At 43.2% G+C, this 125,849-nt stretch overlaps 9 protein-coding genes across 16 annotated transcripts in view; 6 read left to right on the top strand and 3 right to left on the bottom strand.

The window, feature by feature from the left end:
* Nucleotides 1-30,025: 30,025 nt before the first annotated feature.
* cplx3b (complexin 3b) lies at nt 30,026-44,870 on the top strand. Its single transcript, XM_088920935.1, has 3 exons — nt 30,026-30,593; nt 40,682-40,769; nt 41,484-44,870. The coding sequence occupies exons 1-3, from the start codon at nt 30,430-30,432 to the stop codon at nt 41,706-41,708; spliced, it is 477 nt and encodes a 158-aa protein (XP_088777061.1). The 5' UTR covers nt 30,026-30,429; the 3' UTR covers nt 41,709-44,870.
* A 2,889-nt stretch (nt 44,871-47,759) lies between these two features.
* LOC148831519 (growth arrest-specific protein 1) lies at nt 47,760-50,233 on the top strand. Its single transcript, XM_088921649.1, has one exon. It carries the CDS (start codon nt 47,789-47,791, stop codon nt 48,560-48,562), a length of 774 nt encoding a protein of 257 aa, XP_088777775.1. The 5' UTR covers nt 47,760-47,788; the 3' UTR covers nt 48,563-50,233.
* Nucleotides 50,234-54,540: 4,307 nt separating this feature from the next.
* ulk3 (unc-51 like kinase 3) lies at nt 54,541-79,111 on the bottom strand. 4 transcript variants are annotated; one of them, XM_088921306.1, is made up of 16 exons: nt 78,544-79,111; nt 77,583-77,723; nt 75,870-75,990; nt 75,614-75,709; nt 75,049-75,192; nt 74,018-74,100; nt 70,826-70,981; nt 69,914-70,019; nt 69,665-69,705; nt 68,752-68,854; nt 68,248-68,312; nt 67,560-67,638; nt 64,062-64,102; nt 62,208-62,255; nt 60,714-60,777; nt 54,541-56,418 (listed from the first exon to the last, which is right to left on the bottom strand). In XM_088921306.1, the coding sequence occupies exons 1-16, from the start codon at nt 78,640-78,642 to the stop codon at nt 56,402-56,404; spliced, it is 1,404 nt and encodes a 467-aa protein (XP_088777432.1). In that variant the 5' UTR covers nt 78,643-79,111; the 3' UTR covers nt 54,541-56,401. The 4 variants fall into 4 exon arrangements, with proteins under 4 accessions (XP_088777432.1, XP_088777434.1, XP_088777431.1 ...); XM_088921308.1 differs by lacking the exon at nt 75,049-75,192 and having other exon boundaries at nt 78,544-79,086; XM_088921305.1 differs by lacking the exons at nt 54,541-56,418; nt 60,714-60,777; nt 62,208-62,255 and having other exon boundaries at nt 63,709-64,102.
* A 436-nt stretch (nt 79,112-79,547) lies between these two features.
* tars3 (threonyl-tRNA synthetase 3) lies at nt 79,548-92,962 on the top strand. The gene is made up of 19 exons (XM_088920417.1): nt 79,548-79,879; nt 81,190-81,273; nt 81,621-81,811; nt 82,197-82,320; nt 82,874-82,995; nt 83,768-83,885; nt 84,226-84,290; nt 85,146-85,224; nt 85,351-85,497; nt 86,354-86,452; nt 86,591-86,757; nt 87,972-88,134; nt 88,511-88,648; nt 89,182-89,259; nt 90,204-90,304; nt 90,728-90,832; nt 91,018-91,090; nt 91,739-91,853; nt 91,941-92,962. The coding sequence occupies exons 1-19, from the start codon at nt 79,595-79,597 to the stop codon at nt 92,087-92,089; spliced, it is 2,403 nt and encodes an 800-aa protein (XP_088776543.1). The 5' UTR covers nt 79,548-79,594; the 3' UTR covers nt 92,090-92,962.
* Nucleotides 92,963-93,222: 260 nt separating this feature from the next.
* On the top strand, nt 93,223-96,379 carry LOC148831516 (UDP-glucuronosyltransferase 2B31-like). The gene is made up of 2 exons (XM_088920418.1): nt 93,223-93,510; nt 94,324-96,379. The coding sequence occupies exons 1-2, from the start codon at nt 93,444-93,446 to the stop codon at nt 95,928-95,930; spliced, it is 1,674 nt and encodes a 557-aa protein (XP_088776544.1). The 5' UTR covers nt 93,223-93,443; the 3' UTR covers nt 95,931-96,379.
* Nucleotides 96,380-97,060: 681 nt separating this feature from the next.
* Nucleotides 97,061-104,789, bottom strand: LOC148831515 (E3 ubiquitin-protein ligase TRIM16-like). Of its 3 annotated transcripts, XM_088921996.1 has the most exons (7): nt 104,763-104,789; nt 103,878-104,589; nt 102,457-102,549; nt 101,676-101,909; nt 100,449-100,608; nt 99,812-99,877; nt 97,061-98,304 (listed from the first exon to the last, which is right to left on the bottom strand). In XM_088921996.1, the coding sequence occupies exons 2-7, from the start codon at nt 104,466-104,468 to the stop codon at nt 97,577-97,579; spliced, it is 1,872 nt and encodes a 623-aa protein (XP_088778122.1). In that variant the 5' UTR covers nt 104,469-104,589; nt 104,763-104,789; the 3' UTR covers nt 97,061-97,576. The 3 variants fall into 3 exon arrangements, with proteins under 3 accessions (XP_088778122.1, XP_088778123.1, XP_088778121.1); XM_088921997.1 differs by lacking the exon at nt 101,676-101,909 and having other exon boundaries at nt 102,457-102,552; XM_088921995.1 differs by lacking the exon at nt 104,763-104,789 and having other exon boundaries at nt 102,457-102,552.
* A 972-nt stretch (nt 104,790-105,761) lies between these two features.
* Nucleotides 105,762-114,730, top strand: tm2d3 (TM2 domain containing 3). 2 transcript variants are annotated; one of them, XM_088921999.1, is made up of 6 exons: nt 105,762-105,879; nt 107,230-107,370; nt 108,214-108,374; nt 109,677-109,851; nt 110,292-110,367; nt 111,086-114,730. In XM_088921999.1, exons 1-6 carry the CDS (start codon nt 105,771-105,773, stop codon nt 111,249-111,251), a joined length of 828 nt encoding a protein of 275 aa, XP_088778125.1. In that variant the 5' UTR covers nt 105,762-105,770; the 3' UTR covers nt 111,252-114,730. The 2 variants fall into 2 exon arrangements, with proteins under 2 accessions (XP_088778125.1, XP_088778124.1); XM_088921998.1 differs by having other exon boundaries at nt 108,211-108,374.
* Nucleotides 114,731-115,175: 445 nt separating this feature from the next.
* On the top strand, nt 115,176-121,746 carry mapda (N6-Methyl-AMP deaminase). 2 transcript variants are annotated; one of them, XM_088920814.1, is made up of 10 exons: nt 115,176-115,375; nt 115,922-116,052; nt 116,186-116,246; nt 116,972-117,059; nt 117,585-117,666; nt 118,715-118,841; nt 119,301-119,381; nt 120,038-120,176; nt 121,039-121,139; nt 121,521-121,746. In XM_088920814.1, exons 1-10 carry the CDS (start codon nt 115,331-115,333, stop codon nt 121,710-121,712), a joined length of 1,047 nt encoding a protein of 348 aa, XP_088776940.1. In that variant the 5' UTR covers nt 115,176-115,330; the 3' UTR covers nt 121,713-121,746. The 2 variants fall into 2 exon arrangements, with proteins under 2 accessions (XP_088776940.1, XP_088776941.1); XM_088920815.1 differs by lacking the exon at nt 115,922-116,052 and having other exon boundaries at nt 115,190-115,375.
* Nucleotides 121,747-124,769: 3,023 nt separating this feature from the next.
* The window catches only part of LOC148831512 (IgGFc-binding protein-like), a 7,068-nt gene continuing 5,988 nt past the window's right edge, over nt 124,770-125,849 (bottom strand). Inside the window, exons 9-11 of the mRNA XM_088922143.1 lie at nt 125,578-125,849; nt 124,951-125,198; nt 124,770-124,788 (exon numbers count right to left, since the gene is read on the bottom strand). The exon at nt 125,578-125,849 is cut by the window's right edge and continues 91 nt beyond it. Of these exons, the coding sequence (XP_088778269.1) occupies nt 124,770-124,788; nt 124,951-125,198; nt 125,578-125,849 (539 nt within the window). The remainder of the gene's footprint in view (nt 124,789-124,950; nt 125,199-125,577) is intronic.

Here is a 125,849-nt window from a genome sequence, read left to right as displayed (position 1 = left end):
ATTTTATGAAGTCAACAGACTTGTTTAAGGCTAATCCAGACACCGTACAGTAAAATGCCACCAAAAGGGGGTAATACCATTGCAGCTAAACAATATCATTAACTGAGGGTGATACATGATAATTATTGTGTTCACAGCCCTTTCTCTTGTTTAGTGAAGTCAGTGTAGTAAACGTTTGACTGGGGTTTTAGCACACAGGAGTCTACAATCCAGTGTGCTGCGTTGATACTGAGGAAGGCTGGGAGCTCCCTCATGCCTGGACAGGGTCCAGCAGAGTCCTGCTTCAGGTGGTCTGTGCACAATGGAGCCGTGATGCCCTGGGAGACAGAGCAGTGTCTCTGCAGTGGTACCATTCCTGTCCCCTCTGCATTACAATGAAAATTGGTTTATATTTTTTGTATTTTATATTATCGGTTTATATTTTTTGTGTTTTATTAGCTTGATGTAAGATTTGTAACTTTTTTTATTTAGAAGCTAGTGCTTCTTTTTAAACTTAAAGGCTTATGTAGAGCTAACACCAGTTTATTGTCATTGCCTGATTGCCATAAGTGTTCTCTGTCTGCCAGCTTCTCCCTCCCATTCTGTGGAACTATTGTAGTCTTGCCTGAGAACACAGAAAGTTGCATGGGATTTCTGCAGCTGTATGTTAAATAACTTAAATCAATTTTCCAGGTTCCATGGCACTGGAAGTAAGTTTTCACTTTCTCTTTGTGGTGGAGATCGTTGTTCTCTGTGTCATGAAAGGTAGTGAGTGGTTATTTCTTGTAGATGGTACAAGGTAGATGAGTTGTTTCTTGAAAGCAGCTGAATTGCGTGCCACTGTAAGTCTGCACTGAGCCCCAGGAGGTCCAGACAAGCTTGGAATGCAAGACAGCATCTGATAAAACCTTTGTGTGGGGATCTGCTCAGAGGTCAAAAGGGCACTCAGACACACTAGCAGATAACATCAGACTTGCTGCCCCCTAGACTTTGCAGAGCCAAGCCACACAAAAGCACAGATAAAACTCACAAAAGCAAGACATTCCTGTCTCGAATGTTCAAGCAGATTGACCGTGTGGAGAGAAAGAGAGTGAAAAGTCTGAATTTTTCTGACCTCTTAGTAAAATGAGACTTGTGAGAAAGGTAATAAGGTACTTTGGACAGGGCATCCTCCCTGCTGTCCACTTTGCAAGAGCAGGTAATTATACTGAGAAGGATAGAGTGTTGAAGAGTTAACCAGAAAGTTAACCGAAAAGATCTTAGAGGATCTTAGCATATTATTCTCTTACCTATCTGACTGTTGGTGCATGAGCAGACTGATTCCTGGTAAGCTACAGAGGTACAGTACTATGGCCAGCGGCCATATCTCTCTGCAACTCACCACTGAATACACACCGAGGCTAAGCAGGTGTGAGCCTGGTCAGTACCTGGATGGGAGACCTCCTGAGAAAAACTAAGGTTGCTGCTGGAAGAGGTGTTAGTGGGGCCAGCAGGGGGCACTCACCCTGCAGTCCATGTGGGTCCTAATGCCCCAGTATAGTGATGGGGACACTATACTGTAAACAGGCGCCGTCCTTTGAATGAGATGTAAAACCGAGGTCCTGACTCTCTGTGATCATTAAAAATCCCAGGGCGTTTCTCGAAAAGAGTAGGGGTGTAACCCCAGCATCCTGGCCAAATTTCCCATTGGCCCTTACCAATCATGGCCTCCTAATAATCCCCTCATGGCTTCATTACTCTGCTCTCCTCCTCACTGTGGTGTGGTGAGTGTTCTGGCGCACTATGGCTGCCGTTGCATCATCCAGGTGGGGCTGCACACTGGTGGTGGTGGAGGGGAGTCCCCATTACCTGTAAAGCGCTTTGAGTGGAGTGTCCAGAAAAGTGCTATATAAGTGTAAGCAATTATTATTATTACTACATTTCCAGGGGACAATGGAGCATCCATAAGGAGTAGGATAGCTTTTTAATTGACAGAGCAAAGCTGGACTACACCCCAGGTGTAGGTGAAACACATTGTACAGATCCACACAGGGCATTCACACACACAGGGACAATTTAGATAAACCAATAATCTAGTCAGCATTCCTTTGGAAGGTGGTAGGGAAACAGGGGACCCAAGGAATACCGGCTCTAATGTGGGCTTACATGCAAACTGCACACAAAAGGCACCCCCGTCTAGAATGGTACCCAGGACATCACTAACTGCAGTGCCACTAAATGTTTAAATTAAGTGTTAAAAGAATATAATCACAGTAACTTGCACCCATCATGTGTAAGTTACCCCATAGTGTATTGTTGATTAAAAATGCAAAACTAAATAGTTTTAGGTATTAATAATAGCAGTCATTGATTCAATGCATAATCTCACTGGGCTTTTTCCTCATTAATCAGCCCCTTCTGGATTAACTCTGCTGGCCCCGAACTATTTTGGATAAGAGTCAGGAGCAGAAGGTGAAATAAGGGTCTTTGTGATGTATCACTCTTTTACCATTTGTTATTTTGTTTGAGTACTGGTGGACCTTTAAATTTCTACATCATTTTTTAAAGTAATGCAGAACAGAGTGATTCGAAAAAAAGAAACTATCCTACTCAAACTGGCTTGTTGATTCAATTCCCAGATATGAAAGGAATGCATCTGTACTGGGCTGCAGGAATTTCCTTCAGGTCAAAAGCACCATAAATCTCACTAGCTGTCTTGCATCATATCTAAAGTATTGCAAAACAGCCCAATTTTAAAGTTCCCAAGTGAAGCAAAAATGTGAAACCAAGCAGGAAATTCTGTATAAATAGGTATAAAAAGACAAGGAGTTAAGGCATTCTGACTCACAGGGTGGTGCATATTCCAAGTTAAGCAGATGGCTGTAATGAAGGTAATTCTGTGCTGGACTCTAGGCTGTTGCTTTCTGGGTGCAAGGAGCCTGGTGGCACAAGCAGCCGATGACGACAACAACAACATCAGAGAAGGGTTCTGCTTCTTCAATGTCAAGCAGGAGATGAATGAACTCGTTGCCCGGCTGACCAAGGTGGAGAATGATTTGAAAAGATTACAAGAGGCACCCAGGATCGCGTTTTCGGCCATCCTGTGCAACGGCGAGGCAATAAATCTCGGAAATTTTAATACCAAGACTACAATTGTTTACCCCAAGGTACTGACAAACTTGGGTGGAGCCTACAACTCAGGAACTGGCATTTTCACCGCCTTTGTGAAGGGCACTTACTACTTCAGCTTCACTGTGTTTTTGGCCAGCGCTGCCAACCTGTATGTTAATCTGATGAAAAACTCACAGCAGGTGGTCTCAATGTGGGACACCCAGTCCACAGACCTCAATGACAGTGGAACCAATTCTGTTGTTCTGGAACTGGAAGTAGGGGACCAGGTGTATGTGAGGCTGAATGAAAACAGGCAGCTGTATGAGGATAATACCTGCTACAACAGTTTCAGCGGATTCCTGCTCTTCCCTGCTTAAACAACTAGAATTTCAGTCATTCCTTTTGTAAGTTAATTTGTTAGAGGATGATGTCAGATTCTTCAAAAATGTCCATTACTAGAGCACAACAGCCATCTGTGGCACTATATTCACCACTTTATGTTCACAAGCGAGCCTTATTTATTATCTATAATCCAATGTACATGGGCTCTAAGGGGGTGGGTAAAGTGTTTTTAAATTCATTTTCATTCCAACACTATGTCTTAGAATATGTACAGTATGAGAAGCAGGAGAGCTCTGTTTGTCTTATTGTACCAAAATTTCCAAAATGTAGCACAAGCTTGTATTATATACACTTTCTTATCATGTCAGTTAATATCTGTAGTGAAACTGTATAAATGTGGCAGGTAATAATACCGAGGCACACCAGTGATGAATTCTAATGAGATGTTATAATAATAATAATGAAGAAACAAGATTGTGCACAACAAGGTGATTATATTGACTTACACAACTCTGTAAAGGGGAAAGGGACTTAAAAACTCATGTCTTGTAAAACCTTCACAGCCGTGCAATATCTATAAAATTAACATTTATTGCAGATATTTGTTGTTCAGCTTATATCAACTAGGCCTTCCAGAAAGTAAGTCTTTCAAGCAGTTTTATAAATCATTTTAATAGCAATGTCTGTTGAAATTTAAAAAATAGAATGATAACAAACAATCTCAGCCAGTGTGAGAATAAATCACTGCACATAAAATGTCATTAGCACTGTTAATCTTATTGATTTAGATGGTATATGGTTAAAATGACAATTTGTAATACATACATTGTAATACATCTGACCAATATAAATCTGTGACAGCTCACAGCTAAAACTGAATGCAAAATCCAAATGCGAAATTGACGCATACAAAAGACAAATACTTAACCAGACAAGAAAACGTACTGTTAACACGTAACAGCTTTCTAAATCTGGCTGCCAGTAGTTAATCAGAGAACTTATCTTGAGGGAAACCAGGGTATCAGCTTCAACAGCATGGCTGGATAGCTTGTTCCAGACTCCCACAATCCTTTTTGTAAAAAAGGATTTAAAACTTAAATCTAATTAATGCTTCAGTCTGGAGAAAAATGGATTGATGTCACAGGACTTTAGGCATAGATAAATATCAATAAATCAATAAAGATCAATAAATTTCATTTTCAATGTAATGTGTGTATGAGCATCTTCACTAAAATAAGGGTGGAGACTTATAAAGAACATGTTCATATCCAAGGTTGTTTGCACTTTGGCCTGACAATGTTCATTTTAACAAGAATTTAATGAATGCTTATTTTAACTGACTCTTCCTAATTTTTAGTTGCCTTTTCTCTGTATATTGTAGATCAAATTGTTCTATTTGATTTGTATGCAGCTTATTCTCTGTTATCAAGCGTTTCATATTATATGCTACAATGTTGTATCTTGTCATTTGATTTAAGAGAATTGTCTCTCTTTAAAATTAATACAGAACATTGCAACACATACCCAGTTTCAAGGCCAGTGTTGCTGTCAATGTAAATTAGTGGGTCTGGACCAGACTTCAACAGCTCTAGATAGGCGTAAAAGTGAATCCCTCACCCCTCTTGGGAGGAGGCGTCTCTGTTGCGTCTCTGTGAATTCCATCACAGACCCTTATCAGCCCAAACTATGCCAAAGCCAGCGCGCATTCACAGCAACTGGAGCAGGTTCATTAAAGGTCTGGCACACAGTAATAACAAGGACATCTTACTTTTTTAAATCAGAAATTGTTCTGAATCAGAACATGAGAACATCAGAAAGGTTGCAGACAGGACAAAGCTATTCAGGCCATCTAGCCCATGGGTAGCTAGTAGCTAATTAGAAGAACTCGGTGACATGCTGGCACACTTGGTGTCAGCAGTGTGATACTGCCCGCATTGGCTATTGTTCTCATGTTTAATTGGTCAGTCCTTGTCTTCCATACCCCTCTGTATGACCTCTGGGAACCTCTTCTGGGAACCTACATCTAACACATTGATTACCCTCTCAGGGAAGACTGCACGATCCTCTTCCTTCTCGGCTACTTTTTACTCAATTCTACAGACAACTAACACTGCTTTCAATATTCTCTCAGTTACACCCTGTTTAATCTGACAAGTTTGACTCTTAAATCATTTAACCAGTAAGCACTGTAGAATTCAGCTCAGACATATGAAATATTCTCTAACTTAAGAGACACTGGAACATTAAACAACTTAATCCTTAATACCCAGTTTTCCATCTTAACATTATTCAGCATATCATAATGTCTTATTCACCAAACACCAGATCAATCTCTCAATTTCCCCCTCACTAGATCTTACGACTGAACCTGTTTGGCCAGGAACACTGCTCTATAATCAAAACTTGTACCCCCGAAACAGCAGAATCTGGTTTGGGGTTCTCTGTCTCATCACACACTCCAAGATGACTGTCTACTGATGTAAATGTAATTGTTGTTTAAACAGTTCAAATAACAAAGAAAAAACGCAATCTGTGAAAATATATAGAAAAAAAATGTAAAAAAATATAACTGCAACCAAAGTCAAGAAACAGGATGAAATCAAGAACCAGGAAGGAAATCTTAGGAGACAAAAAATGCCTAAAGCTGGAGACAACAAACAATGAGAAACCAGAAGGTAATAACATGAAAAGAAAATCAAGAAAAAGAACAAGGACTTCAACAGAGCAGGAGACAGAAGCAAGGCAAGAGCCAGAATACTGAGAAGAGTGAAAACAGATAAGTAGAGGTCCTGGGCTCAAAGAAGAGGTACAATATTGACCACGGAAAGGCCTGAGAGCACAGTGCTTGAGGTGCCCTCTGGCGGCGACACTATGAAACTGTAACAGTGAAATCACACACTATTCATGCTTCAATCTGTGTCATGTAGACTCCTCTCTATATATAATCTATAATAGAGCACTAATCTACTCTGACAAACAATAACCAACTCCTCCCAGCAGCCCTGTTTCAGCTGGTCCACCCTGTTCCTTCACAACTCACCGCAACCCCATTGAGTCTGGAAATCAATCTGCAAAACCACCTGTCCAGCACATGTGATAACTTCAGCGCAGACATTGCTGCATTTTCTCAATTATCCCTAACCTGCTGAGTCTTACATGCCTGTAAGCCAGCTCAGTCTTACTAATACCTTAATAATGTAAACTTCCCTACAGTACAGTTCACTCTCCTCTTGCAACCTGGAGGTTTTTCTCATAGCAGATGTTATAAACCCCTCAGTTGGTTCAGGGGCTAGTTTAGGCATAGCTAATTCCTAATGTCCTGTCTGCTCTTTTCCCTCAGGTGGAATTTCACTTTCTCTGAGGGCTGAATGATCTCAGACCAGGTCTGCCTGTTTTCACAATTCCTAATGTTTTTTTCCATTAACAGTGACTCGTGTCACAACCAGTGAGAGTCCTGTGGGTTGACTTTGTCAGTGTCTTTAAGGATTTTGAATACTTCAATCAGATCCCCTGGTAGTGTTCTCTGTTCGGGACCATAAATGTTTGGTTATCTGAGCCTTTCAGTGAAGGACAAGCCATGAATAGATCTGTTATTGATTCTGGACAAACATTATCTTTGACAAGTCACATGTATGTAGTTATGTATTTATCACATTAACAAATACTGGCTATACTGGGAAGGTTTCCCCCCAGAAAGAGAAAATTAGCAAATAAAACATAACCTGCATTCTTTTTCTGAGGTGGGAAGAAATCAGGGTCACCTGAGGAAAAATGTGAGACAATAAATGTGCAAACTCCACACAAACTGAAGCTCAAACACACTATACACACTAAACCTGGGCCCTGGAGGTGTCAGGCAGCAGTAGCTCCCACTGTGGCTCCCACAGCAGTGAATACAGTGTGAAACATGGCTTCCACCTCTTTCACTCTCATGCTTAGTTTACCCTCAATCGCATTTTCTCACTTGCATCTGACTTTGAAACCTCCTTTCTAAATGTGTGAGCTCCTTGAAGAAAATGTCTATATATAATTAATATCCACATATCTAGGCCTTGGAGTATCTGACTGCAAATTGCATAGACAAGAAAAAACAGCATACAGTATGTATACAGTATATGTATTTTTTAGTATTAAAATGCTCTGTTTGATTGGAATCTCTATGATGGACAATTCAGCCATGATTTAGAGATGCCTTTTTAGTTCTTCTAAAATACACACCTGGTTATTAAAATGATCAAAAAGATCTTTCTCATAGCTTCCCAGTCCCTGCCCTCAGAATTTCAATATTGTATTGAGATGCAGCTGAGCTCTCGTTCACTTAATTAAAACTTTAACTAAGTTAAAAATTTTATGTAGAACAGTTTTCAGACTCCGGGAACTAAAGACTAGCAAGCTCTGAGTGTTTGTTCATCATTCGATGGAACGACAGTTCAGCTAAAACAAAAGGATGACACTTTTGGGGATTCAGGTCCTGGATTGAGAAACCCTGGCCTGTATCCTTGGACATTTGCAGAGAGTGATCCAGGAAGTGAGGAAGGGAAGATCAATGCTTGGCTAGCATTGTGCCAGCAGTCCCAAGCAGCCGGCTGCTGGAGTGTGATGAGGTGAACTGCAGTAGAGATGCTTAGCTGAAGCTCGAGAAAAGTTGTGGAGCTGGAGCAGAGGAGCGGAAAATGTCTGAATGGGATTATTGTTTGTGCTGTGTGTGGCAGATGACTCACTGCACCATCATGCCTATGAAAAAGAGTCTGTTTGCAGGGAAAAGAGGATCAGGGACAGGGACGATAGCCTCTGTCAGTATATCCTCTCTCAGTGAGAGTTGCTGTTTGCCACTGTCAAGCCTGATATTACAACATGTTCACAAGCAGTTCATGATCAATCTTTCAAACAGTAAAGAGTTTGATCTAATGTTTTAATCTAAGTACAGTATGAGTTTTACTGGGTTTAAACATAGAATACCCATTTTACTACTGGGATTATACTGCACTTAAACTTTATTCTTAACTTGCCTTCTTCCTTATATTGGCCATATAAATGTTTTTCTAGTTCAACTAAACATTTTGCATATAGGATTTCAAAATCAGACAATGAAAGTACTGAAAGCAAAAAGATAACATTTATGACTGATTTTCACCTGTGTTCTCTGGGTTCCTGCTAAGCATTGATGGTATGACGAGGGCGTCTTCGCTAATCAAGATCAGTATTTAAGCACACATGGGATTCCAAGAACACATGGCCCAGGCAAGTGCCTCTCTTTGCATTTCCTGTATTACTCCTGGGATAAGATGAATGGAGTATTTTGTCCACGATGAAGCTAGTCGATATACAGTCCAACTCCTCTTGGGCACCTTGGTTCTCTATTTCATGGCAACTACAAACAGTCTACAGTAGCTTTCTGTTGCAGCCAGTCAGGAAGTATAAAAAACTCTTAGTCTCACCAATACTACAGCTACTATTTATCATCATGCTTTACTTCATAATCAAACAAAAACAAGCAAAATAAAACCGAGCAACATATCAGGAAACAGTGAAGCTCTGACGCTCCAGCAGCTGACTGAAAAAGAATGGCTGCACGTTTGCTTTTTGGTTCATTTATTAATTTAGGCGACACTGACAGTGCCTCCTCCTCTTCTGGAGCAGATCGTTGTTATTCAGTCCCTCTTGCTACTTCAAAGCAAACCAGAAGACAGTGAGGCAGTCTGCTATTTCAGTATAGTGGGGCATGTTGAAAGACAACGAGATTTCCATATGTTCCCCATGACAGCAGTGTACTGCTGCTCAAGGCTTACTGAACCCCAGGACAGCCCAAGCCATGCCAGATTCAGGCTCTAGGAATTTCAAAGATGTCCTGGACCTGTTCAGCACAGGTTATAAAGAATATGGATCCACAATAACATTTTATCTGAAACAGACCCAAACATCTCTTAAAGTATAGATTTAAAGATAAGAACTCCAGGGGCTTGAGTAGTACACACCGCTGAAAAACTCCTAACAGGGACATCACACATGATTACTAAAGGGTGCCTGTAGGAGAGAAATGTTTTTTTCTTATTAAAGATTTAATTAAGAGTTTGGGGATCCCTTGGGGCCATGATTCCATTATTCCTCAATCTATAGCAATCTATAGCATTTCAATAAAAAAGAACACCATATTCCATCACATCCCAGCCTTGTCCAAGGGGGACAGAAGGCAGCCCTGAACAACATTACTCACCCTTGTGAACACATATGGCTGGAAGGGATCATTAGAACTTCATTAACACATTTCATATTGTGGCTGCACATTAACTGGGCTTTAGAGCACTGATCTAGGGGTTTTAAGCACTTCATTTTAATTTGGCTGTCAGGTATTTTGTTCATGGGATTTTTGGTTATGTTTGTTAATCGTGAATCAATACTGGGCTCTTGTAAGAAAGGCCGCTGATATCTTGTTAAACATCTGTAATTTATAGATTCAGTGTTTCTAATACTTAAAAGCAATCTCCTTTATACTTTCATATTGACCTTTAGGGATTCCCAAGGACTGGAGTGTCTTCATCCTTCTCTCTTTCAGTGTAATACAATGCCTGTTCTTTGGCATCCTTAATCATCAAGCGCAGTAATTCTGCTACTCATACAAACTGAAACATCTGCATTTTCAATCATCGGGTGGATGAGATTTTGAAATAAAATTTCACAGTGCTTAGAAATGAAAAAAGCCGTCCTGTGTGATGCTGTTTTCAGGAATCTTCAGGATCTGACCCCTGCTGTCCTAATGTACCTTCAGACTTCACTCTTCATTGAAATACACCTTCAGACAGTCATGAGAACATATAAGAGTTTAATAAGAACAGGGGGCATTCAGCCAATCTAGCTTATTTGGTTCTTTGTTGCTTATTATATCAATATTCTCAACCATCCAGTTCCTGAAATAAGCCAGGGTATTGAGTTCACCTTCTCCCTGAACTGAAGGGAAAAAACATTCAAGGTGTCATATGTTTTACTATTGGCAAGATGGCAGATGTCTGTGAACTTGGACTAGAAGACAGAAGAGTAGTTAAGGTTCCTGCTTTTTCATAGATATGGGGACAACACATTTAGGGATAAGAAGAAACCAAAAAGAAAGTCTGAGTGAATGTCAAAATTAGTGAAAACCATTGCAAGTCTTCAATAGCATGTTTTCTTTCTGAATGTATGTAAGCTACCTAATAATAACAGCATCAAAATACAGTGTGAGTCATGTTAATTAGAGCTCAAAGGTAAGAGGTCAAGTTTGGATTTATTTCTTTATTAATCGTGATTGTATTACAAGATACTAACTACTTAATAAATGGTTTACACTACTTTAATTTCTTATTTATCATCTTTAGCCTTTATAGTATTGTAGGGTATTTAGTATCATACAGTATACTGTATAGATTTGTTTCTTACTTTTTTATCAGCTTAATCGTTCATTCTATCCTGGTCTACATTGATTCAGTTTTGAGGCTATTTTGTCTTTAGAAAAAAGACTTTCAGTTTTACATTGAAACAGTTTTCAGCCATGTGAGCAGATATATTTCCATGCAGAAGAATGTAAACATGTGTGCTCAGACATCTGAAAACTGTTCGAAAGCCAAATGGATCTGGATGCAGAATTAATGTTCACAACATATGGAACTCAACAGCAGTCATGCTATAGATCCCAGCTCCTCAGTCAGTTTGAAAATAAATATCCTGTTCTCATTTCTTCTGTCAGAAAACATTTGTTTAAATATTTCTCCACATCCAGAAAGGCGCTCTCTCCAACTGTACTTAGCTGTACTTAGATCCACTGCTGCTTTACAGCCTTTCTTTGTCAGAAACACAAATAACTGCTGCAAACGCCTAACAGACTAAAAGTGGAAGACGTTGAAACCACACTGCTCATTAGCATCCTAAATAATGTTCTGTCTAGTCAATCAGCACGGAAGTGACTGAAGTTTGGAAAACCACAGTTACAGTACATTTGCAAGCCTAAATCCAGCAGCGCCGGGAGCACAGACTTACACATTTAAAAAGGTGTAATTAACTGAGATGTGACTAAATGCTTTAATCTGTATGAAAATGTGAGCAATACCATCCTCAGATACACTTGTTTAAAAAAGCCATGTGACTTTAGTCAACTTAGTCACATTCACACATGGGCTCTATGTCTGTAATATCTCTGCTGACAAGTGTACAGTATATAATGTATTTTGTCATCCAAGAATTCTTCCACACTACGTTTTTTCCTGCTACAAAACATTGTGTACCAACATGTCTTAAATAGAAGGTGGCAGCTGCTCAGTGCATGAGCAAACCACAAACAGCCTGATCACAGGAACTGCCAGGAAGGGCTCTGAAATGGAGAATAAATAACGTGGGAGGTTGTCAGTATGTGACTGTGTATGGGGCTGGATTTCAGCAGGCAAGATTTTATTTACATGCATTAGAATTAGTGTTGTCATGAGGCATGCACACAAAAGAATTGTCACAGTATCTTTACATTTCTGTTGTATTCTACACACCAGTCCTGTGATTTGGGGGGGGGGGGGGGGGGGGTAGGTTTTTTCAGGGCCAGCCAGAGAAATGCACTTCCTAGGCCGGACAAATTGGTTTACCTGCATCATCATTCACCTTGATGATCTTATAAACATGCCAGTGCAAGTTACTGTTGGTCTCTTGAAGAGGAGATGTTTGTTTGTGTTTAACCTGTGTATGGGGTCCCACAGGGATCTGTCCTTGGACCTTTGTTTGCTTTCCTCTGCATGCTTGTCCTACAGTAGTCTAATGGGAGTTAATGGGACACCTCCTGTCCACTTCTACAATAGTGATATTTAGATGTGCTTGAAAAGCACTACTTAATTATCCACTCTGACCTCAACAATCTAGGCCTGCTTAGGCATAGAGGTTTAAATCTCCATCAGCTTTGTACAGCTTAATATGCAGCAACAATGAAATATAAGTCATTCAGTTCCCAAATGGCTGCGGGGTCCTGTTTTTTCATGATACCTCTGGTCTTCATTACTTGAATGAGCTAATTATGTGACATTCAATTACCTGTATTTTTAGATCTTTATCAATTACTACTAGAGGAGATTTGATCTGATTATTAAATAACAGTGAGGCTCAACTGGGGAGCTATTTTATGTTCAGTGTTTGAACAAAGACACATGGTCACAATTGGAAACTTGCAGGGAATTAATTTACGTTGGATGATTTACATTTCTCTAGACAAAGAGTTGTGGGTATATGGAACAGGCTTTCCCAGCCAGATGATTACGATACCATCACTTTATTGGAGGAGATCAATAGATCAGATCATTTTATTGGCCATATACAATTTCTTGCATTAGGAATTTGTCTTTTCACATACCCCCAGCTTGCTCTCCATGAGACACACAGTCAGGGAGAGAAGCTTGGGGTCAGAGCACAGGGTCAGCCATTTATACTGCGCCCCTGGAGCACTTGGAGTTAAGGGCCTTGCTCAGGGGCCTAACAGAGGCAGATTCCTCTGCCGGCCTTAGGATACGAACCGGCAACCTTCCAGCCACAGGCACAGATCCTCAGCCACAGAGCCACTGCTCCGCCGATTGAGAAGAAATTTTAGATTCACACAGCTACTGAACTAGCACTGAACAAGGAAGGTGAGCCAATGACTTGTCATTTGCAGTCTTTCTCATGTTCTTATGTTCTCAATCCATGTGGGTTCGGTCCACACTGTGATCCAAGGTCTAAAGACACACTGAATAATTCCAGATTGGGTAGGTACTTTACAAAAACATATCTGATGTTTCTCAGGAAGAGTAATATTAGTGGATGCTTGTAACTGCAGGAGTGGTGTTTCTTATAGAAGTTCTCTGTGTATCTGTGAGCAGCTTGTGTGTCACCTGGACCTGCTGTCAATGTTGTAAACTCCTCAAAGCACTTTTTACAATTTTCTGACTTTCTGACTATTTTGGACACAAACCTCTCTCTGCATCCCTCTGTAGCATCAAAGCTAGTTTGAAGGTTTAGCTATCCCTTTTTAATCAACTTAATAGAAGTAGCAATGAAATATTTCTACAAAGCCAATGGTAACACCAATTGACAGGCTCTGAGATGTTGCCTAACGCCAAATTAGGACCCACACGTGTTTGATCCATATTTGTTTTCCACAGCTAAATCACAGGGAGAACAGGAGTTGTGTTCTTTGCAAAGTGAAGAGACATTTTCCAAAGTGAAGCTGCTGACCAGTTTACCATGCACAGGCACATTTCTAACCCCGAAACTAAAAGCCAGATTAAAAGCCAGTATTGCAGAAATCAATGTAAATCATTGTCAATCAGCAAAAGGGCTCTTCTCACGTGTCTTATTGCTCGGCGGGGGGCTGTTCTTTATGTAAGACAGCAGCCCCCTCACCCCTCTGCTCCTGCCCTGCGGACTGGAGGAGGCTTAACTTGAGGGCTTGTTTGCAGGAACTCAGCTGTAAGAGAATTTTCCGGTTATCGCATCCCATTTAGCCACAGCCAGCACTAACCTATTGTGTTGTTTCTCCCAGGCCAGTGCTCTGAATCAGGCAGAGAGGAGGGGAGGGCGAGTGGTCCCTGAGCTGGCGAGGTTCAGTCTTGGCATTCCCACTTATGTAACTCATCATCCTCAGCCATTTTGAACAAATAAGGTGCTTTTTAAGAATGCTTTTCACCATATTTGTGTGCTTCCCAACGGGATCAGCAAACCATTTTTCTGCTTAAGAGATGTGCAAAGTGCAATAGAGGATATTGTTTGCCTCAACTGTATTTAAACATAAATGAAAATTTGATGTGATTCCCCATAGACAATTAAACTTTAGGTGGATAAAATCTGAGCTAGAACCCAATGATTGGTAATGTTAGCTGTCCAACATCTAAGTTTTATGAACTTCACTGTTCCTGCTTAGAAAGGTCTGATTAGTTTCAGTGTCTCCATTACAAGATCATAGGGACCCATGCCAGAAAAATCAGACTTTAAAAAGGAGGCAAGGTGATAATCAACAAATGTCTTCACATATAGAGTGGAAGAGTCCCCCATCCTGGATGTTTTAAACTCTGATCAAGCCTACGCCTGTCACATGACTTGGCTAGCAGGTCCCATATTGCCACTGCTGTGTAAGTGTCTGCTGTTTTCCCTTCTTCATACAGAATTAAATATTTATTCATGTGGGAACACAGGGGAACATTGCCCAAACCTGTAAGCTTTTCTTTCTAGGCTGATGACAGTATGTCTGAATTAAAAGCAATCATCTTGACTCCAAGATGTGGGACACTTGAGAGGTTTTTCTGTATCCATGATGGGATAGATGTCTGTGCCTTGCTGATGCCCACGTAGCCCAAGCTCATACAGGAATCTGAGAAGTCTGGTCTGATGACTGATCAGAATCAGAGTAATAGCAGGTTTCAAAGCAAATCATCTTGAATCATGTCTAAAATTCCAAAATTGTTTCCATATGGGATTCCTTCTGACCTAGCGGTCTTCAAATTCATCCACATGCATAGTGGACATCCACCACTGAGGTTCAATCAATCCATATTTTCAAAATGAGTGTTTAGGTTAGGCTTATTTGCAGCATCGTCTTCAGGTTCATTTTTCTGAGGATCTCATATGGGTTTAAGGAAAAGCTAAAAATCTGTGGCTTGTCTTGCATCACAGCACTAACAGTACATTGTGTTCATACTACAAGGTGCAGTAGCACCATTTATAAAAGCAATAAAGTTTGTGAATAATTCATCAGTAGTAGATCTCTTTACATTTGGACACCACAGTGAAGGAGTTTTGGGAGGAGATGTATCCAGAAGCACTAATGTACCTTTGCCATCCGCAGATGAGTCTTTTTCTTAAGAACGGTGTTCCAGTTCCACATTCTTGTTATCTTCAGCAGTCAGCTGGCCTCAACCTTTTTTCTTGTTTTTCATGTTTTTAAGCTCTTTCAAATAGTCCAGACAATGTGAACAGTTAAGATAATGAGTTAAAAGGGCTCATTATAAAGCTTAAAAGGCTTTGTTTCAATAATGTGGAATAATGTGGTAAAATCCTTTTTCAAGGGCCTTGCTCAGGGGCCCAACAGAGTAGGATTCCTCTACCAGATGCAGGATTTGAACCGGCAACCTTCCAGCCACAGGCGCAGATCCTGAGCCACAATGTCTGTGGCCAAATCACTCCCCACAATATTGTGTATATGTATTTCGTTCCTCCAGCATGTGTGATTATATATGAAATGTACAAGGAAGGGAATGTGTACATTTCACTTTGTGAACTATGTCACTGTGTATAATTGGGTCCTAGGCGCTTAGGCATGATCACTTTCCAAAGTCAAATCTGTTGCCAAATGGCTCAGCTGGAAAAGCCTCAGCTATGGCACAGGACAGGCCTGTATGTTGGAAGATGCTAACTGGCATCCAGACACTCCTGGTACAGGAACACAGGACTGGACAGACTGAACATTGTTTGCACTGTTCTGTTGAAGGGCTTTCTGTCCTCGTCCTCACACAGAGACCAGTGGGATTCGCTGACTCAGACTGCCGAAGAGGAACAGATGGCATTGTTATGAAGGCCTGTGTGGAGTTTTCATCTCGCTCAGACTGGACTGGTGGATGTAGAGTATTGTGTATCAGGTGAATAGCAGTCTATTCCACATAGTGGGTAGATAAGCAAAATGTTTCATTATTGATCAAAAATGTCATCACTAGACCTATGCTAAGCAGACAGATGAAACGGAAGGAAACTTTCTATGTGGCTGTTAGGCTGTTGCTTAGGAGCTATGAAACTGCTGTTGTGGAAAGCTGTCCTATTGACCGGGGGGACTGCCTTGTCTCATCCTTGTCTGTGTGTAGAAGTGGACATAGAGGGGTGTTTCTCCATGAATTGTATTTCCTTGTCCCTAACTCCCTGTCTTTCACAGCTCCCAGAATGTAATGTAACGGCGTGGGAGTGGGCGGAGCACTGGTAAAAGTTGACGCCCCGACTGAGGGATGGAAGCACCAGTGTGTGGTTAGCAGGGGCCAAAAATAACACAAAAAAGGGGGGAAAACAGGAACAAAAAGGAAAAAGAAAAATGTGCCTCTGTGACCACGACATCCAAACTGGACTTTCCCTATTTAATGGGGTCCAGCCTGGGAAAAAGAACCTCTTAGCACAGCGGTGACCTGTGCAGGGAGCACAAGGCCAAAACAAAATAAAAACTCAACATCAGAAAAAAGTCAGCCTCCCCCGGTAGAGATGCATGATGGGACAGGCAAAAAGAAAAAGGAAATAAAAAGAAGAAAAACGAGGGCCTTACGTTCGGGTACAATCCCCTCTGGGGCTGCCGGTAGAAGCTCCTCCCCTTCCGGGGATCGCCCTGCTCGTCCCTTCGGGGGTGTTCAGTGTGTTTTTAAAGAGCCTTCACAGCTGTGGCTCATCCTCAGGCAACGTGTCGCCCTTAATCCAGGGCTCCGCCTCCACACTGAACATGCCCCCACGTAATGCCACAGTAAACTTTTCTCTCTGTCACAAGCTGGTAAGTCCTGTGTAGAGATCCCTACTTATCTGATGACTTAGCACTCTTGAGCATCATTGTAACAATACCAGGCAGCTCTTTTAGAGCGCTCTGTAGTTGTTTTGATTTGCAGTATTTCCAACAGTGTGCTGGCTGGCATCTCCGACACGATGTTGTGTGTGCTCCTCTCCTCCACTGTCATGCTGTCATCGCAATGTGGCCCAGCAATCCCTTCACTCTGACCATGGGAGGGCATCACTCTCAGGTTCTGCTGGTAAAACACGAAGCACAGCTGACTGCAGTCCCTGGACCTCCCACCTCCTTTCTGGTTTTCTGATAAGAAGCACCACTGGGAGTTAGTGTCTATTTAAGAGCAAACATAAGTCACTATGAATAATGGGATATAGCAATATTAATTAATCTTAGCAATGGATGTTGTAGGATATTAATTACTACAATGAATATGCTACAGACTAGTATATTGTAAATACAGCTGAAATATATTTAAATGTGATTGAGATGTTTGTAAAGCACTTTTTATTACATTTGAAGCTCACATTGTCGCTTGAAGAATGTGAATATTTGTATGCAATATTGCAATCTAAAGTAATATATTAATTTTCAAATGTATTATCTCTGTGCCATGTTTCTAAATTTCTCTCATCTGGTAAAGAAATGCCTTGATGTTGGCAGATGCTCTTGAACCTCTTCACAGATTGTGAGAGTTAGTCACTATCGGGTAGATGTTTGAGTAGAGAGCTGTGTCAGCATGCGTGGGCTGCAAACGAACAGATAAAGGTTCATTCCATGTTGAAAGTGAAGAAACAATCACTATGTTTTGGCTATGGAACCTTCTTCAGGTGTGACTAAGAAGAATATATTTGGAATAAGTACTAATTGATAATGCTTGATTATCTGGTTATAATCATCTGTGAAGCAATGTTTACATGACCCATTAAATTCCGAATCATTCTAGCCCTATCCCAGTTTTCTCCGCCTTTGGTTTTACCAACAGGTCATTGATAAAGGGATGGGCAAGACAGTCATATGTGTCCCATAACTGCTCTGTACTAACAAATTAGATAGAGCTCTGAGTGATTTATTTCAGCAATAATACCCCATGGTGAAATCCCACATTGCAATTGGTTGGACACATTCAGTGAATTATCCTTTAATCCCACTCTGCCTATTCCCTGATTATTCTTCAGAGGAATTAGATTAATCCTCCGTCTGAAGTAACAAAGAGAGAAGCAGGAGTAGGTGCAGCTAGATCCCATCAGGCAGTGTGGGATTAGGACAGCAGGGCCTGACGTCAGGTGTACTTGTAGAGGCCTTGTGGTCTATGGCAGTGACTGTCAGGCGTGGTCCTTGAGGGAGCTTTGCAGGCCTCTTCCAGTCGTTACTGGCCATTAAGTGATCAATTTGTTTTTTACTTAATTGGAAGCTCAGGAAGATTGAAAGTCAGAAAGCAGTTGTCCATACAGAGTTAGAACTGTGTACATGGTACTGTTCTGAGTATTTTAACTGAATTCTAATGTGGTTAATAACATACCAACTAAAGAATCTTTGCTCTTCTCTACAATATGCCTGTAAATCTCGGCAATATTGATGTGATTTGTGCTCTGTCTGGAGTGAAGTGGGCACGACAGGTCCCTCTGCTCTCCCAGCTCGTCCAGGGGGATGTTCTTTGTCAGATAACAGCGAGGATTTGTGTTTCGTTGTTCCATCATGTGCGCTGTGGCTGCGGAGGGGAAAGGGCTGGCAGGTCCCCTTGGGGATGTCAGCTCCTTCGCTCCCCCTTTGCCTGACTGCAGCCCTCAGAAAGGTCAGCACAGCCCGCAAGACGCGCGGTGGCCGCGATCGGGGTCATGTGACCTATGAGCAATTGTCACATGGCAGAGCCTTCAGGTGCTCCAGGCTGGAGTCATTCTCTGCGGAGCTGATGCCAGCTGTGCCCTGGTTGGGACCCTGGTGACGGAGTGTGTGCCAGCTCAGGCGCGTGTCTCCCCCTGTTTGCTCAGTGCAGCACTTACAGTACATAAATCAGATCTTTCTGCATCACATGGTCGATAGAGCACACCCAGGAACATATCACTCTCACAAACAGTATAACAAAAGAAATCTGTGTCAGTCATAATGAATCACTGACGTTTAATGACACCAAAATGCAATTTGAACTGGTTTTCTTCAATGTTCTCACACTGATGTACACCTTAGGCTGTGACTGACAATGCTGGACAACATTTGCTTTGGAAAATAGAATAAATATTATGTCAAATAGTAATCTTGGTTGCTGGAACTAGGATCACACACACAGTACGCTCTAATCTAACCAAATATGGAAGGTTCCAAAGTTTGAGATTACTGGGACACCATTCCACATGTGCATATGAACCAAAAGGAAACATTTCATATGCACATGATGGAATGGTGTCCCAGTAATCTCAAAGGCATCACAAATTGGCTTCAGAGTTCAGATTGGAGTTCAGAGTGGCGGTGTTGCTCGAAGGAGATATCTGTTTCTTGCTCACTGTTGCAATGATGGTGACTGTGTCCTCAGCAAAGAAACAGAGACAGGAGCACAAACAGTTGTGCTTCCTGTGAGGGTCACTTACCTCATCGTTCACTTTTACAGAACAGAACATCGAGGACACCCTGGTCTTGCTTCTTCTTTACAGTCCTCGAGAATCTTGGGGCACGTGCTTCACATTTTCAATGAGACATACAGTGTGGTATGTAGAGACAAAACTTTTCTCTGCTATTTCTGGGAATCGAGTTAAGAATGTGTTCCAGTTAAACACCATATTTACATGCTAACAGTTAAAATGGAAAAGCCCTGTGTAAAGGTCCAAAATTCTGCCAGGAGAATGAACTCAGACGAACTCGCAGAATCTAATCTCCACTTGAATAAACATCATGATTTATTTAATGCAATTAAAATGTTATTAAACCAATGACGTTTTCAATGACATTCCAGCACCTGGAAGAACTGTGTGCAGCACTCTAGCTTCCAAGAGGAGAAAATAAAAAGCTAAACGTGATTATGGTTCCTTTCCTGCTAATCTAAGGAGTGAAATAAGGGTTTAGTGTTTAACCTCCTCCTTGTCTGCGGCTTGTAGGAGCAGGGCTGTTTTCAGTGGATTGGTCTAAAAATATATATTGATTTTGTTCATGAAATAAATTCTTTCCACCTGATCATCTACCTGATGATTTTGTTCAAATTGATAATTAATTAAAATAACAACATAATGATCTTCTAACAGTTTCTGATTCTGGTTCTTTTTCTATCCTCAGTCTTCTTGATCTCAGTGCTACTTTTGATACTACTAAGCCCGATATCTTATTTTCTCATCTTGAGACTGTGTTTAGAGTTTCTGATACTGCTCTGAAATGGTTCAAGTCTTTTCTCACTGATTGCTGTCACTTTGTCTCTCTTGGTGGCTTTAGCTCTGAAATTGGACACATTAAGTCCAGTGTTTCTCAGGGCTCAATACTGGGCCCCTTACTTTTCAGCACTTACATGTTCCCACTTGGTTAGCTATTAGGATCACATTTCTACACTGATGACACACAAATCCATGTCCATACTAAACCCGACACTGATGTAGCTGTCTCTGCTCTCTCCAATTGCATCTCTGTCACAAAAACATGGATGACAAAATGTCCTTCATCTGAACTGCATCAAGACTGAAGTCATGCTTCTTGTCTTGCCCTATCAGCTATGTAAAACCAATGCAGTAACCCTGTATGTGGATGGTACTTTACTTGAGTTTCAATCTAAAATGAAAAACTTGGGGGTGATATTTGATTCAGGCTTGATATGTGTGCAGCATATTGTCAAAACATCTTCGCCCTGTATTATCATTTACTGTGGCTGAAAAGCTGATCAACACTTTTGTCTTCTCCCGAATTGACTACTGTAATGCTCTACTCGCTGGGGTTTCTAAATCCACATTGAACAAACTCCAGTATGTCCAAAATCCTGACCAGGTCTAGTGAAAGTGTTCACATTACTCCTATCCTGGAGTCCTTGCACTGGCTTCCTGTCAAATTCCGTGTAGACTTCAAAATCCTCATGCTCATCTATATTATTATCTATATTATTACATAAACACCAAAAGAGGAAATGGAGAAGCTTCAGTTAAAAAAAAAAATGAAATAAAATGATTTAAACCTTTCGTAGTATGCAAACCTGCTGCCCGCTTCCCTTTGTTAGAATGGAAAGCATCTACAGTAGCTGTGGGTTTATAAATGGTATAGTTTAAAACCTTTGATCCTTTGCAAAGGCTAAACACTGCGCTTTGTGGAACTGTACGGCCCTCTTATGTCTTCCGGGCAGACACACACTCTGTGAGCCCTAGCCCTAACCCTTTCGAGGGACTAGTAGCATGGAATCTCACGTTCTGTAAAAAACAAACCCAATACTCAAAGGAGAGACCTGGCAGGCCCAGGGAAGACATGCGAGGACTGTGGATCACAGTAAAGATGCTGCAGCTCAAACTGGAAGATTTTCCTTTTACTTTAAACAATGGTTCACCTTTCAATGCAGTGAAGACTACTTGCAATCTAAGTGGAGAAAATGGTTCTTCTACTTAAACTACAGAATTCCCACTTTTACCTCAATCCTTTTTTTATTCCACTTTTTAGTATGTCTTCATAAAAACATCATCCTGCTTGGATTTAAAAATGTAAAATGCATTACTGAGTCACATTTTAGAATACTGTGCACAACTGTAATATTATAAAAAAGACATTTCTGCTTTTGAAACACTCTCAAGAAGAAGGACCAGGTTTGATTGAATGCCCTAAACTCACAGTTTAAAATAACTCAGTGTCTTCAGTCTTGAACAGAGTATTTGAAATCCACAAATCTACTTATCATGTAAGCCCCACTAGTTTAGGATCAACAGGGAATCTCAATAAAGTTCACTAGATCATCGTGTGCCGCTGGAATCTAAATTGAGGTTGAGAAAAATTGATTGAGAACAGGAGGCTCTTCATCACCCCAGTGTTATGGAAGTCTGGGAGAGCGACTCTGCCACACTGCTGATGCTGATGCTTTGGGTCTTTCAGAAAACAACCGAATGACATCTGCATTTCTATTAGCCACTATCTACCTGATGAGCCAGAAGGCTCATCGAAACCTTTATAATATTCTTATGGCTGTTAAATAACATGTTTCATCTTCATTAATTCATTAATTTGAAGGATCCTCCTTCACAGGGTCCAGCTGTTCTTAGCCCGCCTGCTTAGTGAGGCTTCCTCTACTGTCACCTGTGCACAGTAGTGCGCTAATTGATACAGTATATCTGAGTTTCAGTAAAAATACTGTACTCTATATTCACACAAAATATAGCACCATATGGAGTGTCAGGTTAGCAAGCTCTGAAGATATGGGTCAGGCATATAACAAAACTTATTTTCTTTTCATTAAAAACATGAATGGAATTTGCATGATGGCCATTTTAAAGTATAGTTAGCAATATGGTTTTAGTCAAAGTAAGATGTGGCTGAGCATTATCACCCTCTTTCCTGTGAATCTGTAGCACCATGTGGGGAGTCCAGATGCTTCTCCTTTGCGGAAACACATCTCCACTGCCCTGGCTTGGGCCCTTCGTGTGTTTGCCTGGAGTTTGAGACACTCCAATGTGTATCATTCTGTTTTCATTATACAGTATTTTGTTACATCCACCATGCTTTCAAAACTACACAATTTTAAATAGGTCACCACAGTTATTTGTACATGCACATGTGCTAAAAACACCCAGACTCCATACACTAGCTTCTTGCTAGACTTGCTTCTGTGAGTGCGTTTGACTTTCAGACTGTGATTCACACGCTAAAAATAACCTACTTGGTTTGCAGAAGTTGCAGCTACTGACAAGTCAATTAAAGTATATCAGTAAATTTAAGCAAAATAGTTTTTTAAGCAAATTGATTTTTGACATTTCAAAATTCCAAAGGGTTGATTCTCTGATTCTTGGTTTATAAACTCAATATATTTTCTTTGTTGTATTAAAAACAGTTCATTCTAAATGTGTTGAGAAGGGCTTTCTTCTTTACATTTTTTATCCCAATAAAACCTGAAGGTGCAGCTGTTTGCACAAAGCTGGGTTGTCCTCTGAAAGAGCTTCCTTTCCCTTTCTTTCCTCTTCTCTCTCTTCTCCATCTTGGCCGCAAGGCTCATCGGCTCAAGGTGTTCCCCGAGTGATAGACATTGCACTTCTGTTGAAGTGAATTAATTGCCATCTCCTTCTAAACCTACAACATCCGTGATGTCCATGCCTGTTTTCCTGAGGTACGTCTTACGTCTTTGTAGCCTTTCCTTTGACCACTGGCGTGGTTTTGGCCTTGAGTGGGTTGGGAGTTGAGGACTTGTCTGTTTGGCATCTACAAAGGGCATCCATTCCAACACAGTGTCCCATCCACCGCAGTGTCAAGTCCAACACAATGTCCAGGGCAGTGTCCAGTCCAGTGCAGTGTCCTGCACAGTCTCCAGTTTGGTGTCCTGTCCAGCACAGGGTCCAGTGCAGTGTCCAGTGTTAGTCCAGTCCAGCAGTATGTCCTCCAATGTAAGTCCCAACAGCACTGTGCTACTGTCCACAGTCACTTGAACAGGCATGTCTTTACTTTCTTCTTGCCCACCTGCAAGACTGGGCTTCTTGACAGAGGCTGGTAGACAACTCATCTGTCTCTGGCCTGCTTCCCCTTTCCCAGTGATATTCCCTCTAGAAGCAGGACGGGGGACTTTTTAACCTCTCCTGCCAAGTCTGGCCCAGAGGCACAGAACGGCTGTGTTGGAAGAATTACATTATAAATCAGCTATATTTGAGCCTCACAACGGAGAGCGCAGAAGGGGAGCCCATTAGCCAATGAAAAGCTAAGGGATTACCTAACCTTGCGTGTATTACATAGCTTATGCCTTAAGTGTAGGCATAAACCAAAGCTGTTCAGGCTGGATGTTTAGCACTCTATTGTTTAGCTGACCTATCACTATCATCTGTCACCGAACAGACATATAAAAATCCATGTGTAAGGAAGACCAGTAAGACTCAGAGGTAAATTGCAATTTTCTTAGAGATTTCAGTTCTGATAGTGTGAGGTGGGTGAGGTGTTATTTTTTTTTAATGAAAGGAACAGAAGGCACATTGTGATTTCCTATATAATAATTTATACATGATTTTAAGAAATCTCATTTTAGTTTCGTCTGCTTGTTCATTGACCCTGTAGAGCCACTGTGTAGCTGCACAGCACACCTGTGGGGGTGCATTGCCGTAGGTGTGTTCTGATCCAGACCAGTACCCATCACCCATCACATCTGCTGGACTTCTGGGCTTTTTACCCCTCAGCTGCGACTGTGCTGCTTTTCCCTCAGCAGTTCTGCGTGCTGGTGGACACCTTCTCCCTTTGCTCGTTGTTGCAGGAGCAGGTGCCTCTGCTTACACACTCATCATTCCAGCTGTGTCTTGGGACAGCTGTGTTGTGTGGCATCAATCAGTGGAGTGCTCAAGGATCTTCAAAGCTGATCTGGTTGACATAACCCAAACCAGTCAGATAGAATAACTGCTAACCTTTCACAGATTAGTTTAACTCAGCTGTCTGGTTAGCTGTCTAGTTTAACTGGTTAGTTTCAGTGTGTGGTACATTGTAAGCTATTGTTGATATTATTAGAATCATGATTCCATTAATTGTAAGCCAACAGACTGCTTTCTTCAATAATAGATAAATATATGAAGCCCACTGACAAACATAAGAGGAACATTTTAAAACATTTTAAAAAACATTGTAAATGAAATACAGCAGATGTCTAAAAGCTTTCTTTCCTGTGTGATTTCACTGATGCACAGCCTGTAATATTTTGACACTGAACAAATGTCCTAATTATATATTCTTGGATCTTTATTTACTAGTAGAGTGCTAGATGGGAGAGGTGACTGCTACCTCGTTGAACATATTACTGTGATAAAGCTTCTGAATAGATCCCAATTCGATTCTCCTGGCTCTGGTGGGAAGAGTTCCTCTGTCACATTGACTCATAGTGCACTCTGGTGAATTCACTCAGTAGATACGTACAGTTTAATAATCATCAAGAGAGTTCTTTAAATTAATAATACACAGAAATTAATAATATGTAAAACAAGATTAATGATAGGCAATATTACTGTTGAAAGAAGCTATTTTACATTTATACTGTATTTTCAGAAAGTCATCCTCATCAAAGTTTAAATCTTACAATATTTTATCCCTAGAACACCCCTCAAAATAATGTTAAATCAATTTGAACTGCATTCCTTTCTTCATATGCTATAAGCTGTCTAAGGTATAAGAAGTGAAATCCCATCTTATGATTGAAAGTATGTTATATTTGACTAAGCTTTAAAAACACTGATGTCATCATCCAATTACTGGATGACTGATCTTGTCATTACATCACCTGTTTAAAAATACATGAAACATTGTCATTATAAGTTTTTGTTGTGAGTAACACACATAGTACAGTTTAAATTGTGTGGGTAATTATTCAGTTACACTTCCTTTGGTTTGAGGCACTGACACAAGACAAAAGGAACAATTCCATTATAAAGTACTGTACAGTATTTTTTATATTTTTCCTTCCACAAACAGCTCAGGTCAGGTCAAACATATGAGGTCAGAGGTTTGACTGACAGGCAGAGAGGGAAGCACAGCCTCACCTCAGTATGACAGGGGAGAAAGTCGGCCTGTTAACCTTCACCAGTTCGTTTCACAATAACAATCTGCAGAGAACAGTGCAAACAGTTGTATTTAAAGGACACGCAAAGACATATCATGCAGCAGGTCAAAAAAGCAGAAATAACAACATTCATGTTTTGTGTAAAAAATAAACCTCACAACATAAAATTCTGAAAATAATACTTATTCATTCTGAAAATAATGACATATTATTTGTTGTCCAGTGTAAATGGCTTGACTGATGAAGTCATTGTCCCTTTCCAAATGTACTGTATACAAGATCATGGGGATCTGTGATTGTTATCAGCCAATGGGGACTGAGAAGAGAGCTTTAGCTATATCATACACAGTCATATCAGTATGGAATACAATTGATTCCCTCTTAAAATCTTTGTAAATAAAAAATATATTTCTGTGTGTAAATCAGAGATCTAAAGGAAAGGCACCACAAGCAGTGATTAGAGAGAACCCTACCAGCTGATATTCACAGAAAACTGCTTTTTATACAAAGTCTTTTAAAAACTTTTTTCACTTGTGAAATAGTTTTCTATCCAAACGAATGCTTTGAAGTTTCAGTTGGCTTTGTACAATACCATTCCAGCTGCTGGAACATCAGGATTTTGTCCAAATGCATTGAGAAGTGTTGCCTGGATGAAAACTGGGACAACCCGACTGTCACTTTGTCATGCTGTTTAAGTGCTAATGCTAATCTAGCTTTTCAAGACTGTAAAGAAGCAGCTATGCTTTGAAATTTTCATGTGGCAATGTATGAATAAATACGTGTCTTAAAGGTGTTATTTCCTCCTTGCAATACAACACTAAATACAAGCTTTAGGTGTTTTTTTCATATCCAAAACTAATTTCTTAAACATCCAATTTTACAGTTAAATACAATAATAGATCAGTTATACTTAAATAAATCAATATTTGCTTAACATTTTAAACCCAAATTTAAAAGCACAAAACATGCTTACTTAATTCATTTTAATGCAGAATACAAACTTATTATTATTGTTATATTAAAAATATACACTGGATTACACTCAAAGCATTTAATTTAGCAGACTTTGCTATGTAGTATTTTTAAAATTTTTCAATTTTTGTTGTTGTGTTTTATACTGTAGAAATTACTGCCTCAGGGCCAATACAGGGCTCAAAAAAATCAGCAGTTATGAGACACTATTTTTGCACAACACAGATGTGCTGTCTGATCATGATTAGTGTGCTAAAGCAATTTGGGTCAGATTTTAAATCCTCTCCAGGATTTTGTAAGACCTCAAAACTAGTCTCTAAAGATTTCTTTAGCACAGGCCAGCAGGTCTCACTTTAGGTTCTGGAGTGCTTCAGCTCTGCAGATCTCGTAAGAGGTTAGCATCTCCAGCATGGTGCAGAGGTCCTGCCAACTGCGTAAAGCACTTTACATGAAACTCACACTTTCCATTGTAATTGTGCTTTGAATTGAAGTGTGTTGCACAAAGCAAGTGAAAAATGTTAATATCCCTTTTAGATGCAAACTTTCCTCAGTTTCATTTCAGACTTGAAATTAGCCACAAGCTCCTACTCATTTGTAAATTTGAGACCTTTTCTCAGGTCTTTGACTACCCCGCCCTACTGGGGGAACACTGTGTATCCTGATTTCTGTCCCAGCCGAGTGGTTAAAAACTGACACAAATTGATATCTTTGATTGATCTACTTGCTTTTTCAATTTTTGTTTTGCTGTTTCTGAACACTGTCTTTGTTTTCAAAAGTATTCTGCTTCAAGGCACTGTTCCAAAATCTTCAGTATAAAGAACATTATTCAGTCTTTTCTCAACTCACTTATTTCTGTGTGAATGACTCTTAAGGCATGATCAATTTATGATACACAGACACAGGTACAATAGGAATGACAATTTATCAGATACTCCCACAAAGACCTTTCTTACTTGTGCAGAGCTCCATATGGGACATATTGTCTACTATCACACCTGAATAAGTGCATTTCTGAAACTCAGAAATCTGTGTAGGATTGATACTGATTCCACATTTCATTTAGCTTTTTAATAGCTGAAATCATATTTTAAAATATTCCTAAAACGAACATTTAAAATCAATTACCTTGTGAAAATGAGCTTAACTGGAATACAGACTAGAAAGTAGAGGGGTTGCCCAAGATCAGGCTTAGAACACATTGATTGAGATGGCTTGCAAGAGTCCATTCCAGAGTCCATCTGATCAGCTAAACATTCTCATTCACTGTGTTCAATGACCTTTAATTATCTTCATGACTGAACTACATCACTGTAACAGCAGGTACTTAGATGTTGCTCAGATTCATACTGATTGTTGTTGTGGTTCATGTGTTATTACTAAGTGTATTTGTTTATAGGATTGTCAATGGCTAAAGTTCAGTCTAAATTCTGCTGTCTAAGTCCTGATCAGGAAATATATTTGAATCTTGACTATTAGATGCAGTCAGTTCCATGTAAAGACCAGCTTTGTTATACTAATTGCAATGGGCTGTTTTAGGTGATTTAAAAAACAAATATTTGGACTGTATAGTTGTCCTGAGTTAAGTTTACTCGAAGCATATTAGTTCCACTAGCTTAAATAAAATACAAAGGATACATTTCTTCTGGCAAAAGACACTTAAAAAGAGCTACAAATATGCACATCCATAATCATGAACCAGATTGGTCACCAAAACACTATTGCTCATTATTATGAGTGAGTATTCAATGACATAGAAGACAATTCATTGACAAACCAGAACAATTTCACAAACAAATTTTGATGCACCTAATGCTTTAACTTTTGTTTTTGTCAGTACTTATTTCTGCAAGTAATGCCTTCTTTTTACAAAGTGAAAGCCTTCTCATCGGGTCAGGAAATTCAGTGATGTCAACCTTTCTATAATTCAACTTTAATTCCAGCAGCTGGACATTCCACCCATCCTTTGTCCTTGCAGACACAGATACACAGCAGGATACACCTGGACAAGATATCTGCTGCACACACACACCACTTCACCTAGACAGCATGTCCCTGCACTGCGGGAAGAAATTAGAGGAGCCAGCAGAGCCCCAGATGAGAATCATACCCAGGACTGTAGGGCAGTGAGGCTATTCCAACACACTGCCGGTTTTCAGGTAATACCAAAATGCTACCAATTTACTTATTATGCTTCCTGTCCCTGATTCTCTTTTTATACTGTTTTGATACTTGTCCACAGCTGCAAGTCCAATATATGGGGATTCGCTTTTTATAGTATCAGCATTCATTACGCTTAATATTTCAAAAGTTTGTAATGAAGGTTGGGAGGGATGACAACAACCAAGCTCAATCAGACTGAGCCGTCAGTAATTAGCTGTCACTCCCGATGTGAGTTTCTCTCCTAGACACTATAAATGCTGTAAGTGATCCCCCCTTTCTCCCTCACACATGTCTCCTGCATCACTCCTCTAACCCATCTTCCCCTCTGCAGCTGCCCCTTGGTCACCCCTCACTCTGCGGGGGGGGGGGGGGTCCCAGTCTCCTCATCCTCTGGCCAGGAGGCCAGCCCTCAGCTAAGCAGGTTAAGCCAAAATTTCACCAAAACCCTCCATAATCCTTTCAGGCACTTTATTCTTTCTGTGTCCTTATTCTTAGTGAAACAGTTCATCTTTAGAGCTATGGGCCTAAAATAATAACTACTATGATGTTATTGTGGCTGTTGTTTCACTTGTTGTCTGTGTAGGACAGCTTTCGTCTGGAACAGTGTTATGCCGTCGCATAACGTAATAGAATCCTGCTATTTCTAAACGGCAGGTAATTATTACGCGCAGAAGAGAAAGAAACACAGCTCTTCACTAGAGAACAGCACATTTGCATCGCAGATGCTACATCGTTTTAGTGCATGGTAACGGAGCAGTGTGCTGAAAGATGAAAACCAAATCATAGTCGTACAGAAAATGTGTGTTGAAGTTTGTGCAGTCTCCCATCAAATGCGATTACACGGCGGCCAGTTTCCAGGTTAGCTCTTTCAGGGCAGTAGACAACTGCGCATCGCTCTGCCACGCTCATATTTATTTATGACTGCAGAAAGGTAGACAGGGGAAGCGAATGTTTTCAGGATCCTTTAGATCCTAAATTAACAACTCGGAAATGGCGTGCCATAAAGCAAGGGTCATTAAAAGCACCGGTATAATGTTTTTTTTGTCTTTTTTTCAATTTCATTACTCATTCTGCTTTGAAATAATGTAATTCTTCAGTTTCAACCTCGGATAAGTGAAAAGCGCGCACAAGACGGTTTTGAATAGGGGACAGTTGGCACGTATTATTGTCACAGTGCAGCTCGGTTTTGGATGTAAGAGCCACTGATCTGAATCAATGTTGATATATCTGGAGGCAAATCACGGATACCATGTGCGCTCTGCACACAGCGTCATATCGGCAAATGCTTAATCCTGCATTATACAGGATTGCTGCTTCAAGTGCTGGCTGCGCACGACAGAGAAAGCGGACAACCTGTTGACTTGATCTGCGCAGACCTCGCCCTCCCTCCATCCGATTCGACCGACTCTGACGGGCTGCCGGCGGAGCTCATTGGGAGCGGAGCTGTCTGCAAGCTGTGGTGCTGAAACACTGGTGCTGTTGATAGCGCTGCGCGGGAATAAGAGCTGTCCTGGGATTTCTAGTGCTCTGACTGAGCACAGTTCCGAATTAATTTCGGAGTCCCGGTGAGGTCGGCGCGGCTGGTGTCTCTAGCCCTACCCTACGCTCCACTGCTGTGTCCCGGGAAGGCGCTCGTCCGCAGCTGGGAGGACCGGATACTTGTAGACGTGTAGTTTGAGTGGGACGTTTGAAAGCCGGCGAGATGGCATTTATGGTGAAATCCGTGGTCGGCGGTCAGCTGAAGAATCTGACGGGAGGCCTGGGAGGAGGCGAAGAGAAACAGGAAGGCGAGAAGTCTGAGGCGGCCGCCCAAGGAATGACAAGGGAAGAGTTTGAAGAATACCAAAGGCAGCTGGTGGAGGAAAAGTAAGTTCGGAAAACACGCTTGTATTTATGTGGTGCTTTGGTGGGAGAACACCTTCTGTTACTATGGGTCCATGCGACGCCTTCGTTGTAAGTTAGTTGAAGGGATAAATAAAACCAGTAAGGAAGTTCTGTTTAATTAGATCATTAAAGTGGTATTTTTAAACGAATGCCTGTCCCTCTGACAATTATTTGACTCCGAGTGATTCCAATTTACAGTCCCCTGTGTTTCATTACGATTCGGTAAGGCGCGCTAACAGCTGCTTCACACAGACTGTCGTCTCCCTCTAGCTTTCGCGCTGTTTTTAAGCGACCTAATTTTAGACAAATTCCAAGAATGCAAAAAAAAACATTTCTATGTACGACAAATGTAAGAAAATAGATTATTGAAATGTACTCCGTGCAATCAGTACACGTAGCATACTGTAATGATGCATTGAACCAATTTTGTGGAAAGGTAAAGGTTATTTATATTGTCTAATACAGAAAAGTCAACAGTTCATACATAAAATCATACACTCACTCGTTTTTAATTCTTAGCTGTTCATTTTAAAGTTGAATTCTAATAACACGCAATAGAGACTTTGATTGTAAAACATTTTCTAACTGCTGACAAACACGTCGCTTTTTAATATTGATGGGGAATGTTGAAAACCAGAATGCTGTACTTGCATTGCTACTAATTTTGCTGCTCTGAATGTACAGTAGACATATAAAAATGTTTATTATCCCGTATGGCAATCTCCCCTTCAGTCAGATGTATCAAATTATCCATAGCTGAATTAAAAAAAAATTGACAGTGACTCTCCAGTACTTGAAATTCCACAACAAAAGCAACTCGTTTTAGATGAAAATATAAAAAACTAGTTCAACGTTTACAATTCTCGATTCCTCTTTATAATTTAATCGCTCAGGATACAACAACAGCAACACCAATGACAACAACAGTAATAGCAGATGTGGTTGTTTGTTTCTGTTTACCACTTCAGTTTGGGAAAAAAACCCGGAAATTAAATGAACGAATTGTTTAAACTCAATTACATAAAGTACTATTTATAACCGCACCCGATTCTAATGTATTACATTCCGCGGTGGACAGCGGGAAATACAGGAGTCGAGCGGAGACCACTCAGCGGCTCACGGTCTGTTTTTGCTGGAGTCCGGAGATTTGTTCATAGCATTTTAATTACAATCCTGATCCCTTAATCCGCTTTGGTTGTGGAGATGTGGGATTGCTTTTTCATTGTAGAACATTGCACACATTCGTGAATGCCCTACATTTACGATGAGCCAAAAAGGGAACCTGGTCCGCTTGTATTCGTTTTGATACCCAATTATCGGACAAAGCAGCCGTCTGCTGAGTTCAAAACCACTGAGGGGTTCATACGAACTAACCCCGGTCCCTCAAGCGAACACTGCTGAAACACGACTGTTCGTCTCGTCGGGACAAAGACCGTCCACCCACTCTTGGTGATTCGGTAGCTCCATTGAAATCGAAGCTTTTAAGTTACATACACAGAAGCAGTCAGGAAGAAAGTGTTTTTCTTTCAGTTTGAGCGTATGTTTATTAAGCCCTGCCAGGAAAACTGGCTACGAAACATCTTTAGCTACTTTGTATTCCATTTGTTTGCGCAATGTATAAACACTTTTTACACACCTCACGCACAGACTTGAAAATACATCCAACACTTTATATGAACAAAGTAATTTACACAACTGGGCGTGAAGTAAAATTACCTCTTAAACAGAACAGCTCTAATTTTTTTGTACACGCGGCATCTTAATCGAATTTGTGCAAACTGGTTTAGATTGCCTTCAATGTTTACTACTTAACTGTGTACATTCGCTAAGTAAGTCAGAAGCTGGGCTTTCTCTCCGCAGCTCCCCCCTCCTGATGTATAAAAACAGGAACATTAATTAAAGCGGGAACATTATGCTTTAAACAAGTCTTGGTTTCGCAAAGCACAGAACTACTGTACATCTACTGTTCCGCGGCGCGCAGGCTGTCCAGATCCGATACAAAGGCTGCAAAACCTGCAACGTGCAGAGAGCGGAAGATCCACAATAAAAATTCTGTGATAAAATAAACTTGTTACCTTGTATTCAGTTTTGCCTTTTAAATGGTACGACTGTAATGTTATCCTCCTGTGACTGGTGTTGTGTGACGATGACACGTTGAACTAAATATGTGAAATATAAAAGCAATATAATCACAAGAGGAAGAAACAAACAGAATTAACGGAACGGAAAGCAAACGTAACGTTTCAATTTAGAATATCAATTCTATGGGAATTTCGAGTGAGAATATCGAAAGATTGGGTGTACTTAATGAATCTCTGAGCTCCTGTCTTGGGAACACGATGGTCACAACTAGCGGCGGAACGGCACACCTGGAAAGTCACAGCAATGCTCTCGACAGTCTCTCGGGAGACTTCATGCCTTCACCCGAACTCACCCTGTCAAGGCTTCAGTACACAGCAGTACTCTGGTTTCGTACAGATGGATTGGTTGTGACTTGGATCATCTAAGAGATTAGTTACTGCATCGCACGAGCTGATCTTGGACCCAGAACTCATGTTTCGCATCCATCTAAAGCCCTAAATTTGGAAATTCGCATGTATGACAGAAAAGCACAAGCTGCTTTTCTGAAAACAGTATATATCTGAACATGTGTCGTTTGTCCTCAGTAATTGTCCTTTTATTCCACACAGGCTGTCAAACTTAGCTCTTGATTATCGTTTGCTTAAATACATCTGCTGTGACAGAAGTCTAATTGATGTACAAGAACAGAATTAAAGCATTAACCATCAGAGAAGATAAACTAAAACTAATAAGAAAAACAATAAACCCGAACTCAATGTAGATCCAATATGGGCTATGAGCGTACATAAGACAAGTAGATTCTGTTTACAAACTATGAAGTAACAGTAACTCTCTGTCCAGACTGATTCTCTGCTGTGTATTTGGACGATGTCCCAGCGGTTACTAGGATATTCACAAGCAAAGCTTGGGGGCAAAATCTGACCATTTATCAGACAAAGCCTGCTTATGGCTGTTTAGAGAGCTGCGGGGTCAGTATTGTGGAATCTGACTCTCTCATGTTTTTATGTGCTTAAGTGCAATGGGCGGTGATGCCCTGTACTGGTTTGTAGAAAAATAAATAACACGAAAAAATGTCTGCCCTCTGCTGGCTGGATTAGAGGTGACAGTGTGATTTTAACACTGCTGGTCTTGAGTTATTTGCACTGCAAGATAAACGTAACATTTTGGGGAAAAAAAGAGGACTTCAGTATCTACAATTTATACCAGAAATCGTTTTGCTTTAGTTAAAAGGAATAGGAAAAGTTAAAGGACAAGTTAAAAGGAATTTGAGATCTTGCCATTAAGGACACAAGCACAATCAGTGCCAGATGGCCAAATGCGAGAGTCACTTGTTTATCATATTTTAAAGTTCTGTCCTTTAATTTCAGCCCCATTCTGGGATCCTAGATCTAACATGCTGGACTCCTCTCAGGGAAGACTGCCTCTTCCTTACTCAGCTCCACTGACAGCCAGCACTGTGCTTTCTTATATTCTTCTGCAATCTGTCTTTAAAGCAGCAGGCACTAGCAAGCTCAACTCCATGTCACACATTTGAAGTATTCGCTAAAATAATCATTAACTTAACAGAAAAGCATTAAATTCAGCTTAACGCTGAACACTTAGTTTTTAACCTTCACTTTAATAAATACTACAGGACATCTCTTCCATCTTCACCACTGCCCTCCTCTTTTCCACCCATCACTCATGCTACTGGCTGATCCTGTTTGGCCAGAGGCACTGCTCTATAATCAACACCTGCACCCCTGACGCAGCAATAGCCCCTTCCTCATCACACGCTCCAAGACTGCATGCCTGTCTGCTGATATTATGACACAGGGAGAAGAATTCAGCCTGTGCCATCGGGACTCTTACCTGCCTATCAATCTGACACACCTCAGTACAGACATTAGCGGTGTTTTTTTTAGTATGCCCAACTTGCTGAGTCTCACAGGCCTATAAGCCAACACAGTCCATTATTCATGAGGACTCGCGAGAATACAGCTCTCATTCACCCTGACCTTACAGCCCAGTCTAAACACAATCAGAAGCCCTTTTCCCCCTCATTGGTCTTAAAAACAAATCAATTAGCTGAGAACTGTGACCACTTCTGCACAGAGCCTATCAGACCAGCTCATTTTCCTCCAAGTGCTAATTACTCATCCAGAAGTAGCTATGCCTCATGCTTCAGGTTCTCTCAATTAGCTGGTGGCCATCCTGACACTCACTGCATTGGCTACGTGACAGCTGGGGTCTTTGTACCTTTAGAGGAAGTTGCTGCATGAATCTATTCTCAAAGACACATTCTCAAAGAAGTGTGATATTAATAGTAAAACCTGTACTTGCTTAAAACACATTGTATGAAAAACTAAAGAAGCATCTAATTTGACACAAACATTGATTTTTTTTCTAGACTGTTTAAAATAAAAGGCAGTGCAATGACATCTTACAAATGTGTGACCAGGTTTCAGGATAAGCTTCATAGTGCCATAGTCCACATTAGTAACACTCCACTTGCCTCTGACTGGTCACTATCGATATTTTCAAATGTGTGCTGTGGCTGTGTGACGCTGCCAGCCTTCCTGGACTCTTTGAACGTTGGACTCAACTCTTTGGCTGGGCTCTAGAAGGGAGATCTGCCCCCTTCAGCCGCAGGGGCTAACGGACCACAGACTGTTTCAGCCTCTGTCTGCTTCTGTCACTCTCACTCTCGTCCAGTGTGAGAATCACGATGTCCAGGGGTACTGCATATAGACATGTCATGTGATCTTAACATCGACTAGAACAGCTCTCTTTATCATGTGACCCCCTGGCCCAGGAGTTTCAAAAGACTTTCCACCTTGTCTATAAGGTTTTCTGGGTTGGATTCTTTAATCATTTTATTTATTGTAGTTTGTTGAATACAATACATTTTGTTAAAAAAAACAAAGGTCTTTTACAGCTGATGGAAAAAGCGCATGTAATTCAAAATACGGTTACCTTTAAAACATTCTGAAGCCTGAAGACAATTGTTATAGACATCCAGTTAATGGAATAATTAAATCAGTCAAGTTAATGGCCAGTGTCACCATGTTAATAATATTCACCATCACGGTGTTAAGAATATCAGCTGTCACAGTGTTAAAGGAAGAGTTTAGGAATGAGGGGAAATATGTCTGTTTTAATTAGGCATTAGTTCTGAGCTAGTTTTGGCCGTTTATTACAGGGATGTGTTCCTAGGCACAGTGTTTCTGTACGTTTAATTGCTCAAAATACAGATTTACAGAAATATTTATTATTTTCTGGTGGAAAAGGCCTGGTACAGAACCAGGTGTCTGGCAGGTAACTAAGAGTTCACTGGAAAACAAACTGGTTGATTATGGCATCCTTCCTGAACTGAGTTTTAATATGAGCTGCTGTTTTACAAAGTTCTGTGTAGGAGCACTACATTTCCTGATTGAATCTTCAAAATCTTGGACTGAATGTGGCAGAAACAATGGTGATAGATCACAGAGTTTTCCAGTTATGCAACTGTTTGAATTCCAAAACAAGGGAATACACTGTGTTAGAAGCACATGTATCTCACAATGTACAACCTGTCTCTAACAAAGATCTTCAGTGTTCAAGACTCATATCATGGAATACAAGGTTATTCATACATATTATTGAATTATTTCATATCGATATTCAGTACATTTCTATTCCAATCAGCCTGAAATTTCCATACAAGCCTGTTTTTAAGCATCACGGTCAGATTTGTCACGAGGGCTAAAATAAATTCTCAGAAGACAGCTAGGCCATCCTAGGAGGGGCACAGTTCCCAAACCCAGTCATGTTAACTTTCGGGTAATTAGATAAAAAAGTTTTGTTTAAAGCAAAGAAGAAATACAACAGATTTTTAAGACCATTGCTCTTCACTGCAATTTTAAATGAATTTCCCTCACCAGCTGTAGGGAGTGCGCACAGCAGGGTGGTGCAGGGAAGTCCTGTGGGGCTGCACAGCAGGGATGCCTTCAGCTCCAGCCTGGTGTGAGGGTTGCCCTGCCAGGCTCAGGCTGTGGTTCATCGGCCTGATGTGCACTTCCCACCATCCTCATACTGTGGAGATTAGGGAACGATGGAAGAGCAGCTGACGTTCTGTGGAAAGTGATATTACCACCACCCTCTCATTCTCCTTGTAGCAGTGCTGAAGTGAAAAAGTGCCCCAGAGACCTGAACTTGAACAGCAGCTGAGCTCCTTACCCAATGCCACCTTCCAGATGGCGGTCTCTTCCTCTATGGGATTTATCACCACATATTACCAGTCTAGGCTCTTTCCAAGAACATTCAGAATAGTCTGACTCACAGTAAGACCACCAAAAACATGAAGCAAAAATGATTAATTCTGTTCCTAATTACACAAAAGAAAACCATTCTGATGCTTCTTTTTGTGATCCCTGAACCTTGTGACACAGTGGGCATGCCTGAGTTTAGGAATGACCAGCCTGGTCCTGCAGGACCTCTAGCTGAGCCATTCGACATCACTCTCTCAAGAGCTGTCATACCTGGGAATTGTGATCTGCTCAGGAATGACCAACTGTGGCCCTTGAGAACTACAAGGTGTTGGCATTCTCATTTCAAATTTTCAAACTACTTCATTAAGCAATTCAATTACTTAAGTTGTCAAATATTCTCAGTGGTTGTACTGTACGTAGATGATTTAAGGGTGTCCTGCAAAACCTCTCCACGACCAGGGCTGGCCACCTCTTTCCTTATCATCTCTAGAAAATGTAGTAAGTACCAGAAGACGAACAGGGAAATTAAAATAAATCTTAATGATTTCTGGGTATGTTGTGTCATTGTAATGGAAAAAAATAGCATGTTTACTCTTATCTAGATTTATGGTAGCTCTTTATCAGATGTGCTGTTCAGTTGTTGTCTGTGGCCATTAAAGAGACTGAAGAGCAAGAAAGGGTAACAAATTGGTCTCAACATCTCATCCAGCTTTTTCCTGAAAGATCCCAGAGGCCATCGTTAAGTGTGCAGCTTGATAGATTGTTCCAGACACCCTAACTGTCTGTGTAAGAAGTGTCCATTATTTGGAAATGCACATGCAGCTGCTCTCAATGCCCTCTCTTCCCTCTGGCCCTCTTCATAACGCTGAAATTGAGGTTTATGAGCGCATTCCAGTTCAATCTAGAATTTGAACCTTGTCTGTTTACAAAATGAAACTATATACCTTTTATACAGAAATGATCTATTTACAAACTTGGCAGTTTGGGAGAAGAAAGAGGTGCCACTCATTTTGGCAATCAGTTTGACAATATTTACTCTGAGGGAACTCTGAACAGCACGGCACTGTCTCAAACTGAAAGCTAAGAACAATCCCAATTCGTCCTTCGGATGAGACGTAAAATCAAGGTCCTGACTCTCTGTGATTAAAAATCCCAGGGCGTTTCTCAAGTAGGGGTGTAACCCCGGCGTCCTGGCCAAAATTCCCATTGACCTTTATCAATCATGGCCTCCTAATAATCCCCCTCTATGAATTGGCTACATTACTCTGTTCTCCTCCCCACTGAGAGCTGATGTGTGGTGAGCATTCTGGTGCACTATGGCTGCTGTCGCATCATCCAGGTGGGGCTGCACACTGGTGATGGTGGAGGGGAGTCCCCATTACCTGTGAGTGCCAGTAGTGATGTTCTTGAATGACCAATGCTGAATGCACTGCAGAGTCCAGGAACGAGGGCCAGGAGGTCGCAGATATCCACACTGGAACAGAATCTCCAGAGTCTGAAAGGGGGGGGGGGGGTTATCATTGAATGTTGCATAAAAGGCTTATTAGTAATAGTGTTTAAACATTTTTAAAAAAAATCTAATATGTACAAGACTGAACAAATTTCTTACTACTCACTTTGAAAATGTATTGTCTTGTTCAGTAGCACTGCATTGCTACTGTGAATCTGGACATCCTGCCATTCGGGCTTCAGCTGTCTGTGTGCTTTTCTTGTGACCTCCTCTTAATTGGAACCACTGGATCCTCAAATTACTTTTTATAATATAATTATCACAGTTATTATTTAGAATAACAATGTTATTATTCATCCATACATTTATTCATCCATACATCCCAACATTCATTATTATTATTATGGTTGTTGTTGTTGTTATTATAAAAATTCAGAGAGGGGGTTGTCTGAAATTGAGATGGGTCCAGATTGAAACAAGAGCCCCGCACTTATTTAAAGATGCTAAAAAGCTCCTGTTGGCTTTCAGGTTTTTCATGCTTCAGGCTAGTCAGCCTCAGGCTGTTGCCAGCGCAGATACGCACAGGGTTTTCTCAGTTCTTGCTAACAAACAGTGTGGCAGAAGGCAGCTGTCAGCCAGGCTCACAGCTCAGACTGCTCCCAGGGAGCAGAGACGCTGCTGTGTGAGGAGCTGCTGCTGCTCTTGCGCTCAGGTCTGTGTGACAGCAGCTCACTGTCTGCAGATCACTCAGGGGTAATGGTATTTATAGTGCTGTTTACCTTCGGGTGGCCTAGATGAATTGCAGAAAGTTTTATGTTTGAGTGAACTTTCAGATGCAACGACGGCATTAGAAGCCCCACAGCTGCCATTTAGTTTTTAAAATCAATTTTCTACTTCCATGTGACTCATATGGAGCTCACTGTGTCTTATTGAGAACGTACTGTACATTCTCGCATGTGCATGAAACATAGTATGCAACATAAAATATGTATTACATTCTGATTAAATAATTAGATTTTAATAAAATTCTAATTTAATCAAATTTAATTCTCATTAAAATTCCAGGTCGCAGTAAAAATTTCAGTCACACTGAAAACAAATGTCTGCAGCCAAAAAGTCTTCGATTGGTTTGGACAGTCTGCACCAGTGATGTGATCAGTCCACTGGAAGAGGTGGATGTATTTCCAGCTGTTGTGGAGAGTATCTGAAAGACTTTGCCCCCAAGGAGCTTGTGGTCAACTGTATGGGGACCTGCCTTTTTTCAGAAATGATGGGCAGGATCTCGTTGCATCATGACGTTTTTACACATTGAAATGAGAATGACCAGAAGTGTAAGCCTTCAAAACAATAAATCTGCCCTTGAATGTGAGATGTTGAGTGCTACTGTACACAGGACATTCTTCCGACAAACCTGTGAAATTGACATGACATTTTTCCACACATCCCTCCCCCTCTTCTTTGTTGGGTCCACTTGGGGAACCTCTATGCAAGAGTTTTGCATTTTTGTTTTGCGAAGACTACTGTACATGTCAGACACAGAGTGACTGCCCGATTAATAAACAAGCTGGAAAAACATTTTAAGATCTGTCAGTAATCCCACTGGTTTTCTCTTTAACTGGGGGATTTAAAATCACAAATCTATGTGCTAAAATATATTTCAGGCAAAAGCAGAAATACAGTATGTAGCATTTCTGTTACCCATTTCATGACCTCTCCCCTTGATAAGGTCACTTAAATTTTCCTAAACCCCCATTTCTAATAATGGATAGTTCAATATATAATATTTCTTATGCTGTCACTGTTCTCATGTTTGACATGATTTGCCAAAAAAGTCAGCAGGAAAAAGAAATAGAAGTCAAAGAAATATTCAACAGGGGATACCTTTAAAATTAAAACTATTCAGTGATTGCTAGATTGATGGTCTTCCTTGTGTTGTTATTATTATTTTACAACTATACTGATGCAAATTTTGAATGCTAACAAATTCATAACTACTATGACTTTCAAGTTATAAGCTAGTAAATATAAGCCAATAATACTGTACATGTTTCAGGATGCTGCTGTCAACAGCAGTGTTAGTTCTGACTGGTGATTCATGAGGATATCCAAACTGACTCTGCAGTTTCAACACATATCTTGCAGGAGTTTGTACAAGAATATTGTAGGAATTTCTTTCGTGTGAGATGATGTATCTCCCCTGAGACTGCAATGCACTACTGTTCACATTCACTTCTGAGCACAGCATTGCAGCACCTGGAAGCACACTCATGGATACTGCGTACTGGAGTTTGTCCTGTTCTTTCTTCCAGAATGGAGCGGGATGCTAATTTTGCACAGAAGAAGGCAGAGCGTGCCACTGTGAGGACCCATTTTAGGGAAAAGTACAGGCTTCCAAAGGTAAGACTTACGGTGCCTGAGACGGCCTGGAAATTATGTATAATACTGCACAGGTGTAAAGGTTCTATACACAGAGAGAGCCCTTCTGTCTGAGAATCTCAAACAGAAGGGACTGGGGGCGGTTGTTTTATAGGCCCTACAATTCAATTCTGGCTCACACAGCGCTTCTTATAAAATGAAGGAAGGAAGGAACTCCCACACCATTAGCAGATAATGAGTAGTGCCTGCCTTGAACACAGCACTAAGGAACTATGAGGTACTCTGGGCCAGGAAATAATGAGGCACAGTTTTGGGATGAAGACATTGGTAGAATAGGTCGTCTAGATACTTATTAAGGGTCCATGCCCTCAGCCTCTTCTCACTCTCATTTCTTCTCTTGGCCAAAGCTGAAATTAAAAGTACACACAGTCCATATACGCATACCCTCGGTCAAGAAGAAAAAGCAGCAAGATGAATTAGGTACTAACTACAAATGGCCTAGATGGGTGAAATGGCCCTTTCTTGTTTGGAGCCTTTCTTATTCTCAGGTGTTCTAACAGTACCTCTTAGCAGAGGGCATGTGTGTTACAGGATTGTCCTTTCTGCTCAGTTAGCACATTGGTGAGGACTGTGGATCTATTCCTGCTGGGGCCCAGCTTGCCCTTTCTAGTGCTCTGTCTGAGAGAGATCCGGTATATCCAGCCTCGCTATGTGCCACATCTCTCCTGTCCTCAGAGTGAACTGGATGAAACTCAGATCCAGTTGGCTGGGGAGGAGGTGGAGCTGCCGAAGGAGCTGGCCAAGATGATCGAGCAGGACAACGAGGAAGAGGAGGAGAAGGACTCGGTCATCGGTCATCTGGCCAACATCCAGAACATGGATCTGGACCAGCTGAAAGACAAGGCCCAGGCTACACTGGAGGACCTCAAACAGACAGCAGAGAAGTGTAGTGTCATGTGACCAGCCACTCAGATCAAATGCTTGCTCACACACTTCAGATCACAATGACATGCAGCTTGCGGGAAAATCAACATACACAGACAAACGACTAAAGTCAAATACACTCAAACACACTTCATATCAAGAAAAGAAAGTAATGCACAGACTGACAGTTTAAACAAACGCATGTCACAGACAAGCACACACACCACTGATCTAACAGGCAAGAATGCAGACAGACCCAGACTCACGCAGACAGGTTCACAGGAAAAGCCAACAGGATGATAGACAAGGGTGACAATACAGGAACAAACAAGGTGCAAGAGGAAAACGTTTAGGAAGATGAGCATGTCAAGTGTCAGACACAGAAGAGAAAGCACACAGTCGCACCTGCACAGACAGACACAGAGCAAGGCAGGCCATTTCAAAGGAATTTAATTGCTTCCTAACTATTATTTCCTAATGTTTAATAAAAATTTTTTAAAAAATCTGGTAAAAACACTGTGCAGGCTCTCAACTGGTTCAGCTGACAAAGGCACTTGTTCAAGTACACATTGAGGTTTATGATAAATATGTTCCAGGTGCGAACCAGGATTGTGCCACCAGCAGACTCTGACCGTGGTCCCACAAATGATGACACGCAATAGGCTGAGTGCCCCCAAGAGTAGGGTGGCATTAGTTTTCCAGAACTGTTTTGGCTCTCAGTGACATAGCATGTCCTTTTTTTCAAGCACTCAAGCACTCAAGAACAGAAGGCCATCAATGTCTCACTAGAATGGATGCACTTGTCAAATGGAGATCTGTTTGCATACAGGACAGTCATTTAAGTTCTTCATTATTATGCAAAGAGAAAAGTGATACAAATTCAATACCTGAGCTCCTCTAGACTCTGTAACTCTGTCTTAAGTTACACTGCCTACTATCATCTTTAAGACAGATTAAACCCAGGCTTTGATTGATATGCAACATTTTCAACCTCAAATGCAGCAGTAATTTTTGTCAATGGCTTCATAACACCCTATCACCAGGCAGATTTCCTGTTGAATTTATTTTAGGAATCCTACCAGTCCAGTTAAAGTTGAATGAAGTGAAAACTACCTTTTTCTAAATTGACCTTATCAAGTACATTGTTTCTTCTTTGTTGTAATTTTAAAATTGTATGTAATTAATTTAAGTCCTCATTTCTAAATGTTAATTTACTGTTTAAAACCAAATTACCTCCACAAAACAGTTAAGAACTGGCTGCTAGGATATGTGATTGGGGATTAATTTTAGTGCTGCACAACTGCTGTTCTGAGCGGAGGCAGACGCGACACCAATAGCCTTCCCCTTGTTTCCCTTCCTTCAGCCCCCTGAAGCCGGTTTGCCATGAGAAGCAATTTGATAGTTTGGAAAATACCAGCCTGACAGGACCAGTAAAAAAGAAGGGACATTTACAGATAAAACAAGAAAAGCAATAGAAAACTTTCTTTTAATGGTTTCAGAAGAAGTTTATTAACATGGAAAAACACACCACAAAACAGAAATTTACTGTACAGTGTACATGCTGCTGTCCACCCCTATGCCTAGCTGTACTGTAATCTTTTACTCTGTATGCGTCTTTAGCTTGTATTTCTTGTGCTCACTCTTACCCACCATCCACAGCGTGGTGCACCCATGGGGCTGATCAATAACTGATTCTTCACTGGCCCCTCAGTACTCTCATGCTGTACCTGTTACCTATAAAAGCTACCCCTCACCAATAATGCTGTATTGTGATGGTAGTTGAGTATTGTTTAACTGACATGAAGTGTAATGTGCTGTCGTTGAGAGTATTGTTCTTAGAGGGAGAGCTTTTTCAATCACTTTCTTGAATATTGGTATTTGTTAACATTAGACTGCTTACTTAGTCTGCCCCTTACTTGAAAGACAAGGCAGTATTCTCCCAAGACTCCTGTGGATTCTTAGAGTATAAAAACCTTAAAACATATAAAACATAGACAAACAAGGTTCTTACATAGTAAAGCATGTTTATCCATGCTATCCATGACTTTTGATTAAATTAAATTGTGTTCATGTCAAAGACTTTTATGTACACAGAGGAAAATGTATATTTTCGGTATCTAAATTCTAACTGTGGAAATTTCCCAGAATTATAAGAATAACTGTAGTAATTATTCACTGTTACCCCTCTTTCTGTAGTCTGTAACAGAAGCTAGTTTGATCCCATGTGAGCATGTTGGATATACTGGGCTGAGCTGGTTGCTGTGATATCCGGTTTGTCCAGTATAGCCGCAGTATCGACTCCCGAGAAGGCTGGGTCTCTCCTGTGAAATCTGTCTGCCTCCCCAGACGTTCCCCAGTGGATCCACTGGTGCCAGCGCATCACTCGGTCAAGCCCACTGGGGGGAGCCACGGGGACACACCGGAGTGCTACCCAAATTCAGTCGAACCCGTTAGCATCCTGGAGAGGGGTCGCAGGGGCCAGGTGAGGACTGTCCAGATTTCTGTGGTCTTCCTTACACAGATGGATTCCTGGATCCACACAAGTACTGCAGCAGTTCACTTCATCCAGCGGAGGACACGCCCAAGTGCAGAAAGATGCAGAGTCTCATATTCCGAGAGGATAATGGCTCTGAACGCTGTTCCAAGACATGTCAAACTTGAGTTTTAGATGTCAGTTAGACTCATGAAAGAATGTCTGCATACATTAAAGATTCATTGTATAGTAACTGATTTTGTGTTTTAGGGCAATGAAATAAGAAAATAGTTTTGAATAAGTGCTGTATCTTCATGAAATTTGGAATGAAAGCTTGTCTGTGACCCAACGGGGCCTTTTTTGTAACCAATCTGTTCTTTCTCCGGTCTGCCCTCCAGAGGTCAGTCCATCATTTTTTCATTTACAGACTTTTTTTTTTTCCATGTTTGTCACACAATTATTAATTTACATGCAGGAAGAAAGCTAAGAGAAATCCCCAGATGTAGGTGTTCATCTCCAGAAATGCTGCTATTGGAATTGATGTACAGCTCTCCCTAGAATTATAACACTAACAGTCACTTGTAATTCATTCAGCTGTGATGTCTGTACATGACTTTGTATTGTTCTTTAAACTGTAAACTGTAAATGTTTCATTTTAGAGTTACTTGGACGTTGAAGAAATTAGGATGGAGTGTATAAAAATAAAATGATTTTTAATACATGCAGTTTGTGTGCATTACTCACCTTCATTCGTTTTGACCATTTGCTTTTGAAACCTAGAATACAAAACTGTTTGAGATTTTGATGTAGAAAATCTCTTGATGGACTGTTGCCCCTGTGGAGCTGCCCTGTTCCAGTGTTATAGCAGTGAGCAGCCTGAGCTCATCTTCCTCTGGCTCTGTCCAGATCTGCACTGGGAGCACCAGGACCATCTCCACGAGGCTGCTGGCATCTGTCCACAGCTGGAGTCTAACAATAGCGATCCTGTATGCTCACCAGGGGGAGACAAATATCATCCATTTTTTCCAGATGTATTGTTTGGAAAACTAACTGCTGTTGGCTTGACGTATAATTCCCAGTTGACCAAACAATAGAATCACAACTTCATGTGATTTATTGATTTTACATTTTTCCCTGCTTTATAAAACTGTTATTTAGATGTGTGATATTTAGAACAGAGTCCACTGTTCTCTTTACCATGTGCAGACGTCTCTGTCTGACCTGTGTGCTGGAGGACAGACTGTATAATCTTCCACTCCAATAGGGTTCCTAGATTAAACCCACATATTTCAGGAGCACACTTAGTGAAAGTGTCCACGTTTGTGGTTGTACAAACTGGAAAACAAAAAGTCATAATAAATAATGAAAATACAAACTTTTCAAAAACTGTTGTTTTATTACACAAAATTGTATTTTTATGCTGCCTCATATGATCAAGCAAATGTGTGTAGTACAGAGTCCAAAACACTTGTTATTTTTTGTTTTGCACTTTCTCATTATTCTGTTATTTTATTTGTACATCTTCCATTAATAACATCTTACTTATTTAGTTGACATTAAGTAGTCTAAAATGATATTATAATGGCAGAAAACAAAATTAAAACATGATCAAAAATTAGAAGTAACATTATGTTGAGAAGAAAAACCCAATCGTAATCTTACATCATAGTAGTCGTAGTAGGTACAGAAATGCATGCTCTTTAATTAATATCTAATAGCAATTTAAGTACGTATTAATTTCTTTCAGTTTAAAGTCATGTTGCCTCACAGGATGTTGGGAATTATGGAGCCACGTGACCGTCTGATAGTGAAATCAGGTTATCATGGTATTTCAGATTCCCTGTGGATTAGGCAAGATTACACTGATATAGTGGGAGGTTTATTAAAAAGGCTGGTAACATAAATTCTCAAAATGATCCTTTTAGTGGTGCTGTTGCAGTTAAAATAGTTTGATTTCACATTATCTGTTAGAATATGTAAGGGAATTTTATATAAATGTGACTTAAAAAGCAGAACATTTCTGAACCCTTATTACTGGTTAGAATGAATCTGAATGGTACAGTAGCTGCTGGTTTCGACGGGGCTGATCCGGAGGTTAAAACCGAGACTTCGGCCTGCTTCTCGGCTCGCGGCTCCAGTCCCGGAACATCCGAATCGCGGACTCTCGCGCGGCCATCTGGCGCTTTACAAGCGCGGGCACAGCTTCCCAGAGGGAAGTTTGAAACTTTGTTTTGTAAAATAGCCAAAGGGTCCGGGGTGTCGCTGTGGCTTTTCCATTGCTTTAAAAAAATTCAAGTTAGTTTCCATTTCAATGGCAGGGAGGCCTGCCTCTATTGGCAGTTTTCGAGTGCGGGTTGAAAAGAGAGTGCTGTAAAATATATTGATGTTGAAACCCCTCTCTATTGACAGGCTGCTAGGCGTGAACAATCTTCGAGCTAAAAAGACACTAGGCCAGTGCATGGCCAATCTAGCACAAAGAGGGTGAAACAGGCCAGAAAATACTATTCTCTTCCATTCAGTCCTATCAATCAGAGCTTAAAACCCCACCAGAACACAGAGGGAGGAGGGAGAATCTGCACAGGACAGAAAAAAACGCCAAGCATGTCTTTTTCATTTATTTTGCAATAACCTCACTGCATGCAGTTGTGCCTCTTGAGTTTATTCTTCGGTTTATCACTAAACATAAGCAGATTTGTTTCCCTGCGCTGTAATTTGGAGAAGCGAGTTGCAGATGTGTACTCTAGCAGTGGTATGCGTTTTGCCGGCTGCGGTGGCAGTGTGCTTCGCTAGCCTCAACTTAAGCAGCATTTTCTTTTACTGAATGAAGGAGGGGAGAAAGTTGAGGGAGACCACACAGGTTGTGGGTTTCATAAAATTTATAAACATTTGATCCTGTATGTGACGTCCAGATTGCCAGAAATGGAGTTGCTATGGGAATGAATCCCAGGGCTGACTCGCGGTCGGCAGCCAATCCTAGAGCGACTGTAAAGAAAAAAGTTTTCCTTTTCTGTGTTTTGGGGAGGAGGGGAGTTTATGGGGGGAGGCTAAACGAAGCGTGAAGCATAACAGTGAGTGGGACAAAGCCGCAGGTACCGTGAAGAGAAAGGGCAGCAGCACGAGAAGAGCAGGGGCGCTAGCAGGACGTGCTTTGGTGAGAAACTGCACGATTTGCATCCCATAAAACCGAGACAAATTGATGTTTTCTGCTGATGACAGGAGCCGATTACGTGGACAAAGCCAAAAAGGAGGTGAAGTTGGGACTGCTTTTTCTTTAAAATGCAGAGATAAAGAGGCGTTTTGTTTTTATCGCTCTCTTTTGGGGAGGTTCTTATAACTGCGGAGCTGCCGAATCCCTCCAGAATATTTTTATGAGAGTAATTCGCTGACTGGGTCTCTGTCCCCTTCACTCGCTGCTGGCCCTGCCGTGGTTCTGATCTTCCAGGGGGTGGGTGAAGGAATTCTCTCTGGGTTCGCCGTAACGCGCTTTTTGCTCGATTTGTTTAAAAAGAGAGCGCGCAATGCAGCCAGTCGCAGTGCTAATGGATGGGCATGTGTTGAGGATTTCTGAAATGAGGTTTAAATCGGCGCTGGAGGACTGAGCGGTAAATCGGAGTTACAGTACTGCAGGGCTTGTGCTCTCAGCATGAAAACCTGGTGCAGCGCCTTGGCGCTTTTCGGCTGGATACTTGTAGCGCTAGATGCCCAGTTCGTCTGCTGGCAAGCTCTCCTCAGATGCCAGCAGGAGAAGGACTGTGAACTGGCGTATAACCAGTACCTGGCCGCCTGTGAAGCTAACATTAAAGGGAATAGGCGACAGTGTCCGAGTCACTGCATCAATGCCCTGATCAGGCTCAATCAGACACGTAATGGACCGGACCTGGAAACCTGTGAGTGCGGTCAGGACGCACAGTGCCGGAGGGCGAAGAGAGCCATCGAGCCCTGTCTGCCGCGGAGGTACCCCGGCGATGCCGCCGGGATTGGGTGCACCGAAGCCCGCCAGCGCTGCGAGGACGAGCCGGGCTGTCAGTCCACCCTGACAGCCTACCTCTCCAACTGCGGGCAGCTGTTCAACGGCCGGAAGTGCACCGTGAAGTGCAAGAGCACTATCCAGCAAATGCTGTATATACCCAGCGGAGTTCTTCTGAACCGCTGCGTCTGCGACGGCGTGGAGAGACCCTTCTGCGAGGTGGTGAAGGAAAACATGGGGAAGTTGTGCTCCGTCGGCGACCACGGGGTCTCCACGTCCTACGGCGACACGGACGATTTGTACGAGGACGAGGACTATGAGCTGAAGGTGGACAGGGAGGAAACGGATTCGGAGTCTGCAGGCTCTTTCTCCAGGTGCTCCCGATCATCCCCCCTGCTTCCACTGCAGCTGTCACTGCTGCTGGCGTTGCGCTCGGCTGGAATGTGTTAAGAACACGCAGAACGGGTCTTTCCAAATGTAACCTGTTCTCTGCGCACAGAGAGCGGGCTGCTGTACGCGCCTGGTGTGGGGACACAGTCATGCACGCTGGGATTACAGAAATTCCGAACAGAGGGAGAGGGGAGTGACGTGACCGCTTTATTTTTCCGACACTGTTAAGGAATTATTGGAAAACAGGGAGTGTGTCCAGACTTGGGGATTAAGCAGGATTCACGGCATTTAGGATTGCCAGCACTGGGTCGGATAGAGCCGTCATGCTCCTGGAGTTTTTGGAATAAACTGCTTTTAAGCAGCTGAAGGTTGGCAGCAATGTCTTGATGAGCTATCTCTGTACCCGGGATCGTTAACCTTGCACACGCTGAGGGTTGCTTTGGCCTCTGATTTGCAGGATAAAGAGGGTATAGCCCTATGTTCAATCATTATGTTACGATACAACTTCTAAAAGAAGTGAACGAAAACGTTAGGAGGGCTCCGAGCTGGAGAGGAGGATACCAATTAACGGACGTGTTGCTCTGACAGCCAAATGGAACGACGGCCTGTTTATTTTTCCTGTAGTGGCCTTTACTGTCGGAGCTTTATTAAGACTTTAGACAAACATTGGAGAGTTGACATTTCTGTTTGCTCTCCTTCTCTCGACACTCCAGTGCAGGGTATTGTGGTGATCACACTTCAAATATTTGTGGTGAACCGCAAGAGAACAGACAAGAGGGTTTGGGATCAAGTAGTTAAATTAACTGAAGTGCTTTCCAAAAGACCTCCTCCCCCCGCGTCCGCTCAGGCCTTTTTATTGAAAAACACGCATCATTGACAGCCCCTCTCCTCCGCCCCCTTTCGTTTAGCTTCAGGAAGGGGGTTAACTGGAAGGCTGGCGGCCCGGGAGGAATGAGGGTGGGAAATTTTAGGCGCTATTGTTGTTGAAAGTTGGGATTCTGGAATATTTAGCCGAGGGCACAGCGCTGAGGACGCGAGCTTTCCCTGTGCCCTCCCCCATCTTTTTCCGAACGTGTCCTTTCAAAAACCTTCAAACTCATCACCACTTTCAACCCCACGAAGAATTTAAACCTCCGCGCCGCAGACGTGACATTATGACACGGGCAGTGTGGCTTTGCAGGCTGGAAGACAGTGCTGTAAATAAGCCCACTGGACGAGTCGGGTAAACGGCGCTGGTGCTCTCAGAGGTACAGCAATAATCGCAATGGTTAAAAGCTTGCATTTTACCTTCCTATTTAAATCGACATATCAGTGCAAAAGAAGGCCAGTTTGCAGAAACGGTTGCAGTTACAATATCTAGAAAGCTATTTTCCTTAGGGGGCGTGACAGTTCTCAACAAAAATAATTGTAATTAAGTTCATGGTATATTTATACCTTAAATAATAGTGTTTTCAAATTAAAAAAAAACATTGTACTTTTTGTACAGTCGTATTTGGCCATATGTCGTTCCATATAGCATACCAAGCATTTAGACCCATAAATGCATTTAAGATAAAGGTATTTTTATGTTTTATTTTTTTAATGAAGGATTTTCCTAATGAAGTTGTGATTGGTTTAACGTAATTTGTGAATGTGTACATTTGTACGTATCTTCGTCTACAAAATATTTTCTGTACAGACAAAAAGAGTTATTTATGTGTTATTGAGAGTAAATCAATAAAATTATGCTGTTAATGAACTGTGTTACAGGTTCTTTTTAATCCAGGTTAAATAACTGGCTACATATTATGGCACACAAGTTAGTATAAACTAGGTATGTCGTCTACTTTTATAGCAGACTCTTGAGAGTCGAAAGTAACAGATTTTGGCGCTGCAGGTCGAGTTGAATTTGGAAACGGACTGCAGAAGATTAGCAATTAGTCACACTACCTCAATTGCGCTAATGAAGTAATTGTACACACATGCGCTTACCCCTTTAATTGTGAAACGGCATAACTGTTTTCGGTAAATAGGATGGTATTATAGAATCAGAATAGGAAAATCGGATTGAGTTGCTAGAAAAGCGTAGCAGAATGTGCCATCTTGTTTTTGTTGGAGCAGTGCTCCCAGTATTCTAGAAAAATGAAATAATTCCCAAGTTTTCTTTTCAGTCCATACAGTCAGTGCTCTTTACTCCTGCTGTTCTCATACTTGTACTGTGGGCAATAAACTTCAGGCCCAGAACTGAATGATGAGTTTCTTTTTTAATTGAAAATTATGTTTTTTTTTTAGACTTTTGGAAGTCCAGGTTTCGATGGAGTATCTGTGTCTTCCTTCAATTCCTTGTGGTAACGTTATACTCCTGAGAGAAGGACCTATGTTGTCCTGTCCTGTTAAGGCTATTGAAGGCTATCAGAGTCATTAATAACAGAGTACAGCACCACACCAGAGAGAGCTGGACTGCAGACTTCAACCTCTACTTTCTCCCCAGCTTCTCGGACATCTTCAAAACAAGAAGCCCCCCAGAATTCAGGAAAGGGACTCAATTTCAGATTTTCTGCTATAATGTTGAGATAAGTGTGCTAGCTCATTTCCAGCATTAAAGCTGCCGTCAGCAGCTACTGCTATGGTGGAGAAATCCATCCCATTGATATTCATCAGAATAATTTAATATTTCATAGATAAAATATTGTAGCACTTTTGGGTTCACATGGGTATGTGCCCTCACCGCTACTACCTCAGGTCGACCCCCCACTGCTGGGGCTTGAACCCAGGCCTCCAGTGTCACTCCCCAGGGACCCAGCCAGCTGAGCTACAGGGAGATCTCTCCTCAGCCCAGTGGCTGAGGTCCCTGCTGTTCACAGGGAAGGGCGGTGACGCTGGCAAGCCGGCTCACACAACCTGTAATGTTGGCTGTATGTGTTACAATATACTTAGAGCCTGATTTCTCTATATTTGTTATTCTTAAGACATTTGAAGAAGCAGACATTGCTGTGTTCAGAAACCTATGTAATAGGCAAATATCATAAATTGATTTATCCCTTAAACAACACTATTCCTAGTAAGTGGAGGCCATATTAAGCTGTCATCACTTTCTTTTGATTTATCTGTAGTATTTTATAAAACAGGAGGGTGACATTTCTTCACAGAATATTTTTCTCTGCCCTAACCTCTATGGACAAGGTGTTCTCACCACTTTGAAACATTGTATAAATCAATAGATTTTTCAGTCCACGTCCTTCTGGGAAATTAAACAGGACGGTTAGCAATGTCAGCTTTCCTGAAGACAGTGGTAAATCTCCAGGAAGATTTCTTACAAACCAATGCTGACACGTCTGGTCATTCTCTCAGGCAGTCATTCACCAATCAGTGAGTGGGACAGGGGTTTCCACACAGCAGCACATCAAGGGCTGAGCACAGCATCATGATGTGAGCTGGAATTCACAAGGTTATAGACCCCGGGACAGGCCAGCACTGCAGGAGCGGATGTTACCTCCCTGTAGGCACTGGTGTGAAACACAGTGTACTTGTCACAGGGAAGAAGGAAGACCCTCATCCCCCCAGCTGTTTTGGGGATACAACAGTGAGCCAAGCTGACCAAAATTGTTGATTCCAAACTGAGAACAAGAAGCATAATGGTTAATTCCATCTGAAGAAAAAAATAACTACAGCAGAGGTCTATGTCCTGACCACGGAGCTGGGTGGTCAAGGCTTGTTTCATCTTGAGCTCTAACACATGGACTGCCTGTGCTTTATAGGCCCTGAAGTACTCCTTGTAAAGACTCTTCCCAGTCCTGGAGACCTTATCGGTCTTGTGAGAACTGGCCTGAAAGCATCCTGGGACCTGCAAACCAAAGCACGGTGGTGTTTTATAATGGCCATGCCCTTTACTGCATGACAATGATCTGATGCAGTACGCCAAACGGAGTACAAACTCACCTTTTTAAAAATGTGATTTAAAACAGAGCGCGTTGCCCTGCAGCTCAGCTCTGGCCTGTAAATGCCCGTTCTGATGCTGCTGTAAAAGGGAACTTGTGCCTGTGTGGCAGCCTGGCACACGGAGTGCGAAGGTGAGAGGGGTGCGGTGTTTGTGTGTGGGAGCCCCTCTGACACACTGCTGGCTGTCCCCAGCGCTGGGCAGGCAGGCTGAACTGGACACCCAGAGAGCTCCGGACGGGTTCTGGGAAAGCAGTCAAAACACACAGAGGCGCGGGAGCCAGGGGGTGTGGGGCTACAGTGGCGGCAGTGTCTTGGAGATTAAGGAAAAAAGAAAAAAACAGACCCCCGTCCTCATGCAAGCGCCTGTGAATGTGCGGGAGCACAGTGGGGTACACAGAGGGGTGGCTTTGTTTCCCATCCGCACAATGTCCTATTCATGGATCTCCAGGCTGGCTGGGGGCGGAGGGGGGTGGTGGGTTCCCTCAAGGATTAACCCCCCTCCCAGCTGCCTTATTAAGATGGCTGTTCTCAACCGGCCTCCATTCCTCTCCACGTAATTAACAATATCAACACTGTTGAGGGCCGGGAGAGAAAAGCTGGGCAGAAGAAAAGATTACAAGAGCTCTTGATGTGCTCATGATGAAATTGGGCCCAATTAAAAGTGCAGCAGTGCCGCTGGCTTTCATGTTACAGTGCTCTCGGTTGTGGATTTAGCTCAGACAGCATGGCTAGCCTCTCTGGGATCTACTGTATATTTAAGTGCTTGTGGAACTCGCCAGTCGACAGGATCAGACGTGGCCTCTGCTGGCGTGACAGGATGATTGCAGGGATACTCTTCTGTGCCACGTGCTGAACAACCAAGACCTCTAGAAAACATATACTGTACCAAAGAAATTCAGCCAAATACATTTCTTCTGCCTTTTGTTGTAAATGATGAAAACAGTTCTTAAACATTTAGAGAAGATTTTCTTAATATTTTAACTGTAGAAAACCAACAACTGCTGCTGTTTTTCTTAATTCCCAGAAATGTTTAAGATACCATTGAAGGGGCTTTAGTTGACAGTTTTGAATGCTTGCCTTCCTGGAGGAAGACATGGAGCCTGTTAAGTGACCTGGCATTATCAGTTAAGGAATCTAGTTTGTTTTGGGAGTTAAACTTATGTTGTATTTGTCGTAGGGCTTTGGGTAGAGATTTAGATCAAGAACAGGCGGCCTACTTTAGAACTTCAGACCACAAACAGCTGGCAGCCTTCTAGCTCTGAGGAGGGCTGATTCTCCAGGGTGGGTTTCCACGTCTAATAGATGTTGTGCAAATGGTGTTCAAGCTGGTGATCTGTGGCTTGTGCAGGAGAGAATGCTGGATGAATGTCAATAACCAGACATCAGCTGTAAAACCAACCGCCTCGATAACATGAATACACCCGAGATGGATCCACTAGAACCGTAGGCATAATGAAAGCATAATGCCATTGCCAAGGAGCTACTCACTCCTGACGTCAGAGCACGGATACAGGGCCTGGTGTCAGGTTCTCCGAGGAAGTAAAATATTGCTGCCTGTGCAGTCCACCCCGCCCAACAGGTCTGCTCCGCTCCAGCTTCTGGTGGCTCAGCCCAGAAGTGGGAGCTGAAGGCAGCTGATCCTAGGGTCCAGACACCAGTCAGAGGAACTGTAATCAGTGCCAGAGCCACCAAAATCAGAGAAAAAAGAACTGCTGGCCAGTCATTAGACTATTCTCATGAACAAGTGAGACAGCCAGCTGGGACTGCGAGTCACAAACTGAGGTGGCCCCTAGTAAAAGCAGGTAAAGACCCAATTGTTTTTGTCCATCCTGGGTCAAATGACATTGGACATAAACAGCACACCTTCTACAAGAACCAAATTCAAAACCTTGGAAACAATTCTGGGAGACCAGCTGGTTTCCCCTGATGTCCAGTTATCTGTGCAGAGGGATGGAGCCTAAATGAAATGAGCACTGGTTGCTAAAGGACAAGGATCCCTTCCCTCAGCTGTTTAAAACACACAAAATGACTGTTTTGTTGGTACAGTATGAAAGAAATTTAAAATTCTTTGGAAAATGAAATAAAATGAACCTGTCAAAGAAAAAGAGGAATCCAACAGATTAAACAAGAAAAAAAAGACATTTATTTTCCATTAAACTGGCAATCAAATAAATATATAAACTGGCAATCAAATATATATTGAATCATAGCAACATGTTTTTAAACAAAAGCAACAATAACAGCAGTAATGATGATATAGATGTCTGGAATAAAGAGGTGGCTTACTGGCACTACTCTGATAAAATAGTGGACATCTTGGTTGTGAAAAAGTTATCAGACTCTTTCCAGTTTCTGGGGATACATTTCAAGTATTGGTAAATAAAAGTCCCAAGTATCTTAATTCAGCATTTGCCACAGACTGGCCGTCAGGAACATTTGTATTACACACAGAACACAGCAAGGCACTGCTGGACTGTACAGTCCAGAGATTGAGAGTGCTGGCCATAATCACTCAGTCTTGTGACTGAATGGCTGTGATGAACAGCAGGTACAGTATCTTTCTGAATCTATTGTGCCAGTGATGTTGGGACTGTATGCTGCTGTTGGCATGATGAGTAGAATAAAGCTTCAGTATCGGTCCTTTTTGCTCATTCTGTGCCCAGTCCCCAGGAGTTTGTAAAAAAATGCATCATTCCATTGGATGAACCAGCCATGCTGCATGACGAAACACCCTAAAACCACTTTTTCTCACAACGGTAGGTGTGTTGCTCCTGGTTGCCAGAGAGGTGCTATGGATCAGACTTTCAGGGCTCCACCTCTGCACTCTGCTGCAAGAGCCGAGACTGAGGGACTGAAGGACTGAGCCCCCTGTTCACAGAGCCCGTTTGTGCACTAGAATTCTTCACAGGTGCAACAGCAGCCCACTCTGCACTCCTACTCTACTTGCACTCAGCCAAGGGGAAAACTGACACCGACCGAGAGCAAAACAGGTGTTTGTGAAAACAAAAGACTAAAACATAGAGAAACAAACAAGGAAATCTTTAAAAATCTGAAATTTAACACATCATTCACTTTCATTGAAAAAGCAAATACACAAATTATCAATAAGTGCAAAAAAACTAAACAAATTGTGTACTCGCAGGCTGATAAATCAACTCACTCAAGGGCACGCCTCCACAGCGAGTGTGAACACCAGCAAGCTCTGGTTCTGGGAGTGGAAGGCTGCAGGAACACCAAGCCTGTCCTGGGAGACCCTGCTCCCCAGACACATCCGAGTCCTACATCACACGGAGCTGCTAGAGCTACCGCAGAGCGAGCCGCAGCCTGCGGAAGGACTGTCGCTAAGCACAACCCAGGAAATGAATGGTGCAGAGTAGATCTCATGGTGCAATTTAAAAACAAATCATTATTAAGAACTTATTTCAAAATATTTTCTGAGGTGATTCTCTCTCCATTCCTTAATTTTAAAGTGTGCTCATTGATCAACTAATGCTTAATAACAATAATTTTGCATGTATGTGCAAGCTAACCATGCAGTTTCTTTACAGTTACAAACCAAGCTGTTGTTAACTACCTGAGCTCCAGTGAACTATAACACGACTGTTGATGCAGCTGTTGATAGTGAACTTGAAATGTAAAAAGTTGTTCTGCTATGTGAAGGAAGACCCTACTGGTCTGGATTTGAATAGCCCATTTTCTCCCAGGGCCTGAAGAGGACAGAGAGGCTTGAAGCCATTTCCCGACAGCACAGAGCACTGAATTCAGCAAAGCACGCAGTGAGCACAAGTTTCCAGAGCTGGGAAGCAGCCTGTCCCTGAGTGATCAGGCTGGTGCCACAGGGTCTGTGCCCATCCTGGCTGCGGAGCCGGCGGCGCTCAGGGGGGCCAGAGTGGGGGGGACGACGCTCTGTCCAGGTTTCAGCAACTGGGCCGGCCCGGACTCCAGCCCGCCCTCACACACAGCTCATGTCACTGGCCAGGGTCACTGCAAACAGCAGGCTAGGAGAGAAAACCGCAATTTCAACACAAAAACACACCCTCGTCAATCGAACAGTTAAAATAAGACATGAAGCATGAAGCATGATTGTATCACAGCTCTGGCCCTGTGTAACCTAGACAGGCAATATTCAGAATGATTTACTCTTCTTCGCAGTGCATCCTCCCTGAATACAAATCCAAAACTTTCTTGTACTGATTTTTAAATTAACTCTAATTATTAAGCTTTCTGAAACAATCTTCAATATAAATCCCTAGTGTAAAATAAAAATAAAATACAAAGTAAATACAATCTGAATAAAATGTAAATGGTGAGCAGATACGTTTGTTGATTGTTTGAGAGCTGTTGATCCCCTGGGATAAGTGAACCTGAGCTCAGGCTTCATGAAGACTAAGTGTTGGGCGTTTGAGCACTGTGTCCAGCCCTGACCAGCTGGCTGCAGCTGTGCAGGAGCAGCTGTCTGTCCGCAGGCTGGACAGGGCGGCGTGTCACACTGGCACCCACTCTGCTTTCCTTCAGACAAAACACGACATTTCACACGGAAAATTCTCTGCTCACACTTTTGCTCAAATTTTCTGCAATTGATTTAAGATCTAAGTTTGAAATATTTGATTAAGACCTTTAGACCTCAGTTCTGCATTTGCATATTTTGTGTTGGGGGTTGGGACGATTTATGTAAAATCAATATATACATAATTAAAACAGCTATATGAAATGAAGATTATATATATATACACATTATGTGCGTATATAATCTTAGTCTTACATTAGACTTTTTATGTATATATACACTTCCAATACCAAATCAGGCTGATAAATTTCGTAGGACACCAACTGGTATCACAGAGGAAGTTTCCAGCATTCCCAGACTGGAGCAGGGAACACTCTTGGATGTGCACGACGGAGCAGGGGAAATTTGAACCGAGTGCTCTGGACTGAGAGAGAACCGGGCTAGAGAGAAATGAAAGTAGGTTTTCAACTGAAGAAGAAACTCCACTCTCACGCAGCCCGTGAGAGGAGAGCTCCTCAGCCAGGAGAGACGTCCAGCCTGCCGGCCCAGCTGAGCCGTGCGAGAAATCCCTGGTGCGTGTTGTTTCTAGGAAGCAGGGATCATTAGAAGACTGTCAGCTGGGCTCTGTATAAACATTGTTCAGCTGCTGTTTTGGCTGGGTCTAGTGTTGTGTTTGTGGGCCGGAGAGGGTCCTGAAACGTGCTCCCTGCATCACAGACCAGGGCTACGCTCTGCTGCAGAGGTCAGCCCTGAGGCACATGGGGGGGCACAAGCCAAGCAAAACCATGTGCTGTTGGAGAAGTATGCCCACATTGAGCTCTATCAGCAGCTGAAGAGTGCTGGAATTATTGCTTTGGGTTTACAGGTACCGTTTTCTGCAGACTGTCCACAGTGCTGTAAAACAATCCCCACCAGCTCTGCAGGGGGTGTGAAGATTAGCTTTCAAAATGAGAACAGAAAACCAAAAGCAAAAACCCAACAGCTCAGGCCACATTAGGGTGAAACTGCCAGAGCTGCTGCTGGAGTTCTAGCTAATTCCACAGTTTTTACTCCATCGTGGTACTGTTACAGGTTCCATCGCTCTTTTAATTCCCATATTATGGTTCAAGTGTAATCCAGAATCACCACACCTGCAAGTACGACCATGTGCCAACTGGTGCAGTTCTGCTCATGTGGGCCACAGCATTTTTGGTTCAGCCTGAACACTATCCTCTACTGCTTCTATCAATCAAATTATCAATTTTTAAGGCTCTTAAGTGGTCCAAACATAAAACTGAAGAAAACGCAGGCTGAGCACATACCGACAGAGTGGATATAATGGCCAGAAAGCTGTTTGCACAGAGGAAAAACTGAAACTGCATTTCATATACAAAGTAATGAATGCAGAACAAATGCCATCACTTGATAAAAAAGCTGTCAAATGCAGCCTTTCCTAACTCTGACAAATAAAACTCAGCATAAGTAACACTGATACTACATTAATCTGAACGTAGCAATCACACATACTACAGATAAAACTGAAAACCTAGTTTTCAGATGTTGGCTGTGCCCTTCACAGCGACGATGAAAAGTAGAGAGCGAAGGTGAGGCTGGGCCTCCGACGTCCCTGGGGAGCGAGACGGGAAGAAGGGGGAGGGGCCGCCAGCCCACAGCCCTGCCAAGCGCCCCTCTGCCCCAGCCTGTCTGACCTCCCGCGACTGAGGGCGAGAGCAGGACCGGGAGCCCGTACCGCAGGTCCATCGTCATGACCAGCCCTGGGAAACTGGCTCAGCGTCTACACTGAAACCAGCCCTGCTGCCCTCCAGCCCACACCCTGATACAGGGCTCCACAGGCAGTACACCGCCATTTCTCAACAAAAAATGGAAAAGGAGTGAAAGTCTGGAAATTTAGCAAACAATACATTGAACATGATATTTTGATTTTTTTTCGCAACTCTGTTTAATCGTTAAAGAAAACAACCAGCAGCACTGCACTGCTTGAAATCCCAGGAGCGGATCCAGAGCTGTTCTTTTTTTGTATATTAGGAGTTCTTTACCCTTTGTTCACATGCTTAGAATTTAAATCCAGCCCTCTAAAAATGCCATTTTCTACTTTACAGCACAGCAGATGCAGGTACCTGCCTTTATTCTGTACATTCTTCACAGGGCAAGGGCTAGACACGGCTTCACAGAGCACACTATTTCATGTGACAGGGCTCCCTCCCCTCCACACTCTAAATACTGTCTCCGAGGCTCCGGCCTCATGTTCCCCGAGTTCAAGATAACATAATGGACCTCCCCATTGTCCCGCCTCTCAGCTTGGCTGAGCAGAGACAGCAGGGGCTGCTTTTGGGTTCAGTGTTCAAAGGCACCCCTCACCCCCACCCGCCCCCGTCCCTCCAGCCCACAGAGGCCGGCCCCCCCGACCCCAGCCCAGGTGCCAGGAAGAGCTGGCCTGCAACTAGAATGAGCTCAGGAACTGGAGAATGAGAGGGAGGGATGTTTTCACTCAGTTCTGAAATAGCAGGGGGTGCCTGCAGGGTAAGAGCCAGATTCACTTTCACAAGGTGAAATTTATTGGATGGCTACACAGCTGGGGCAGGCTCTGATCCTCTGACCAAAGCGGGGCTAGAAGACCTCATTTTTAAAGCTCATGGACTCTAAGCCGAATTAATGATCATACCTTTGGTGCAAATTACACAGGGCTCTTCTGAACCCGAGTCTGAATCCGGTTGTATGTTTTAATGTAATGGCATTAAACTAGCTGTCAATCTCTTGTAATACAGGCATCACAGAATTGGTAGAATTTCTCACTTAGATCATTTATACCAGCCAGTGACGCTCATGAATGGTATTATAAACACTAGGTGACAACAGATCTCACTGGTTTTCTATAGTAATGACCACAGCCAGAGAGTAGCAGCTCTACTCCTGCAGTGGCAGGTTTTACATCCTCTCAATCAGCACCTGATTGACACCAGGAAAGCAGCTGATCTAGAGTCTTGTCATAACTTAATTAAGTCCTAAAGCTCTGAAGCTGAATGAAAATATGAAACTCCAGGATTAGAGCTACCCAATGAAGAGAAGGTACCATATACCTGACAAAACACTACTATCTGATCTCAAAGGAAATTGTAACTTAGATGTTCTTAGTCCAAGAGAAAGGTCAATACTTGTAGTCTCAGGAGCACAAATTACATTTTTTGTACATTAAATATATTTTATTTTTTGTTTTTGTTCATTTGGGGTTAAATATCTGTAGGTGTAGGTAAATTCAGATAAAGGAAAAGTTATTTCCGTCTCCCTCAAGATACCAGCTATGAGAGCGCCAGTCGATTATTAAAAATGTTCTCTCAGCGGAAACAACTCTGCAGTGTAAATAGCGCAAGAGGTGATGTTCACGTAAAGAATTAGTTGATTTCAAGATCTAGAAAATTGTAATAAAACCTAAATAACCTACAGTACTCTCATTAATAAAACATCCTTAAAAAAGGACAGTCAGTCTGGAAGAGTAACTGCAGAAAGCCACATCCCAGGACTGTTCTGACCAGATTTTACACACCTCCTCCATCATCAGCTCGCACTGGCAACAGGAGGTGCTTCTTCGAGCCAGTTTGCACCCGGAGCATGTTGATGACTTGTACTGTACATGCATGAAGCTCAGGGACTGTGCTCAGAGAGCAGACTAATATACTGGGATTGGCTGCAATAAAACCAGCACGATGGGCCTCCAGTTTGGGACCACTTTGTTCTGCATCATATTCCACACTGATTCATCCCCAATCTGGCAGAGGTCCAAATACTCACAGCTCTTCACGGACTCAGAGAGAGGATCCCTGTCCATCGAAGCTTCTGTCTGTGTCTCCCTCATCTGAGAAACACATAAGGACACTGTCACCACATTGTCCAGGCTTAACCCCACCCCAACCCACCCCAGCCCCAGCCCCTCTCCTTTCAGCCCCAGGCCTCTCCTCTCAGCTCCAGCCCCAGGCCTCTCCTCTCAGCTCCAGCCCCAGGCCCTCTCCTCTCAGCTCCAGCCCCAGGCCCTCTCCTCTCAGCTCCAGCCCCAGGCCCTCTCCTCTCAGCTCCAGCCCCAGGCCCTCTCCTCTCAGCTCCAGCCCCAGGCCCTCTCCTCTCAGCTCCAGCCCCAGGCCCTCTCCTCTCAGCTCCAGCCCCAGGCCCTCTCCTCTCAGCTCCAGCCCCAGGCCCTCTCCTCTCAGCTCCAGCCCCAGGCCCTCTCCTCTCAGCTCCAGCCCCAGGCCCTCTCCTCTCAGCCCCAACCCCAGGCCCTCTCCTCTCAGCCCCAACCCCAGCCCCAGGCCCAGCCCCAGGCCCAGCCCCAGGCCCAGCCCCAGGCCCTCTCCTCTCAGCTCCAGCCCCAGGCCCAGCCCCAGGCCCAGCCCCAGGCCCAGCCCCAGGCCCTCTCCTCTCAGCTCCAGCCCCAGGCCCAGCCCCAGGCCCTCTCCTCTCTGCCCCAGCCCCAGGCCCTCTCCTCTCTGCCCCAGCCCCAGGCCCAGCCCCAGGCCCAGCCCCAGGCCCTCTCCTCTCAGCTCCAGCCCCAGGCCCAGCCCCAGGCCCTCTCCTCTCAGCTCCAGCCCCAGGCCCAGCCCCAGGCCCTCTCCTCTCAGCTCCAGCCCCAGGCCCAGCCCCAGGCCCTCTCCTCTCTGCCCCAGCCCCAGGCCCAGCCCCAGGCCCTCTCCTCTCAGCTCCAGCCCCAGGCCCAGCCCCAGGCCCTCTCCTCTCAGCTCCAGCCCCAGCCCCAGGCCTCTCTTCTCAGCTCCAGCCCTCTCATCAGCCCAGGGCCCCACAGTTGTCTGGCAGCAGCTCAGGGCAAAAAGCCTTGTCTGGGCTGAGGTTCAGAGAGGAGAGCAGACCCGAGTCTGTTACAGGAGGATCTCTGTGATGCCTCATGCTTTCATCTAGTGGCAAACACCAACTCATCTAGTGGCCTCAAACATACAGACTCGGAACAAACAGATCAGCAACAACTGGGTGACTTCTGGCTTTGAGGCAATAGTGACGGTTTTAGATTATTTGTTAAGTTACTTTGAGCAAGAATAAAAAAGGCTCTGTTTTTACATTGGCATCACTTGTCTTAAAGGAGCACTATGCTGCAATGTTCAGAAAACCTTAAAATATGATTTGGTCCAGCTTAAAAAAAAAAAATTCTAGAAGAAAAGATTCCTCGCCTTTCCATGCAGCTTTAGCAGGTTTTTCTACCCTGCGTCAGTGATGACAAGGCACACGCTGAGCACCTTCAGACAAGCTCTCACTGCGGCAGAGGTGGGATATTTACTGTACCTTCAACTGCTCTTTGAGGTATTCTGCTCTGCTCATCAGGCTTTTAATCTAGAAAGGCAAACACATCCATTCATCAATGAATCATGATTTTATTCATTACTGATACTTAAACACTTTCAGTTCATTATCAGTACTGTCAAACCCATAGAGGAAAACCGCAATGCAACACTTTCGCTAGGCAGCCAGTCTTTCAAAATGAAATCCACAGCTCCCGCACATTTCACCACGAACCCTTAATATCAAGAATTTTGCATTTCTGTGTAAAGCTCAATTCATTCCAACAAGGTGGGAGATCCCTGAGAAAGTGTCCTTTCTGCCTATTTCCTTAAATAACTCAAGATCTTTTTCTCCTATTGCTTCCATCTATGCAGAACACAGTGGCCTGTGCTCCTCTCCATCATGTGCCTGGAGTCTTTCAGACAGAGGATACGCAGAGCTGTCAGGTCAGCTCACATCTGTGTCAGATGTCCCTCATTGCAGATAAAGACATAACACATACTCACATAACGCACACTGCACTGCCAGAAGAAAGAAATGGAGTCTCTTACTGATGACCTTAAGGGATCCTTAAAGCTCTAAAACAAGGTTAAATAATTTTGTTTTTACCTGTTGCTATTTAATTTTAGTGCTAGAACTCAAAAAAAAATGCCAGTACATGCATTACCTCAAATCGTTAACACCTGCTATTTTAAAATGAACCATTTATGAAGACTGATTATTCATCTATTCTGATAAATAGAACAGATTAAAAATGAAGTTATCGATTTGCTCGCAATCTTTGTTTGCAGCTGATTCTAAAACATATTGTATCTTAAAAAATAAAAGGGGGGTTACTAAAAATAACTACAATTAAGCCAGCTTTCAATGCAAGTTTTTGACTGTACATGCAGAGCATGCTTCAATAACCAACAAGTACATCAGAGATGATTCTGACCTCCCTCAGCTCAGAGTCTTTTTAAGATTCTCGACTCTGATCTACAAGGCTGCATGTAAATTAAATTTAGTTGCATGGAACAACACTGAGGTTATTGAAGCTGTTTTTGTCAACACATGTTTTTGATTTTCCACACTTCTGAGCTAAGCATTAGATTATTATAGCGGCATCTGAATTTATTTAAACACCAATAAAACTTCAAATGAGGGCACCACAGTCTCAGCGTCTTTAATCTTCCCTTTTTGTTATTGAAGTCTGTCTATGGAAAGTCTACACAATAACTTTTCTTTCACATGCCAAATTACATGAGATAATCAAATTTATGCCTCATGAAAATAACATCATTATTTTAAGATTATTTAGTTTTTTTTCAAATCAGGAAAAAAAAGTCATTCTAAGGATCGAACTCCAGAGGTCCATGTGTGTCTTTCTTCTAATCAGGTATTAAACACTATTACTTCACTAAGGCCCGTTGTGTCTGAACAGCTTGAGTAAATAGGTGAAACCGTTATGAACAGGGCACGGCCCAGACAGAACTGCCGTCTGCTCAGATTAAAGACCTGTGACATGCAGAGAGGATCGGCTCTGGCCAGAAGGACTCCGAAGAAGCCCTGGACACCACTGCCTTCTTGTTCTTCACACTAGCTCAACCCCAGCTCGAACCGCGGGCCAGCCTCTACATCCTAACTATCCAGCAGGTATGGTGTGAATTGTACGGGTCTGTTAATATTGGCTGAAGCGACGTCTTCCTTTTTCAGTTCCACCGTTCTCCAGCACGAGGGGCGGGCCTCTATTAGCCACGCCCCGAGTCGTGGGGGCTGCTTCCTGCGGGTGTCCCCGTGGGGCGCAGAAGTACGACGTCTGCTGCTGCTCGACACGCGCTTCTCCTGCCAACAGCCCGGCCGCAGAGACGCCCTCACCTCCCCATGCAGCAGCTCCCTCCTCCGGCCCTGAGGCTCCGCTGCAGAGCACAGAGAGAAGGAGACCAGTCACACCACAGGCGCCCATGATCCATGTGCTTTCTGTATTAAATACACACTCATTAGCCGCACCGCTAGCAGCCCACAAACAGCATGCTGGGCCTTGAGCAGCGTATGGGATGCACGCCAGTAGGGTCTGGAAATACCTGCAGTACAATTCCATGCCTTTCTTTCAGTAGGATTGCCTTCTGTCAGGGATTGAACAGCACATTTCACCAGTTTCTGGCCAGGGAGGGCGATGGAAGGCGAAGCCTGTCTCGGGCTCCCAATCCAACTACACACTGCCCGCCAGCGAGAGAGGTGATGTATCTGGAGATTCCTAGTATTTTGTCCCTTGAGTACAGCTCTCGTGCTACAGTGCAGTCCCAGCAGAGCCAACAGCCATAAAGCACCTGCATGAATGCTGCACATTTGTAAGTTCTTACAACCTCAAAGCCATGTGGACTACCCTGCGCAGACAGGCTGCACAACCTGCGCAGACAGCAGAGGAAAGCCAGGCAGGCAGACAAGGCCTGGTCATCTTGGAGAGGATTTGTCCTTCATACCATTCAACCACAGGCTTGAGATCAAAGAGGGACTGATGCTGATCTTATAGCTAATTCATGAGGTAGAATCAGTGCCTCAGGAGGACAGCGTAGACTCCTTCGGGACAGATCCCGAAGCACCTTGGGGCAACCTTGTTGTGAAGGGCGCTATATAAAAATAAATTGAATTGAATTGAATTGAGATCCACACTCCTGACCACAGCTGCTGGTCACCACACCTGCAGCAGGACAACAACTTGAGAAGCACACCGTGACATGTCCAGCGATCATCGTTCCACTTCTGCATCCCGATAGGTTTGAAAAACACACCTCTTGAGGATGGGTGAAAATCAGTACTACTGCCAGGAACATTCATTCTTCCTGCATCTGAAAAGGTGTAGGCGTTTTGCTTTATACACCAAAATGTTTTATCACAACACACCAATGTTTCTGTAAAACATTGACAGACAAAAGTCAAGTGTGCCAGACAGTGAAAAACAGACACAGGAGAGTGGCACAGGACAGAACCACACAAATCAAGCCACAGAGGGTCACTGAGAAGAAACCGCCTTAGTCTGGCTAACATTCAATGTTAGAGATCTGCCTCGATCCTGCTGGAAAGGGGGGCTTTATTTAAGCACTTCTCTATTAGAATAAAGAAGTTTTTATTTGTTTCCAACGTATAATAATACTGACAAATGAACTGCGCTAGCTCAATTTGAAACAGATGGCACTACTCATATACCACACACATGCACTGGCATTCTGCACACTGAGCTAAGAAAACCCACATCTGGCTTGTCCTGTGAGGGGTGTCTGTCACCAGATGAGGTAATCGAGCGGCTGAGTTAATAAACGCTAACCCACAGCCAAAGAAAAACAGAGATCTGCTCAGACAGGGTTAGCAGAAAAGCTGAAGTCAGGCCTTTAATGAGTGCATTACTAGAAAACAAAATGAGAAAACCCTGGATATTTACAACTTCTCAAGATCAACACAAACCTGATTTTTCAGTTTTTTACCATCTTTTTTACTTTTTTGGTATTCTGCTGCAAAATGAAAAATGTCTTCATTTTTTAATAATGTAATAATCTATGGTCTTTTTCTGATCAATACAAGACCAAATGGAATATCTTGTTAAGGAAGACTCATTTTTACAGATTTTTGGTAGTACTTTGCTGTAGACTGATAATTTTAAATTTAGGAATTAATAACATTTATTAATTGATAACATGCCACAACATTTGTATTCATTATTTGCATTTCTGCTGTTACTTCTGATTTAATTCTAGGTTATAAGAACATAAAACAGATATAAAAGAAACCGCAGTGCTCAAGAGACACAGCAGTGTGGCACAATTAACTTACACTGCACCACTCACAGCAGCAAGGAAAGATATCTCAACATCCTAGTGCTTCTGTTGTGGTCATAAGCTGTGCACCTGAAATTAATATGCTCTCAATGAAAATCTTGTAAAACTATATGAAAGGGCAGGAATGTGTGGCTTTATTAAAGACTTTATAATATCACAGGTGGAAATGTAAATTAACACATGATCACATAGAAAGAAAAAATGCAGGACTTTTCACAAGCTAAGATGTCTAATTAAAATAAAAATACACCAGAAAGACTAAATTCAGATAGCAAAACTGCAAGCAGCTTAAATATACAGCTCTATATATAGCCTTAGCCTAAGCCTCAGGGCAATTTCTGCAGTCCTGAAAGGGTTCAGAAAGCGAGCCAACAGCAAAGTGTGCAGTTCTTATAGCCTCATGCACCAAGACGGACATTGAAACTCTTCCATTTGTTTCGCTATTTTATTATTAAAACTGCATTGATGTGTTCAAATTGTCTTATGCTCTCCTTATTAAAGCTGACAGGTTCCAGTTCAAGAGTACAAGAAAGGCCTTAGCATTTTGAAAAGAGAATCCTTGAATGTACAAACAATTAAGGAGAGCAGGTAGAGACAGGAGAACGCTGAAGAAAACAGCAGAGGAGTGCAGGGAGCTGTCCAAAGTGTGCTGACAGAGTTTAATTTATTAAAAACTTTAAAGGGTTTTTAATTATTTTACCCAACTGTCCCTCATAATTCACAACAGTTCCAAGCTACAGGACACGTAGCTCATATGTAAGGAGAGAAGGAGCTACTGTGAGCCCATCTCTGGTGTATGAGATGATGATTTTCATCTAATATTTAAAATCTTACACTTCAATGCGTGTCGAACAAAATATGGATCATAACAAAAAAATTGGCAAGCAGCATAATATACACTGTATCAAAGACACTCTGCGAGATTTGTCACATCGCATTGTAATAACACAATTAGTGGCTCCAGTTTTCAGCATTCAGTTCCCAACTGAATTCCTCTCTTTAAACCACAACCGATATGTTTTACATGACCCATAAAGGTAATTTACACCTCCTGGGTTAAGGATCCTTCTTATCAATCATTACAATTTAATTTGTTCTGAATGCGATTTGCAAACAGCACATGCAGCTGTTTGAAATATTTCTGTCAGGTGATTACATTCAGCCGATTTTCAAAATAATAGCATTAACATGAAAACAGCAAGAAATCAGAGGATAAATTAGGTATGTGATGGAGGAGAGACCTCGAACTAGTGTGCAGACCACACACTGCCTTTCAGAAGGAAACGCAGATACAGTCATTTTCATCCAAAGCAAAATACATCTGCAGACATTTATTCAGCTGGGTATGTTATTGGAGACTTTCGGGTGAAGTACCTTTCTCAAGTGTACAACAGCAGTGTCTCAACTGGGATTCGAACTCACAACCTTCCAGTTACAAGACCAGAACTCTGACCCCTGAACCACAGTGCTGCCCCTCCTAACTGCTGTTAAACGTTTGTTATAGCTAATTCTTTCCCATCAGCGCCTGGGTGTCCACCCTCACCTGCCAGCACCAGCAGCAGCTCGCCTAGACTCTGCTGGTACAGGTCCAGTGTCTCCTGGCTCTCCTGGCCTCCCTCCTCCTGCAGGACAGACAGTTACTGCACAGATTCTCTCACACCCACATCGGGTTTTCCTAAACACAGCAACTCGCGAAGGGTCATCGCTCTGAGCCGCTGCCAAGAACAGAAATCAGTTTAAACCAGTGGGTGAAAATTTTTTCATTGTGCAACACAGAATCTGTGATGCCAACATGATTTAAATTTAGTTTTTTAAAATATTTTTGCTTTAAAAAAAATAATTCTGCATTTATTTATGCGACATGGGGGGAGAATGTCCTCTTCATCTGTAGACAGTGAGCTCCGTGCTTCTGTCCAACAGCTCAGCACTGATGAAAAGATGGCTGTGTCCAGGAAAGCCCTGGCCTGTTAACTCCAGGCCTCACCCAACTGAGCAAACATCCAGTCTCAAACCCGGGATGTGTGGACCACAGCCTCTAGCTACATATGCAGTGAGCACCTTTCCCAGCAGAGCCACTCTGGGCGCCAGAGGGATCAGGTCTTTAAGAGGAGCTCCTTCTTTCCCTGCTGAATTGTGAGGTCAATAGGGGGCACTATACAGCGGAAATCCTGATCACCATTCCAAACACCAGGAATTCCGGAGAGGACGGACAGATGGCAGTCCTGCATTACCTGGGCTATAGCCGCAGACGCCACTTCCAGTGCGGAGAGGAGCCGGGGAAGACCGCGAGACATTTCTGGGGAAGGACATGGGTCAGGTTAGGTCTCAAAGCAGTGCTAGAGACATTGCCATTCTGTACTGCACCCTAAAACACCAGACAAACTGCCCTCCTGTCTCTCTTCGCAAACCTGTTTGTCAAACTAGAATTTTGATGGGTTTCTGCACTGCAGCATTTACTGCTAAAACAACCCGAAAGATTTTAAACTGTACCGCAAAAATGCCTCATTATCAAGAGGTGACAAATTATATCTGTAAACAAGGATGGATCTCTTAGACAGTTAAAAAAATATGCATCAAAGGAGCAGTTTTTGAAAACCAAAATCTGAGCTAACTTCCCCTTAATATAGTACAGTATTATCCTGAGGGCAAACTCAGCCTCTCATCAAAATTACACTGTCCCTTGTGTGCATTAAAACATTATTTCTTAACTCAGTAAGCTTTAATACATCTCTTACCTTTCAAAATGTCCCTGGCTGATTTGGCTTCTTCAAAGATGATTTTGTTGTCTGATGCCACCAGTGCTTTGAGCTCCTCAGCTCTGGAAACATACTGGTTCACCTGAAGGAAAGCTCAGCATCAGTCACTGACCAGCCTCTGTCCTGCTACAGACACGGACACTGACACACTATGGGAAACCTCAGCATCACCTGCCCTAGTGCACGGCACTACAGTACCACTTACCAGAAAGACCCACTTACAGTACTACAGAGCAGCTGGCAGCGGAAACTAAGCCACTTTGATTGGTCTCTGTCAGACCCCCCATCAAGCAGCTCAGGGTAAGACTCACAGGTGATCCCCAGCCACTCTCCCTAACACGACGAAGCCCACTCTAGAACACTCTGTTCTAGAGTCCCTAGAACATGACTCGTAGAAGAGCCTAACCCTAACCCTTTGATGGTGAGCCATCCAACAAAATAAATCTTTTAAACACATTTTCCGCATAGAGATTTAATTCTGCAGGACAAAAACCCAGTTAAGACTTTGTCAAATATTTGCTTAAATTTTCATGTTACTGTCAGTACATTAACAACATATCTGTCAAACTTGCAAAAACCAATCGAGATTTTGGTATTCGTTTTTTTTTTTTGAGTTGAGTCAATGTCCACCACCCCTTACCCCCACATCTCCCTGGGACCCCAGAACCCCATCATTCCCACAGCTGCCCCATGGCCATCCTTGGGAAGGGGCGATCTGACCCCGACTCTCCTGTGACAGCACCACTCTCTCACAGGCAGATGCCAGCGTCTCAAGGGAACAGTGGGAGCGTGCCGCCAGCGCTGTGCTTCTGCTTGTCCCTCAGAGAAGCAGTATATGAATGTCGCAGTGAGAGGAACTCATGACACTTCGCCCCCGATCCCTGCGACTCACCTTCTGTCTCAGCGCCTCTTTGCGCTGGATGTCAGTCTCATCTACAAAACACAATAAGAACAAGTTGTCTGGGGCCAAAGAGGAAACTCAAACACTGCAGAAAGATTAAAGCATTTACAGGCATTTCTCAGGTACTATAGTACTATAGTAGGAAATAGTAGTAATCTCTATTTGGGACATTTTCTTGCCCAGAGGCTGAAGGGCCCGCAGGCAGTGGAATGGGTTCAGAGGGCAGTAGCGGCTCCTTACAGTGGATGGCCGGGACGAAGTGCTCCAGTGCGCTACAGTAGAGGGAGAGCGCTGCTGACCAATCCCCCCGCTGGTCTTTCTGGACAGCCTTGACCACCAGCTCTGTCTGGGTGAGACACACACAGAGAGACAGTGGACACTCGCCCCACAAAGCAGGCATGCACCCCGAGACACAAGGCGACACCCTGCCCTGCTGCTCCACATTGCAGTGAAACACAAACGCATAGAAAGGGAACTTTAACATCGCAAGAGTTATCAGGTCACTCTAATGACACAATCCAGTGAAAATTAGAACTGGAATCCAAGTATCAAGGTTGATTGAAACCAAAAAATAAAACCCGTGTACAAATGTATGCAAGAAAAAAATTATCTCCATTCCATTTCCTGCAAAATCACCTTTTTCCTTCCTAAATTAGTAGCTAATCAACTTTTCACAATTACGTGTGAATCATCTCCACTTCATTCTAAGCCTCCTAATCCTAGAGAAAATTCAGATGATGGGTTTGCACAGGTCCAGACCACAGTCCACTGCTGCACAAGCCCAACAGACACCTGTCCAGCTTCTCCCAGAACCTGGCCCTCTGCTCCCTCCTGCAGCGTCGGTGTGGGTGGTACTGTACAGTCACACCTCCTAGAGGCACGAGCAGGTTCTACCATTTACATCTGCCTTTAGCACAACGATACACTACAAAACAAATCTCAAGCTGCTCATTGGCCACCGAAAAATAACACTTCCGATAAACATTACCATGGGAAAGCAAAAATGGGCTGAGACCTGTGAGCCTCTCCAGGACACTGAAGCACCGACTACACACTTCATTCTTTTGCTTTCTATCTCCTCTTTAAAAATGGAATTAAATGGTTTTTCATTGGTGGAAACTCTCCAAGCCCGGAATCGCCATGGGGACTCACGGCTCTCCCCAGGCTCTCCGCGCTGGGCATGTGCTCCAGGTCGACGAAGGGGTGAGCGAAGAACGCGGAGAAGGAGATGCGGCTGTCGGGGTCTCTGTCCAGCAGGCGGAGCAGCAGGTCTCGGCAGTCCCGGGACACGCGCACCCCCGGCGGCAGCTGCAACACAGGAGACAGTGGCCTGGCCAGGGGGACCCCAGTTTCCACAGCAGCGCTCGCACCAACACCTCCCCTTTAATCAGCAGCTCACCCACCGTTATCCACACATCCCGTCAAAATCAATACTTCAGCCCTGCAGAGAACCAGGCAGCGCCGGGCTCCTCGCTTCTTTACTGATGTCTTAACAGTCTTTCTTTAAACTCTCCAGCCGTTCCCACTTACTTTTGCTTTACATTTTCTTGTTTTTGCTTTCAGAACCAGAATTTTATTAATTTTCCTCATTGATTTTCCCATTCTTAAGATGTGAAATTTCTAGCAATGTGAATTTGTTTTTTCTATCAATTATACTTGTAATTTCCTATGAACACATACTGGTGTTGTGTAGTCAAGCTTTCCAAAGCCCCCTGGAGTTCAGCATGATCTAAAACAGGCGTCCTGCTAGACCAGCTGTTTTAGAAAACATACACTTTACAAGAACACTTCACTCTCCCCTTACTGAGCTTCATGCAGTAACAAAAAAATCCCTTTGGAAGCATCACAAAGCCTTAATGTGAGCTCTAATCACAGCTCAGTGCCCATTATCCGCAGTTTATAGGGACCTTGACTCCAGGAGATCTATGTGGATAAAATGTGCTGGTGAGGCGGGAAGCAGTTTAGAGGCCGTTGAACTGGGACCATTTCTATCTTTGTCTCAGTGAACGATACGTTGCCCTGCACAGACAGCCCGGACACTCATTTACAATCACATCGCTGTTAGCGTGACTCTGTTACTAGCATACTGTTGAATTCTGAACAAAAGGGGTTTTGCATCACAAGACAAAAGTATGAAAGAATAACCTTCCAGAAAAAAACAGCACAAGTTAATTTAAATCTCACATGAAACATGATTCCTCATAACTAAAACAACTACATCTGAGTGACAACATTCAGCAGGACCAAGACAGTAAAGTGAAGAAAACCTACTGGTAATTACAGAGCAAAAGCACAAACTGGGGGCCTCCCTCTCAGTCTCCAGCTCTCACTGTGACAACCGTGTTTCCCGGAGCTGTGCCTGTGCCGTGTGAACTCTGGTGTCTCAGCCAGCAGCCTGGCCACTCCTCTGACCAGGGGCTGGACACTGCACCTGCTGATGCGCAGGCACAGAGAAACGCGGGCGCCCCCCAAAATATCTCCAGACCACCCCCCTCCATTCTCCCCTCATCCTCCCACCTGGGCTGTCTGGCTCTCTTCCTGTCTGTCTTTACAAGGGGAAGCAAATTCCCAGACAGTCTGAGCAGGCGCCTGTCCCAGGGAGAGCTGCACCTCCAGCTGAAAGAGCCAGGCACTGCGCCACACTCCTGCACCCTCTCAGCCGAGCCGGGAGCTCAGCAGAGCCAAGCCGAAGAGAAAACTGCTCTTGTAACTCGAGCCTTAGCTAGGAGCTTACTGCTCCTCGGATTGGGAACTGTGTTCTGAGGGAAAGGAGAAATAATAGCCAAGGCCAGATCCAGTGCTGAGGACCACAGATCTGGGGGGGATATAATCACGTTTTGATCTAAAAGGCTCCCTGGTCATTTTTCTCCTCTCAGACCAAAGATACTGTGGGAAGTTTCTTTTGGGTGCCAAGTTCATGTCTAGGAATTCTTGGAGTTCTTGGAGGTTTTTAAACCCACATTTTAACCACAATGCCCACAAAAACCAGGACAGTTATGATTTTAGTTTCAATCAGACACAGACTTGGCTAAATAACAATAAAAGAAAAGCTGTTAAGTTTTTTTTCAGGCCCTTCGAGCAGGCAAACAATAGATCTGATTTTTTTTTTTCCAATAAGAGTCTGTGAAAAGAAAGAGATTTTTTCATGAGCAGACGGGACAACAGTCACATTATCAAGTATTCAAGATGACTTAATAAACTTAATAGACTGTGGTAAAATTATAATATGAAATGTGAGTAGCATTACATCAGTACAGAATAACTGCACATGATGTGTTCATGTATTCACTTCAAGAAACTTTACATTCTTTTCTGTATTATTTTCTTTATCATAGTTTATCTATGGCAAAACATATGGCATGGGATTGCAACACTATAAGATTTGCTCTCTATGCTATGCTCTCTAACACTATAATTCTTTGCTTGGTTTAGCAGGAACAAAGACTCAGCAGAGATGCTCTGACAAACTGGACTAAACTTGCGCAGGCTGCCCTCTAGTGGTGAAGAACTCTCCTCCTCTCATTCAAATCTTCCTTATGGCTCTTTCCACTCTTTTCCCAAAAACACAAATCCAATACACACAAGGTCTTTAAATATTTGATCACACTTTATCTCTAACTCCAAAATCTTTGGCAACACTGAATGGTGTGTAAACATCCATTTCCAGAGCTGCAGTCCAGCTGTCACAACGGACTGGTTCAGACAGAGCGGACTCTGAAACGGTCCCGCTGCGCTACTCGAGGTCGGCCGGGAGGTTGTGGCATTGGCTTTGTCATTCAAGAAGACACAGCCGTTTGTGAAAACAAGGGCGCTAACCCTGGTGTTCTGACTACATTTCACCTTAGACTTGTGGAATCTGTCATTCCTGAACTTCCTTACTTTGAATGATGAATCAGTTTCTCACTTCTCTGCCTGATCTGTGCAGTGGGGCTGCACCTCACTGGTGGGTGACTGGGGTCCCCTCTAGGTAAAGTGCTTTGAGAAAACTATTCCTCCGCAAGAGGAATTCTGATTATTATTAACTCTGAGATTTGTCCTTGAGGTTGCTAGAGAAATGCCCTGTCCAGCTGCTATCAGGGAGTGAAAAAGCATTTCTCTGGCCGCAAGGAATCGCATCAGGCAGGCAGCAGCCTCAAGGACACCTCCACCACGCGTGCTGGCGTCAGGACACTGAGGGTGCGGCATGGCTTTCAACAGATGTGGGACTGTGAAGGATGAAACTGGGTCCACTGGTGATATATCAGATGTTTGACATTGCCTCTGCTTCCTGCTGCGGGCACTGTGCTTGCCGGAGGGACACAGAGGGACACTTCCGCTCCTGCTCCTGTGGCAGGTGTGTCTCACCTCGATGGGCCGGTCACTGCGGATCTTCTCCTCCAGCTCAGTGTAGGACCGCGAGGCGAAAGGGGGCCGTCCGAACAGGGCCTCTGAACACACACAGGAGGCAACGACACAGACCGGGTCTTAGGCAGCGCAGCAGAACGCACGGTGCCATGGGACATCGCCGCATGCCAGGTGAGCCCTGAGGCAGGAGGCAGAAGCAGTCGATGTCCCAGAACACCGCAGGGCTGCAGAGCCACGCTGGCATGTGATAAGATACAGAGAGTATCGAGGTGTAGCGGGCCAATTGAAAAACAAAAAAGAAAAAGATTTAAATAAGTTATAAATTTTATTGATAAGTGCACTTTTCATAGATAAATCTCAAAGTTCAGTACAATTTAATGTATGCAACCTAATTAAAAGTTGCTACTTCATGGGCAATAAATACTGAAATTCTGATTGCTAGCAGATCAGAGGCTTGTACAAGAGCCTTAGATGAATGACCTTTTAGCAGCTGAGTCAGCAGAAAGGATGAAACTCTCTCCTTTCATCAGTAACCTTCCTTATGCACTAGAAGGGTCTGAAACTGACTGATTTCAGGAATCCAGAATAAGACCTCCTCCGAGAGGCCGAAGGCACCCAGCCACATTCGCCTGCGACAAGGCAGCGCTGTGGGATACCGGCAGGGGGATGGCCCACAGAAATAAACAGATTAATTCAGATGTATTCATAAACTTCAGGCCATGTAGTGATGTGGCATCTAGAACATGACCTCAAAAGCCTTCCATAAAGAAAGTAAATACCCCCAGTCCAGATGCCCTTTAGTACAGCCTGCGTTACATTTCCTGTAAGCGTCACAGAAACTAGACTGCAGACGTCACAGCGCTCCTCTTGGCACAGCGAGAGGTACTGGGAAGTTCTGTCCGGCCTCCCCAGCCAAGCAAAGGTGCAAACGAAGTCGCTCCCTGCGGAGCCCAGAGCGCCCCGGGGAACAGGGGACCCGCAGCGTGTGCAGCGCGACGCGGCGCGACCGGAGCCCCCCAGAGCCGCCTCACCGTACAGAATGACCCCCACAGACCAGAGGTCGACTCGGGCGTCGTACTGCTGCCTGCACACCATCTCCGGAGCCATGTAGAGGGGGGACCCGCGCAGCACGTGCTTCTCGTCCCAGGGAGACATGTACTGGGCGAAGCCGAAGTCTGCACACGGACACAGGGGCGGTGAGCGGGGCGCTCCACACGAGGCCTTGAAGGGCCCATACAGTGTAAACTACTGCCTACTGATCAGGACACCCACTGGAATATGCAAACATGAGCGCTCTGAAGGGAGTAAACGGGCTTTTCCAGATCAGAAAATGCAGCTTTTCTCTCTTGTGCATATCTATTCAATCTGAGTTTATTTCAGAGGGAACACTTAAAAATAGATGCAAATTCATCATGACTTTCTAATGAACAGCACTTTTATAACACCTGCTATCCTGTGCTGCTGTCCTGACGTCAGTAGTACTTCACCAAACTCAGCTCTGTCCACATAATTTCCTCCGATGCCACACACAGGTGTCCTGAATTCGGACCCACAGCCTGCAGGGGCTGTGCGCAGGAAGCTGTGGTCAGACTGTACCTGCCAGCTTGAGGACGCTGCCACTCAGCAGGATGTTCTGAGGCTTGAGGTCCAGGTGGCTGATATTCCGCTCATGGAGAAACTGCAGGGCGCAGGCTGCAGACACGCAACACAGCACAGTCAGGGCTCTGGTCTACCACACTCCCATCAGCTGAGCCACACACTTCCTGGGCGACAGCGTAAGGACAGCCTACGAACCCAGGACAGGGCCAGCAGGGGAGTTGGTCAAGCAGGAGCAGGAAGCGGCAGGACTCACCGAGCTGCTGCAGGAAGCGGCGGGCCACTCTCTCCGGCAGCATGTGGCGACTGCGAATGAAGCGAGACAGGTCGCCCCCGGAGCACCACTCCATGATCAGGTAGATATTCTCACTGTCCCACTGCAGCCAAGACAAGCATCATCAGTCCACCGCCCCCCCACCAGGAGAGCGCCCTGCGGACAGCTGCGGCTAACAACATAAAGAGCACACATCCACCTGTCTTTCTTCGGCTTTCAAATGGTTCTGTTAAATTTGAAATTATACTTTTATTTGCAACTACTGGTTTACTTCAGAATAAGTCCAGAAGTCAAAAACCTCCTTGAATTTGGTGTCATAAACGTTTAAGAAAGCAACATCCATTTTCTGTCCGTGGCCACAGTGTGGACCCCAGTGGAACCCCAGTCCAGTCTGCTGAAACTCCTGTCTGACATGTGTGCCTTGTCCCAGGAAAACATGTACAATGTACAGTACTCATCAAAGCTAAAGGCTTCCTCTCGAGATAAAGTAATTACTTACTTTCATACTTGTGTTTATAGGTCACCTGACTGGCAATGGAGTGACAATAATAAATCTGGACAATATTGGATCACCAAGATGACATTGTATATATCCAGCAACCTAACTGACTGCATCTCTTGCAGAATAAGCCCAGCTATTTACATTGGTGAGACAGGAAGAAGACTGGGAAACTGTTTCAGGGAACACGTCAGGACTGTGAGGATCAAAGATCGCTCCAAACCTATAGTTCCACATTTCTGCTCTAACGCCCCTTAACTGTTCGAAGTATCTTCTCCTATGCTTCATTAACTGCTGGTTTACCTTATACCTGAAGAAGGCTCCACAGCTGAGACGTCTCTTTTCTTTCCCATTCCGCATGGAATAAACCTTACCTGTTCCTTTACAGTCTACGCATGCTGATGCAGCTACCTGCTTGAACTTCAATAATAAATCTGGACCTCAAGCTGAAAAGGTTTGTGTAAAGGCAAGCTGGCCTTATTGCACTAGAACAAACATCACTACATGACGTTTAACAGGTGGAAAAGTGCCTTTTACTACTCCCCCCACTCAGTGAGCATGAATTAGTTTTAGAAAGCTCAGAGACTTTGGCCTCTTTAGAAAAACTGTCATGATACTGTAAGGCTTCCAGACCAACAGGCTTCCTCTACTCTAACAGTACATCTTTGCTTTCAGGCCTTGCAGACAGTCTCACAGCTTGGCAGCAGGAGCCAGACTGCTCCCCTCAGTGCAGCCCTCAGACTCTCACAAGCACCGTACTGAGTCCTGCCCTAGTCAGTGATGTCACACAGCTTGTGGGGAACAGCACCCTGGAGACACAGCGTTTCCTTTCTGCATCATCCGCAACATGTTTTTAAAAAGCGCACAACAACTCAGGTCATTACATCTCTGGAGACAACAGAGCAGTACAGGAACAAGTAATAGGTTTATTCCATGCTGAAAAGAGAAGAAAGAAAACAAAACGTTTAGGCTGTTGCGCCTTGTTCGTGTGTAACCTTACTCCACAGCCGAAACGTTGTGTTTTCTTTCTTCTCTTTTCAGCATTGAATACACCTATTACTTGTTCCTTTGCAGCCTACGCATGCTGACACAGCTACCCAGCTGAACTACTTCAACAGAGCAGTACGCTTTGCCCCTCAGGAAAGTGTCTGCAAGACCTTCAGAAAAGGGCTGTGTGTGGCTCCGAGATGGGGTACCTGGAAGTCCTTGAGCTGCACAATGTGGGGGTGCCGCACAGTCTTGAGGATCTCGATTTCCGTCAGCAGGTTCTCCATGGATGCCTTGTTCAGACTCTTCTTCCCCACCACCTTCACAGCCACCACCTCCCTGCTGTCCTTCTGCGAGACAGTCGCTGTGAGTGCAGCTTGTCCTCAAGTCCAGATCCCACCATTCACCTGCATCATGACTCTGCCCCACCCTTGAGCTTACTCTTCACCTGCTCCTGCACCCTGGAGCACATCAGGAAGTGTACCCAGTCTCCACGTGCAGTAGGAGAGTTTTCCAGAGACAGGACTCTCAACAGCATTCCTGCCCTGTGGTGGTGGGGCAGTGTCAGGAGCAGGGAAGGGTTTGGGAGATACAGAACTGAATCCTGGGTCCAACAGTGTATGTGACACAAGTGTATCTGTCTCCGTTAGTCAGAGATCATACATTTAAGTTCTACAAGGCTGGACTCACTGGAGTCACTTGGCTCTTGGAAAGAAATATCACAGTAAAAACAAACTGCAATCCTACAAATTGTATTTTTACACTGTGAATGTTCAACTTACATATATGTATTTGTAAAACACAACTTCAAAAATCACCAGCCAAGTTCAGTGTGCTTATGCGAAACCACTCGTTCATGAAAAACACAGACTCACGTTATCTGCAGTGCTACAGGCCACTGTATAGCTGTGTATGTGCCGCCTATATTTGCAAACACAACACCGATGCTGGTGGTTGAAGCGAAGGAATGGTGATTTTTCACACTGCCGAGTCTATATCAAAGCTTTTCAACAGAAACTCTGGTTTCTGACGGCCATATTTTGCAATAATCAAAATGAATGTTACTACTGCTACCAGAATCCAAAGTGTCTTATCAAAGTGGGGAAACTGTGAGCGCAATGTCGGTATTCCTCGGAAGCTCTGTGCACGGCAGAGCCGCGGAGAACTCACCTTCCTGTACGCCTTGTACACAGCGGCGTAGGTCCCGCTGCCCAGCCTCTCGGTCAGGATGAACTCGGACAGTTTCGGGGGAGCGAAGCCCGCAGCCATGCCGGCAGTGAGGCGGCGGAGCTCGGCTCAGGAGGCGGGCAGGCTTGGGGCCGCGGAGCCGCTCATCCTCCCCACTCCGGAGCCGGGCTGACTCGACATGCACCTACTTCCTTGTTCAAAGCGCTCTGGGAATTAAATGCACCAATAGCGCGTCGTCACAGATCCGAAAGAAAATCAGAGTTAAATGGCAATTTAATGCGATTGAAAATGCCAGATCTTTTACGGGCAGAGCTGTGATATATACAGTGCATCTAAACTTAACATTTTCCAGTAAGTAACGTTTCCAGCGGCTATGTAAGGTGACCCGATGGTTTTAAATAACGGTATAGAACAAGAGTTTCCGAACCGTTTTGAGCCTCGTAAACCTTAATACGTGTACTAGTCTAAATCTGTATACTAGGGGATTAAAACAGTGTGCTCAGGGCGATCACTTATGTATTCTCTGCAGACGTACTTCCACACCTGCCCAATGTGCATTTCTAACTCTGTTTCCATACTGTACACTGTACAACGTCACCGCGATTTTAGTTACGGACGAATGCGGTGCTTCCCCCTGGCGGTGAGATCCTGCATCGGCTCAGTACCTGCATCGCCGCTTACTGAAGAATAGAAGGGAGGCATGCTCAAATTACTGCAGAATACTGTAGTTTTAGTGGTGGTTGCAGTAATGATAGAATTAATAGAAGCAGCAATAACAGTAGTATAGTAATACTTAAGTTAGATGGATAATGTTTTAAAATGTTTTTAAAAATACTAAGCGAGGGAAATTTCACTCTGCCCATATGCTGAGTTTAGATTTCCTTACGGTGCAACCAAGCAGCGCCTAATCCCAATGTTCTGCTCACGGGAGCCAGCAGGGGGCGCTACAGGCCTGTTTCCGCGCAGTGGCGCTGCTGCCAGCTGTGTTAAAGCCGTGGAAGAGGGAAGAGGCCGGGACAGCCGGGATTTAAAGATGGCGGAGTCTCTAGTAGCACGCTTGGCCGCGCAGGAGGAGCAGGTCCGCTTGCTGACCCAGGAGGTGTCCTGGCTGCGCGGTGGGCTCGGCGGAGACCCCGCGGCCGTGCCCGGCCTCTGCAGCAGCCCGGAGCTGGAGACCCTGCGGAACGAGAACGAAAAGCTGCGGTACCGGATCCTGCATCTCCGGAGGAGCCTGCAGTCCGAGTCCGACCCGGAGACGGGCGCTCGGGAGGGCGAGGAGGGGAAAGAGACGAGAGCTGGGAAGAGCAGCAGCAGAGAGGTACCGGGGAATTTAACTCCGAATCTACTGTGCCTGAAAGATGTGTTACTGTCTGATTGCACAGCCCTGAGTAGCTCTTCCCTTTAAGACTGCATCGTGCAGTCATGGGTCTAGTTACAGGCGCTCTGAAGACTCATCTTTGCTGAGGCAGGCACGACATGATCATATTAGTGTATGGAGACACCGTGACACGGTCGGGCGGGAAATGGTATGATGGCTGTCGTGTCAGAAATTAAATAATTCTCAGTAGTGGTGGAGCAGAACAGTTTCAAGCCCATGTGAGGAAGCTGCGCCTGGCCTTCAGTCCATTGCTGGTGACGTTGCCTGGCTTGCTGTACTACAGTTCAGCTGCTGTATGCTCTCAGTGCCATATGTCACCTTCATTCAGAGCAAGTGGCTTCCATCAGATCTGCCCTGTTTCTGCATGATCCTTTGTGAGCTCTGTGCTTTTTATTTCACCACCATCTCCAAAGCCAAAGGCATTCTGTAAGTGAACGTGCACCACGGCAAGCTTATCTGCATTGTGACCCCTGTACTGGGTTTAGAACGTACCCCAGTCCTCGTACTGCAGATGAAGCAGCCTGTGCCCTTACCAGTGATGACACACGGCTGGCGAGACACTGCTGGGTGTGGGGGTGTTTTGGGGACCTACTACTGGGGGTTGAGCGCTCCAGGGTCTAGGATCATGAGGGAGCTGGAGTGTGTGGGGCTCTGGGCTTGCAATGCCTGAGAGCTCCTCTTGACGGTGTGGGTGTCAGGCCCCCAGGAGTGTAGTCAGCACCCCTCCTGGTCTGGTAAGTCTCGGGTTCACGCAGGTGGACACCAGTCAGGAAGTGTCGATTGCTGATTCTAAGGTTTGGTCACACCAAAACAGACTGCATTGAAGAATTCAGCTCACACCTGAAGAAGGCTCCACGGCCGAAACGTTGTGTTCTCTCTCTTCTTTTTTTCAGCATGGAATAAACCTATTACTTGTTCCTTTGCATTGAAGAATGCTGAACTAAAATTAATCTAGCGTTATGTTAAATGAATTGTAATATTGCACCACAGTGACTTTAAATGGGTATTTCTGAGTCTATCCTAGATGTATGATTAACACATTACTAGTGCAATAGGTTTATCTCTAAATCTAGACTTTAAAAATTAACTTGGGTTAATTTTAAACAAAGATTAAATATAGAACATGATTTGAAATTTTCTGAAGTGTAATAATCTAATTCTTCATTTAAACTGGTTTAGAAGTTAATTTGTGCAATCAGATGTAAGTTCTTAAAGAAGCAGATGTCTGACTCTCGGTTTCTGCCTGTCAGCTGGGCACCTCTGACTCCCGCAGTACTCAGGGGAAGAGGAAAGAGAAGCAGGAGAACTCCAGGGGAGAGCAGCCATCCGGAGAGGTAACTCTGCCCGCCACACCCTGTCAGCCTGGCTCCTGACCGAGACACAAATCTAGTGCTTCAGCTTAAACTGCAGGGGGCTCCCAAAGTCAACAGCACATTTCTCCCATAGTGAGAAACTGACATGAGAAAATAAAAGAAGTGACGAGTGCAAGAGCAACCAGCAATCAGTGATGTATTGGCAAAGTCTTGTGACTTTTATTCCCCTCTGCCCGTTTTAAAACAGCCCAGTCTGACTGTTCCCTGCTGTCTGGGTCTTGTGTTCATGTGGGCTGTACTGCCCTGCCTTCCGAACGTTGTCTTGGTAAATCCGGTGAAGGAGTTCTCCTGTCTCCCTGCTGTGCCAGCTGCCCCTCTGGCCGAGCTACGTCCAGGAGCGACTGCAGCTGTACGAGCAGCTGAAGCAGGAGAGCGATGCCCTGCTGGCCCGCAGAGCCGCCGCTGAGAGCCGGCCCGTCTGGGTGCAGCTGCCGGATGGGCGGCGCGTGGAGGCACGCAGCTGGGAGAGCAGCCCCTACGACGTGGCCTGTGGCATCAGGTGAGGGGCAGGGCTGCGGCCGCACGCAGGCAGTCCTTAGCCACGAAATATCGCTCGTACCCGTGTCGCCTTCTGTGTGCAAATCCATTGTAACTTGTACAAGTACACTTTGTCTAATGAGAAGAGTCTTTGTAAAAACTGTTGTTCAGGGCGCTCATGGAGCAGCGTGTGGGGTGCCTCTGTCTCGGGGTGGGGGGGGTGTGGGTTGATGGTGTGGGGTGCCTCTCTCTTGGGGTTTGATGGAGTGTAGTGGGGTGCCTCTGTCCTGGGGTTGATAGAGTGTAGTGGGGTGTGGGGTGCCTCTGTCTTGGTGGTGGGGGTTTGATGGAGTGTAGTGGGGTGTGGTGCACCTCTGTCTCGGGGGCTGATGGTGTTTCCCTCGCAGTCAGGGCCTCGCAGACAGTGCAGTGATTGCACGGGTGAACGGAGAGTTGTGGGACCTGGACAGACCCTTGGAGACGGACTGTTCCCTGGAGCTGCTGCGCTTTGACCACGAGGACGCCCAGGCTGTGAGTCCCCTGCTCTCTCTTTGTACGTCCTCAAATTCCCAGTGGTCGTTTAGCAACTGGATCACTGTGAAGAAGCCAGATATTCTGACAGTTAAAATATTCACTGCAGGTTTTGTTGCCAGTTCTGAAGGTGTTCCTTGGAGTGATATGAAAATGTGCTAAAGATCATCAGTCCTGATCATGTGTTGAACTTTTGTGTTGATCGTGATGAACGTGTTGTGTGGAGCTTCTCTTCTCTGGGTGTTGTGAAATGATCAATTCACTTCGGGGTTTAGGTTTTCTTGAGTATGTTTTATCGATTCTGTAAGTAAACATCTTTCAAAATGTGCAGGTTAGCATAAGTTTTTGACACTTATTATCCACAGAGTTCAATATAGAAATGATAAACTATTCCCTCAGTGAGGCTCTGTGAACTTTGAAGGTCTGTTCTGGAAAACTAAGCAATAGGTTGTGCATGTTGTGACTTTAAAGTATGTAAAAACCAGAGAAAAATAAGTGTAACATAAAGCTGAACTCCTAAAGTGCAGCTTTATTCCAACTGCTTGTGTTTCAGGTGTACTGGCACTCCAGCGCTCACATCATGGGAGAGGCGATGGAGCGTTTCTACGGGGGCTGTCTGTGCTACGGGCCCCCCATCGAGAACGGCTTCTATTACGACATGTTCCTGGACGGACGGTGAGGCTCTGCAGTTCTTGTCTGGTCAGATACCGGGAGGTCAGCTCTGGAGCTGGTCAATGCTTGTAATGCAAGTCATCGTGTGAAAATCCAGCTGCTGCTGGTTGGGGTTTTGTGGACTGGCAGGTGGAGCTCCTGAATGCTGACGGAGGTGCTATGCTTTAGGATTTATTCTGGTGAGACATTAATGCTTGATCCTGTCCTTAGTGCTGTGAACATGTGCCATGAGAAGCCCATTTCACAAGAGCAGGGGTCATGTTCTCAAGTCAGGTTGCATTTCTCTTTGGTCAGAAGTGCCCCACCTTTACTGGGTAACGTGTTATTTCCCTTGTCTTTACCTCAGTCAACAAAATCGAGAATTACATAATTACAGAATTGGGTTACAGAATCAAGAGGCTCCTGGTAACTTTGTCAGTTGAAAACGGAACAAGTTCAGCAGCTCCTGAGTTCATGGGGAAAGGACCTGAGCTATATCCCTGAATGCAGTTAGAGCTTTGCCACCTCCAGACTTTCTCACAGCTTTGTAAGAAAGTACACTTCAATACCTCGTGCACAGGGGTGCTTCTGTGTCAGGCAGGAATGCTGTTGCATACTCCCTGTCCTCGCAGTGGATTGCTACACTTAAACTATTATACTACACTGGGGGTTTGGAAAGGACTCGGCAGGAATTGAGCTCTGGAGTGGAATGTATGGTTTTTGATCTGGTGGGTTTCAGAGCTTCGTGTTTCCAGCTGCTCTGGTGCTCCCTGACTGTGCCCCTGTGTTTGTCTAGAGGTGTGTCGAGCCATGACTTCACCGAGCTGGAGGGCATCTGCAAGGCGGTGATGAAGGAGAAGCAGCCTTTTGAGCGGCTGGAGATCAGCAAGGAGACGCTGCTGCAGATGTTTAAGGCAAGAGCAGATGTTGTAAACTCTTACTGATGTTCTGGTACTGACACGCCTGACGTGAGCTGTGAGGCCACCGGTGCTGCAGAGCTTCTTCCTTTGCCTGGGAAGGGCTGATACCCTCCTGGCTGTTTTGCCGGATATTACTGCTGGCACACGAGTCACATGTACACGTTTGTTTACAAACTAGTTAAAACCATCTTAATTGTATTTTAAAGTTCATATTCTGATTTAGCATGTCTTTAATACCAGAAATGAATTATTCCACTTTTTGAAAAAATGTTTTTAACAAAAGTTACCAAACATATGTTTTGTAATGCTGGAATGACTATTTTTTTTATTGCAGTACAACAAGTTCAAGTGCCGAATTTTGAACGAGAAAGTCAACACGCCTACTACTACTGTATACCGGTAAGAGATGCCCTTTCACCTGCGTGGTCCTGTCTGCTGATCTGTGTGCACTGTGTGAGTGAGGACTACTGCTTGGGTGGACACAAAGTGACCAGTTCGACAGCCACACATTGGTTGGGGACAGACTGCACCAATCTGAGAGTCATTTCTGAGTTTAATTTAATCTTTTGTGCCATGTGGATTAAAGGAGAAAGCATTTTCTTAAATTACAGTAGAAAGGGCCTATTCCTATTTACAACCTATGTTTCTCCTTGAGTTACTAATACTTAATCAATCATTGAATCTCACCTTACTGCTTGTTTGTTAGTCCCAGTGTATCCACCTCAAGAGAAAAGGACTTGATCTGAACGCAGGGACCCTTTTTGCTTAAGTAGGGATCATTCTGATAGGTCAGGCCTCAGTTTTATTCAGATGAAGTGGGAAGTCCTGTCCAGTGATGCTTTTCAGTGTTGCTCATTTGTCTAGCAGGAGGTTGGTGTGTCTGCAGGATTTCTATGTCTTTTTAAAGAAGAAGAACCTAAATTGGTCCAGATGAGACAAGGCAAGCCTTATCTATATAAATTTGGTGTCTGCTAATGTTGGCTACCACTGGCTTTGGACACTCATCACAGAATTTTGCCGCAAGTTGTCCACTGTCGAGTGACGGCTTGTGTTTTGAAGGTTATAGTGTAATATGAGGAGGAGGTGTATATGAGATTTGAAAAGTAAAATTGACTACTTGCATAGTTTGTTGGATAAGGATTGTGATCATCTGAAAATGCTTAGAAGGGAAATGTCTGATGCACTGATCTGAAGGGTGAGTCAGCAGTTTGGCAGTGTGCTAACCTTGCTGTTGTCTGCTGCTGCTTCCTGGAGGTGTGGGCCTCTGATCGATCTCTGTCGAGGACCACACGTGAGACACACTGGCAAGATCAAGGCCCTGAAGATCTATAAGGTACCGTTTCTTTTCTTACAATGTTGTATTGTTGTTTTTTTCTACTACTTACTGTCTGAGCTAAATAGGATTTCGTTCTACCATATACCTGTGTATGAGTATAATTTCAAGTTTATTGTCCTTTAGAACTCGTCCACGTACTGGGAGGGCCGAGCTGACATGGAGACGCTCCAGCGCATCTATGGCATCTCCTTCCCCGACTCCAAGATGATGAAGGAGTGGGAGCGCTTCCAGGAGGAGGCCAAGAGCCGGGATCACCGCAAAATTGGCAAGGTAAAGGAATAAAGGAAGAGAACGCCGTTCATTTCCCCCCAAGTACAGGCAGGGCTTCCTTTCATGGAGGCTGTGGGAGTCTGGTACAAGCTGCCCCGCCATGTTGCTGGAGTGGACACTGTCTGGATGGAACCTCGTGTCAGTTGGCTACTAACTGCCAAATGGACTAGAAGTACTGAAAGACTTCCTCTCGTTTGTAACTGTGCTCTTGGCGAGGAAACGCAGTGATCGAGACGCAGCTGTGCGAGTGTGAGCAGAGCTCCCAGAGTAGAGGGTGTCACAACGGAAGGATTCACCTAGTTAGCAGAAGAGGTTCAGTCTCATAGGATGAGAGAGCATAAGAATATATAAATTAGAGGAAGACATGGTCACTTGTAGGTAACCAATTCTGAAGTGTAATCCAGTTTTTATGCTTTTATAAATAGTGTTTAATTGTTGTATACCCAAAGCCTGAAAAGTGAAGAAATGTTTACATAAATAATGTTAAACATTACACACAGAAAAACGAAAGCGCCAGACTACAACATAAGGTCCAGCCCTGAAGGTAGATGAGTTAAAACAGAAAGAGACTTCCATTTCCTTTGGGAGGCTGGGATACACAATAGAGTTTAGTTGTTTATTTAGATGAGGATTTTTTTTCAAGGGAAGTGATATAAAAAATTGAATTATAACACATTTCTTCATAATACTGTGTTTGAACCCTAAGTATTCTGCATTGTACTGCATGGCAACAATGTCTAGTCCAATTACTCCACTAGCCACTAGGACTTGTACCCATTAGTTACCATCGAATAATGGTTTTGGTGTTCAGCGCTCATGATCTGCATCTCTTTTCCCCTGTTCCTCCTGTCTGCAGGACCAGGAACTCTTCTTCTTCCATGATTTGAGTCCAGGCAGCTGCTTTTTCCTACCCAAGGGTGCCTTCATCTACAACACACTGACAGACTTCATCAGGGTGAGAGCTCGAACTGTGTTGCACCTTAACTCCTGGTCGTTAAGTCTGCAGGCAGAGAAGAGTGACCATTTGCCGCATGGGGTGTGTGGGCTGGGCTGCTCCGCGTGGTCAACGTGAGCTGACTCTCTCTCCCGACAGGAAGAGTACAGCAGGCGGGAGTTCCAGGAAGTGGCCTCTCCCAACATCTACAACAGCAAGCTGTGGGAGACATCAGGCCACTGGCAGCACTACAGCGACAACATGTTCTCCTTCCCTGTGGAGCAGGACATCTTCGCACTGAAGCCCATGAACTGCCCGGGGCACTGGTGGGTAATGGAGGGGTGTGGATAAGCTCACTGTACCTGGGAGCTCAGCTGGTCTGGGCCAGTGTCCCTCCTAAAGGGAAAGGACAGTCATGCATGTGAACGCCCTCACATGTCAGTTTCCCAGCACCGATCCTCAGACACTCCTGTGTGTTACGGTTTTCATTCAAGCTTTCTACAATTCAAGTCTTCATTCAACCACTGAAACGTTCAGTTGAGCATTTTTAATTCAAGTAAAATGTTTTATGTTGAAAATGGCAGAATTATTCATCTACTCTAGCTGTTTGCGCCTGTGGCTAGAAGGTTGCTGGTTTAAATCCCACAGCTGGCAGAGGAATCCTACCCCGTTGGGCCCCTGAGCAAGGCCCTTCACCCCAGCTGCTCCAGGGGCGCTGTACAATGGCTGACCCTGCGCTCTGACCCCAAGCTTCTCTCTCCCCCCCATCTGTGTGTCTGTGTGTCTCATGGAGAGCAAGCTGGGGGATGTGAAAATACGGATTCCTAATGCAAGGAATTGTATATGGCTAATAAAGTGATCTTACCTTATCTTATCTTAATAAGTCTTCAGTTATGTTTTCAGTTCAATCAAGCAGTTGTAATAAAATTGTATTTGGTTGGAATTAAAACCACAAGATGCAGGTACAGGATTGGGGAGCCATTTATATAGCTGCTTAGAACAGGAAAATGTAATGTTTTTCTTGTCCTGGAATTACTGTAATTAGTCACTTGTTTTGAACAGGCTCATTAGATCAAATGTCCTCTGTCTGAGAGAGGTACAGTAGTATATCTCATCTTCGCCCAAAATGGGAAAACAAGTCTGTAGCCTAACTGAAACCGTTTAGACTCTGACCTCAAGCTGTGCACAGAATTGCCAAGGGAAAATTCCTTCAGAGCTCACAGGTTTGATAATAAACATTCACATGCCTTTCGGCAGAATGAGAGAGATTGAATGTTTGAACGAAGGAAAGTTATGTGAATATGAATGATCGTGCGGAAATGTTGCAGTGCAGTCTAATTTCACAGATGGTGTAAGTGCTTAATACTGGGTATAACAAAAACGTGGCAGAAAAGAGTAAAGTCCGAGCCGGCAGACCCCCTATCCTGCAGATGGGGTCGGTGGTTTGGTTTTGTCTGCCCCTCTGGCCGGTGTCTGGGGTCTGCGTGGCGCTGCCAGCTGGCGCGTGCTCGCCCGCCTGACCCTGCTCTTCTCTGCACAGCCTGATGTTCAGCCACAGGCCGCGGTCCTGGAGGGAGCTGCCCCTGCGGCTGGCGGACTTTGGGGTCCTGCACAGGAACGAGCTGTCGGGGGCGCTGACCGGGCTCACCAGAGTGCGCCGCTTCCAGCAGGACGATGCCCACATCTTCTGCGCCATGGAGCAGGTACTGAGGGCGGGCCTGGGTCTGGGCTGCTAGCAGCCTGGCTTGGGCACAGCCAGCCTGATCCTGGGTCGTGACACTGGTTGATGGTGACCACGCTGTGGCTGAGCACTGCCAGGGGCCTCTCAGCTGCTGGGGCAGCCAGGCTGCTGCAGGCTTGCAGTAGCACCAGTGAGACATGCGACTGCGCTTCACTCGGTTCTGCCCGTCCTGTAGGCACTGTCCTCTGAACAGGCGCGGGAGTTAGCCGACAGCTAAAATGCACGTTTTGGGTGGACGAAACACTTTAGTTGGTAAAGTGAGATTGGCAGGAGATGTCCAGCAATCCACCTGTTTAATTCAAGGAGAGAGCTGAATGAGCCGCTTCCTGCCTCTGCAGATCGAGAAGGAGATTAAGGGCTGTCTGGAGTTCCTCCGCTGTGTCTATGCCGTCTTTGGGTTTTCCTTCCAACTGCACCTCTCCACCCGGCCAGAGAAGTTCCTGGGAGACATCCAGATCTGGGACCAGGCTGAGAAAGTATGAGCGCTAATAAGAGATGTTGAATTGTTCTAAACAAGGATTCGTTTGACAAACGCGCCCAATAGTCGGAGGTCTTGGATGTGTTTTTACACCCCATTCATTACAGAGCTTGACTTTGGGATCCAAACATTTATATTTGTTATTTAAGATTTATGTTTCTTGATCTAGAGCTAGATCCTTTTCTTAGTCGGCCTAATCAGTTATATAATAATATTAATACTACCACTAATAATCGTCCTTACACTTACCTAGCGCTTTACAGGTACTGGGGAATCCCATGATGCTTTACTTCACTGGCTATCCTCTAGCCTGCCTGATGTGAGAGGGGAGTGGTCAGGTCTTTTGCTGTCTTAATTAAAATAATTGTTAATTGACTAAATACATTCCTAATTAGTTTAAATTGTCAATTTGGACTCCACTGAAATAATGAACTGTAATTTACAAATGGAATGAATCGAGAAACCTATTTTCTCACAGTGTAAAGTGTAGAATTTGAGCTCTTGTCTGTGTTTCTCTCTCCACTGTGACAGCAACTGGAAAACAGCCTGAATGAGTTTGGGGAGCCGTGGAAGTTGAACCCTGGAGACGGGGCTTTCTATGGGCCCAAGGTGACCTTTTCACATCAGTTGGGTTTATCCACCTGCATTGTTTCAGTGGCCTGCCCGTGAGAGCTGATAGGATTTAATGTGAAAAACAAATCCAACTGTCAGCTCTGACTTTCACAGCGATACAACCATACCGATACGGCACCTTTCTTTACGGATTCCATGTGAACTTCCTGAGGAGCGGGAGACAGACTGTAACTGGATGAGGTGTAGAGGATATGGGTCAGATTTTCTCATCGGGTCTGGATTTTCCCCTGATCCTGGACCTTGGTTTAACATCCCAGAAAACCAGCGTGTGGCTTTGTAAATCCTGTGACATGCCTGGTACTCCAAGGCACTGAATGTGCACTGGAAAGCAAGAATACAAAACAAAGCAAATGGCTCGGAAGGTGTTCCAAACGAGACGTGTTGGTACTAAGTCCTAATGTAAATGAATTGGGTTTCAGCTGTGTTTCAGAAACAGTCACCCTCTCCGAGTCCCAAAGCCAAGGAGTCTCGGCCTGACTGAGCTGTGTGGCGGACAGGCCCTGCTCCTCTTAGCACTGCCCTCCCTGTCGCTGTCGAGAACCGGGCCACCCATCCAGGAGATCAGACTTCAGCTGATCTCGCTATTTAAGAATTGTATTATTTAAGATTTCCATCTTAAATAATACAATTTAAATTTTGTTAATTTTTTACCATACCATGCATGGTTGTAACTATGAGTTCTGAAGTACTGGATTAAACGAGGCTTAAGAATCACACATAATATTTACAAGTGTAAAATAATCTCCATGGAAAAAGCTGACGTTAATGTTCATCTGCTTCCAGATGTCAGTCATGCTTATGTGATTTGTATTGATGCTTTAGCACAAGCTGCTAGGGGGAGGAATGTTTGTTTTTACTTTTATTTACTTGCCAGTATTTGGGGTTGGAACAACATCTGTATTTTGCCTCGTGTCTCCTAGATTGACATCAAGATCAAGGATGCCATCGGGAGGTATCACCAGTGTGCCACCATCCAACTGGACTTCCAGCTGCCGATCCGCTTCAACCTGACCTTCGTGGAGTGAGTTTCTCTAGCCAGGCTGGCAGGCTCCAGCGCTCTGATGGATCCGGTCCCAGTGGGCATCGAGTGGGCCACAATCCTCACCCCACCACGTAGTACACTGTACACAGTTGATTCCAGTCTTGCAAAAGTACCGATTACCGTCCGAGTGTGGAGGGGGGGAAAAACATCCAACTATATCTACCTCGTTATTTATGAATGGTTGATTTATTAAATGTTTCATCATAGCAAAAAAAATATTTTAGTATCTGTCTGTTGCTGTACAAATGATTTTCACTACAACAGAGGCGCTTCCCTTATGTCTTTGCTTATTTAGTGAGTTGTGAGAGAAAGAAACGGCAAAAGTACAGGGAACCATTTATTTGTTAAATATTAATTGTATAAAAAAAGCAAAACTGCCTGACAGGTGTCTCTTTCCTTTAGTAAGGAGGGCAACGACAAAGTAAGACCAGTTATCATCCACCGGGCGATCCTGGGCTCTGTGGAGAGGATGATTGCCATTCTCACGGAGAACTACGCTGGCAAGTGGTGAGTACGGCCCGCCTTCTGGCCAGTCGGAGCTGGATTTCCGCAGCTACAGACACGGAGAGCTTGGATTAACGTGCCTTAAGTGTTGCCATCTGTGTGCCCAAGATGCAGGAATGCAGTCAGGGGTGTGTGTGTGTACGCGGTACGCTGTGAACACGCGGTGTGTGTCTCTGGTCTCTGCGCAGGCCGCTCTGGCTGTCCCCCAGGCAGGTGATGGTGGTGCCGGTGAACCCCGCCTGCGAGCCGTACGCCCAGCAGGTATGTCTCTCTCCCTCCTCCTCCTTCAGTCCTCCGCTGCTGCTGCTGCATCACCCCAGTGCGTCCCTGGCACTCCCTGAGCTGCCGCTGACCTCGGCTGAAATAATAAGACTGCTGGACTAAATTTACATGGAACTCCTTTTGAGCTTTTGGGAATTTCACTGGGATCTGGAAATCGTCACCGGGATTTGTATCTCTTCCTTAAAAACTGTGGGTTTCTGAAAAATTTAGGGCTGTACCTGCTGGTTTTGATGCAGTTTTCAGTGTTTACACCCCAGCAGGGTTCTCTAGCTCAATCCGATGTTGTGGTCGGCTGGGGCGAGGTGCAGGTGTCCCTCCGATAGCAGGCGGCCCCTGTGGTGGGGTTGGAGCTCTGGGCTTCATTCTCCAGCAGCTGCAGGAGTCGCCTGACAGAAGTCTAGCCTGCAGGCGTTGCTGACGTCCTGAAAATGAGGGTCATGAAAGTGTAATCGGCGATAACCATTCTAGGCAAATTGCCTAAAGTTAGGGAAATTGTTAATAATGTATTCTTATTTTTTCCCCAAATCCTGAGATTTGTTTTTTAAAACTTTTTAAGGTGCTGCCTAAGGCACTGACTAATCCAGCAGTGTGGAACTGTGTGTTATCGAGTAGTAATTCTCCCCTCAGGTGTGCCAGCAGTTTGTGGAGGCAGGATTCATGGCAGATGTCGACCTGGACTCCAGCTGTCTGCTGAACAAGAAAATCCGCAACGCGCAGCTAGCCCAGTACAACTTCATACTGGGTAAGAGCCTCAGTGGAGTCTGCGTATTCAGGTAGTGTATTCGGGAGCGTCCTGCTGGTGTGCTGATCTCTGTCTCCTGGCTGGCAGTGGTGGGCGAGAAGGAGAAGGCGACGGGCGCTGTCAACGTGCGAACCCGCGACAACAAGGTACATGGAGAGCTGCCCCTCGCAGAGGCCCTGGCCAGACTGCGCCGGCTGCGAGACTCGCGCTCCAGGAGGGCTGAGGAGGAGTTCTGAGGCTGCAGCCCGTTTCCCAGCACAAAACACCTCCCCAAGTCCCGCCTCTGCCACTGTGACTGCTGACTAAAAATAAACCTACAGGCATGAATTCCCCTTCCACTGTTTGGAGAAACTCGGTATCTTGTGACATTCAACAAGCAATAGAATGTTTTTACAGAAAGCAGCCAAGACAGGACACCTCCTGATGAAGGGATTTCTGTAAAACGGAAGGAATGGGGGGGAAGGTCGGAGAAGACCAACCACTTCCAAAAAGTCTCCACACATTTCTGAAACAAAAGATTAGGATTAAGCAATGCAGACAGATATTTTCTAGTTTTGAAAGGTACTGATATGGACTTTGAAAATGTAATTAACACTGATGATGGTGAGGTCTCAGCATTCTGCAAGAAAAGGATGATCAAAGCCCGATACAATAAACTTCAACAAGTGGTACTGTGATTTCAAACATTCAGAAGTTGGTCATTATTATCTTTCACCTGTTATTTATGATATTTTTAGTAATCTGTTTTGTCCCGCAATCTAGCCTAAACAAAATCACAACACGTTCAATCAAAGGCCTGTATCATCAAAACACCAAAACTTTCAATCAATATAACTATTCTATTGGTGGAGCGGTGGGACTGTGGCTAGGGATCTGTGGCTGTGGCTGGAAGGTTGCCGGTTCAAATCCCGCAGCCGGCAGAGGAATCCTACTCCGTTGGGCCCCTGAGCAAGGCCCTTAACCCCAACTGCTACAGGGGCTGACCCTGCGCTCTGACCCCCAGCTTCTCTCCCTGTCTGTATGTCTCATGGAGAGCAAGCTGAGGTCTGCGAAAAGACAAATTCCTACTGCAAGAAATTGTATATGGCTAATAAAGTGATCTTATCTTATTAAACGTGTTTTAAAATTCTGTGGTGGGGGGGGGGGGGGGACGTTTCGTTAAAATATAAAACTGCGTTCAAATACTCGTGCACTAACAACAAAATTGAAATAGACGCACCCCGTAAAACAGTAATTGTGTCGCATGATAAAAGATCGAAAGACCGGTCACGAAGACTCGAAACACACGGCAGCTACAGTGTTAACCAGGAACGACACGATCCCACTCTCCCATCCTGCTCCGTTGTGGACTGCACGGACCTTGCACAGCGCTGTCTCTCCGCCCCTCTCTCTGGGAAGGAGCCGCTCGGCTACAGGGGCACCGTTTCGTAGCCGCTGTCCGCTGCTCCATCTCCGCTTAGCGTCGGACCTCGGTCTTTCCTGCCTCCCGTCCGCCCCAGAGCGGACTCCCGCAGTCCCGGGCCCCGCAGGTCCGCGGTGTGCCGTGGTCTACGTGCTTCCGGAGCACACCTGAGCACAGAGCCCAGGGCGATGCTGGCACGGGTGTGGGCGAACGAGGAAGTTTGGAGAGCAAGAGAGCACATCCCGTTCAGAAACGGTAGGCGATGAAACTACGAAACAGTAAATGTTGAAGTCGAACTGTGTAATTCTCTGTCGTTCCAAAATGGAGAGAGAGACGCAAATTAGAACGCTATACACACATCGGGTTATACAGTATAATACCTACAGGAATTCAGGAAAAAGGTTGGGGAAATTAGCCATTCACAGTTACCAGCACCGTTTAAGTCTCGCAGTGCTTCTTACTGTCAGACCTGTATCGGTCAAGAAAAACGGCAAAGCTTAAAACAAACAAAAAATCTTAATTTATTAGATTGTAATGGACACATCTATTAACATGCTTACTATTAAAACAAATACACAGCGTCACGTATAGGGAGTATTAGAACGATAAGAATGTTCTCTACATACAGAAGAAATCTAGCTTTATGGGTGAAAATTAAACTATTTAAAAGTTCAAAGTTTCTTGGAAGTGTGTCCATAATAACACCTTCATTGAAAACTGTTGAAGTTGGTCTTAAAGTCTGTTTTGGCCTGTGTTTTCAGCAGTGGTGATGCACCACGAGACAGCACAAGCACAGATAAATTGGTTCTTACACCTCTCATCAAACAGCTGGAATAATAGCAGAAATGGTTTCAAAACCATTATAAGATATTTAAAAGTCTGAGCCATTATGAAGGCAGTAAGAATGAAATGATTTGTTCAAAAGTCATAACAAAACCTTTTTACTCAATCCTGTTAGTCAGGTATGCTTTCAGAGCTACGTTCTTTAGGATTGCTTAAGACAGGGCTTGGCAGACAATGTAAGTGTGCTTTTTCAGTAACCCCTCTTCCTGTGAATGTGTCCTGCAGGCAGTATGAAGGGGGGTTCTCTGTGGAGCAGACATTCAGCCCTTACCATCATGGCGGCCCTGGTCTGCTCTCTGCCGTCTCTCCAGGGTGGCAGGATTCTGGTGTTCCCTCTGGACGGCAGCCACTGGGTCAACATGAACATCCTCATCAAGGAGCTGCACTCCCGGGGGCACAGCATCACTGTGCTGCGTGCAGAAAGCACTTGGTACATCACGGAGACGTCTCCTCACTACAGCTCAATCACGGTCCCTCGCACAAGAGGCATCGATGAGAGCTTCTTCAGCTCGTTCTTAAAAAGGTTATTAGAGATGCAGAGAGTAGACCGCTCTTTCTGGACTTTGTTAACATTGCATAAAGAAGTAGCTCACGAATTTTCTGATCTTCATGGAAGGGTGTGCAGAATGGTGAGCCTCATGTTTGAAAACCAGCAGTTAATGCAGAGTCTCCGGGACACTCAGTACGACCTGGTTCTTGCTGACCCAGCTGTAGGCGGTGGAGCACTGTTGGCTCACTATCTACAGCTGCCTCTGGTTTTAAATGTCCGCTGGACTCTGAGTGGGGAAGGTCATTTTGATATTGCTCCATCACCCCTGTCCTACACTCCACTCCCGGGCTTACAGTTCACGGACCAAATGAATCTCCTTCAAAGGGTCCAGAACATGCTTTTTTATGGTTTTGGTCTCTTTCAGGGAAGACTTATGGTGTATCCACATTACAAGGCTCTGTGTGATCGCTACTTTGGCCCTGATGTTGACATCTACACTCTCACCCGGTCAGCAGATCTCTGGCTTCTGAGGGTTGACTTTGTGTTCGAATTCCCACGACCCACCATGCCCAACATTGTCTACATGGGTGGCTTCCAGTGCCAGCCTGCAAGGGCCCTTCCTCAAGACATGGAGGACTTCATGCAGAGCTCTGGAGAGCACGGTGTCATTATCATGTCCTTAGGGAGCATTATTGATAACCTTCCAAGCGACTTAATGGCTGAAATTGCCTTGGCTTTTGCCCGGCTCCCTCAAAAAGTCATCTGGAGGCATAAAGGGGAAAAGCCTGCATACCTGGGCAACAACACCATGCTGGTCACTTGGATGCCACAAAATGACCTCCTGGGACATCCCAAGACTAGAGTCTTTGTAGCACACGGAGGAACCAATGGGGTATATGAGGCAATTTATCATGGCATTCCAGTAGTGGGACTGCCATTGGTTTTTGATCAACATGACAACCTTTTCCGTCTACAAGTGAAAGGAGCGGCCAAGATCCTGGATATCAGCACATTAGACAGCAAGACTTTCCTCCAGGCCTTGCAGGAGGTCCTCTATGAGCCATCCTATCGGATAAACATGCAAAGACTCTCCCGCCTGCACAGGGACCAGCCTATGAAACCTCTGGACAGCGCCCTCTTCTGGATTGAGTTTGTCATGAGACACAAAGGTGCTGCTCACCTGCGCACAGAGTCCTACAGGATGCCCTGGTACATCTACCACTCTGTGGATGTTCTAGTGGTCTTGCTGGCAGCAGGCTTCATCTCCTTCCTGACTGCCTTTGCTGCTGTCAAGTTTCTCTGCCGCAGGCTTTGTTTCAGAAGAAAAACCAAATGTGAATAAAATTTCTCATTCATCAAAACAAGTATACCAGCAGGACTGATGACATAAATGTGGCATCTCTGCATGTGACTGAAATTCCCACAAAACCTACCTTGAAGTTGCAATTTATTTTCATGACTGTCTGGTGTTCCAGATTGGTCATCTCAAGTCTTTAAGACTGGGTTATACCAGTACAACAGCATGGATTTCCAAGAAAGCTACATAGAACTAGTCTGCCAGAATAAAGTCTTGTAAACTATTTGCCAGAGGAACAGGAAAACTGATGGATATCATAATATTTTTACACTATTTAAAAGTCATATTGCAGCCAGTCCTTGTTTCTGTATTAAATGAGAATTTAGCTAAGAAAGTGATATTGTAGTGTATTTTGATACAGCATATATTCACTTATTATTAAAAAATCGAACAAAAATACATATATGGTTAAATAAAAAAAATCCAAACTACCACCTCTTGCTGTCAGAATTGACATTTCTTGCGCTGTCTTGCTGTTATCTTGCTGTTAAAAAAAGAAATATCTCGCGCTGTCAGTTATCATCAACGATGCCTGCCTTGGCGTGTTAAATCAGACATGGGATTTCATAGCTCAGCCAAGACACTGTAGGTGACAGTGAGGCTTCCTAGCAGGGAGGGCAATCTTGTCACAGCCTGCATTTTTCCATCGTGGGAATAACCTCTGAACAGTGCTCTGCTATTCCCTGACTTTTCCATTTGCAAGGCACTGTAGATATGTGTGTGTACTGTGGAGCCATATTGTATGAGGCTGGAAAAATAATGGCAGATGCTTGGCTGCACATTTGAGTTTTATTTACTGATAATAAGGCAAATATGCTTAACATCATTAACATTATTAGATTCTTGCCATCTGCTATCCTAACCTTACCATTTTCCCTTGAGTTAATGAGCTCCACACTACTGCCCCAAGCTAGACTGTCAAAATTGGAACTGCAGTTACAAACTGCACTTGTAGCCTTATCTAAAGCCCAGGGATTGCTCTCCTACTTTAAATGGTTGAATAACATTTTGAATTTGATTTCTTAAATTGTTTTAACAATTCCACAGTGAAACGTTTTTAATTTACAATCAACAATTTTACTTTTATATCATCTTCAGACAAAGTAACAGCAATATTTATTTTATGCATTTATTTTCTCTTAGCATTAGCTTTACAACATCCACAATCCGACCTGGATTGTGTCTGCGGGTTATCTTGGTCTCTTTAAAACAGCAGCTCCTGAGGAAGCTGTTAAATTGGTCCAATGAAAGCAGTTTGAGATGGTCAAGATGGAACAGAAGCCTGCAGAGACCTAGTCCTCCAGGACCACGACTGATCATACTCTTTTAATTCTTAAAATAATTAAAACTTAAACATTTTGTATTTAATTTTTAAATTAAATGTAGTAAAAGTGACAAATTACATTTATGCATGCATACAGAATCTGCATCAATCGTTTTATGATATAAATTAAGTTCTTATTATAAAAGTGTAATTAATAACGTCTTTAACTTGGTAGTTAACACTTTTATGCAAATTACTTTATTTCTTTTAATCGCATAATTTATCACTCAATTTTTAAAACTTATTTTGCAACTCCTAAAATGTTACAAAATGTATTTTGATTTTTGTTATGCAGTACTCAAGAGAACTATAACAATGGGCATATTTTGACTGAAGATCTGATCTTAGGCAGGTGAAATGCAGGATACAGAGGCTCTGTAAATGTGTGTTTGAATTTGTGCAGAAGGATGGGTGTGTCAGCTAGTCTGTAGAATGACAGAATGCCTGCAGGAGAGTTAAGGTACACTCCTATTTTAGAGCAATAGGGGGCCTTTATGACCTCTCTTTTGCCATTGTGTAAGGCAACATAACAAGAGCCATCCCACTGCAAACACCAAGACTTTTCATTTAACCCAAGAACGCAAGACATGTCTGTTCCTTTCCTGCTGATCCCTTTATAAACCACACCAAGACTAATATTCTCTCCTTTCCATTCACACTCCCAGTAGTAGCGAGCTGCAGACAAACCCTGCACACAAACAACCTGATTGACTGAATCAAATGTCTTGGGATTACTGGTAGAATTATTGGAAGCCTGTATTCCTGTTCCCCGTGTAATGAAGTCAGAATGTGAAGATGACGAAGAGGAAAGTTGCCCGAAGACAGGTGGGCTAGAAGTTTGATGTAAAAGTGAACCAAAGTTAAATGCTGTTGGTTTTTCCAAAACAGCTGCTCTAGGTTTTGCAAAATTAAATCCTCCAGTGCCAAATAGCTGCTTTGATTCACCATTGTCTTCATATGCCACCTTTGTGTCCAGTTCGGATATAGTGAGTCTGCTGGATGCTGTCTTGATGTCCAGTGTAAGACCGTAGAAATCTAGTGAAAAAAACACAGATACTTTTTATTCCTGCTCATTAGTTTTAACTGCATCCAAACCTCACTAAATTGTGTATGATGTAAGCGTGGGGTGGGAGAAATAAGTCCTGTGTAAAAGTGAATGTTTCTGCAGAACTGCCCTCACCTTTGGGTTGATACAATTAAGGGTTCAGTTTAGAACAACATGACCTCTTGTGTTCGTCACAGGTCAACTGGTCAGGTAACATAGCAAAGGTCAAGCCAGGGTTATAGAAATGATATAGCGGATAATAACTGCATGGAATCAGTTAGAAGTAATTGGAAAATGTTAATATGAAAGGTCTTTCAGCAAAGCAAAGTACCTGGAATATTGAGAGAGACATAATGGAAAGGGGGAGTTTGAGATCATCATTTATACAAAGTTAACCTTGAATGAAGAATGACTGACACTGTATTATTTCCAGAACGCATTAAAAGAGTCAATTATTATTTTTAAATCTGCCAGGCCAGGTTTGCTTCTTCATTAGAGTATAGGTCCATTATAGTGGTACTGTATAAGAGGGCTGCAGACCTCAGTCCCTGCAACATCATTACTTAGGAGAATTATTCTAGCCTTTGAGAATCACATTATCTTATGTACTGAAAAAGCACAGTTTTGTCATTTTAGTAGCATAATGTAGTCCAAAACTCAGCTGTAAGTGAAATCACTTTTACTGTAATTCTGCAAAATGAATTAATGGTAATAATTTAGTATGGAATACCTTGAATAATGTTAGCCAAACTATTACTACTCTTAATAAGAATAACTGCACTAGTCACTGTTACTTGCATATTAATATAGAAATTTACACACCACAATCAATATGGCCTTTTTTCTTTGTGACTCAGTTCTCTTTCCTAGAGAAACATACTGTAGGTGGTGTTGCTATTTTCATGGGGTTTCTCCATAGCTGTGTTGCCTAAGGATCCTTTTTACTCATGTATAAAGTTGTGTAAGCCTGAAAATACCATAACTGTTCATTATATGTTGGTTACTCATTCCTCAGTTTTGAGAAGCCTCTTGTCCTATTGTTGGCTTGTACATCAATATACACAGTAAGAGTACAATGAAGTTGAATAACACGTCTGCTATGGCTGACACATCTGGAATACTAATCTAACCTTTTTCAACCATTTGTGTCCAAGTGTAATACAGTATGTTGGCTTGTTGTTCTGCAGTAACTGATTCTATGATCCACAGTGTTTATGAAGGTGAACTATATAGCCTTTACAGTCTGGAACAATTTCTCCTCATTCTGGAACTCATGTTCTTCAGACGAGGTGATGAGAGCCTTCCCATGTGGCACAGTGAATGGAAAAAATTGAATATCTGCTTATTAATGGTAAGATGGTCTTTCTCTGTAAAGGAGGGCATTAGTATTCTAAGGTAAATCCCTTCACGCTCTGCAGCTGGAGAGCACCAGCAAGGTGTGTGTGTCCTAACACAGCGTGAGCAGAGGAGGAGGGTTTACAGCACAGAGCCTCTTACATTTACAGAAGTCAGCGCGTTTCTTCGGTGTGGGATCTGGCAGGCTGGGCATTGGGATTGTGTTGACTGCAAAGGAAAGAGCACAAACAATTTATTCATCACCAGTTTCCACGTTTTTCAGAATTTAAGGCAATTTTGATGGAGTCTAAAAGTTACCAGGTTTTTCACCTTTTGATATATTGTGTTGTATATGAACCCTGAATAATTGCCAGATTTTTCAACAAAATTCCTCATGTAGGAGCACCAGTGAAGTCTGTGCACATCAGACGTGTAATTGTACTGCTCTGATGATACATTACTAGATACTGTTTAGGATCTTGCTCTGGGGTGATAATTATCATTTTCTATATTACATGAAGACTGATTCCTGACTGATTTGTCATATATAAATCGTTTGATGTTGTCTTGTGAAGTTTTTTTTATTACAGTAACTCTTATTTAATTCATCTTGCTTTACAAAATGACACAGACAATGGCTTACATAGTAAGGGTTTAGTAAAGGGAAACCGGCCTCAGTAAAACACATTTGGAGACACAAGCAGCATGTGAAGGAGCTACAGAGCTCTGTACCCTTTTAATTTTATTCTAAATCAAATGAATTTTCTCTGGTTTGTAGAGGAAAGTATTTTGCACCAACCGGCGGTGATGATGTTCTGCAGCTCTTCAGTGAAGATGCCCTCAGCCAGCTCCTGCAGTTTCAGCAAAACCCCTCTCACAGGATTGAAGGAGATGCCGGAGAGGACAGAGACACTCAGAGGCTCCCAGGCCTCAAGCGTGTCACACAGGGACTGGAAACTCTATAGCATGGGACAGTGGGTCTCAGTGCAGAAATAAGACGCATCACAATGGGGTGGAAAATCTACCTGTCAAGCTGATACATTTGACACAATCCTTTGGAAAAGGCTCAGCATCAGACAAGTCAGCATTTTGGATTCTGGTAATTGTTACTCAAGGATCACAGCAGTGAAGAAAAGCAGGATATATATGGTTTACAGCATGTCAGGTTCATTTTGATATGAGAAACTATCAATATTTTATATATCATCTCTTTATCCCTTTATCTCTATGTAATGATGTCAAAATTGCATACAAAACATATGTCGAGCACATCCTGAAGGTAGCAAGGTGTGCTTGCTATCAAATCTACAGTAAATGAAATGTAATGGTTTGAGATGATACTTCTAAACAGAAAATCTTTAACAAAACATTTTTTAAAGTAGGTGTGTTACTCTTTGAACAAGAAACATAAGTAATGTATAAAATTTAAAGCATGTGACATCATTACAGGGGACTTGATGATTTTCTTATTGAAGATTGATTCCCAAATTGCAGCCTGTAGGCATTTAAGTTTAGACTAAAAACTTTATAACAAATATAAAACAGTACAGATAAGGGTGAATGCTCTGACTGGGGTGATACAGAGAGTACAGATAAGGGTGAATGACCGGGGTGATGTAGTAAGTAGAATAGCACAGGGATCTGTACTAGGACCACTGCTGTTCCTAATTTATATCAGTGAGCTAATGCCCCAGTCTCTTACCAAATTACTAAAGTTCACAGAAGATAACAAAACTTATATAATCTGTATATCCGCTGCTTTGCTTGACTGTGGAGTCTCTTGAGTTTACTATGCCATTGTGTCTGACTGACATGTCCAAGACATATTTATCAAGTGATTGGATAAAACTGGATTTTTAAATATCCAGCTATGATCCGTAGCATGTCAGACAAGAAAGAATTTGGCCATTGAAACAATATTTCATTCCAAAAGCTGGTTAATTAGTGTGACCAATGATTAGTACGTGTATCTAAAAGAACAACTTGGAGAAGCTCTTCCTCTGAACATCTTTGTTCTCTGTGTTACCTGGACAAAACCGATGTTGTCATCAGTCTTTGAAAGGTTTTCCAGCTCTGTGTTCATTTTCTTCAGATCTGTGACGTCTAGGTCCAGTGTGATTAAGATTTTTTCCGTCATGCTGGCGAAAGCTGTACATTTTTCTCTGATGAGTTCCTTAACCTTGGCCTGTTTGCTGTTAACAGAGCTGATCAGCTGAACAAAGATTTGCTCAATTTCCCTCAGTTCTGTTTCTTCTGATATCTACAGTTAACAGAGTGTGGAAACATTGCTATCTTACAATACAATTCTGCAAGAGCTTACATAATAAAAAAAATAACTTAAAAAAAACTAGATCTGCCATTTAGGTCTCACGAAATGTAAATTGTTTCCAGCTAATAGGTCAAATCTTTAACAGGCTGCAATATGAAATGTAATGGCACGTTTCAAAGAGGCTTTGGGCTGCTAACAGTCAACAGAAAGTGATTACTGTATTTAAGTCTAACAGAAATACTAATAGAAATTCACAGCTCATTTTTTTCCTCTGGGGATGTTTTCATGGCATGCTAAATAGCTTTGCTTTCTTACTGCTTATTGGTTATTATGTATAAATTGTATAGCATTCAAGTTCTACTTCACAGGCTTACACGTAGACTTCAAGTGAAGCTGACAAACAACACTGCAAATCTGTGTTAATATAGTGTGAAAAATATTAAAATCACTGTCCTTAAGAAGATAAGGAAAAGCACATTGATCTGATCTGCTAGTCGGCTGGAGATACAAGAGAACAAGGTCATTTGTTTCTATTCACCTTGAGGGACTCAGCAGCCTGCTTTAGCTCTTTCGCATTTCTCGCCTTTTCCTGGAGTTTGTGCTGTATGTCTGCCTGTTTCTCCACCAGCTGCTTCTGTAAAACAAAGCTGTATGTTTTCCTGCAGGACACTGGAGTGAACTCAAATTGGGTACAATTCTGTATTTGAAGCTTCAGGTCAGTCCATCATCTGAGAACCCCTGATTTTGTTGTAATCAAACAACAAACCCTATACCTGACAGGCTAAATGTTTAGAAGAAACATAAATATGCACTAAAGGTTTGTGTGCCAAGTGTTGCTCATTCTTAGTTTACTGACACAGTGGAGTCCTGAGAGAACATCTGTTGAAGGCAGTCATAGTTACATATTTCCTCGAAAGGGCTGTGTGTGATGACAATATCATCTGGGGCAACAGTTGAATATTTTGAATATTTATTTAATCAGCAATGTAATGTAGTAATATTCTCCCAGAAGATATTCTTGGTATCAGCGTAGATACACAGTATAAAAACTAAAAGGCAAGCAGGCGATTTAAAGGCAGAACTTCTTACTTTAAAACCCTGAAGAACTGAAGTACAGAGCTGAACATAAAAAATGGATGTGTCTGCATCGAGCCTAAGTAAATCCCATAGCAAATCTCTTATCCTGACAGTGTGGGCTCTTGTGAAGTGCTGTTGTTCATATCCCAGAACAAAATCAACATGTCGACTGAGGAAAATTGATTTTCTGAAGAGATCTGTAGAGTTTTTTACTCAAAGCTTCATCTGGCAAATTTCTACCGGTTTCTGAAGACAATCATTTAAAGAAACAGCCACTGTGACCACAGGGTGAATCCTGCCAGGGATATCCCCAGACTGAAGCAGACATGCGTACAAATTGAGCACGATGGAGCTCAGGTGTACAGAGCAGGGATGCATTCTGCCTGGCTTCAGCAGAGTTTGTTCTGACCAAATACAATCACACATGTTAACTAACTTCACTAGTTAGATGGCTTTCATGAGGACAGTAATCCTCAGATTTATTCCTATCCTCAGACAATAAACTCAAATACTGGAAGTCCTTCCACATTACTTCAGTTTTATAGCTGTTTGTTTCAAGGATGTGGATATCAAAGTAGATCCCACTCTGCTAGTCATTCATTGTGTCACCTTTACTATGTCTGCCAGGTGTTGACGTAATATCTGTAGCGATAATCTGGATTAATCTTTGTGAGGACATAGGCAAGAAAATATACCAAATATCTGTACCACCTATTGCATTTCATGATATGGTGCCAAATACAGTAAGTGAGAAATGTCAGAATACTACAACTGTAGTAAAAAGTGAAACTGAAGTTATTCCAAATTAAGTTTAGTCTTGCAAATATAGGCACATTTTACTATGGTTACTCTATCGGTGACTTTGGAAGAATCAGCACTTACCTGTTTCTTTTGCCTCTCGGTCTCTAAAGTCACTGTGCAATGTGTCGCGTGTTGGTCTCTGGCACACAGCACACAAATACACGTCTTGTCGTCTCTGCAGAACAGCTCTAGGAGCCTCTCATGATGGGAGCACAGCTGGTCCTGGAAATCTTCTATGGGCGAGATGAGTTTGTGCTTCTTCAAGGCTGTCTTCTCATGGTGGGCCTGGATGTGAGTCTCACAGAATGAGGCCAAGCACATCAGGCAGGACTTCACTGCTTTCTGGGTGCTGTCTGTACAGAAATCACAAGGCACCTCCCTGGGACTGGCTCCATGAGGAGTCTTGCCTTCAGCGATGTCTGATTTCTGGAACCTCTTGGCCACTTCGGCCAGTATGGTGTTTGTGCGGAGCGCAGGCTGGGGGGAGAAGGCCTGTCGACACTGAGGGCAGCTGACCGGGCCAGGCTGCTCGGTCTCCTCCCAGAAGCTCTGGACGCAGTCTCGGCAGAAGCTGTGTCCGCAGGGGAGGGTAACTGGCTCCTTCAGAATATCCAGGCAGATGGAGCAGTTTAGGATCTTCCCAGGAACGAGCTCACAGCTGCCCTCATCCATGTCCAGAGATGAAGAGCTTTTCGGGAAATGAAAGTGAAACCCTAGTCTGAAGTGAGTCAGCCAGTGAGAAAAGTGATCCGGATTGAAGCGACTTGAAGAGCAAATGAGATGAGCTGGAACTCTTAAAGAGAAAGGTGATGAGAAAGGAGATGTTCAGTTAACTCTAAATGTTGTGTTAATTAATAATTAATAATCAATAATTAGTTGATTAATTAATGTATTAAATAATGACCATCGTATGGCCTGCAAATTATTATCAAACAGAATATCAGTTCCTAGACAAACAAAACTCACTTGCTTTGATAGATGATTAATCAAGCACTGCCCTGTTGTGAGCATGAAAATCAGCCACTGCTGCTTCTACATAGATTTTAAGTCAAAAAAGAAAAACTACTGAAATAGATGTTTCTTTACCGCAGTCCTGTCCACCAGCAGTATGTGCTTCTTTTGGTTTTCCATGGAGAACCTCAGCAGTAAGGACAGATACTGTAGAAACATTGCCAGGAGTGGCTGACTTGTTTGGGAATGTATTGTTCACTTTAGCCCAGATTAAATGTAGACTTTGACCTAAAGAGTGACAAGCTGCACGTTTCCAAACTCAGATCTTGATTCAGTCTCATGGTTCACTTTGCCAGAGGAGTCTCTCATTCTCATTCAATTGAAATTTGTGAGCTACACCCAGTAGTGAGGTGTTTCACAATTGGACAGGTCAAAGTTTTGCTGGAAACTGTGCCGTTGTTTTGATTAAACTTCATTTCAACATATGCAGCAAAAATGATTGAATTCAATAATAATAATAATAATAATAATAATAATATACTGTACACTATTTATTATTATTAGTACACTATAGTCAGGAAACTTCTCTCACTGTCCCAGTGTGTCTGTCCCTTCAATCCTCCCTCACTGTCCCCGGTGTGTCTGTCCCTTTAACGCTCCCTCACTGTCCCCATGTCCCCAGTGTGTCTGTCCCTTCAATCCTCCCTCACTGTCCCCAGTGTGTCTGTCCCTTCAATGCTCTTTCACTGTCGCACTGTGTCTGTCCCTTCAATCCTTCCTCACTGTCCCCAGTGTGTCTGTCCCTTTAACGCTCCCTCACTGTCCCCATGTCCCCAGTGTGTCTGTCCTTTCAATCCTCCCTCACTGTCCCCGGTGTGTCTGTCCCTTCAATCCTCCCTCACTGTCCCAGTGTATCTGTCCCTTTAATCCTCCCTCACTGTCCCGGTGTATCTGTCCCTTTAAATCTCCTTCACGATGCGGTAGGGTAAGAAAGGAAGCAGGAAGTAGTTTTTTAGCTCCATTATGGCTACAGATTATCAGTTGCAAGGAGTAGGAAAAGAACGTTACAACATGAATGTGCGGGGAATAATTCTGCTTTTGTTATTAGACTCCTGTCTGCAGCCTGTTTGCGGTGTGTATAAAGTGTAAATTATTTATTTTTTTAACAAACAGAGTTTCTGTAACTGTGCTACCGATGTGGTTGGTGTATCAGTGTCACTGAGCTCCGAATTATAACAACAGTTTTGCGGTGCTCAGTGCTGGATGACCCGGTTATGGGCACAGATATATGCGGGATGCAATTACGCTTCAGACCTCCTCCGTAGGACTGCAAGTTACTGCTCGTATTCTCTAGTTCATCTGATTGATTAACGATTTCCCCGAGCGATTGTTAACATGCCTATTTACATTTATTTTGTATGTTGTAGTATTAGAGTGTGCTAGTTTGCAATAAATGATGACCAATAACTAATAGAACAGTGGCTTTGTTTCATTAATTTTTCTCGCTGTGTGTATAGTTGTAAGCCAGGAGAGGACGAGGCATATAAATTCCGTCTGTATCCATAGTGACAGCTGTGCGTTTTGTTTTAAAATTAGCTGTTTTTTTAGGTGTTATTGCTATCTTGGTTAAACTCAATGAATAAATCGATAATGATAGGTTAATAATTTAATTTTGAAGGGTTTGGGGTGGCGTGAATTGTGGAGCCTTTGGTTGTCCTAGTATTCAGTGTAACACTCCGTGTGTGTAGGCTGTCAGGGCTGCTGCTCATGAAGGAGTGAACACGGCTGAAAAACTGAACTTCAAGATGGCTGAGTTCTTAAAAATGGAAAAATACAGCCAAGCGTTAAGATATTCAGACGTTTTTGGGAATACTCTTAGAATTAAACTAAGGATTTCATGGCCTATGAAGTTTTTGAAAAATGATTTAATGACTTGGCAATGCTGCTTGTCTATGCTGTATTATAAGACTCCAGGGTATCATGTACAACAATACGATGGGCAACTTCTTTCAGGCTCGTACAACCAAGTGCCTCCTGTTTGTGATCTTTAATGCACTGTTATATAATTTTAACATAACTTACATTGATGTGAAAAGCTACTTTCTCAATCTGTGCCACTTAGTTTGTATTTGCTATGCAGGTATAACTACCTGCAAGTAATGCTCTTTACTTGTGAATATTACATTTCATTTGCAAGATACTTCCCAGTTCTGGAGGGTATCTAAGATTTTTTGTAAATTTTTGCTGCTTCTAAAGTGTTTGCCATCCCACCTTTATGTTTGTCTATGAGGTGTCTGCTGCCCTGTCTATCTGTGTGTCCCAGGAGTGTGCGTGTCGAGGGCCTGTCTATCTGTGTGTCCCAGGAGTGTGCCTGCTGAGGGCCTGTCTGTCTGTGTGTCCCAGGAGTGTGCCTGCTGAGGGCCTGTCTGTCTGTGTGTCCCAGGAGTGTGCCTGCTGAGGGCCTGTCTGTCTGTGTTTACAGGTTACTTGAGTTCACCTCACGCTGGTCATGACCCCTCGTATGGAAGGGACGCTCAGCAGACTCAAGTCCTCTCCACCTCAGCCCCTCCTGCTCCTGCTCGTGCCAGCAGTGGCGAGACCCCATCTGCTGGCAGTGTACAGGGTAAGGGTGTGAAGAAAAGATCAACTAGTATAGTAACACCACAGCGATATATCCTTGTTTTTTCCAAATAGTAAAACCCATGGACACAAAACAGCGAGACGTTTTTAGTTACTGCTAGTGCAAGGTGAGTCATGAATCACTGGTTCCCAAAGTGCATGTCGAGGGTGCAGGCTGAGCCCTGTTCTCTAGAGGTTCATGTCCAGTCTGGCCGGTGGTGACCAGCTCTTTCCACCGAGGTAGAGCTGGGGTTCGCTGGCCAGGGCTTTCTGGGGCTCTCGGCAGGGGAGCGTGTGGAGAATGACTCTGCAGGTGGGCATGTATGGAGGAGTAGATGTCATGCTCTCCTGCACTCGACGATCCTACATTTATCTGCTGAAACAAAATCATTGTCTGAAATCTTTTCTTCAGCTCATAGTATGGATAATCAGAGTAAGTGTCAGACATGTTCAGCAGAGATCCAGTTATAAAAAAAGCTCAACATTCAGTGGTTCTGTGAAACTGTGAAGGGCAGTTAACCTTAAGAAATCAAAGAATCTTAACACCAGCTTTCTTGTTGGTTTAACTAACAAAAAAAATGGCTCAAAATAGGGGCGTTACATAATTATAATAAACACCAAAAATAAGAAATACTATTTAAAAGTATTAATAGTTTGTATCAAACTTTTAATGCAGTATTTATGTGTGTGCAAGTAAAGATGTTATTATGCAAATTATACAAAATCCTGGTGTCCATAGAGTTTCCATCTAAGTCCATTTCTGCAGTGTTCAGGGTTTAATATTGTGGCAGACTTGTAGGTGTCATGAATCTGGATGTGAAATAGATTCCCATGTGTCTCTCAGCAGTAAGAGGGACAGATGCACCTGCTGACATCTCCAGCTGTCCGAGTGGAGGGCTGTGTACTAAGCTGCCTGCTGAATGCATCACATGTAAGACCCACACTAACTGCACCTACGGCAGAGAGGCAACCTTCCAGTGCACGGTCAAGCCTGGCGTCCACTGCACGGTGAGTCTCCTTCAGGAGAGGAGCGTCTGTCTGTAAAGACTTAGGAAGAGTGGAAAGGACTTTCTGGCTGAACATACTTAGACAAAGCTGTTGTGCTGACTCAAACAAAATTGCATCAAACTTTTGACTACCTCAGCTGGTACTTCCAAAGTGACAGTGCTCAAATACCTTTTCAGATACAGAAAGAGAGAGTTTTCTTCATGTAGGGAGCTGTGTCAGCATGCGTGAGCTACAAAGAAACAGGTAAAGGTTTATTCCATGCTGAAAGGAAAAGAAAACGCAACGTTTCCACACACCTGAAAAAGGCTCCGCAGCCGAAACATTGTGTTTCTATTCTTCTCTTTTCAGCACAGAATAAACCTTTACTTGTTCTTTTGCAGCCTACGCATGCTGACATAGTGACCTACATGAACTGCTAGAGTTATGTATGCTGTTAAAATGGCTTAGGGTTGACATCTGACTCCATAGTTAAGAGTTGACAATATTACTGTAGCTTCCATTAGCAATTATTCAGAATTCTTTGTCTCCAAATTATACATTTAATTAATTAATACATTTTTTCTCTGGTCTATAGTTTCCCAATCAATATGGACAGATTGCTAGAGTATTTAAATGCTATTGTTCCTTGGACAACTGAGGATCTAGTAAGTGTCTGTGCATCAAACGTTTTGCTAGTCCTTTTACAGTCAGATGTCTTGATGCTAGACAGTGAAGTTTAAGGTGGGTAATATGATGTACAAGATTTGATGTGCAGGAAGCAAGAATGTGAACTTAAATACCAAATGGGGAGGTATTGAATTGCATGAACAACCATTCACATGTTAAGATTAGACAAATGCTTGTAGAAATCGTGACCCACCTCCAGGGTCAGGGAAGTTGGTGCTGACTCCTTTAAGAAGGGAATAGATAGTATTCGTAGAGCAAAAAACTGCTATTCTTCTCTCGTTAATTTTACATAGATTGAACTCTTTATGTACTGTATACACCGTAGAAATGTTGGGACTTGGCAGTGAATTTAGAAATTAAGTGTAGTACTGCTAATGCATCAAATGAGGAAGGCAGAAATGTGATTTGCATTATGAGCTTCACTTTCTGCATAATCACTACTGATGTAAGTAAATGCCTTCATTTTGATGTCTGACAATATTACTCCTTCATTTACCATTGTTTAAGTCTCAGAATGCAGTATGATCTCCAGAATGTCTGTCCTTGTGAACCTGAGGCTTGTAGAGCAACCTGGAGTAGTGTGGCCAGCGGCCGTGCTGCTGATCTCTGGGTCCGCTGAGCTCCTCTGTCTCGCAGGGGGAGTCCCGACAGCAGCTGACCACCTTCTCCTTGAACATGACGTGTCGGTTCTGCTGGCAGCTGCCCGCCTCCCTGTACAAGTGCACCAACTCCACCAGCTGCATGACCGTTGCGTGTCCCCGGAGACGGTACAACGCCACCTGCGCCGTGCTGGATCACGTGCACTGCTTGGGTACGGCGTTTGAGTCCTTCCGAGTTAGCGTGCTGTTTCAAATATCCTTTTAAAGAGTCTTCTCAGAGTTCAAATACTTTGAGAAGATTCCTTTAAAGGCCCTATATAAACTAAAGGTTATTACATCAGTTCGCTTTTGTGAAGCATCAACTACAGTGCATCATCAAGGTTTTCTGGCATTCTTTTTATGGCGTTATAAAGATATTTTTAATGTATAAACTCTTTACAGCTACTTTATGAATACTTTAGTGCTGGTTATTGGAATGATATTGTACTTGTCAGAATAGTGTTCCACAAATGCTCATTATTAAGGTTCTAGAAGCAGACTCTGAAGTGTTTCTTTAATAATTCGGGTTGATTTTGTAGGCTCTAGATAGCAGGAAAGTGTGCTCAGTTTCATCCCTCTTTGAAATAAACTATTGTCTGTGTTTTCTCTGCAGGAGCACGTACTTTTCCTAAAAGATTGTACTGCAACTGGACAGGAGGCTACAGGTGGTCTACAGCCCTGGCTCTCAGGTAATTAATTTGCTGTTTTTTTATGGTTTACCCAATTTATTATAATACATCCCATATTTTTTTAATATTTTAAATGTTTTCTGTGATATTCCACTTGTTTTGTGATTTAGAAAAATTATTGATAATGCATGAAGGAGGGATATATTGTCAGTGGTGTTTTGTTTGCCAGCCTGTATTTTAGATAGATAGATAATACTTTATTAATCCCGTAGGGAAATTGATGTTTTTTTTTTAGATATTTTTTAGATATTTTTTTTTTTTTAGATTTTATTGCTTATGGTAAATTTGTAATTTCAGGCTGATGCAATATCATGACTTGTTTTAAGGTCGTGTGAAATTTCAGATTATTTGAATATGCTGGCACAGAAAAAAACTCCTAAAACTGCTTTTCAAAAATGAATTTTATCCCATTGTCATTGGAATAATAGCAATGATTTGATCATCAAAGAGCCTCGCCAGCAACCAGCACCAGGTAGCTCTACCCCTGCATTCGATAGTGATGGTGCTAAAGAAGTCTTTGATCTGGGTCTCTGGAAATTGTTCTTACAATGTGAAAATGTACTTTAAATTGATGGAGTAAAAAGTCCTTTCCCATGTTTTAACTTTATGTTGTCTTGTGTTCTAGTTTTATCATGGCATTTTGCTTCTATTGTATCTTATTTGGTGGTTTTAGCCTGGCAGCTCTGAGGTAATCTTAGCTCTGCCTGTCTCTCTCCAGCGTAACCCTGGGAGGCTTCGGCGCGGATCGTTTCTACCTGGGCCAGTGGCGCGAGGGCCTGGGGAAGCTCTTCAGTTTCGGAGGTCTGGGCATCTGGACCTTGATCGATGTGCTTCTCATTGGCCTGGGCTACATAGGCCCGGCTGATGGCTCCTTGTACATCTGAACTGACGGCCCACAGGAGCAGCGCCTGACTTTTGAAATCATGTCCCAGTCCGCTAGTCCTTTCTGTCATATAGGCCTTGTGTAGGAGCTGGACCCCGCCGGACCATTTTCAGGGACCCCCCCCACCCCACCTCAAAGGCTTTTTGTGGTTTTCTGCAATAGCGACAGACACATCCTTTCTGTCTCACTTTAGGTGTGAGTGAAAGGAGCTGATGAAAGCAGTTGGAGATGAGAGACAAGTGGCCTGCAGATCGTGCCATCGTGAGCTGTTGTGTAAGGTGAAAATGTTCTTATGGGTAAAAGCGAGAGATTAAATTGGTTTCACTTTGGAGTATAGACTGTGAGACGTTTGATACGGGAAGCTCTGTATGATATAATGTGTCCATGTTGGTGGACCGTCTCTCCCCTTCATCTGCTCTGGACATCTCGGCTGTGACATAGCTGTAAGGCCAGAAGTACTGTTAAAACACTGCTCAAGCTGTGCTTGGATGCTTTTGTGCTTTGAATTGGGAAATGGTTGGAAAATGTCCTGCAAGACCCCCTTTCTTTGGGAAGTAAATATCTTGTTCTGTCATGGAAAGGAGTGTAAAAGGGATTTAATTTCAGTTTTGCAATGTGAAAACTTTTCTGGAAGCGAGATGGAATTACCCCTTGAATGTGGATTGATGTTTTCTATCCTTGGATTTTTGTAAAGCAAGATAACACATGGTATTTGCTTCTTTTGTCACTACATCATTCTGGATTTATTCCCGTGATAGTCCTTTTGGTACAATGCTTGCTTAGCTTTTGCCAACGGTGTGCAGGCCGTGAACTGTGGCTTCCTGCTGAAACACCCTCAGTAAGAGAAAATAATGACTATGCGCTGTGGAATGTCTCGGTCCAGATAATTAGGGCCTTTTTAGGCAAAAATTGATAAACCACATAAATTGACGACATGGACGAATTGATGAGATGACCATGGCAGCCATTGTCTGGTTTGTATTTTTTTAAAGATGTGTAAATATATGAGGACAGTACTGGACAATGTCTTCTGAAGCAAAACGTGTCTGGGTTTATGATGTAAAATGTTATTTAAAACTAATTTGTATTATAATGAGTATATATAAATGTAAAACCTATGTGACAACAAAATATGCATTTGAAAGAATAATATCACAGAATAATCTGGTGGCAAATTACTAGTGACTGCATAGTGCTTTTGAGAGTATTAAAAATAACATAGCCCAAGGTAAGAAACTGTGTTACTGCATAAAATCTGCACAGCTTGTGATCTTTTGCTCTTGTATATAAAATTAATAATAGACAAGTATTTTTGTTTATGCTGTAAATGGCCAACATATAAGAGCTTGTTGCTGCAGCACTTCCAGGAAAGGAGAGAAAAAGAGAGAACACCGTTTTCCAGGATGTGCTTTCCCTTGTGGGCTCTGCTCTGTTTGCGCTGGAGCATCAGACATTTGGCGATAGTTAAACTATCATTTACTTTTTCCTGTCATATTAAGTATCTAAAAATAATTGCAAAAACAAAGAAGACTTGTTCCACTGGTGTCACTGTTTTGTTTTGTTTTGTTTTTCTTTAGGCAAAATAGTCTATAAATTAAAAAATAATTTTGCTAACCATAATTCATAAAAGTAAATGAATGGACATATAACTGAGTCTTCACTCAATTTACTTTCTTTGATTATGATAAGAAGCAAGCAGCTTAGTTTTTCATCTCATCCTCTGGTACTCTGGAGTTCAGAGTAGGTATTAGCAGGTATTATGCATGATTGCTTTCCCATTCACTCCTTTCAACTCTGTCCTTGTTACTGGTTCAGTAACCTTTTTTTAGTGAATATGTTTTATGCTCTTTTTTTCCCTTTTCACCAGCTAAATCTTTTAATAATTCTACCTGAAATGTAGTGTTTAAAATGTACTGTTAGGATTGTGAAGTTATATTGGTAAAGGACATGAACTGTATTTCTTTGCAATTGTAAAGGTTTTCCCTTCCAGTGCTTAGAAAATGAGTTCATGTGCAAATACACAAGTGCAGGTACATTTTTGAAGTTACATGGGAGAAGGCTTCTCGTGAGGACATCCCTATGTATAAGTGTATTTATTTGATATGTATAATTTAACTATTAATGTGTGTTGTGAATGTTGCTGTTGAAAAATATTGCATTCCAGGGCACATTTTTGATGTCTCAATAAGCAAAGCACGTGTTTTGAGAACAGCAGTCGATGCTGCTGCAGAGATATTGGGGAAACCAGTGATCAGGCGTTCTTGCTGTGCTGTGCCATCTGAGGTCAGTGCCAGACGGGACGTTCTGAAAGAACTCTTACCTAGTCTGTGCACACCTCTGCAGGAGGGCTGTGCTTCTCTGGCCTCTCTCTGCAGCAGCACTGATAACTGGAATTCTTCAAGTGGGTGCATATTTATCGACCTTTCCAGACTGGATCATAGATCACTTTATTTTATAAAAGCAAAAATGAGATATTTAAAATGAAACATTAACAGGTATGTTTCTTTTTTTCCTTAAAAGCCTTTAAGTTTTATATGGGCAGAAACTCTGCATTACAATTCAAGTTTCAAATTTAGGTTGTTAGTAGGATGATATACTGTAGTCTAAAAAGGGAGTAAAAATACATAATTAAATTACTTTCTAAGAAAATAAAGGAGAGGGTTTTAACTATAATGTGTCTATGATTTATATTCAGGATTTATGTTGGAAATTTAAGCTCATAACTCAGTGTCCAATCCTTTACAGTAGTACACATTGCTGTATAATTGAAATTGTTGGATAATATAATGAAAGAAATTGAAACTTTCATGCTATTTCCTGCATCCCATGCATCATTTGCATGTCTTATTGCTGGTATATTGTTCAAAATCTGACAGCCAAAGAGTTTCTAGCCTTCTATCACAGCAGGCATGTCATCCTGCCCCTGTACAGCTCTTCAGATACTGCACATCTACTCTTAGCTATTTAATGTGTAAAGGCAAGAGAAGTGGCCATTGGGCTCCTGTGTTCAGATGGTTCTGTTGTCCTATAGCCAGTGCTGGTTCTACTGGGAACAAATCCTCAGAGGATGAAACCCTTGACCTGCCATTCCATGTGAAGCTGGAGAGAACATGCAAACTCCACACACATGGACATCCCAAGCTGGAACCCAAGACATTTTCAATCAGTTCAACAACGTCTGGGACAATTTTAATTTGGGACAAGCTGCCAGTTACCTTACTATTTATTATTAAATTAACTTTTAGTGTATTGTTTTGCAGGTTTTAAGACATCTTACAAACAGAGAATTTGTCACTAAGTTCATAAAGGGTGTTTTGGTTATCTTCCTGCAAAACCTCTGTCTCACCTCTGCAAATGAAATATTGGAAAAATAAAAATCTTATGTTCTGCATAAATTTGTATAACTATGCAGTTTTCATGAGACATCAAAATTGTATTATTATTAATAATAATAACAACAATAATAACATTTACAGATAATATCAAGTTCAAGTTTATTTGTCATTCCAGCCATATACAAGTAAACAGAGGAGTGAGTTATCATTCTCCAGGTCTACGCTGCGAATACAGACAAGGCACTGACTAACCAATACTATCGACAATGTAAACATAGACATTTCTGACATAAAGTGCAATGTGCATAGTGCAATTTACTTTACAGGATTGTGCAAAGAATTGTGCAAAGAATACACCAGACAGTAGGCAGAAAATATTAGTTATATATATAATAACATATTCAGTAGAGAAAATACTTATAAATTATATTTTAATGCATTCAATTGGTTATTAAAGTTTTCAATATTACTAAAACAGCAGCCGAACTGTAACGAAGAGGAATAACACACTTTTGAATAGCACGCAAGGCAATTTGTCAAAATAGGAACTATTATTTGAGTTGATAGTAAAACGGGGACTGATGTGGGTGATGCACGAAGTGTGCAACGACAGAAAGCGATCTGAAAACAGTGCAGAGAGGATGTACTGTAGCTTGTGATTAAAACGTTTTTTTCTGAAAACATTTTGATATATGCTGTATAAACTGTATTTTAATATACAGAACGGACCAGAGCAAAACAAGGAATGGAGGATGATACTGAGGCGTTTTATCGAGACCTTCCGAAAGTGGTAACAGTTGTTCTCAAAAGCGCTGTACAATGTCTTAAGTATAACCTTGTGATATTTTATCGGAATTAGAAATCTCAGAACCGACGGGTGACTTGAAATAATTGGTTTTATTTGCTTAAACTTTCGTGTCGGATAAACGTAGTGAAACAGGTAAAGGTTTATTCCATGCTGAAAGGAAAAGAAAAGTGACGCAGCCTGTGGCTGTGGACCCTTCTTCAGGTGTCCGTGTCAGTGTAATGAAATCAGAGGGGTCACAGCACGCAGTGAGCTCGGCTGGTCCCGAGGTGGTATCTACTTGCTTTTCAATGTCGGAAGGTCGAGAACAGACACGAATATTACTTTCACGTGTTAAAACATGTTTGAGGAAAGTCTGCATGGGAGTATACAGCGTTGTCCTGTTCAATGTAACATTCCTGCATGTCTGTCGATGGGAGTACTGGCTCTCGGTGTTGATGATATCAGGCCCTAGTCGGGAGCCTGGGGGGGGTCTGCTGGTATGTAGTGCCGAGAGGCGGGTAAGGGGCTCTCCTGCCTTTGATCTTGCAGGAGCTGCACGCACACCTCAACGGCTCTGTCAGCGTGCCCACCATGGAGCATCTCATCGCCCGGAAACCCCACCTCAACGTCCAGCACAGCATGACGGCCATTCACAAGGGCCAGCACCGGACTCTGGATGAGTGGGTACCAGTGAGCACTGTAGTCTCGGGATCAGCGATCAGCGTGTCCAGTGTGAACTCCCACAGCACTTCAGCGCGAGGCTGCCCTTGTGCCTGTGCTAACTGTCAAAGCATCGCTTTGTTTCTGTTTCAGGTGTTTTCACATGTTCAGAATAATCCACCAATTAATTGACAGCGAAGAAGATCTTTTTATGGTACAGTGATTTTGCTTATTTTGGGTGATTCAGTATGATTTATTTTCTTGAGCTTGGTAGCCTCTCTACTGGAAATGTTAGCAGTTGCGATAGTTTAGGTCTAGTATTTCAAAATATTACTCATGTCAAAGTGAGATCACTGTATCTGTGATATAGAATTGATTCGATTCTATTAATATTTTAAACTCTTCTGTATTTTGCTGTTGATACCTACTCTTTATTAATGATGCTGATTAGCATGTAATGAAAAAAAAAAGAATTTTGGAACTGTGAGTGTCTGAATTGCACCGAATGTCCAAAATGTTAGAACCACCTCATCATGTAACATATCAGGCATCTGTGAGCTTGAACATGTTCAGAAATATTTGCTGCCTTGTCCCGCCCAGTTTCTCCAGCAGGACGTCTACAGTTGCAGTGGTGAGAGGGTAGTGGAGTGTGGGATTAAACTGGCAGCAGAAATGCCACCTTGGAGCCCAGTTTACTCAGATTTCAGAAGCTTTGCAAGGCCTAGCCTGCTTAGTACTGGGGTGGAAGAACTCAAATGCCAACCAAATTTGTTACTGCGAGTGCTATGGGACAATATGAGCTGTTTGGCGGTAAACTGTCATATTTTTGTTTTGCACCTAATTTCCTTTTCAGTTTCATGTCCACTGTTCAAGCAGTATTTAAAGTTGGAAAGACAGTGAGTGAGCAAGTGATAATGTTTTCTCTTCCTCTTGTACCAGGTTACCAAAGATGTGGTAAAGGAATATGCACTGGATGGAGTGAAATACTTGGAGCTGAGAAGCACACCCCGCGAAGAGAAGCATACAGGTACATATTGGGGAAAGAGGAGATTCTACCCTTCTGACCCATGAGCCGGGGAATAATAACTGCTATAAAAAGAGCTGTGTAACAGTCAGGCCATTCCTGCAAATATGGGATATTATCTGCAGTAGATCCCACACACATATTAATAAGCTGTTCCGGGCTAGCTTTATACGTACTGTAGAGCACTGGCTGAAATGTAAAGTATTTTTTTAGGGAAAAAGACCTTGGAGTCTTATTGCTATTCAGTCTGACTGAATCCATAAATTTAGGTTCAGGTTAGATGTCAATCTCTCCTGAAGACAAAAATTAAATTTAAGCACTGATTTAGGGAAACTTAAAATTCTTAATAATTCCTAAGATAAAAATTAATATATTTAATATCTATTGTGGTTTGCGTAGTCAACTCTAGAGATTTCTGCAAATAACTGTTGGTGTAAGATACTGTGGCGAGTATATGTAAGGTATGTAATTGATATGGAATTTGTGAAGAAAAATGGTTTCTGATTTTTTGTTTTTTTCCTTAACCAGGACTGACAAAGAAAAAGTATGTGGAAACAGTGATGGCAGCCATTGCGCAGTGTAAGCAAGAAGAGCTGGACATTGATGTCAGGTAAAGGGGATGAATCGCCTGCAGTCGGGGTGGTGTCACGAGCCAGCTGTGACCGGGATCCCCCAGACTGCTGTGGCACTGATGGGAGGTGAGCCAGCAAGTGCCCCTCCCAAGGATTGCTCTCCTCCAATCTCCGCTACAGGGCTGGTTGCCAGGGACTATTTGCTAGAAGGTGTAGAAGCTGGAGAGCGCTGTGCTTCCTCACTCTCCCCTGTGTGCGGCTGTGGGGTTCTGTCTGTGCTTTCTCTCTCCCCTGTGTGCGACTGTGGGGTTCTGTCTGCGCTTTCTCATCCTCTCCTGAAATTTGTAATGAGTAGTAATGAGTCTTTAGTTTTATAAAGGGCATTTTGTAATTTTAGAAAAATTACAGAGATGAGAATATATCAAAATTAAATGGAATGGAATTATAGTGAAACATTTCAACCACATCACAAAACACTACACAGCAGTTATTTCACTTATGTTAATTTGGTCCATCTTGGCAGCAATATGTTATAGAACAGCAGAAGTTCTATAGATGATGATATAGACCCCAGGCCTAAAAACAGTCTCAAATCTGAAGAAGGTTAGTGCAGCACAGAAACTGAAAGGCAGTTCAGAATTACTGATGTCAGATTTTCTTTTTTTAAGATTGTCTTTTGAGAGTATCTTTCCAGCTGTCAATGTGCAACATATCAAAGCCATGAATGATATGAATGATAGCCTTAATATAAATGCTTCTGAGATAAAAGCAAATATTTTTCTCTTCAGGTAGTATATGCCATTTAAAAACAGGTTTCCCCAGGTTGTTTAAATATTCCGTTTAAAGACATGAAGCTGTTCGTACTTGTGACTTGGCGAGAGCCGTGTGCTGCTGATGAGGATGAGTGAGGACAGTGACAACCTTGCTTGATCGGTCGTTCTCTTCCTTCAGCCCAGTTTTAACCTGTCATTATAATTTCCATGTCAAACCTTGGGATCATGGTTGAACGGTCATGTAGCCATCTGCTTAGACTTGTAAAAGGAGCTTTTAGTATTTTAAAATTTGACTGAATTGCCTATTTTATAGATTTTTAGTGGCCATTGACAGGAGGAACGGCCCTGAAGTTGCCATGGAAACTGTCAAAATGGCCGAAGACTTCATGCTGTCCAGTGATGGGCTGGTAGTTGGGTTGGACCTCAGTGGAGACCCAACAGTGAGTGTTTGTGGGGTATCCGCTTTCTGTCTCATATGTAGCCTCTCTTAAACATCATGATAAGAATCTTTACTTATGCCTTATTTTTTTGTGTACTTTTTTGTGTTGTTTGGCAAAATAGTGAAATTATTTACAGTACATCTCAGAAAATTGTCCTTCAGGAAGTAATATACTGTAATATATAGTAATATATAGTTTTCCAGAAATGTTATCCAGCAGTACTGTAACAGTGCCACGGAAGAAAAATACATCCTACCCTTTAGAGATGATAAAAATACATTACTTGAGAACAAATGAGCCCTCAAGTCATCGGTGCTAGCCCATTATTATACAGTTGTTGTAGGAGATTTGTATTTCACAGTAATAGTGCCCTCAAACCAAATTAAGAATGGTAGAATCTGCTACTTCAACAATAAAATGTAACCTGCAGAAATGGATGAATGTGGGTTTATTTTAAAGGTGGGCTATTGCAGAGACCTCCTGCCTGCTCTGCAGAAAGCCCGGAGTGCTGGGCTGAAGCTGGCTCTGCACCTGTCTGAGGTGAGACTCACTGCTCCACTACCAGTGCAGTAACGGTCCTTCTCAAACACCCCAAGAACATGCTTGATCATTTGATATACTTCCCGCTTTTCACCATTCATGTGGGTGTATTTCAATGTGAATATTAATACTTCAATTTAAAGGACTGTGACTACACGAGATTCTGCAGAACTGACTTTTATCAAGATCCTTATGTAGCATCTAGTAGAACAAATAAAACAAGATTTACAGACCGCAAATTAAATCTCTGTTATATATGCCTGTCAGTTAAATATTAATGGTCTTATAAACAGTCATAAATACTGTGTATATCAAAAGTCTACACACCCTTATTGAAATTTCAGTTTTTGTTGATGTAAAGGTAAAATCAAGACAAATTGTGTCAGACCTTTTATCACCTTTATTTAGATATTGTAACCATCAGTATTTAAGTGAAAAACAATGCCTTGAAAGTCATCAAGGGTGTGCCATCAATAACGGTGTGCAGACTTTTGATATCCACTGTATATGACATAACCTTCACCCCCACATTAAAATACATTTGACAAATATTTACTTGTCAAGTTTTTTTTTAAGAGCACATTTGCGTGAATTTGTCGGTGTAGTCGCTGTGTGTCAGGCCATTGAGGCTCAGAGCTTCCTCTGCCCTCTTCCAGGTGCCCACCCAGAGGGAGGAGACAGAGCTGCTCCTGACCCTGCCCCCTGACAGGATTGGCCACGGCACCTTCCTGCACCCGGAGGTGGGCGGGTCCCAAGCGCTGGTGGACGCGGTGAGACAGGGCAACATCCCCCTGGGTGAGATGGTGAAGCTCCACTCTTAATCATTCAGCACAGTTAGAAATGGGTTGGAGCCCCCCCCATAGGGATTCCAGCTCTCAGTAGGCCAGTCAGGTTTTAAATGGATTTGTCCTTCTGGTACCTCACTAAACGACACCTATATTACGGTTAAGCATACAATTTAATAGTGGTAATTTGGCATTTGTGGCCAGTTCTGGTCGGAAGTGGCTGAATCCCTGTGACAGCTATGAACAGAGGTATTCTGAGAGCCAGACTACAGCAGTTAGCAGCCCCCCAACCTCACCAGTACCTGCCGTGACTCCTGGCATTTGTTGGTACGCAGGTATAGATGTTTATCTAGAAAAACTGGTTTTAAAACTCTGGTTTTAAACAGTGGACAAATTGACAGAATTTACAAGGTTCAAAGTACAGTTCATTACATTCTCAGACACAGCTGTTGACTAGTTTTGTATTGTCTTTAGGTAATTTAAAAGTACAAATGAGGTATCTTAGTTCAGCTATTTTCTTGGTCTGTAGCAATTTAAGTACAATAAATTGATAGTTTCTACAAAAGTTGCTGGACTCCAGTCTGTTGGTGGTGGATGTTAGTGTTGGTTAAAAAACAACAACATAACTTTACTTTCCTGTTACTCACTTTTTTAAAAGTACAAATAAATTAATCCTAGTTTTATTTTATGTGTGTGATTAAAATGGAAGCAGAAATGATCTGTGAACTTTTTAAGCTTCATCAGTCACTACACAAGACAGAGACTCAGTCAGAGGTGTTTCTGTTGAAGGCAAACTCACCAGCACTATAAGGGCTATAGTCACAGACCTCTTGCTCAGCCGAGCTGGAATGCTAATCCTCTCTGTTCTTCAGAACTGTGCCTGACCTCCAATGTCAAGGGCCAGACTGTCCCTTCTTATGAGAAGCATCACTTTCAGTACTGGTACCGCCTGGGCCACCCCTGCGTCTTGTGTGTAAGTCCTTCAGTCCTGCCCTCTCACCCAGCTCAGCCCAAATGTACTTTCAGTGGTGCTTTTTTATTCATTTAAAAAGACATTTTACAGTTTCATCAAATCACTGCTGCGTCTTATACATCTATTAAAAATAGTTCAGTATAATTTTCAGAGTCTGTAAGTATCAAGACAAAAAGGTGTCTATTTCGCAGGTTAGGGGATTTTGTTTTTACGTAACCATAAGAACTGAATTTTTGAGTAAATCTGTCTTATTTGAGTTCCTTGAGCACGAGGGTCTTTTATAAATATCTTCACATCTTCCACTGCTGAACGCCTGGGGAGGGTGTTCAGTTTTTAAATTATGGAAGATATTGACTGAACTAATCCCTCACCCCTCCTCAGGCGGATGACAAGGGCGTCTTCAGTACTGACCTGTCCCAGGAGTACCAGCTGGCCGCCTCCACCTTCGGCCTGAGCCAGGAGGCTGTGTGGACGCTGTCAGAACAGGCCGTCGGGTGCATCTTCGCCCCGGAGTCCGTCAAGCAGGAACTGAAGCAGAAGTGGGCTGATCTTCGCCCATGTATCCTCAGATGACTGTATTTTTAATACAGAGATTTTTTAAACAGCATTAAATGTTTCTGCACTGTGCTTATTCACATCACAAGTATTAAGGATATTTTTTAATAGTTAAGGGTAGAAAAAGAAACTGAAGAGTAACATTTTGCTTTCTGTTGTAAATGGGGTGAGTAAAGCAGAAGATCCATTGTTTGTTATACTAGTGATCCTACAAACAGTCTAAAGCTACATGTTATAAGGATCAAATCTCAAACACAGCTAGAATTGCACATAATATACAAGTTCTTTCAATCTTGTGCACCACAAAATATGACAGCAGATTTATACAGGGGGAAGGCAGAGAGGTGTCATGGCCCAGCCGGTTTGGTGCACATTGACTTAACAACCTCATCTTGCTTGAGCAGAGAGCAGAAGCACTGGCGTACTGGTCCTTCTCATACATATGGGTGTAGGAGTTTTGTGAATTTATTGGAACAATTTATTAATTGTAGCAGTAACCACGAGGTTATTCTTTTATGGTTATTAGAAAATCAATCAATCAGCGACACACAAACATGGATTCAATACACAAGATACATTTATTAATACATAAATTGTGCATATAAAACATAACAGTCTGCCTGGATACAGATGGCAATTCTTACTGTGAGGGTTATCAAAATGCAAGGTACATAATCACGAAGAGATGCAAAGAACAAAGAGATACAAAACAAAGAATAAACCAAAGGCTACCTGGCTGCTACATCCAATCGCTGCGGTATTCGATTGTTGTCCTGTGGCCGGTTCTGGCTCGATGCCAACCAATCCTGTTGCAACTCCGAGGGAGTCGGAAGAAGAGAGGAGGGAGAAATCTCGCTGCGGCGCGCAGTGCAGTCATCTCTCCCAGGGACCTAGTAGTAGTCTGGCTGGCTAGTAGAGAATCTCTCTGGACAGAGGGTGACCATGGGTCCAAGCAAGTCACTCTTTAGGGGAAAGGAACTTGGTTTGCCTCCTTTTATTCAGCGCTACTGCTGAATAAAAACTTATTCAGATTGTCGACAAGAGTCAAAATATATACTTCGGTGATCTAGCGAAGCGTCCACGTTGGCTTTTACTAGCGATTTGAATTCATACATGCGAGCATCCTCTGGCTCGCTCTAGGAACGAAGTTGCATGTCCCACACTTAAACAACAGTGCTGGCAGTCACGTGATTAAGTCTGAGGGAGTGCAAGAGTGCATGGAGGAGCAAAGTTCTGAGATCTGCACTCTTTTTATCTAGAACAAAGACAGGTGGTGACCTGTGATTAGGTTACCACACCCTGCAGGGTTCCAATTGGTTGGTCAAGGTAAAAGATGAGTATCAATGACCTCAGAAATCTAGGACTGCAATCCAGATGTTCTCCAGAATCTCATAGACAGATAGTCACCACGAATGGCCATTGATCACGATAGCCAAGCATGGCTGGGCGCATCCCCATTTGGGAGCTGCTGCTCCTTACCAGAGAGAGAGCAATTTAAATCAAACTACAAGAACAGCTTCTCCGTGGCTGCATCAGAGAGATGAGGCCTCATTTAGGAAAGCACGGCAACATTTAACCGTCTTATTGGCATTGCCCTTACATTGGTAAACTTGTCATCAGTTAGTAATCAATTTATTCTGTCACTGTACCTCAGTGCCTACAATATCAAAGAAATCTATTTGCTAAATTAAAATCCCAAGATAATTTCACACTGGGGAAAAAATGTACCATTTTCTGCTCTCCAAACTGGTAAGAACACAATCCTCATAGTGTGGATTGAACCAAGGAGAAATAAAGATGCTCGTGAGTCACCCTTTTATAAATGCAATTGTAACCCTGAAATTGCTGCAGTGGTAACCAACCCTGCTCCCACAGAAAACAAGATCACCATTTCTAACACTCAACTGCAACTACTGAGCGGTTGAGGAAAAAAGATTAAAAGGAATTCAGCCACTTCAGGGTTTCACATTTGGGAATCTCTGAATTTAACATTCTTTCCACAATTTTCCCAAATCTTTAGAAATTGATGGCAACTTATACATGTCAGACTAGTGATCTGCTTGACTAGGGTTAAAGCGCCCTACCCTATTCAATGAATTGATTACATATCAATTGAAGTGTTTTACTAAATACATTTACAAAACACCCACTCCCAGCTTGCCCGGTTAAAATGCTGGAACTGATTTGGCAGCTTTTTCTTTTTGCTAACCTTATATAGTGAGAAGGTAGATAGAGCTGTAGTTGACCAGCTCAGGTACTTGATTGCTATACCACTCCATGGTGGAGTGTGTGATAGCTTGTGTTAAGCACTTGAAAGACCAGAACAATAGGAATAGGCCCAGCAGTATAGCACACTACCACTTTAGGCTTAAGAGCTAGTAAAGGCCTCAACTCTGATCTAGAGGATAAAGGACTTGTCTTCAATTAAGATCCCTTAGTATCAAGTACACTTTAGGAGCCAACCAAGAGGTGACATGGGAAGGAGCTAGGATCACCATCAGTATGCAAAAACTGGCCAAGGTGCTCCTCGACTACAGGAGCAACTTCTGCAGTTGCAAGGTCTGTATAATGACTACACACTAAAGCACCCAAATGTATTGGATAGACCTCAAATATTGTTGATACCATATTATTACTACACATGAAGAGTCTGCCACTAGTTGATCGGGGACAAATTGAAGATGACTTAAGCAAAGGCCCACTTCCTAATCAAAACAATTAGGCACAGCTTTAGAAAGTAACAATAGTGTTGGAGCACACTGTCAATTTGCTTGAAGATTGAGAAAACAGAAGCTAAAATGGTAGCTGCATATTGTGAATGACTACAGATGTCAACACTACAGACTGATTACTTCCATGTAAAATTTAATTCCCTTTGATTTCCCCAGTTTCATAAAACAGAAGAACCAAATTTACAGGAGTACAGTAGTGCATGTTTCACTTCATTGTAGTGGTACAGTATAAATTGGTTTCATCAGTTGCTTTGAAGGTGTAATAAAGAGGCATAAATCAAGATGATACTTTATTGATCCCATATGAAAGCATACAAATACAGAAGCTCCAGGGAAAGTGGTTTCAGGGTTCTACGAGGTCACTGCGAAACAAGAAAAGAGGTAGTAAGAAGCCACAGTCACCAGTTTTCAGAATGTTTCACTTATTTGACATGGGCTCAAAGGATCATCCCTTTGAGCATGTAGCTCATTATATTAGTAAACAATAAGGACTAGTTGGTCATCAGAAGCTTTTAAACCCCTACCAGTTTGGGAAATCTCTGGCCCTCCATGGGTCACCATTGACAGTGGTCAGGTCCAGACTGCTGCCACTGAGGTGGCCACAAGCTCCGCACAATTCATTGGCCAACCAGGCCCCCACTGTGACAGTCACCTCCCCTGTCAAGCTGTAGATCACACGTATGCTGGAGGTCTCTACAATCAGCAGGTCATCCAGTTTGTAGAAGGACAGATTGGCCTCCAACATGCCTGGCTGCACAACCCTCCCATTCACCTGGAAAAGCAAAGCAGCTCTCATCATCCCTTGGAGATGTTGCAACTGTGACTCCCAAAAACGTTAAAGCCAAAAAGGTTAAAGCCTACGGCCATGGCAACACAACTGCATTGAATATTCGCAGGAATTCATAATGATGGAACAATTTATGTATTCCCCCCCTCAACCATTGGGTGGTGCTGCAGTCAAGTCAACAGACTGCACTACACCCTCACCCCCCCCCAAAGAAGTGGGGTACTAAGGGGGTAAACCGATTATCCCCAGACCAATGCATTTGAACCCATTTTAACTAGTTTAAAGCAGTTATGACTTCATGAGGAATCTACTGTATTAAAAAAAAAAAAAAAAACACATTCCTAGTAGGTCAGGAGTTTCTTACCCAGGTTTCATGGTCCCGGTTGACTGCAAGGACACCATTGTTGAAAAAGATGTACACAGCAGCGACCGTATAATTGGAGCTACACAAGCGGATGTCCACCACGACCCGGAACCACTCAGTTGCACGGTCATCACACATGCACGTTAGCACAAGAGCCCCACTACCAATTTCATCTTCCAAACCATCAAAGGATTCAAGAGTAGCACCCGGCCTGACCACACAGCTTTGTACATTGGGGTAGCTGCGGCCACCATTATCCAAGAGGCACTCCC

The sequence above is a fragment of the Atractosteus spatula genome, chromosome 7 (assembly GCF_055471065.1).
Source record: "Atractosteus spatula isolate fAtrSpa1 chromosome 7, fAtrSpa1.hap1, whole genome shotgun sequence".
In the NCBI taxonomy this organism is placed as follows: domain Eukaryota; kingdom Metazoa; phylum Chordata; class Actinopteri; order Semionotiformes; family Lepisosteidae; genus Atractosteus; species Atractosteus spatula.
Note: the sequence above shows the minus strand (reverse complement) of the source record. Positions and strands in the feature narration are given on the sequence as shown.

Excerpts from the sequence above, each read along its gene's own strand:
- LOC148831519 (XM_088921649.1), top strand. The coding sequence starts at position 47,789 with ATGAAAACCTGGTGCAGCGCCTTGGCGCTTTTCGGCTGGATACTTGTA.
- tm2d3 (XM_088921998.1), top strand. The coding sequence starts at position 105,771 with ATGGCTACAGATTATCAGTTGCAAGGAGTAGGAAAAGAACGTTACAAC. Across the intron at positions 107,371-108,210 it reads ATCTGCTGGCAGTGTACAGG|CAGTAAGAGGGACAGATGCA; the intron begins GTAAGGGTGTGA and ends TGTGTCTCTCAG. Across the intron at positions 110,368-111,085 it reads TCTACAGCCCTGGCTCTCAG|CGTAACCCTGGGAGGCTTCG; the intron begins GTAATTAATTTG and ends GTCTCTCTCCAG.
- mapda (XM_088920814.1), top strand. The coding sequence starts at position 115,331 with ATGGAGGATGATACTGAGGCGTTTTATCGAGACCTTCCGAAAGTG. Across the intron at positions 117,060-117,584 it reads CCGCGAAGAGAAGCATACAG|GACTGACAAAGAAAAAGTAT; the intron begins GTACATATTGGG and ends TTCCTTAACCAG. Across the intron at positions 121,140-121,520 it reads GCCACCCCTGCGTCTTGTGT|GCGGATGACAAGGGCGTCTT; the intron begins GTAAGTCCTTCA and ends ACCCCTCCTCAG.
- LOC148831515 (XM_088921995.1), bottom strand. The coding sequence starts at position 104,468 with ATGGATGAGGGCAGCTGTGAGCTCGTTCCTGGGAAGATCCTAAACTGC. Across the intron at positions 101,910-102,456 it reads AGGCTGCTGAGTCCCTCAAG|ATATCAGAAGAAACAGAACT; the intron begins GTGAATAGAAAC and ends TGTTAACTGTAG. Across the intron at positions 100,609-101,675 it reads ACAACATCGGTTTTGTCCAG|AGTTTCCAGTCCCTGTGTGA; the intron begins GTAACACAGAGA and ends CCCATGCTATAG.
- tars3 (XM_088920417.1), top strand. The coding sequence starts at position 79,595 with ATGGCGGAGTCTCTAGTAGCACGCTTGGCCGCGCAGGAGGAGCAGGTC. Across the intron at positions 81,812-82,196 it reads GACGTGGCCTGTGGCATCAG|TCAGGGCCTCGCAGACAGTG; the intron begins GTGAGGGGCAGG and ends TTTCCCTCGCAG. Across the intron at positions 84,291-85,145 it reads CCTACTACTACTGTATACCG|GTGTGGGCCTCTGATCGATC; the intron begins GTAAGAGATGCC and ends TGCTTCCTGGAG.
- LOC148831516 (XM_088920418.1), top strand. The coding sequence starts at position 93,444 with ATGCTGGCACGGGTGTGGGCGAACGAGGAAGTTTGGAGAGCAAGAGAG. Across the intron at positions 93,511-94,323 it reads GCACATCCCGTTCAGAAACG|GCAGTATGAAGGGGGGTTCT; the intron begins GTAGGCGATGAA and ends TGTGTCCTGCAG.
- cplx3b (XM_088920935.1), top strand. The coding sequence starts at position 30,430 with ATGGCATTTATGGTGAAATCCGTGGTCGGCGGTCAGCTGAAGAATCTG. Across the intron at positions 30,594-40,681 it reads AGGCAGCTGGTGGAGGAAAA|AATGGAGCGGGATGCTAATT; the intron begins GTAAGTTCGGAA and ends TCTTTCTTCCAG. Across the intron at positions 40,770-41,483 it reads AAAAGTACAGGCTTCCAAAG|AGTGAACTGGATGAAACTCA; the intron begins GTAAGACTTACG and ends TCCTGTCCTCAG.
- ulk3 (XM_088921305.1), bottom strand. The coding sequence starts at position 78,642 with ATGGCTGCGGGCTTCGCTCCCCCGAAACTGTCCGAGTTCATCCTGACC. Across the intron at positions 75,991-77,582 it reads TGCAGCTCAAGGACTTCCAG|TGGGACAGTGAGAATATCTA; the intron begins GTACCCCATCTC and ends TCTTGGCTGCAG. Across the intron at positions 75,193-75,613 it reads CAGCGTCCTCAAGCTGGCAG|ACTTCGGCTTCGCCCAGTAC; the intron begins GTACAGTCTGAC and ends GTCCGTGTGCAG.